The sequence below is a fragment of the Rhinoraja longicauda genome, chromosome 21 (assembly GCF_053455715.1).
Source record: "Rhinoraja longicauda isolate Sanriku21f chromosome 21, sRhiLon1.1, whole genome shotgun sequence".
Taxonomy (NCBI): domain Eukaryota; kingdom Metazoa; phylum Chordata; class Chondrichthyes; order Rajiformes; family Arhynchobatidae; genus Rhinoraja; species Rhinoraja longicauda.
The window spans coordinates 17751323-17863021 of record NC_135973.1 but is presented as its reverse complement, the minus strand read 5'-3'; the positions used below and the strand labels follow the sequence as shown (position 1 = coordinate 17863021).

General features: G+C 45.6%; 1 protein-coding gene and 1 pseudogene across 1 annotated transcript; both read right to left on the bottom strand.

The window, feature by feature from the left end:
• Window positions 1-2804: 2804 nt before the first annotated feature.
• Window positions 2805-21138, bottom strand: LOC144604184 (testis-expressed protein 47-like). Its single transcript, XM_078418389.1, has 7 exons — window positions 21016-21138; window positions 18785-18857; window positions 16474-16577; window positions 14883-14944; window positions 13950-14151; window positions 8244-8403; window positions 2805-2848 (listed from the first exon to the last, which is right to left on the bottom strand). The coding sequence occupies exons 1-7, from the start codon at window positions 21136-21138 to the stop codon at window positions 2805-2807; spliced, it is 768 nt and encodes a 255-aa protein (XP_078274515.1).
• Window positions 21139-30387: 9249 nt separating this feature from the next.
• Window positions 30388-109973, bottom strand: LOC144604272 (sodium/myo-inositol cotransporter 2-like; annotated as a pseudogene).
• Window positions 109974-111699: the final 1726 nt, after the last annotated feature.

Genomic DNA, 111699 nt, shown 5'->3' with positions numbered 1-111699 from the left:
AACGGTACACGATGGCGCGACAATTTTAGGCCCACCTTACCATTGTCCTGGGATTCAAATGTTTGTTATATTTTAAACGTTTTTCGCTTTTTAAACTTTAAAAATCACTTTTTACACTTTAATAAATACTTTTTTCACTTGCCCTGCCCGTCAGCCACGCCTGCCTCCGTTTTCGACGTCACAATGGGAGAAGGTCTGTGCGTGCACATTGGGGGCCTGTTGATCTAATACAGATGCTCCCAGACTTACCATGCCTCGACTTACGATATTTCAACTTACGATATTTCGACTTTGCGATGGTGCAAATGGCAACGACCAGTTCGCTTCCAGCCACGTGATCTGATAGAGATGCTCCCCGACTTATGATGCTTCCACTTACGACATTTCGACTTCGTGATGCTCCAAATGGCGGGGGGGAGGGGAGGAAGGGCGGATAGGGGGAATGTAGTGGGTGAGTGAGGGGGGAAGGGGCAGGGGGATAAAGGTGGCTGAGGGGTGATGGAGTGGGTGAGGGGGTGAGTGGGTTGGGAGGTTAGGGGAGGAGGGGGGGATAAGAGGGGTGATGGTGGGTGAGTGGGAGGGGGGAGGTTTGCACGGAGGGTTGCCGGGCCCACAGGAGAGATTTAGACCCACGGATCCACGCCCGTCTAGTAATAGTATAAAGTTCGGATCGATTCACATTCCCCCATTAATCTTTTGCTCAGAATTTTAAAGGTGTGAATCAGGGTCTTGAACTCGAGTAACAGCTTCCTTTCCTTACTCTGCCTAAAAACTAGGAGTAATCTTGTATGCCTCCGTTCAATCCCCTCAATGAGCTCGACCTGAAACATCACTTATCCATGTTCTCCAGAGATGCCCGACCCATTAAGTTACTTCAGCATTGACTGGACAGTCAGTCAGCTTGAGGAACTGTTACTGTGGAAGATCATTCTTCTGGGGTATGGGAAGATCTGGAACTCACTCATCTTGGACTGATTGGCTCAAACTCTGTGGGGGTTGGGAGGGGCTGGAGTCTACTGCTCGCAGGCACATCAGAGCAAGATGCTGGGTCTCAATCAGGAGAGACATGTGAAACTTTATGCTGATGGCTCTTGTACAGCCACCTGCACTAGTAAGTGAAGCTACAACCCAGGCATTTGCTGCACGATGCCAGGTTTGCTGATGGCGGTATGAGCAGCAATGCATTGCACTATTGCAGGTGGAACTCCAAGCAGGGTCCACCTGAGGACGATTGGGAATCTTGGACTGAACATAGAGCTAAGTAGTTATTTTGTAGAGATACAGCATGGAAACAGGCCCCTAGGACAACAAGTCCACGCCGATCAGTGATCACCCGTACACTAGTTGCTGGCTCGAAGGGCCAAATGGCCTCCTCCAGCACCTATTTTCTATGTTTCTAGTTCTATTCAACACACTAGACAATTTACAGATGCTATTTAAACTACAAACCTGCATGTCTTTGGAATGTGGGAGGAAACCCATGCACCTGGAGAAAACCCACGCAGGGAGAACGTACAAACTCTGTACTGGCAGTACCTGTAGTCAGGATTGAACCCACATCTCTGGCGCCTGTAAGGCAGCAACTCTGCCACTGCGCCACTGCGCCACCCCAAAGTTAATGTTGAGACCTCCCTGGTTGATGTTCTGAATCTGCAGCCAGTGGAAGACTGTACAGTCAATGAGTCAAAGGCATCACCTGGGACACAGAGGATTCACTTACTTTGATGGTCAGTGGTTCAGAGGTAGAGTCCATGATGTGATGGCACAGTACAAGAGAGCCACTTCAGAGAAGTGACAGGGCAACAGCTGTGCCATGACAAGAATCCACAGACATGGGCAGAGGCAGAAGGCTCACCATGAGGCACTGTTACGAGGTGATTAAAGATTAAACCTGACACAGAGAAAGCTGATGGAGAGGTTGAGACAGTGAGAAGGAATCTTTGTCATCAAGCCATGCATCTGCAGAATTACTGAATGAGCTGAATCAAACATGGAATGAGTTGAATGCTTGAAGACGAAACTGCATTGTGATGTGGAGTTCAAAAGCTCTGAACGTCCCAAACAGCACATTACAAAACCTGGTCTCAGCAGAGGATAGTGCAGCCACAGTGGGGCAAAGGCTGGGGACAGGCATGGCAGAAGTGAAAGCCTTGGGGTTGATCCAGGAAGGCAGCCAGGGGAGGGGACTTGATGACTTCAGAAGGGACAGCAGGCAAGAGGAACAGTCCAGTATCGATAGTAGTTGACACATAAGCATAATGCAAGAAAGGGAACACTGAGGGGGAGCCTGAAAGGGCAACCAAAGCTGACTACTGTACTGTATTTGTGCTTGTGGCATCTGGTAATATATCAAATACAAAGTCAAACTGAAAACACTGAAGTTGTTAAAAAAAGGCTTATTATCCCTATGATAAATTTTGTACAGACAGCCTTGTCATTTACAGCTGACTGCAGGAAGATGGTGCTCAAGATGTTATTATGAAGACATATCTGTTGAAATAAAATTGTTTGCAGCATTTAAACAGGAAGTGAGAATGGATGTGTGTGAGATCTATCGTCTTACGTACCAGACCAAAACAGATTTTATTTCCCGTTGTGGATGTGGTCAACTCGGAGTGGAATTCAACTCTAACAATTCACTCACAGAGTGAGGCATGATCATGTAGATGTTTTAAGAGAGGCTCTTTTATTTAATTACAAGCTGATAAATTTACGTGACAAACTAGAGGCGTTCCGCTGGTGTACTTCATCAGAAGCAGTGTGACTGACATGATGTGTCGACATGGAGATCCAAAAGGAATTCACTAACCACCAAGAAACAGATGAAGAGGAGTTGGCCAAACAATTTCTGCAGATCAAAAGTAGAGAATTAGCAAAACTCATATTGGCAATCAAATTTACTGGAGGGGAATGGGATACATTCTGGACAGAATGATTGGTACTTGAATTGTTTGTCAGCGATATCAACAATTTGGAAGAGAATGCACAAGGCATGATTAGTAAGTTTGCAAATGACACTAAAATACATGGGATCGTAGATGGTTATTAATAATTACTAAAGGATTTGCATCTGCTGGGTAAGTGGGGATGGCTAACGGAGTTTAATTCAGACAAATGAATGAATGATACTTAGTGAGAGATGTTGTATTTTGCGAAGTCAAACCAGATCAAGACCTTCACAGTGACTGGTAGGGCCCTGAGGAGTATTGTAAAGCAGAGGAATCGAGGAATATGTGCATACAGTAGTTCCCTGTGGGGTTACAGATGGGTAGGGTGGTGAGGAAGGCTTTTGGCACATTGGCCTTCATCTGGCAGGCATTTGAGTCTAGAATTTGTTACAGTTGTACAAGACGTTGGTGAGGCCACATGCAGAGTATTGTATTCACTTTTGATCATCCCACTATCGGAAAGATGCCATTAAGCTGAGAAACGTGCAGCTGTGGCTGTACCTGGGGATTAAGCCATTCCCTGGATCAACCCCCTCGGCATGGGTTGGACAGGGCTGGGGAAGGGACTAGTGCTATGGGGTTTGCCTGAAGGGGCTAGAGAGATAACTCGTGCTTGAGACTGAAGAGAGTGTGGATGTTCTGTTGCTGGATTAAATTACTGTTGCCTGATTCCTGCTGCGTCCAGACCCACTACACTGGTGACCCTTGACATTTCCTCGCAAGTCGCGATGGACCCGAACGTTCCTCAACACGCACTACCCGGCCCTGCCTGTCAGCCGCCTCTGGACTCTGCCGGACCCCACCCCATGGACCCTGCCGACCGCGCCACTCTCCACGCCGTAGCGTTGAAGCTGCCTCCCCTTTGGACCGACGACCCTGATTTTGGTTTGACCAGGCCGAGGCACAGTTTGCACTGCGGGAAGTGATAGCCGATGCAACCAAGTACTTTTACGTTATTGGCGCCCTCGACCAGGCAACAGCGCGACGGGTCCGACCCTTCCTCCGCGCCCCCCCCGGGCGGGTTCTAAGTATGAGGGACTCAAGACCTTTCTCCTAAGGAAGTTCAGCCTCAGCAAGGCCAAGCGGGCGACCCAGATCCTATGGATGACTGGTCTGGGTGACCGTCGCCTGTCGGCACTGCTGGGCGATATGCTGGCCCTGATGGGCGACCACGAGCCCTGCTTTTTATTTAAACCTGCAGCAGCTGCCGTCCGATCTCCGCCAGCAGCTCACCAACGACCCGTTCACCAACATGCAGGCGGTGGGCGAGCGCGCCGATGAACTCTGGATTGCCCGTCAGCTGGCCCTCGACGCGCTGGACGTTCCTCCGATGTCCGACGGCGATCCGCAGGTCGGTGCCTCGATCGACCCCGTGTCCACCACTCCTCGACGTCCTTCGCGGCGGGTCCCGTCTGCAACGACACACCCGGCCGGCACCGCGTCTTTCCCGCGCAACCTGCCGTCAGTTCCTCCGCACGCCACCAGAGGTCGCTGGTGGTCGGATCAGCACGCACAGCTGCCCGTTTCCACAGACGCCAGCAGAGGGGGCTGGTGCTACTTTCACTGCCGTTGGGACCTTCAGCCCGTCAATGCCGGCAGCCCTGCTCGTTCCCGGGAAATGCAGGGGCCGGCCGTCAGTGATTGCTTCGGCGGCCGGCCAGATTCATCGCGTTTTTGCGTGGGACCACCGCACCAGGGGTCGTTTCCTTGTGGACACAGGGGCTAAGGTGAGCGTTCCTCCCCCTTCGAATGATGACATCCGCTACGGTAAACGCGGCCCCCTCCTCGCCGCGGCAAACGGGACTCCAATCCACTCGTATGGGGTGCGCACGCTCTCCCTCAACTTCAGAGAGGGCCGCTTCTCATGGCCATTCGTCATTGCCGATGTGTCCCAGCCTTTGCTGAGTGCGGACTTTCTACGGGCACATTCCCTGCTCGTGGACGTCAAGCGGCAGCGTTTGGTGCACTCCGTCACCTTGCAGCCTGTTTCCCTCCACTTGGGCGACCCGGTCGTGCTGCCTGATGGGCCCCTGTCATCCATGGACGCTACGTTCTCGCGCATTCTGGCCGAGTTTCTCGAAATCCTCGACCCCCAGTTCCACTCCTCCGCCCCGAAGCACAGGGTGGAGCATCACATTCCCACCACTGGCCCGCCCCTGCTCGCCCGGGCGCGGCGTCTTCCGCCGGACAAGCTCCGTCTCGCTCGGGAGGAGTTCCGCCTTATGGAGTCGCTGGGTATTGTGCGCCGCTCAAACAGCCCGTGGGCGTCCCCCCTCCATATGGTCCCCAAGGCAGACGGTTGCTGGCGCTCTTGCGGAGACTACCGTCGGCTTAACGATGCTACCATCGCTGACAGGTATCCGGTCCCCCACATTCAGGACTTTAACGTGCACCTGGCTGGGGCCACTGTGTTTTCCAAGGTCGCTCTGGTGCGTGGCTACAATCAAATTCCCATCCACCCAGATGACATCCCTAAGATGGCCATCGCAACGCCATTTGGCCTTTCCGAATTCCTCCGTATGCCGTTCGGACTTAAGAACGCGGCGCAAGCCTTTCAGCGGCTTATGGACTGCGTCTACCGTGGCCTGGACTTTGTTTACGTTTACCTCGATGACATTTTGGTGGCAAGCTGCTTGAGACAGGAACATGCTACCCATCTCCGCCAGCTATGCCAGCGCCTTAGCGATCATGGGCTGGCCATCAACATCGCCAAATTCTATTTCTGAGTAACGTCCATCAATTTCCTGGGCCACCACGTGACTCCGCACGGGCACTGCCGCTCCCGGACAAGGTGAACGCGGTGCGCCAGTTTCCACGCCTGACCACCGTGAGGGGCCTCCAGGTGTTCGTTGGGATGGTGGCCTTTTACCACCAATTTGTGCCGTCTGCGGCCCGGATCATGCGCCCACTGATCCAGCTCATGGCGGGCAAGCGCAAGGAAGTCGAATGGACTGACGATGCAGTGGTGGCGTTCCAACACGCCAAGGAAGCCCTGGCTGCGACCACGATGATTGTGCACCCACGAGCGGATGCACCAACCAGCCTGACGGTCGATGCTTTGGGTGTGGCATTTGGGGCGGTGCTAGAACAGCAGATTGATGGGTGTTGGAAGCCTCTCGCTTTCTTCAGCAGGCACCTCAGCGGTGCACAGCGGAACTACAGTGCCTTTGACCGCGAGCTCCTTGCCCTTTTCCTCGCAGTCCGCCACTTCCGCTACTTCCTCGAGTGTCGGACCTTCACCGCGTACACTGACCACAAGCCCCTCACCTTTGCGTTCGCCAAGGTGTCCGACCCGTGGTCAGCTCGCCAGCAACGGCAGTTGGCTTTCGTCTCGGAGTACACTACCTCCATCCGTTTCATCGGGGGCAAAGACAACAGAGTGGCCGATGCCTTATCTCGACCCGTGGTCCACGCCGTCCTGCAAGTGGCCGATGGCATCGACTACTCAGCCCTGGCAGCAGCCCAGCTGACAGACAATGAGATGTCTGCCTATCGTACCGCTGTTTCGGGTCTGCGGTTGGAGGACGTTCTCTGTGGCGCTGGGGGCGCGACGCTGTTGTGCGATATATCCACCGGGCAGCCGCGCCCCATCGTTCCCGTTGCCTGGCGGCGCAGAGTGTTTGAGGTGCTCCACGGGCTGGCCCACCCTTCCATTCAGGCGACGACGACCCTCGTGGCTTCCCATTTCGTGTGGCACGGGTTACATAAACAGGTTGGGCATTGGACGCGCACCTGCATCCCGTGCCAAACTGCCAAAGTACAGCGGCGTGTGCGAGCGCCGCTCCAGGAGTTCATCGTCCCTCGACAGCGGTTCGACCACATCCACGTGGACATCGTGGGGCCGCTGCCGTCTTCTCGGGGCTTGACCCACCTCCTGACCGTGGTTGACCATTTCACGTGTTGGCCGGAAGCAGTTCCACTGCCGGACACTTCTGCCGTTACTTGTGCCCGTGCGTTGGCGGCACACTGGATAGCCAGATTTGGAGTGCAGCTCGATATTACGTCCGACCGGGGGCCGCAATTCACCTCCGAACTGTGGTCGGTCTTGGCTTACCTACTTGGAGTTAACCTGCACTGCACGGCGGCATACCATCCGCAGGCGAACGGCCTGGTGGAGCGCTTCCACCGCCAGCTCAAGGCTGCCCTGAAGGCCCAGCTCGTTGGCCCGGACTGTGTCGATGCGTTGCCGTAGGTTTTACTGGGCGTCCGCACTGCGCCCAAAGAGGACTTGGCCACCTCCTCGGCTGAATTGGTGTACGGGGCCCCGCTGACAGTGCCCGGTGAGTTTATTCCATCAGCCCAGGGTCAGGCAGAACAACCATCGGCCGCCCTGCAACACCTTCGGGAGACGGTGGGCAAGCTGGCACAGGTGCCGACGTCTCGCCACGGTTCGGTTCGGCCGCACGTCCCTTCCGCTCTGCAGGACTGTCCGTTTGTTTTCCTGCGCCGGGATGCGCACCGGACGCCCCATCAGCGGCCGTATGAAGGACCATTCAAGGTGCTCCAGCATGGCTCTGCCACCTTCGTGTTGGACATGGGGGGGGTCATCCTGAGAAGGTCTCTATTGCGCAGCTGAAGCTGGCGCACGTGGACATTAGCCAGCCGGTCTTACTGGCGCGGCCTCGCCCTCGAGGTCATCCTGCGTCCCGGCCCTTACCCTCAGCGTCCTCTGAGCTTTCTTCGCCTGGCAGTGTGGTTCCGGTTCCTGCGACCGCCGTGGTGCGCACACGGGCTGGTCGTCTCATACGTCCCCCTGTCCGTTTCGTGCCTCCGGTTCTTGGGGGAGGGGGTCCTGTGGCGGTGCCCGGGGATTAGGCCACTCCCTGGATCATCCTCCTCGGCACGGGTTGGACAGAGCTGGGGAAGGGACTAGTGGTACGGGGTTTGCCTGATGGGGCTAGAGAGATAACTCGTGCTTGAGACTGAAGAGAGTGTGGATGTTCTGTTGCTGGATTAAATTACTGTTAATACCTACCTGGCGTCTTGCCTGATTCCTACTGCGTCCAGACCCACTACACAGCAAAGGTTTATGGGGATGTTGCCAGGACAACGGCCTGTGCGAGAGGGAGAGATTAGGCAGGCAGGGACTTTATACCTTGGAGTGCAGGAGGCGGACGGATGATCTTATAGAGGTGTCTAAAACCATGACGGGGATGGATTGGAAGGTTGGTGGCAACAAATGCTTGTTTTTGTTAAGCATTTAACTGCCCTACTCTGGGACTCTCCAGGGGTTTCTGCACATTAAGGCACAGCATTCATCTTCAGATTCACAGCCATGACTAATGAAAAATCTACCTGAGCCTAGGGCAACATGTGTCGATTTCTCATAGAGCTCGAGGAATTTCTTTGGGCTCATGAGGTCGGAACTGCCACATAAATGCTTGATGGTGTTCTCCTTGATGATCAAGTGTCGGACTTCATCAGACACGGAGAGGTTTGGCTTGGTGATGGTCTTCTGTAAAAGGGAGTGGAAAACAGTCACTGTGAACTGGCTGGCTTTTTATATAAACTTATTGGAACATAATAAGGAAATTGATGGTGCAAATTGAAAGGATCGACAACATGATAGGAATGGAGATGATGAGGGATATTTTCACTCACAGGGACAGGGACTTTTCATGCAGAGGGCTGAGGAGTTAAAGTTCTGAATTTGGGCAAATTTGACTTCCCAAAATGCAACACGTTGTATTGATCTGCATTAACCTCCTTTGTCGATTCCTCAGCCCACTTGCCCAACTGATCAAGATCCTGCTGTAATTTTGGATAACCGTCTTTGCTGTCTCCCGTACCACCCGCTTAGTGTCATCTGCAAACTTAGAAGCTTGTGGGGCTTCAGAAGTTGAGAGCTAGAAAATTAATTGGTGCATTTCCAAAGTGGGTATGGAAAGGTAGGGATGTATTAGTAATAGATCTTAAATTGGATGGGGGGGGGGAGACAATTTCATTAAAATGAAATAGGACCTGACAACTATAATAGAGCATCCTCTTGCAGGTAGGTCTATATCTGCACAGTGGGAAGCATTTAAAGGAGAAATACCAAACCTTAGGACCAACATGTTCCTGTAAAAAGCAAAAGTGAAAGGTAATATGTTTAGGGAGCCTTGTTTTTTGAGGGATTCCAAAGATGGGATAAAGATAAAAAAAAGAATCACGAGACAAGTAAGCAGCTTAAGTCAATAAGGTGCAACAGTAAAATCTCTCTAACAAACAATAGAGCAGATTGCAGATGCCAGGTTTACAGAAGGTTCCAAACAATCTTGATCCAGTGGAAGAATTTTCTCACACATATCCCCCAGCTGCTGTTGTCTCTTTGGACTACTGTTCCTCCCAACCAATGCCCTGTGGCTCACAGCCAAGCTGCGTTCTGTGGGAGAACCTCAGACCACTGGAAATCTGGTCCTTGTTTAAACGTCTGTGATCTTTGAGAACTGATATCTAACACTGACCAATCCTTATTGGAGTGTTCAGCAACCAGAGATTCCTTCATTTTAGTTTAGAGATACATCACGGAAACAGGCCCTTTGGCCCACCAAGTCTGCATCGACCAGTGATCCCCACACATTAAAACTATCCTACGCACACTAGGGACAATTTACACTTATGCCAAGCCAATTAACCTACTAACCTGAACGTCTTTGGAGTCATAGAGTCATAGAGTCCTACAACACAGAAAGAGGCCCTTCGGCCCATCGTGTCCGCGCCGCCCGTTACCAAACACAGTCTAATTTTAATCCCATTTTCCCGCATTTGGACCGTAGCCCTGAATGTTGTAGCATTTCAAGTGCCCATCCAAATGCCTCTTAAACGTTGTGAGTGTTCCCGCCTCCACCACCACCCCAGGCAGTGAGTTCCAGACTCCAACCACCCTCTGGGTGAAAAAGTTCTTTCTCACATCCCCCCGAAACCTCCCTCCCCTTACCCTGTATCTATGTCCCCTCGTTGTTGAACCTTCCACCAGTGGAAGAAGTTCCCCGCCATCTACCTTATCCATGCCCCTCATGATTTTGTACACCTCGATCATGTCCCCTCTCAGCCTTCTCTGCTCCAGGGAAAACAACCCCAGTCTGCCCAGTCTCTCCTCATAGCCAAGGCCCTTCATCCCTGGCAGCATCCTGGCGAATCTCCTCTGCACCCTCTCCAAAGCTATCACATCCTTTCTATAATGTGGTGACCAGAACTGTACACAATACTCCAGCTGTGGCCTCACCAGTGTTCTGTACAATTCCATCATCACTCCCCTACTTTTATATTCGATGCCCTGGCTAATGAAGGCCAGTAACCCATATGCCTTTTTAACCACCCTATCCACCTGTCCTGCTGCCTTCAAGGACTTGTGTACCTGTACTCCAAGGTCCCTCTGTACCCCTGTCTTCCCTAGGGTCCTTCCATTCATGGTGTACTCCCTCTCCAAGTTATTTCTGCCAAAGTGCATCACCTCGCACTTTTCAGGATTAAATTACATCTGCCACTGCTCCGCCCATCTGACCATCTCATCTATATCTTCCTGCAGCTTGCAGATCCCTTCTTCGCTATTCACCACCCCCCCTACCTTTGTGTCATCTGCAAACTTGCTGATCATGCCCTGTACGTTGACATCCAGATCATTTATGTAGATTACAAACAGTAAGGGACCCAACACCGATCCCTGCGGCACCCCACTGGACACCGGCCTCCAGTCACAGAAGCACCCTTCTACCATCACCCTCTGCCGTTCTGTCACTAAGCCAGTTTTTTATCCATTTTGCCAAGGTGCCCTGGATCCCATGGGCTCTTACCTTCTTGACTAGTCTCCTGTGTGGGACCTTGTCAAAAGCCTTACTGAAATCCATGTATACCACATCCACTGCACTACCCCCATCTACCTCCTTGGTCACCCCTTCAAAAAATTCAATCAAGTTAGTCAGACACGACCTTCCCTTAACAAAGCCATGTTGACTATCCTTAATTAACCCTTGATCCTCCAAGTGAAGACTGATCCTCCAAGTGAAGACTGATTCTGTCCCTCAGAATCTTTTCTAGCAGCTTCCCCACCACCGATGTCAGACTCACCGGCCTGTAGTTCCCAGGTTTATCCCTACTGCCCTTTTTAAATAATGGCACCACATTAGCTATCCTCCAGTCCTCCGGTACATCCCCTGTTGCAAGAGAGGCTCTGAAAATTTGTACCAGAGCCCCCGCAATCTCTTCCCTTGCCTCTCTCAGCATCCTGGGATACATCTCGTCAGGGCCCGGAGACTTATCCACTTTTAAGCTTGCCAGAGCCTCCAGCACCGCCTCCCTGTCAATAGCAATATGCTCAAGAACATCACAACCCTCCTGCTCCATTTCTAAGTCCGCATCGCCCTCCTCCCTCGTAAAAACAGATGCAAAAAATTCATTTAAAACATCTCCTACATCCTCTGGCTCCACACACAGCTTTCCACTATGGTCCCTGATGGGCCCCACTCTTTCCCTCGTTATCCTCTTACCCTTGATATACTTATAGAACACTTTGGGATTTTCTTTTATTTTGCCCGCTAGTGCTATCTCAGGGCCCCTTTTTGCTCTCCTAATTTCTTTTTTAAGAACCGCCCTACACCTTCTGTATTCCTCTAATGATGTCTGTGCCTTAAGTTCTTTATGCCTTCCAAAAGCCCCCCTTTTTTTTTCGAATCAATCCTACTATATCGTTCGACATCCAAGGTTCTTTGGACTTGTTTGTCCCACCCTTGAACTTTAGGGGAACATGCTTCCTCTGTACTTTTTCAATTATTCCTTTGAATGACTCCCACTGTTCTGATGCGGTCCTCCCCACGAGAAGCTGATCCCACTCCACCAGGGCCAACTTCTGCCTTATCAGATTAAAATCGGCCTTGCCCCAATTTAGAAATTTTCCTCTTTCCTCTGGTCCCTCTTTATCCTTTTCCATTACCACCTTAAATATCACTGAATTGTGATCACTGTCACCAAAATGCTCTGCCACTGACACTTCAGCCACCTGTCCGGCCTCATTTCCCAAGATTAAGTCCAATACCGCCCCCTCCCTTGTTGGACTTTCAACATATTGGCTCAAAAAGCCCTCCTGGATGACCCTTAGGAACTCTGCACCCTCAGGGCCCTTGACACTTTGGCTATCCCAATCAATTTTCGGGAAGTTGAAATCCCCTTCTATTACTACCCTGTTGTTTTCACCCCCCCCCCCCCCCCCCGAGATTTGCCTACAAATATGTTCTTCTATTTCCCTCTGACTGTTTGGGGGTCTGTAGTATACACCCAGTAAGGTGCATGCCCCTTTTCTATTTCTCAATTCCACCCAAATAGCCTCATTTGAGGAACCCGCTAATATGTCATCCCTTCTTACAGCAGAAATAGATTCTTTGATTAATACTGCAACACCCCCTCCCCTTTTTCCCTTCTCTCTGTCTCTCCTGAAGATTCTATACCCTGGAATATTGAGCTGCCAGTCCTGCCCTTCCTTCAACCATGTTTCCGTAATGGCAACAATGTCGTACTCCCATGTGTTCAGTAACACCTTCAATTCATCCCCCTTGCTTCCAATACTCCTTGCATTCAAATAAATGCCGTTCAGACTTGCCCTACCCCATTGTGCTGGGGCATTCTTGTTCTGCCTCCCAATCTGACCATTTCTTTCCTCTATATTTTCCTTCTCCTCACCCCCTATACTAGCTCCATGCTGTATCCCAACCCCCTGCCAAATTAGAGTGTTGGAGGAAACTGAAGATCTCAGAGAAAGCCCATGCTGTCACGGGGAGAACGTACAAACTCAGTACAGGCAGCACCCGTAGTCAGGATCAAACCCAGGTCTCTGGTGCTGTAAGCGCTGTAAGGTAGCAACTCTCCCGCTGTGCCACCGTGCCACCCTAATCGCCTTCATCTTAGATTAATAATTCAGTGCAGGCTGATTAATAACTTTCAATTAAACAACCTTATTTGGTTGTAAGAGAATTTGGGGCAGCACCGTGGCACAGCAGGCCATAATCACTGCCCCACAGCTGCAGAGACCCTGGTTCAATCCCACCATCAGCGTGGAGATTGTGCATTATCCCTGTGACTGTGGGTTTTCTGAGCGCTACACATTTCTTCCACATCTGAACAAAGGCCAGTAAAATACTTGGCTGCTGTACATCACCCCTTATAATAGGTTAATGGCACAAAAAAAAACAGCTTTGAATGAGGATGTTGCAGGGTACTGTGAACCAAGGGAAGGAAAGTGGGTTTGTTTCCCCAGGTGCTCACATGGATCCAATGGTTAAATGACCACATCCTGTCTTCTTAAAGCATAAATAAACAAAGTAAAGTATCACAGTGCTGTAACAATCCTATGGCTGGGCAAAGTGCTCTCATCTTTCAGATAGGAGGTTGGGGATTGGCCGTATCCATTCTCCATGAAAACAATTGTCCTGGGCTCCCTCATGCGGTCAAGATGTACAAAATCACAATGGGCTCAGAGTGAGGCGGTTTTGAAGATCTGAGGGGCAAGGACTGTGGGGCAAGGATTAAAATTAGGCAATAAAATGCATGTACAGAGTCCTGGATCTCACGGTGGTGGAAACAAACAAGGAATTGTTGAAAAAAAAATCTGAAGGGCACTGATACAATGGGTTAGGTTGCTCTACATTGGTCAATAGACTGAATAGCCTCCTGTGCCAAAACAATTATACTCCCTTCTCTCTTGACTACCAACTCATCCCTTCATCCCGAGCCTATACCTGTTGCTGCTCCCGATTCCACTAAGGACAAGCAACGGGAATGTAGCAATGTCATTCCAAAGTGGTGGAAAGGATAGGATGTCTCTTGACAAGGCAGTGCTCCAAACACAAGGTTCACCTCACTGCAGTGTTTCAACAGTACGGAGAGCGGAATGTCCATATTCCTGATCAACAGAAGGTTGGAGTGAGGACTGTATGACCCAGCAGTAATTTCACAAAGATAGTGATCCCCGGGACATCGAGCATGCTTTCATGGGAATAATTCAGTATCCGATTGTAAATTGGAACTGACCTTTGGATTTTGCAGAATGAAATTTCCGAGCTTCAGCAGAAGAACGAGGCACTCAGGGACCAGTTTCTCCACTGGCTCTATCTCGGAAGTGTCCATGATTAATGTGACAGGCATATTTATCGGTCGCTGTAGCCACTGGCGATACAGGCGATCTGGAATGTTATGCGACATAACAAGGATTCTCATGTCTGACTGAGCCACCCTAGAGGTAGAAGAGTAGGCAACTTTAAGAAGTAGAGCAATGATTTATATTAGCTTAAGGCTGTAAAATCAGAGGTAACCCTGTCCACAGTCAACCCCCGAATATCATCATCCATCGAGTCAGCACTGCTGTAAAGGAGCTCAGGGCAGAAGCAGGCTTAACGACGAGGCCTGCATGAAACTGGCAGTAGATTTTTGTGTAACAGAGACTGGGCCTGCATATAACAGGGCATGAGCCTGCATGTAACCGACTGTGGGCCTATGTGTAATAGTGTGTGGGTCTGTGTGGAACTGAGCAAGGGCATGCCTGCCACAGAGAGTGTATCTGCATGTAATAGAATGGGCCTGTGTGTAACCAAGTACACGTCTGCAGGTAACAGAGTGTGGGCCCACATAGAATGAGAGACGTGCTGATTCTTAGGTCCAGGAGCTTGGATGGGATTGCAATGTGGAAGGCAGAGCTATCGTCGATATAAGGGGGGGTTATAGAGTTGGGGGAGGGGAGAGTGTTGTTGGTGGAAGAGAGCGGAGGCCCCATTGGGGACATGCAGCCGGCCAGGTGAGGGCAGAGTGTTGGTGGGGACAAGTGGGCCAGCTGTGAGTTAGTGTATCTTGATCAGAAACATCCAGGTATCACACCCCAGCAGTTTTAATGCCTGATCATAAATGTTTCAGTCGAATAAAGTAGTTTATCAATTCAATCAGACAGCAAAGACAGCAAGGAACACTTACCCATCTTCAGTCTGTGGGGTGGCAAGATCCCGGATAACTGAATAAAGCATATCAATGGAAGACTGGAATTAACAAGAGAAAAAAGGTCATCAGAACCATGGTCAGGGTGCTGGATGGGCTGCCAATCAAGGAGATTACTTTGTCCTGCTCATGCTTTATGGGAGATTTTGGAGCTGGGCAAATCCAGGGAAATGGATTTTTCCATCACGCTTTGGACACGTACTTGGTACATAGTGGGAAGATTTGATGTCTGTGAGTGAATCACCTCCTCTATTGGGTACCCAGTCTCTGACCTACTCTGAACATTCCTGCAAATGGTAAGCCCCAGGATGGTGATGGTGGAGGACTCAATGGAGTCACTGCCATTGAATCTCATGTGTAAGTGTTCAGACCTTTTGTTGAAGACGGACGTTGATGAACATTTTTGTGGGAAAATCTACTTGCCACTTCCCACCTCATCCCAGAACATTGCTCAAGCCTTGGTGCATGCCTTGGTGCATGCCTTGTTGCACGTTTTGTTGCCCACCTTGTTGCATGCCTTGTTGCATGACATGGGTTGCTTCATTCATTGACGAGTTGCAAATGGAATTGGAGATTATGTAATCAATGAATATCCCCACTTTTGCCCTTGTGATGGAAGGCACTGAAGATGGTATGGCCAAGAAAATTGCTCGGTCGGTGCAGACTCGGTGCGCCGAAGGGCCTGTTTCCGCGCTGTATCTCTAAACTAAAACTGAACTAAAAAATCTGAAACCTATTTCTTTTCTCCATAGATGCTGCCTGACCCATTGAGTTTCTCCAACATTTTGTATCTGTCCAGTGTAAACCAGCATCTGCAGTTCCTTCCGACACAAGTTGCATCACAGGTTGGTTTGGGAATAGCGCTTCCCAAGACCGCAAGTAATTGCAGAGTGTTGTGCATGTAACCCACTCCATCCCTATCATCGACCTCATCGACGCTGCCTCAGGAAAGTAGCCAACATAATCAAGGACCTTTAAAGCGACAATAATAAATCAAGACATGAATAGCTCAATCTCCCAGTACATTTCCTTCCTGTCTGCACACCAGAGCTTCGTCAATTTCAAGGGCGGACCAGAGGTCTTAAGGCTTTGCTGATGGGAAGGTGTAAAGCATTGTCCCAGACGGACCTCGAACACCATGTGTCCATTTCCCTCCACAGATGCTGCCTGACCTGTCGAGCTCCTTCAGCTCCCTCCCCTCCCTGCACACCAGTGCTGCACCCCCCCCCCCCCCCCCCATGACCCATTGCCCCTGGTAGGTCTGTGCTACGTGTGGTACAGAATGTAGACAGTGATTGCAATGGAGGAGATGGGCACATTGGCTGCAAGGTCTGCAAGCCAATTAACCTACAAACCTGTACGTCTTTGGAGTGTGGGAGGAAACCGAAGATCTTGGAGAAAACCCACTCAGTCACGGGGAGAACGTGCAAACTCCATACAGACAGCACCTGTGGGAGAGCACCTGTGGTCAGCACCCGTTGCTCTCCCATCTTAGACATGGGCCCCAGATGCTTGAGGCCAAATTTGCAGAGTGCATTGGGAGTAACTGTGCCCTCCCTGCTGCACTTACCTCAAGCAAGTGGACATAGTGATTTGAATACATCAGCAGCAATCCCATCATAGGCATTTCCTGGTACTGAGCATGCAATTTTTGGAACAATGTCTCATAATATTCTGCAGAATGAGAAAAGTAATTTAGATTAGAAATCATAGAACATAATTGTACAGCACAAGAACAGGCCCTTCAGTGCACAATGTCTGTGCCGAATATAACACCAAAACCGACTTCTATCTGCCTGCACATAATCCACATCGTTCTATTCCCTGCATACCCAAATGCTAATCCAAATGCCTCACATGCCACCATCATATCTGTTCAGCAACAATCTCTGGCAGCATGTTCCAGTCACTCACCACCCTCTGTGTTTAAAAAAACTTGGCCCACACATATCCTTTAAACTTTGCCTCTCACCTACCTTAAAGTTCAGTCTGAAGAAGGGTCTTGACCCGAAACGTCACCCATTCCTTCTATCCAGAGATGCTGCCTGTCCCGCTGAGTTACTCCAGCATTTTGTGTCTAACTTCGATTTAAACCAGCATCTGCAGTTCCTTCCTATATCTTAAAATGTGCCCTCCAGTATGTGATTTTGTCACCCTGGGAAAATGGTTCTGTCTATCTTATCCATGCCTCAATTTTATATACTTCTATCAGGTCTCCCCACAACCTTTGGCAATCTAGGGAAACAATCCAAGTCTGTCCAACACCTCCCTGTAGCTAAAACATAGAAACATAGAAAATAGGTGCAGGAGGAGGCCATTTGGCCCTTCGAGTCAGCACCACCATTCATTGTGATCATGGCTGATCATCCACAATCAGTAACCTGTGCCTGCCTTCTCCCCGTGACCCTTGATTCCACCAGCCCCTAGAGCTCTATCTAACTCTCTTTTAAATTCATCCAGTGAATTGGCCTCCACTCCCATCTGTGGCAGAGAATTCCACAAATTCACAACTCTCTGGGTGAAAATGTTTCTTCTCACCTCAGTTTTAAATAGCATCCCCTTTATTCTGAGACTATGTCCCCTGGTTCGAGACTCCCTCAACATTGGGAACATTTCTCCTGCACCTAGCTTGTCCAGTCCTTTTATAATTTTATACGTCTCTGTAAGATTCCCTCTCATCCTTCTAAACTCCAGTGAATACAAGCCCAGTCTTTCCAATCTTTCCTCATAATAGCAGTATTAAGAAATTTAATTTTAAACGTGGTTAAATGGATTTTTGTGCAGAGTGTGGGCATTCTTTGAAAATGTACGGGAGATGCATATCTGATTTCTGGGTTGCATATCTGGGTTGGGAGCCTACTTTAAATGTAATCCCTGATGGCCATAAACATCGCGAAGATTCCCACGCTTACCTGAGCGTCAAACTGTCGCGTCCAATCTACCTGTCAAATGTCCTGACGGTAAATAAATTGGTTAAACACAAGTATTTTATGGTATTTTCAAATGACTTTACTTAATTTAATATTACGTGCTTCTAAATGCATCTAAGACAACCTAGCAAACCTGGGGACAGCATGCGACAGCGCCCGCAATAAGCAACAATACCTGGCGACAAGCCAGCTGTCGCCGAGAAATTTTAATCAGGTTGATTTCTCAGTGATGCGCCGAGATCCACTACGATTCTTTGAAGACTCCTCAAGATCATGCCCGCGACACCCCGGCGAACTGTCGGCGACAACCTAGTCGCCGGCAGTCGCCTTAAAATCGCCTAAGTGGGACAGGCCCTTAAGGAAGATATGTAAGAAAGGTTACTGGGATTGGGGAAATGCAGAGTTGCTGCAAACAGATCAGGTGCAATCTTAGCAAATGATGGAGCTGGCACAGCATATAATACTGCTAATTTGTATGTCATTGTCTTTTTAAGACCTGTCCTGGTATCTGTAAGTCTTTGAATCCTCATTGTCAAGGTCTCTGTTCTTTCACATCACCTACATCTTCCCAGTCATTGTCTATTCCCTTGTCTCACTTCGCCTCCCCACGTACAATGCCTCACACTTCAGTTGCCACATTTCTGCCTAACTGACCAGCTCACCAATATACTCCCCCAGTCAGAAGCTCTCCTTCTCGTTCTCAATTGCATTACCATTTTTGTGTCATCTGGAAACTTCTTTATCACACCTCTTACATTTCAGTTTTTGATATTACTAAGTCCGTAACCATTACTTAAACTTGGCCCTTGGTAGAACATTCTGTGATAGCTCTCTCAATGCCACCCAAATAACTTGTTAGCCATCTATCTAGAAAAGTCTATTGCTACCTCTTCCAGGAATGGTTTCTCACCAGTGACAGAATAAAAGGTACATTAACATAACTTGCCAGACCTGCAATTTGTTTCCGAGTTGTTCTCTCTGGGTCAAATGCACTGATGTAGACTAATCTATGCAGAAGAAATTTCTGATAAAATAGAAAATTACAAATTAAAATCACATCAAAGCACCTGGAGAGGAACAGTAACAGATATAGCACTCTAGAGAAAGCCACAAACACATTGGATGTTTTTATGTCAAAATTCTCAGCCTAAAATTTATGTTGCAGAATTTTATTGCAAGGATGTTCATGATTTATCTGGAGTTCCACTCTGCCTAATATTTTCGCCCAGACTTTAAGCCAATTCTAACATCTTCATCGGAACTGACAAGTGAGAAAAGAACCATGCTTTAAATTACAGAGAGGGTGATGGGAAGAGGGAGCAGGGGGGATGCCTGTTGCAAGGTGGGGACCAGGAGAACCCAGGTGACACAATGCTGTTGCTAGAGGTGGCATCATTACCAGCACAAATGCAGCAGCCACGCTTTCACCCCAACTCAGGGATTTTTTTTTGTCCCTCCCACTATCCAGTGGTCCAAACACTCTTCCCAGATGAGGGCTCTTTGTGGTCCCTTGACAGTAGACACCACGGATGATTGTTTTGCAGACCTCCACTGTCCAATCAATCAGGGTGATCCTAAGTTGCTCACTTTAATTCTCCATCCCGTTATCATTCTCAGTTCTGTATTTTTCCTCCTAACTGTTCTGACAAAGTTCAACAAGGAACATCTGCTGTCTTGGTACATTGCTTCCATGGAATTCCATATTGACCAGCAACTTTAGATAACCAGTCTTTCCCGTTCCAATCAGATCTGGCCGGTTCTGATGTAAGGTCGTGCACTTATAACAGGAACTCAGTCTTTTCTTTCTCCGTTAATACACCCGGCATTATAGGTTATTTCAGATTTCCAGAAATAGCAGTGATCGGTTTCTCACAATTCCAGAGCTGTTTAAAAATAAAATAAAACAAAAGCTGCAGATGCTGGAAATCTAAAATAAAAGCAAAAGATGCTGGAAATGCTCAGCTGATCAGACAGCATCTGTGGAAAGAGAAAACCCTTCATCGGCTCGCAAGTAATCTGTACACATGTTGATCTCCCAACTAAATTTGTGGGGTAATTTTGTTATAGGTCATGTTATAGAATTATAGAGAGGTTCATCTTGGAAACAGGCCCTTTGGATCACAAATGTTCACACTAACCATCAAGCACCACAATCCTTACAAATCCTATCCTTATCCACTTTATCCTCCCTACATTCCCATCAATACCCCCAGATTTGTCTACTCACCTACCCACTAGAGGCAATTTACACTAGAGGCAGTTAACCCACCAGCCTGCATGTTGGAGGAAAAGGGAGCAGGGAGGAAACACACACAGTTGTAGAGAGAGCATGCAAACTCCAGATCAACAACAACCAAGATCAGGATTGAATCCAGATCTCTACAGCTGTGTGAGAGTAACTCCACCAGTTGTGCCAATGTGCTGTCCTTGTTAACTTATTAGCAACAATAAATGTATAAGTTGGAGACCTCCCTCTTAAAATTATTCCTTAAATGAACTGTGTGGCCAGTCTGGGGTAGGAATTACAATCAGTGCTATGTCTGCCACTTCCTCCAATATGCAACCTGAGGGCCTCTGCTGAGAAGGCAAGAAGCCCATTACCGATCTCTGCCAGCAGGTGACCTGCCTGTGAAGAGCAGCCGGAACTGCTGGCTTGCCCTTTGTGTAAGTAAATCCATGGAAACATTTCCCTCGGTGATCCAGCCTCCTGCAGGATGCCTTTGCTTGTGCATCAACATCAAAAGTCATCTCCCCATAGAGGTTTAAGTAACCGAGAAATTTGAAGCACTCTTATTTGCAATGTCAGGGTCATATAACCCAGAGGTGCTGAGGTGTCACACAGTGTTCTGGGACATCATTCAGTTGACCTTCTCCCTGTGGCCCTACTCATGTTACCTGCTTAGTTCTGAAGCAAAGAACAAAACAAAAGCAAATGAATGTTCAGAGAGGTGAAGGTGCCATTCTGGCAGCTTCTCCATTCCTTGATCATGTTGACTGTGCAGCATTCACATTGAACAAAAACATCATTTTACAGTTAAAAATTAGTGATGGACTGGGCATCTCTCAGTGGATCCTTCCCATTGGAGTTCTCCTAAACCCTTGCCTTGTTCCAGGTAGGAACCTTATTTTCTGACTGTTGGGACCATAACAGAAGGAGCATACAGGGTGCTGGCCATGTCTACCTTGTTGAGGAAGCACTGAAAGTCATGCAAGGTAAGATACAGTGAGTTCCTCTCCATCGTTGCCAACTTCTCAGTCTGCCCCAGGATGGTGGATACATGGCTGACAGTAATGAATGAAGTCATTCTGCTGCCCAATGGATTTCAATATTCAATCTCAGAGAGACATAATTGTTACTGGTAACTTGCTAATCTTTAGGCTCTGCTGAGAGAGAAAGAGACACTGCAGTAAGGGGCACTGAACCACACTTCAGGATTCTATAACTGCTATATTCAAAAGTGAACTGCAGCAATCCATCATAATGAAAAGTCCCAGTGTGCACTCTGCCCAACGTTTGAAGTTTCTGTTGAGTTTTAGTCGCTCAATTTGTCAACAGAATTTACTGCATTAATTCATTTTCATTCTTCTAGGAATAATGTCTCCCGCTCTCTATCATATCACATTTTAAGATTCCACTATTAATTTATCACTTAATTTGCTACCTATTTTGCTCTGTTCTGTTGACTGGCTGAAATCAATATTATATATATATATATAAATATATATATATATATAGATATATATATATATATAAAAGGAAGGCTGCACTAACAAGTCAGGGAACTGGTGAACCAAACATCAGTAGTGGGTAAGTTACGGGAGAGGATTCTGAGAGACAAAATCTATCTGCAAGTACCAATTAAGGATAGCCAGCATGGCCTCATGCTTGGGAAATCATGTCTTAAGAATTTAATTGATTTTTTGATAAAATTACCAAAAGGATATATATATACCATCTATTTCCAGTACGATATATCTGTCACATCCCCACCAGTGGGCTCCCTTTCCCAGACCCATCATAAGGAATGATTGGCTAGAAACTTGTTGGCAAGGAAGAAGTCTGTCCAATCTTTCCTTATATCCACATCCATCAGAGGTATTCTGGTAAACCATTTCTGTTTCCTCGCCAAAGATTCCAATGTGAAAATCACCTCTCCACTGCCTTGTACTACTATCCTCCAACAAATTTGGATCCATTTGGCTAGTTCACCAATGATCACATGTGATCTAACACTTCAGACAAGCATTCCAAATGGGAAGTTGTCAAGAGCCTTGCTAAAGTTGATGTAGACACCGTCCACCGCCCTGCTTTTATCAATCCTTTTGGTCATTTTATCAAAAAACGAAATTAAATTCTTAAGCACGATTTCCCAAGCATAAGGCCATGCTGACTATCCTTAATTAGTCCTTGCATATAGACTTTGTCTCTCAGAATCCCCTTCCGTAACTTACCCACTACTGTTGTTTGGTTTGCCAGTTCCCTGACTTGTTCATGCAGCCCTTCTGAAGTAAAGGCAACATTAGCCATCTTTCAGTCATATCCACTGGATGGACAGATCACACCGATTCATGGACCTCACTAACTAAATGCCCAGGGAACCCAGTAAGTCGGACTTCAGAAAACCAAATTGGAAACCCTGAAGTATACTACTTTTGTTGCTGAAGTGTGTATCTGAGCGGAGATGAGGTATATGTTGAAATATTCCTCTCCTGCACTGCAACCTCATAAGATAATGAACCTCGTTTGAATGGAGATAGATGAGAGGATTCAGGTGATGGATTTTCTTTCAGGCAGCATGGGGATTCTTTGCAGGAATAGATCTGTCTCCTTTCTTTAAAATATGATCACAGGCTATTGGCAGCACTGTGGCACAGTGGTATAGTTGCAGCACTCCAGCGCCAGAGAATTAAGTTCGATCCTGCTAATGGGTGTTGTCTGTACAGAGTTGTATGTTCTCCCTGTGATCGTGTGGGTTTTCTTAGGGTGCTCCAGTTTCCTCCACATTCCAAAGACGTACAGGTTTGTAGGTTAATTAGCTTCTGTAAAAACTGTAAATAGTCCCCAGTGCAGGAGATATTGCTATTGTACAGGGTGATCGCTGGTTGGCATGGACTCAGTGGGCATGTTTCCATGCTGGATTTTTAAAGTATAGGTCTAAAGTCTAAATCACAATGTGATGTTTCTTGCTTTTCTTCAGGTGAGGTTGTGAATTTTGTTCCTCTCTGTCAAGTTTCATCAGAGCTACTGTCTGCCCCAGCATCTAATATCTTTGGCAGCAGAAACTATTGAACAGGGATAGCGATGAAAATGGTCAAGTCAAGTTTATTTGTCACATACACATACACGATGTGCAGTGAAATGAAAGTGGCAATGCCTGCGGATTGTGCAACAAAAAAAAAGAATTACAGTTACAGGTCTGGATGGTTTGCTGTGAAAAGAAGATTAAATGTTCACATCAAGGACAAGGCCATGTTTGATGAGTTCTTTATATTGTTCCTTCCAGCTGGTGCTGACTGCCCTAAAGAACTTCCCTTCTTTTCTCCCAGTGGTTTGGGCCTTTGTGTGTTTGAGCATGGATGGTTTGACAGCATTGAAGACTCCATGTAAGGGCCAGGAAGCGAGCGGGCAAGATCACCTCTGACCCCTCTCACCCTGGCCACAAAATAGACAATAGACAATAGACAATAGGTGCAGGAGTAGGCCATTCGGCCCTTCGAGCCAGCACCGCCATTCAATGTGATCATGGCTGATCATTCTCAATCAGTACCCCGTTCCTGCTTTCTCCCCATACCCCCTGACTCCGCTATCCTTAAGAGCTCTATCTAGCTCTCTCTTGAATGTATTCAGAGAATTGGCCTCCACTGCCCTCTGAGGCAGAGAATTCCACAGATTCACAACTCTCTGACTGAAAAAGTTTTTCCTCATCTCTGTTCTAAATGGCCTACCCCTTATTCTTAAACTGTGGCCCCTGGTTCTGGACTCCCCCAACATTGGGAACATGTTTCCTGCCTCTAATGTGTCCAACCCCTTAATAATCTTATACGTTTCGATAAGATCCCCTCTCATCCTTCTAACTCCAGTGTATACAAGCCTAGTCGCTTCAGTCTTTCAACATATGACAGTCCCGCCATTCCGGGGATTAACCTAGTAAACCTACGCTGCACGCCCTCAATAGCAAGAATATCCTTCCTTAAATTTGGAGACCAAAACTCCAGGTGTGGTCTCACTAGGGCCCTGTACAACTGCAGAAGGACCTCTTTGCTCCTATACTCAACTCCTCTTGTTATGAAGGCCAACATTCCATTGGCTTTCTTCACTGCCTGCTGTACCTGCATGCTTCCTTTCAGTGACTGATGCACTAGGACACCCAGATCACGTTGTACGTCCCCTTTTCCTAACTTGACACCATTCAGATAATAATCTGCCTTCCTATTCTTACCACCAAAGTGGATAACCTCACACTTATCCACATTAAACTGCATCTGCCAAGCATCCGCCCACTCACACAACCTGTCCAAGTCACCCTGCAACCTCATAGCATCTTCCTCCCAGTTCACACTGCCACCCAGCTTTGTATCATCTGCAAATTTGCTAATGGTACTTTTAATCCCTTCATCCAAGTCATTGATGTATATTGTAAATAGCTGCGGTCCCAACACCGATCCTTGCGGTATATTGTAAATAGCTGCGGTCCCAACACCGAGCCTTGCGGTACCCCACTAGTCACTGCCTGCCATTCTGAAAGGGACCCATTTATCCCCACTCTTTGCTTTCTGTCTGTCAACCAACTTTCTATCCATGTCAGTACCCTACCTCCAATACCATGTCCTCCAAATCTTTGAAGCACTTCCCTCTGGAAGGAGACTCCGGACTGACAAAGCAGCCAAGCCAGACATAAAAACAGCTTTTTTTCCAGGAGTAGTAGTTTTACTCAATAACCAAAGTCTGTAGACTCTTTTTTGCTCTGGTTTATTTTCACCCACATGTTTAGACTGTAATGTTGTATCCTTATTGTTTTGATGTGTTTGTGCTTTATTCTTAATTGTTAACTGTATGTTTGTGTTGTCATTTGTGAGCGGAGCACCAAGGCACATTCCTTGTATATGCACATACTTGGCCAATAAACTTATTCATTTATTCATTCTTATTCATTCATTCATGCAGGACAAGAATATTGGTGAGTTATTCAGCCTCTTGTGGTTGTACTGATTGAACTGTTTCTTTCACCAGAGTAAATAGAGTTTCATGTTTCAAGGTCAGTTTATTGTCACATGTACCAATTAAGGTACAGTGAATTTTGAGTTACCATACTGTCATACTAAGTGAAGACCAATAAGACACACAACCACATAAAAGTTAACATAAACACCCATCACAGTGGATTCCACATTCCTCACCGTGATGGAAGGCAATAAGGTCCAATCTACTTCTTCTTTGTTCTCCCGCGGTCAGGGCAGTCAAACCATCTGTAGTAAGGGCGAGCAAAGCCCCAGCAGCCGATGACCGAAGCCACCATCGGGGTGATCGAAACTCCCACGTCTGGGCGGTTGAAACTCTCCGCAGCTTAGATGTCCTGAGTTGGCCTCTTCTTACCAGAGACTGCAGGCTTCACAGACCCCGCAGTTGAAGCTACGATCCCCGGCAAAGGGATCGCAAGCTCCGCAATGTTAAAGTCCCGCAGCTTCCTGCGACTTGGAGCTCCGGGCCGGTCTCCAGGAAAGGCCACCAACTCCACGATGTTGGGCCACAGTGGGGACGGAGATACGATATGGAAAAAAATTGCATCTACGTCGAGGTAAGAGATTGAATTTTTTTTTCCCAAACTCCCCCCTCCACCCCCCACATAAAACAAACCAAGGAAGACTAAAACATACTTTTAACACATACTAAAAATAACAAAGAGAAGAGAGGACAGACAGACTGTTGGGGAGGCAGCCACGACGGCGGCGGTCCAGTCCAGTCGCCGTCGTGGTAGCTCTGCGGGAACTGTGCGTTTTAAACTGGTATGTTTACTTTAAAATTATCCCTAAGTGCTCTAGCGTGTGCTAGCACTTAGTATTGACCAATGTACGACCGGGAAACGCTCGTAAAATTAAACTCGAGCGCTACAGGAGCACTATTAAACAGAAATCTACTCACCGATATACCGATAGAGATCATCAAAGGAGCGCACCGCGGCAGCAGCAGTGAGAGCGCAGGTCAGTGGGAAAGTCGGAAAAAACACCGAGGGAAGCGAGGGGGGATTCGGAACAGGCTGAGAACCCAAGCCTTACGTCCACCTCTGCCCAGCATACTTCTGGCCAACGTCCAGTCCCTGGAGAACAAGCTGGATGACCTGAGGGCAAGGATCAGATTCCAGAGGGACATAAAGAACTGTAACATCCTTTGTCTGACCGAAACATGGCTGACCCCGCTGGTGCCTGACCAGGTGATCTGCCCATCCGAGTCCTTCACTGTTTTCCGGGCGGACAGAACGGAAGAATCCGGGAAATCCAAGGGTGGAGGAGTCTGCTTCATGACCAACAATAACTGGTGTAATCCTGGGAATATTAAGACGCTTTCTCGTTCCTGCTCGCCGGACCTGGAACATCTAACTATCCTATGCCGACCATTCTACCTACCCCGAGAGTTCAGCTCGGTGATCATCACAGCCGTCTATATCCCACCGCATGCGGACACCGACGTGGCACTGTCCACCCTACACGATGTGTTGGTCAACACCAAAACAAAAACCCTGATGCGGCTGTGCTGGTGGCTGGAGACTTCAATAGGGGAAATCTCAAAAAGGTCATGCCCAACTTCTACCAACACATCACGTGTGTCACCAGGGGGGAAAGAACTTTGGACCACTGCCACACGCCGTTCAGGAAAGGCTACAAGGCCGTTTCTCTCCCTCCTTTTGGGAAATCTGACCACGCTGCCATTTTCCTGCTGCCGGAGTACAAACAACGGATAGTACGGGAAGCGACAGTGACGAGGGACGTAAAGCGGTGGGCTGACCATTCAGAGGCCATGCTGCAGGATGCACTGAGCGAAGTCGACTGGAACATGTTCCAAGAAAGTTCCAGAGACGTAAATGAGTTTGCGGAAGCGGTTACGGACTTCATTGCCACAATAGCCGATACCATCATCCCCACAGTAAGGGTCAGTATCTTCCCTAACCAAAAACCCTGGGTGGACAGGTCTATTCGCGTGGCCTTGAATGCTCGCACCGCTGCTTACAACTCCGGCCTGGCATCCGGCAATATGGACGACTACAAGGGAGAGTCCTACCGACTGCGAAGGGCAGTGAAGGATGCAAAAAAGAGGTACCGGGACAAGATGGAGTCACAGATGGAGCAGCAGGACACCAGGCGCCTTTGGCAGGGGCTACGGACTATAACTAGCTACAGGTCCAGCACCCCCTCAACCGGAAGTGCCGGCTCCTCCTTAGCTGATGACCTGAACTCTTTTTACGCACGGTTTGAGACGGGTAACACCACCAGCTCGCCGTCTAAAAACAGCACCGAAGGGGCGCTGGCTAGCGAGGCTGGAGGGGGATCCACCGCTGGGGATGTGCACACATTCTCGGTGTCCGAGCATGAGGTGAGGTGGGCTCTGACGCGTGTGAACACGAGGAAAGCTGGAGGCCCAGATGGTATATCTGGGCGAGTACTAAAGTCTTGTGCTACTCAGCTTGCTCCAGTGCTCACCACAATATTCAACCTCTCCTTGGCAAAGTCCGTGGTCCCTGCATGCTTCAAAAGATCCATCATTGTACCGGTGCCAAAGAATGCCTCTCCAGCGTGTTTAAATGACTACCGACCGGTGGCCCTCACCTCGGTTGTCATGAAATGCTTGGAGAGGCTAGTCAAGAAGCACATCTGCGCCCTCCTTCCTCGCAACATGGACCCACTACAGTTCGCATACCGTCCGAACAGGTCCACGGATGATGCGGTCTCCCAGGTTCTACACACCGCTCTCTCTCATCTGGACAGCCAGGGGGGCTATGTGAGGATGCTGTTCATTGACTTTAGTTCAGCATTCAACACAATAGTCCCCAGCAGACTGGTTGAGAAGCTGCTGGAACTGGGGCTTAGCACCCCTCTGTGTGCCTGGGTCCTGGACTTTCTCACTGCCAGGCCCCAAGTGGTCAGGATGGGGGAACACACATCTAGCTCCCTCACCCTGAACATAGGATCCCCCCAGGGCTGCGTCCTTAGCCCCCTACTGTACTCCCTGTACACACATGACTGTAGGGCCAGGTTCAGCTCAAACTCCATCATCAAATTTGCTGATGACACTGTGGTGGTGGGCCGGATCTCCAACAACGATGAGAAGGCCTACCGGGAGGAGGTGGCTGATCTGGCACTCTGGTGTCAGGACAATAGCCTCCTCTTGAATGTCACTAAAACAAAGGAGCTGATTGTGGACTTCAGAAGGGCTAAACATCCAAGGACGTACACGCCACTGGAGATAAATGGGTCTATTGTGGATAGGGTGAGCAGTTTCAAATACTTGGGAGTCCTCATCGCAGAGGATCTGACGTGGGCAACGCACATTGCCGCACTGGTGGGTAAGGCTAAGCAGCGCCTTTACCACCTTAGACAACTGAGGAAATTCAGAGTGTCGCTGAGGATCCTTCATTGCTTCTATTCTGGGGCTGTAGAGAGCATCCTGTCCGGCAACATTACAGTCTGGTTTGGGAACAGCTCTGCCCAGGACAGGATGGCCCTGCAGAGAGTAGTGCGTTCGGCAGAACGCACCATGGGAACTACTCGTCCCCCTGCAGGACCTATACATCAGGAGGTGCAGATCCAGAGCAAGCAAGATCATGAGGGACCCCTGCCACCCCAGTAACGGACTGTTCCAGATGCTACGGTCAGGCAAACGCCTCCGCTGTCACGCTGTGAAAACGGAGAGGATGAGACGGAGCTTCTTCCCACAGGCCATCAGGACTGTCAACTTTGATAACCCCAGAGACTAAATTTTTGTCGACACTTTTTGTGCTATGTTTAGTAACTTATTAACTTTATTTATATGCTGTAACTGTAATTCTTTTTGTGCACAACCCGCAGGCATTGCCACTTTCATTTCACTGCACATCGAGTATGTGTATGTGACAAATAAATTTGACTTGACTTGACTGCTGGTGGCGCCACCCGGTGTGTGGATAAAGAGTTAAGTTTAGTTTAGTTTAGTTTGGAGATACTGCGTGAAAACAGGATTTTCGGCCCACAGAGTCCATGCTGACTAGTTGGTGACTCCAGCGACAGAAAGTGGAAATCAGTTTACATTATTTAAATAAGAAAAACTCCAGATGCTGGAAATCCAAAAGAAAACCATAATGTGGGTGGATATTTAATAGGCCAGGCAACATTTTTGGAGAGAAAAAGTCTCATCAGAAGTGAAGGGTCTTTAACCTGAAATGTTAACTCTGTTTCTCCCTCCTGAGTGTTTCCAGCAATTTCTGTTTTCAAGTCATCTGAATGGTCTGCCATATATTTCCCTTAGGATTTATAATTACAGAGGCATCTTCAGAGTTAAATATTCAAAACTAAGCAATGCATTGGATATCTACATTGATTTTTCTTCTCTGTTGTAAGCAGTCCTCAGGGATGTAGGGTGATGCTTCTGCTCCAGTTTTCTGGGTTCTGAGGTGGGTGCCTTGGCTGATGTTGTAACTGGAGACTATTCCATAGATGGGGTGGAAGAGTGGGTTGTTTATGAGGTGGTGCACTGTTTATGCAGGGATTCTGTGTGCTCCCCAGTCACAGCTTCAAGGTTTTCAACGCCATCCTGAATGCATTATTATAGGAAGTTTGTGGAGGCTTCAGAGAGGGTGCAAAAGAGGTTCGCCAGATTGCTGCCTGGATTAGGGGGTATTAGCTACAAGGAGAGGTTGGACAAACTTGGATTCTTTTTTCCAGAATGCCGGAGGTTGAGGGGAGACCTGATAGGCGTATATAAAATTATGAAAGGCAAATATAGGAGAGGCAGTCAGAACCTATATTCCCTGGGTGAAAATGTCATAGGCTGGAGGGCATAGCTTTAAGGCAAGAGGAACAATATTTAAACTGGATCTGTAGGCCAATTTTTTAACACAGAGGGTGGTAGGTGCCTGGAACATGCAGCCAGAGGTTGGGTGGAGACAGATATGATAATGGCATTTAAGAGGCTTTCAGATAGGCACATAGATATGCAGGGAATGGAAGGGTATGGATCGTGTAGGTAGTTAAATTAGTTTATCTTGGCATTATGTTCGGCAGAAGCATCGAGGGCCAAAGGGCCTGTTCCTGTGCTGTACTTTTCTATGTTCTATGTTCTAAATTCATGAAGGCTCTTTGTTAAATCTTTATTTAACTTCGGCTGATAAAGAGAAAAAAAAATACACACATTTGAAAGAAACTATTAAACTTTACTAAACACTATATTATAATTCATCCTTCATTCATAACCTCAAGATAAGATAATATTTTTGGTATTACCTTTCTCCCTTTCTCCCAACATGAGATCAGTTGTATTGAGAGTTTCATGAAATATTACTTAATAAACATAAATTTGTTTTATTGTCTCAAGCAAAATAAGCATAAAGGAAGATTGTAGCACACATACAAATTACCAAATTAATATTAAGAAAGTAGCGCATGCGGCGACTCTCGTACAGTGAGGGAACAGCATTTTCTTCCTCCGTAACAGCAGTATCTTCCACACGTTTCACGTTCATCCCACAGAACCACATCAAAAGGCGCATTGGTTTTGACCACTGCTCAACTACTAGAGACAAAAATATTAGTGCATTTCTTGTGAAATTCTATTAATAAAGTTGCTTTCTGCCTATCAACACTCATTCCCTTCTCCACACCCCTCAGTTGGGCCGCTGAGAATTTGCTAAGGCATTGGTAACAGGAACCTTTGTGTTGCCTTCCCCAGCTCTCGGCTGGAACAGATTTCTGTATCCAAGTGAACCACCACCACCTTCCCCTCACATTGGCATTAGACCACAGTGATATTTAATTCCACTTGCTCAGCATAACACAGACACTTTAGCCCATTAGGTTCATGTAATCCTATCAGTCCCAATCACCCCCTCCTTATTTCCTTGTACCTCTGCAGTTTACTCTTATCCACACAAACCCTTTATCCACTTCCCTTTGATTCTTTCTGACACACTTAAGGGGGAATTAACAATTGGTAATTTACATGGCGGATTAACCTATCTGCACATCTTTATGATGTGGGAGAAAACCAGCATGTAAACTCGATGTAGACAGACATTCAGAGCCTATCAGGTTTCCCCCACCATTCAAAATTATATTAGCCAATCTGCCCCAGGTCTTATTTTCTTTTTAATGTAATTTAGTCTAACAACGTCCTACATACACGGACAATTTACAATTTTACCAAGCCAATTAACATACAAACCTGAGATAGACACAAAATGCTGGAATAATAGCGGGACAGGCAGCATCTCTGGAGAGAATGTCATCTCTGGAAAGGAATGAGATAAGGAATAAACACATTCCTTCTCTCCAGAGATGCTGCCTGTCCCACTAGCATTTTGTGTCTATCTTCGGTTTAAACCAGCATCTGCATTTCCTTCATAATAGCATACAAACCTGTACATGTTGGAGTGTGGGAGGAAACCGGAGCACCGGGAAAAAATCCTCACAGGTCACAGGGAGGATGTACAAACTCCGTGCAGACAGCACAATAGTCAGGATTGAACCCGGGTCTCTAATGCTGTAAGGCAGCAACTCTACCGCAGTGCCACAGTTCCGCCCATTCTACCATTTTATTCTGTTCTTCATCTCAATTCCCCAGTCTTTCAAAAATGTAACTACATCTTCCTTAAAAGTATTGAATGACGTATATAACAGTGATGTAATCCTAAGGCTTTATAAGGCACTGGTCAGACTGCATTTGGAGTACTGTGAGCAGTTTTGGGCCCCATATCTGAGGAAGGATGTGCTTGCATTGGATAGGGTCTAGAGGAGATTTACACAAATGATCCCAAGAATGATTGGGTTACCATATGAGTGTTCAGCGGTCTGGGCCTGTACTCACTGGAGGATGAAGGGGAACCTCATTGAAACTTACCGAATGGTGAAAGGCCTAGATAGAGTGGATGTGGGGAGGATGTTTCCACTAGTGGGAGAGTCTAGGACCACAGGCTCAGAATAAAAGGATGTACCTTTAGAAAGGAGATGAGGAATTTCTTTAGTCAGAGGTTGAGGGTGACCGTAGAATTCATTGCCACAGGCGGCTGTGGAGGCCGACAATGGGTCTTTTTAAGGTGGAGATTGACAGATTCTTGATTAGTGCAGGGGTCAGAGGTTGTGAGGAGAAGGCAGGAGAATGGGGTTTAGAGGGAAAGATAGATCAGCCTTGATTGAATGGTGGAGTAGACTTGATGGGCTAAATCAGGGGCCTCCAAACTTTTCAGCTTGAAGGCCACATTATATATTTGGCACATTTTTGTGGGCCGTAGGAAAAAATAAAGAACTATGAGTTTTATGAATTTAATGAACTCAAATAAGTTTAGACTAGGTTACGTTAGATTAGATTAGGAAAGATTAAACTAGGTTAGGTTAGATTAGGTTAGTTTACATTAGGTTTATATGGCAACAAATAAATAATGTTCAATTTATAAAAGGAGCTTGAAATATTGGAATATATATATACCGTAGGTATACAATTATTTATAAAACAGAAAAAATGCAGTGACCACCACTGGGGGAGAGAGAGAGGAGAGAGAGAGAGGGGTAGAGGAGAGAAAGTGGGGGGAAGAGAGAGTTGGGGGGGGAGAGAGAGTGGGGGGGAGAGAGAGTGGGGGGGAGAGAGAGAAAGTGGGGGGGAGAGAGAGAGAGGGGGGGAGAGAGAGTGGGGGGAGAGAGAGTGGGGGGGAGAGAGAGTGGAGAGAGAGAGTGGGGGACAGAGAGTGAGTGGGGGAGCGAAAGTGAGAGGGGGAGAGAGAGTGAGGGGGGAGAGAGAGTGAGGGGGAAGAGAGAGTGGGGGACGAGAGAGAGTGGGGGGAAGAGGGGGAGAATGGGGGGAAGAGGGGGGAGAGTGGGGGGAGAGAGAGGGGGAGAGAGAGAGTGGGGGAGAGGGAGGGGGGAGAGGGAGGAGGGGAGAGAGAGTGGGGGGGAGAGAGAGTGTGGGGGGGAGAGAGTGTGGGGGGGAGAGAGTGGGGGGGGAGAGAGAGTCAGGATAGATGGAGCAGCGGGTGAGAGCGGGACCGCGGGGAGGGGGAGGGTGTCAGAGGGTCCGGTGAAGGAGCGCCACCACTTGCGGGGGCTGTTCCCTCCCACTCTCTCCCTCTCTCTCCCACTCTCTCTCTCCCTCTCCCTCTCTCAGAGCCAGCGCCGTCTCCCTCTAATGCAGCGAAATAAGAGGGGGGGAAGTTTCACTTGTGTTTGTTCTTATTTCGCTGCATTAGAGGGAGACGGGGCCGGGGAAGAGTGGAGGAGCGGCGCAGATCTTGCTGGCGTTTGGGGAGAGGGAGAAGGGAGAGAGAGAGCAGCACCCGCTGACACCCTCCCTCTCCCCGCGCTCCCACTCTCACCCGGTGCTCCCTCTACCCCTCTCTCTCTCCCCCCCCCTCTCTCTCTCCCCAGGGTGAGCAGCAGCGGCGGCGAGGAGGGAAGTTTTCTTGGAAGTTTCCAAGTTTGTTATTTGCTAAGGGGCGCTGCGATCTCTTGCCTTGTCCCGGCTCTGGGTCAGTGGCGATCCGCTCTCCAGCGAACCTTCGCTGACAGCTTCTGCCTCCAGTCCCCACCGCCGAAGAGCTTGCTGTGGGCCGGATAAAATCCCGTGGCGGGTAGGATGTGGCCCGCGGGCTATAGTTTGGAGATCCCTGGGCTAAATGATCTAGTTCTCTTCTTATAACATGGTTAAATATTCTCTTTGATCTTCATTTATCTGGGCTCCAAACCCTAGGGCAGAGAATTCCAGAGATTCACACCATCTACGATAATAAATTCCTACGCACTTCATTCTTAAATAACCACACTCCCCATTACCTTCTCAAGTCAGTCAAAGTCAAAGTCAATTTTATTGTCAATCCTCAGCCAGTTTACACAGACAGAAAATCGAAATACCGTTTCCCACAATCCCGAGGAACAAAGTGCATAAAACTAAGTTAAAATTAAAAAGGCACAGCAAACAACAATCAACATAAAATATAAAATATAGTCACTTCAAATGCGTTAAAAAAAATTTTTTTTTTAAAGTGTCTGGTGCTGGATGTGCATGTGTGTGGGGTGTTAAAGTCCAGGTCCAATAGGGGCAGGGGAGAGAGGAGGAAGGGAGGGGAGAGAGTTCAGCACCCTGACAGCCTGGTGGAAAAAACTGTTCTTTAGTCGGGTGGTGCTTGACCTCAGGCTGCGAAACCTTCTCCCTGAAGGCAGGAGGGTGAAGAGGCTGTTGGAGGGGTGGGAGGGGTCACCCACAATGCTCAATGCTTTGCGGGTGAGGCGGGTGGTGTAAAGGACCAGGAGTGTTGGGAGTGAGGCGCCAGTGATCCTCTCAGCAGTGTTCACTATGCGCTGCAGGGTCTTGCGGCTGGAGGCTGTGCAGCTGCCGAACCACACAATGATGCAGCTGCTGAGGATGCTCTCGATGGCGCCTCGGTAAAAAGTGTACATGATGGGTGTGGGGGCTCCTGCTCTCTTCAGTTTGCGGAGGAAGTAGAGGCGCTGCTGGGCTTTCTTGGCGATGGACGTGATGTTGTTGCTCCAGGAGAGATCCTCGGTGATGTTCACCCCCAGGAATTTGGTGCTGCTCACCTGCTCCACAGCAGCACCACTGATGGTCAGTGGGTGGGGGTGTTGGGTGTGCGTTCTCCTGAAGTCGACAACAATCTCCTTTGTTTTCTCCACATTCAGGAAGAGATTGTTGTCTGTGCACCACGCGGCCAGCTGGTCCACCTCCTTCCTGTAGTGGGTCTCGTCGTTGTTGCTGATGAGACACACCACTGTTGTGTCATCCGCAAACTTGACGAAGTGACTGTCATGCCCAAAGTATACCAGCATGTTGATTTCCCAACACGAGAAAACAACACCTTGGACCTTGTCTACACGACCATCAAAGGAGCATACAAGGCTTCCCCCCTCCCCCACATCGGCCTCTCTGATCACCTCACCGTTCTGCTGAAACCGGCATACAGACCCCGGGTGAAAGTCACCAAACCGGTTTCAAAAGAGGTACGTGTGTGGTCAGAGGACAGCACAGCTGCACTCCAAAACTGCTTTGAGACTACAAACTGGGACATGTTCAAGCAGGCAGCAACATACAACAACACAACCAACATTCAGGAATACACAGAGACAGTTACAGGCTACATCACCAAATGCATTGATCTCATTCCAGATTCATCCATTGATAGAAACTGGTCAACCCCATACCTCCGAATCTTATACGTTTCAAAAAGATCAACCCTCATTCTTCCAGAGAATACAAAACTAAGTTCTTAAACTGTTCATAAGATCATTTTACTTTACTTTAGACTTCAGACATACAGCATGGAAACAGGCCCTTTGGCCCATCGAGTACATGTCGATTAGCGATCACCCTATACACTAACACTACAGGGCCTGTCCCAGTTAGGCGATTTTTAAGGCGACTGCCGGCTACTGTCAAAGTCGTAGCAGATCGCCAAAATTTTCTTTTACCCTACAATAATGACCACGACAATGCCGAGTCAGGTCGATACAAGTTACTTTTTTGTGAAACTAGTACCTGGCTAAGAGATTACACCGTCTTCGTAACTGTGCCCTTAAAGTACACACTGGGGACAATTTTACAAATTTAATCAACCTGTACGTCTTTGGAGTGCGGGAGGAAACCGGAGCACCCGGAGAAAACCTATTCTGTCACAGGGAGAATGCACAAACTCCGTACAGACAGTCCCATAGTCAGGATCGAACTCAGGTCCCTGGCACTGCAAGGCAGCAGCTCTACTGCTGCACCACTGTGCTGGACTGATAAGTGGAGTTGTTGACAGTGTTGGGAGTAGTCTCAGGCTATAGGGTGCTACTTGCAGAATCTGAATCATAACGTCATATAGCATCGAACCAGACTCTTCAGCCCAAATCGTCCATGCCAACCAAAAGGCCCCATTTAAGATAGCCCCATTTGTCTGCATTTGTCAATACTTCCCTCCAAAACTTCCCATACATGTATCTTTCCAACTGCTTTTTAAATGTTATTGTACCTGCCTCAACTACATCCTGAGGCAGCATGTTCCATATACCCACTGTGAAAAACCTAACTCCTTAGGTTCTTATTAAATCTTTCCATTGTCATCTTACACTTATGCCCTCAAGTCCTTGATTATCCTACACTGGGAAAAAGACAATGCGCATTCACCCACCTGATGATTGCGTATTCTCTATTAAATATATTTGTACACCTCTATTTGTCTAGCTCCATTTTGTATATCTCTACTCCTCAGACTCCAGTGCTGCAAGGAATAAAGTCCAAGCCTGCCCAATCTCTCCCTGTGGCTCAGGCCCTCGAGCTTGGCATACCTCATAAATCACTCTGCACTCTTTCCTGCATTCCTTCCTGTAGTAGGGTGACTGAAACGGAACACAAAACTCCAAGCACGGACTCACCATGTACAACTGCAACATGACATCTCAACTTCCTTAATCAGTTCACTGACTGATGAAGGCTAACATGTCAAATGCCTTCTTCATTATCCTTTCTACCTGTGACTCCACTTTCAAAGAACAATGCAGTTGTTCTCCCAGATTCCTCCGCTCTACAACATTCCCAAGGCCCTTACCACTCTTACATTTGCTGACTTTCCCCTTACATTTGACCTTGCAAAGTACAACACCTCACAGTTTAATGCTCGGATTAAACTCCATCTCGCATTTCTCTGACCATTTCTGTAACTGACCCATGCTACGCTGTACACTGTTGCCCTTCCCAACTTCCTAAGCGTAGATCAAGTTTGCCTTCTCTCATGTAGGACCCTCTACATATTGCCTGATGAAACTGCAGGACCCTCTACATATTGCCTGAACACATTCAACAAAACCTTTTGCACTATAACAGTCCCAATCTACATTGGGAAAGTTAAAATCTCCTACCATGACAACCCTATTAGTCTTGCAACTGCCTGTAATCTCCTGGCATATTTGGTCTTCTAATTCCCATGGACTATTTGGGGGCCTGCAGTACACTCCCCATCAAGGCAATCTTCCCATTTTTATTTCTCAGCTCCACCCATACAGCCTCACTGGACAAACCATCAGTAAAGTCATCTCTGACTACTGCCGTGACATTCTCCTTAATCAATAAAGCAATACCCCCTCTTCTTTTACCCCCACTTCTATCTTTCTTATAGCTTCTGTACCCTGGAACACTGGAATCCATCTCTTAAGTCAGATTTCTGTAATGTCTACAACATCCTATCCACACCCTGAGTTCATCCATCTTACCAATCAGGCATCTCACATGAAAATAAATGCAATTCAATCCAACAGGCCTCCCTCACTCCATACCACGCCTTTGACACCATAAATCACTCCATTCTCCTCACCCGACTTGAAACCTCCCTTAACATCACCGGCACAGCCCTATCCTGGTTCAAATCTTACCTCTCTGACAGACACCAGTTCATCTCCATTAACAACTGTAAATCCCCCACCGCTCCCCTCCCCCAAGGTGTCCCCCAAGGCTCAGTCCTTGGCCCCCTCCTCTTCATCCTCTACCTGTTCCCCCTTGGTCAATTAATCCGCCGTCATGGTCTCAACTTCCACTGCTTCGCCGATGATATCCAGCTCCTCATCTCCACCAAGTCAATCTCCCCCACCACACACTCTACACTGACAAACTGCATCACTGAAATAAAATCTTGGCTTCAATCAAACTTCCTCAAACTCAATTGCAACAAATCTGAAATCAAAATCATTGGTCCAAAAACGCTCACCAAATCCACCCAAAACTTCATCCTCAACATTGATGGTCTCCCAGTATCCACCTCACCTCACATCCGGAATCTTGGAATCATCCTTGATCAAACCCTCTCCTTCGACAAACACATCACAAAGACAGCCTTCTTCCACCTCAAAAACATTGCCCGTCTCCGTCCATCCCTCTCCTCCACAGCTGCAGAAACCCTCATCCACGCCTTCATCACCTCCCGTCTGGACTACTGAAACAGCCTCCTCTATGGCGCACCCTCAAAAATCATCAATAAACTTCAATACATTCAAAACTCCGCTGCCCGTCTACTCACACACACCTCGATCCGTGACCATATCACCCCCGTCCTTTATAAACTCCCCTGGCTCCCTATCCCCCAGAGAATCCAGTACAAAATCCTCCTCATAACCTACAAAGCCCTCCATAACCTGGCCCCATCCTACCTGACCGACCTCCTCCACAGGCACACTCCCACCTGCACCCTCCGCTCTGCCGCTGCCAATCTCCTATCCCCCCACATCCGGACCAAACTCAGATCCTGGGGGGACAGGGCTTTCTCCATCGCTGCTCCCACCCTATGGAACTCACTACCCCAAACCGTTAGAGACTCCTCCACACTCACCACATTCAAAACATCACTGAAGTCTCACCTGTTCAGTACTGCCTTCAACCACTGAAAGTCACCTCACCTTCTGTCTCCTTTCTCTGTTCATTTATTTATTTACTTATTTATCTATTTATTCATTTCCCTTTGTTCTCAAAATCTCTGTAAAGCGTCTTTGAGTATATGAAAAGCGCTATATAAATAAAATGCATTATTATTATTATTATTACCTATTCTGTCCACGAAACTTTTTTTCATCACCACCCATACCGACTTCCAGTCTCTCACCTGCCTCAGTCCTATATTGGATTCCCCCCTCCCCCCCCCCCCCCCTCTGGTTTAAATCTGGTTTAAACCCACCCGTTTAACACTAGCAAAACTTCTGGGATACTGGTTCTCCATTTATCCCCCCCCCTCCTTCCAGCAACTTAATGATCTGGATCAGCATTCCATGGAGGACTTTATCAAACAGCTTACTAATATCAATGCAGACAACATCCACTGCCCGTCCCTCATCAACCACGTTCATCACCTCCTCAAAATGTCCTCCATACAAAACCATGCAGACTGTCCCTAATTAACCCATTCTCTTCCAACTAGGAGTAAATCCTACCCCAAAGAATCCTCTCCAATAATTTCCCTACCACTCCATGTGAGACTCATCACCTATGAATCCCTGTATTCTCAATAACTCCAGTCATAAATAAAAGCACATTAGCTACTTTCCAGTTTTCCGCGACCTTGCCTTTGACAAGCAAACATGCTGAAATATAAACAGGAAATGCTGAAAAATGCTGAATTACCTAAAGTTTGATTGAAAAGTTGGTATTCCTGGAAGATATAACTCTCCCTTTCTTTCTGTTTGTAACAGAACTGGCCATTTCTACCTGTCACCATACTGGCTCAGTTTTTCTATTATTATTGTCTTCCATGCTGGTAATATCCTACAGCTTTGGCATTCGCTTACATTGTCATAGAGTCATAGGGTCATACAGCGCGAAAACAAGCCCTAAGGCCCAACTTGCCCACGCCGCCAACATGCCACATCTACACTAGACCCACCTGCCTGCATTTAGCTCATATCCCTCTAAACCTATCCTATCCATGTACCTGTCTAAATGTTTCTTAAATGTTGCGATAGTACCTGCCTCAACTACCTGCTCCGTCAACTCATTCCATACACCCACCACCCTTTATATTAAAAAGTTACCCCTCAGGTTGCTATTAACTCTTTCCTCCCACAACTTAAACCTATGTCCTCTGGTTCTCGATTGGGCAAAAGACTCTGTGCATTTACCTGATCTGGTTCTCGATTTGGGCAAAAGACTCTGTGCATTTACCTGATCTATTCCTCTCATGATTTTGCATATCTCTATAAGATTACCCCTTATCCCCCTATGCTCCAAGGAATAAAGTCCTACCTGCTCAACCTCTCCCTATAGCTCAGGATCTCGAATCCTGGCAACATGCTCGTAAAATCTCTCTGCACCCTTTCCAACTTGACAATATCTTTCCTCTAATATGGTGAGTAAAACTGAACACAATATTCTAAACGTGGCCTTATCAACGTCTTATATAATTGCGGCATTACCTCCTAATTTCTATACTCAATACTCTTGAAGGCCAATGTGCCAAAAACATTACTGCCAAAAACAGTGGTAGAGTTGCTGCTTTACAGCGAATGCAGCGCCGGAGACTCAAGTTCGATCCTGACTACGGGTGCTGCACTGTAAGGAGTTTGTACGTTCTCCCCGTGACCTGCGTGGGTTTTCTCCGAGATCTTCGGTTTCCTCCCACACTCCAAAGACGTACAGGTATGTAGGTTAATTGGCTGGGTAAATGTTAAAAAAAAAAATTTTTAATTAAAAAAAAATTGTCCCTAGTGGGTGTAGGATAGTGTTAATGTACGGGGATCGTTGGGCGGCACGGACTTGGTGGGCCGAAAAGGCCTGTTTCCGGCTGTATATATATGATATGATATGATATGATATTCTACCTGTGACGCCACTTTCAAGGAATTGTGCACCTGCACGCCTGGATCCCGCAGCTCTACAGTACTCCCCAGAGCCACACCATTCACTGTGTAGGTCCGACCCATGTTAGACCTTCCAAAATGCACCACCTTCGAGCCAGCATCGCCATTCAATGTGATCATGGCTGATCATTCTCAATCAGTACCCTGTTCCTGCCTTCTCCCCATACCCCTGACGCCGCTATCCTTAAGAGCTCTATCTAGCTCTCTCTTGAATGCATTTAGAGAATTGGCCTCCACTGCCTTCTGAGGCAGAGAATTCCACAGATTCACAACTCTCTGACTGAAAAAGTTTTCCTCATCTCAGTTCTAAATGGCCTACCCCTTATTCTTAAACTGTGGCCCCTAATAATTTTGTTCCATGTTGCTATGTAGGAAGCTTTGGATATCCCAAAAAGTGTCTGTGTGAAATTCCGCAACTTGATGAAATATAGTTGTCCCATTCACTCTCACAAAATCTTGCAAAATTTTCTACCCTTGTCCAAGAGCTTTTAGACGATATTGTTATGGGATGTGTTTACTGTTGGGTTTACTTTCAGATGTACTATCAATACCAGTCAGCTCAAGGATTGCCATTCTTTATTCTTCTGAAGATTAGTTATTTGATGGATATGTACGTTGTGGGGATGGAGTTAATGAGATTATTGGTCCTGCACAACCGCCGCGGCCCAAGGACTCACTCACTGCGGACTGAGGATGGAGGACCCACCCGGTAGGCCCGGCTCACCCACCAAGGACTGAGAATGGAGGGCCCGCCCAGTAGGCCCGACTCACCCACCAAGGACCGAGAATGGAGGGCCGCCCAGTAGGCCCGACTCACCCACCAAGGACCGAGAATGGAGGGCCCGCCCAGTAGGCCCGACTCACCCACCAAGGACCGAGAATGGAGGGCCCGCCAAGTAGGTCCGGCTCACCCACCAAGGATCGAGAATGGAGGGCCCGCCCAGTAGGTCCGGCTCACCCACCAAGGACCGAGAATGGAGGGCCCGCCCAGTAGGTCCGGCTCACCCACCAAGGACTGAGAATGGAGGGCCCGCCCAGTAGGCCCGACTCACCCACCGAGGACCGAGAATGGAGGGCCCGCCCAGTAGGCCCGACTCACCCACCGAGGACCGAGAATGGAGGGCCCGCCCAGTAGGCCCGACTCACCCACCGAGGACCGAGAATGGAGGCCCGCCTGGACTGAGGCCACATGGCCACATAACAAAATATCATTGTTATGTGAGTAATATGGTGAATTCAGTATGCGGATTACCTGTCCTCGTGCTGACTTCTTCTTGGGTGATCTCTTCTGGTGTGGGTTCTTCTGGTGGTTCACTTGTGTCTTCAGTCGTTACAATATTTTCTTCCGATTCTTTCTTTGGCGATTTGTCAAAGAGTGTGAACCAGGTCAACTGCCTGAGCTGGGAAAGAAGAAGAAGGAGTAGAAGAAAGCAGAGCTGTTTGAGGGGAGCAGTGAGAAAAAATGTTTATCAACGATTTAAATCAAGATCCTTCTCAATGCTTTAGATTTTATGAAAGGGATGACCCAAATGCATGTTCGCAATGCTTGAATGGCGCAATGCTTGAATGTAAATACCGTGTACAATAACTAGAACTATTCAAATTGGGAGACGCAGCAATCTGCATTGTTCCCTCACCTGTTCTGGTCGCGGGGCTGGACCGAGGTAACTCATGACCACCATCACAATCAGAGAGAGGAGACCGAGGATGAGAGCAAAATGCAAGAAATGAACTTTGCTAGTAACTAATGGCCGTGTGTCTGCTCCTCCACATGGCGGTGGACTGTAGACAAAATCCAAAATCAATCGAATAAACCCAACGACAAATCCGGCAGCAAGGCTCCAAAATGCACCCTGTGCACACAAACAGTCATATGTTACATAGATTACATTGAAATAATAATCACATGTAAACTAGTTCAGGTGATTGAAATGTGATGAACAAGCAGCCTCCTTAGACCTCTTCCTCACACCAGGAGTGTGCAGCTGTGATCCTTCCTGAATAAGCATTGTTCTCCATTATCAAGAATATATTTCCATTGGCAGGGACAAAATTGGCCCATGGCACTCTCTAATTTAACAGGAAAACTGTTTACTTTGTATTTGTTGTTAGGGAGAAGAGATGCAAAATAGTCAAAAGGATGAAAAGTAGTCAAAAGACTCCCTTTTAACTTTACATTTCACTTCTTATCTCTCTTTAACTGACACCCCCATTGCCTCCTTTACATCTCTAACCATTGTCCAACCATCTGCCAATTAATACCCCCCTTCACCTGTATCCATCTATCACTTGCCTGGCTTTGTCCCACCTCCCATCTCATTTCTAGTTTACTCCCCCCTATTACTACAATCAGTCTGAGGAACAGTCCCAACCCGGAACATAAATTATCCATTCTCTCCGGAGATGCTGCTTGATCCGGAGTTACTCCAGCACTTCATGATTTACTGAAAATATTCCAGATTGTGCAGATTTCCCTTGTGTAAATGACTTGAACTCATCAATGGAACAAATCCAGTGGACCTTAATCCAAAGATGTATAAATGCCAATCTGAGTATTAATTAAAAATAAGGTAAAATCAAACCCAGCTGCAGAATTGAAAGTTATAACCCAGAATATAATGTAAAATGAAACATAATTAAAATTGAACTTTGAGCAGTTCTCAGTGGAATTTATCAATCCTCTTATTTAGTTCCAATGCAAAGATAACAGGATTATGGTAGTGGAATTAGCATCTCCACCAATTCACTTTTATTGGGCTCAGCTAACTCACAATGCACTGGAGTTACTGAGGCAACATACTAGGCACTCTAATTCATCTCCATGTTGAATTTAGCAATATAAAATGTAGAAAAAATCTTAAGTAAACTACTCACTTTCTCATTAGCTCGTTTCCAAAAGCAGCCACACACAAAGACCACTGCAATTGGTGGGGTTAGGTAGGAGGTAATGGATTGGATGTACATAAAGAGTTGGCCACCTTGGCTTGCTTGCACCAGAGGAATCCACAAAACAGACACCACCACGAGGATCAGCACAAATATCCTGAAACAAAGAGAGATCGTGTTTAACAGCATCAGTGTTAATTTTGAGTCTTATCATTGTACTGGTCCTCCTTGTGAGCACGGAGAACTCTGTTTTACATGAATTATTTGACTTTTCTCATGATCAGTTTTCAATAGAAAGGCACCATTGACCAAAATAGCCAATGTTGCATTTTCTTACCTGCCAACAACCATGAGCTCCCACTCAGAGCTGTGGGACCGGAGGTGATGCCAGATGTCCATCGTAAATAATGTACTTGCACTGTTGAAGATTGAAGTCAGGGAGGACATGAGAGCAGCAATCATTACTGCAATTATTAGGCCCCGTGGTCCTGCAGTGGGAGAATGAGAACAGGAATGGGTTCAAGCTTTGTACTAAAGCCAGCGTCCTGTGCCATCCTGAGGAGTGATTAATGGGATACTTTTAAATCCTCTAAACAAAATGAATCAGGGACAAATACTTCCTGTCCCTTCCTCCATATTATCACAAACTTCCATTCTCTAAAACAAAAATAGAACTAGAGGTAGATCATTTAGCCCTTTGCATCTGGTTCGCCATTTAATATGATTGTTGCTGATTATTTATTAAAACACTACTTTCCTGCACAAACTGCCATTTCCCTAAATTCTCTTAACATCTAAACATATATCAACTTCTGTGTTAAATATTCTTAGTCACTGAGCCCCCACTTATCTCTTGGGTAGAGGTTTCCAAAAATCAACCACCTCTGGTTGAAGGGTGTATCTTATATGGCTGTCTCTTTATTTGGACCCCTGATTCTACACACTTATCACACCAGGGAAAACATCCTCTCAAAGCAAAGGAAAGCAAGTGAGTGTGCAAAATATGATAAATGGTATATTAATTGGGGAAATAATCAAAATGCATATTATCTAAATAATGAGGGATGACAAAACTCTGAGATATCGAGAGATATGGGTTTCCTGATGAATGATTTGCAAGCAGGTTGTCTCAGATTACAACAGGATCTAGATCAACTGGCAAACTGAGAAAAGGAATGGTGCATGGAATGTGAAATGCTTCATTTTCGAAAGTAAAATACAGCAGGACATACACAGCAAATAACAGGCTTTGGGGGATGTTGTAGAACAGAGAGACTGAGGGGTACAAGTACAGAGTTTCTTAAAAGTGACATGGTGATGAAGGAAATGTAAGGCTCACGTGTCTTCATTGCTCAGGGAATTGAGGACAATTGTTGGGACATTATGTTACATCTGTAAAAGACATTGGATGTAGAGATGATGTTTTAACTTGTGAGTGAATCTTGAACCAGGGATCCCCATTTAACAATAAGTCACTCATCTGATAAATCAAGTGATTTTTTTTTTCTCAGGTAACTTTTGGAACTCTCTTCTTCAAAGGACAACGGTGGCAGAAATGGTGAAAATCAAAATATTTTATGGCAAATGTAGATGAATAAGTAATTTGCAAAGGTTACTGTTAGTAAGCAGGAATGCAGAGACGAGGTTATAAATATATCAGTCAGAATTCAATCAAAGAGTGGAAGTGGTTTAAAAAGCCAAGTAGCCGCCTTCTCCGTGTTGGTATACCTATAAATAACTACTTACCCAGTTAAGCACCATTGGAATTTTGCATGCCTCAATTAAATAATCTCCCATTCTTCTGAACTCCGGAGAGTACATAGAAACATAGGAAATAGGTGCAGGAGTAGGCCATTCGGCCCTTCGAGCCTGCACCGCCATTCAATATGATCATGGCTGATCATCCAACTCAGTATCCCGTACCTGCCTTCTCTCCATACCCCCTGATCCCTTTAGCCACAAGGGCAACATCTAACTCCCTCTTAAATATAGCCAATGAACTGGCCTCAACTACCTTCTGTGGCAGAGAATTCCACAGATTCACCACTCTCTGTGTGAAAATAAACGTTCTCATCTCGGTCCTAAAAGACTTCCCCCTTATCCTTAAACTGTGACCCCTTGTTCTGGACTTCCCCAACATCGGGAACAATCTTCCTGCATCTAGCCTGTCCAACCCCTTAAGCATTTTGTAAGTTTCTATAAGATCCCCCCTCAATCTTCTAAATTCCAGCGAGTACAAGCCGAGTCTATCCAGTCTTTCTTCATATGAAAGTCCTGCTATCCCAGGAATCAATCTGGTGAACCTTCTCTGTATTCCCTCTATGGCAAGAATGTCTTTCCTCAGATTAGGAGACCAAAACTGTACGCAATACTCCAGGTGTGGTCTCACCAATGCCCTGTACAACTGCAGCAGAACCTCCCTGCTCCCATACTCAAATCCCCTCGCGATGAATGCCAACATACCATTCGCTTTCTTCACTGCCTGCTGCACCTGCATGCCTACTTTCAATGACTGGTGTACCACAACATCCAGGTCTCGTTGCATCTCCCCTTCTCCTAATCGGCCACCATTCAGGTAATAGTCTGCTTTCCTGTTCTTGCCACCAAAGTGGATAACCTCACATTTATCCACATTATACTGCATCTGCCATGCATTTGCCCACTCACCTAACCTATCCAAGTCACGTTGCAGCCTCCTAGCATCCTCCTCACAGCTAACACTGCCCCCCAGCTTTGTGTCATCTGCAAACTTGGAGATGTTGCATTCAATTCCCTCGTCCAAATCATAAATAGCTGGGGTCCCAGCACTGAGCCTTGCGGTACCCCACTAGTCACTGCCTGCCATTCTGAAAAGGACCCGTTTATTCCTACTCTTTGCTTCCTGTCTGCCAGCCAGTTCTCTATCCACATCAATACTGAACCCACAATACCGTGTGCTTTAAGTTTGCATACTAATCTCTTATGTGGGACCTTGTCGAAAGCCTTCTGGAAGTCCAGATATAACACATCCACTGGTTCACCCTTATCCACTCTACTAGTTAAAACCTCGAAAAATTCTATAAGATTCGTCAGACATGATTTACCTTTCATAAATCCATGCTGACTTTGTCCAATGATTTCACCACTTTCCAAATGTGCTGCTACATTTCTCATATGATAAAGTGCCATCCCCGGAATCAAACCTGCACTCACTGCTGCAAATACATCCATGTTGGAAGTTTGCTGTTACCAGAACCAGTAAAATGACAGGTCTTTCCCAATTCCAGGATCATTTTGGGTTTCAAGTGTTTCTGGTAAATTCTGTCTCGTTAACTGATACACATGACTTCCCAGGTTTGCGACCTTTGGATAGATCTGTGATTTCTCCTCCAGTTCTGCCCTGAGACACTCTAAATAAGATTTCTAGATGCAAGAGGCATTGGATGTCTATAGCTGTGGAGGACATCACAAGCTGAGAAAAGAAACTTATGAACCTATGAAGAGCATTTAGATCCCTTTCTATATTCTGTTTTATACTGATTAATGTTAGCCGAAGTTTGATCTGATATCCAGTAATCCCTTGTTATTACGGACCTTTTTATAATAGATTTCGGTTATAGTGGACCTACCGAACTTCACCCCCAAGGTGGGCTGCTGGCGCCACACTCAGCCCGCACCGCCTCCCTGGCTGCTTCCAGGCATGGCTGATGATGCTATTCCCGGCCTGCACTGCCTCCCTGGTCACTTCCATGCCAGGCAGCCGACCAACCCCAGCCTGCACTGCCTCCCTGGCTGCTTAAAGGCCAGACCTGCTGCCGCCACCACCGCTTCTTCAGCCATTTCCAGACTGCGCCTACCAATGCTGCCATCGCCACCGTCACTGCACTCCGACCACCTGCAGGCTGTGAGCAAAGACTCCACCGATCCTTGTCTCTCCTCCGGCCACCAGCTGGCCGGGGCCATCAACTAACCTGAATTCCAGGCCCAGTTCCAGAACGAGGGTCTGAAGAATGGTCTTGATCTGAAGCATCACCTATCCACGTTCTCCAAAGATGCTGCCTGCAATTCTGAGTTACTCCAGCACTTTATGTCCTTTTATGTATCAACCAGCACCTACAGTTTTTTGTATCTACTACTGAAACAATGATACTCTATTACTTGGTAATCCCTTACTTGGTTATATTGGACAATTGGCAATACAGACACAACCCCCCTCCCCCCTCCCATGGTCTGTTATAACAAATACGGAAATAGCTGTCTAGCTTTTTGTTGTCTTGGTCATTTAAGCTGCTGATGCAGATGAAAGCTGCATGATCACCAACTTTCTCCCCACAAGCTGCTGAAAAAGATATCTGACACATTGACTGGAGTTATGGAGGCACACAGCGCAGCAGCAGGCACTTTGACAAGTCACTTACCTCAGCAGTTGGATCCAGCCAATCAGAAAGTTGAAGCAGTGGATGGCAGTGTCACTACAACTCATTTCCAGCAGCAACTTAGCATGGGTAGTAATTTTTCATGCCTAATTTTATTATTTTCTTACAATGTACCTCCAGGGAGCAGTTCCATTACAAGCAGTGGATAAGCGATATCAGTGCACCCAACTGGATTGCCACAAACTCTACGACAGGTATCTTCATCTACACAAGCCACAAGATCTAAAAACAAGAATCATACCCTTTATGAACATCAAAATTGAATTTCTCAAAATGGCCCACATCCCATTCAACATTGCTCAAAAATGTTTTCAATATCACCTGATTTCTCTACTTCCACAGTTAATACAATGTAGAGACATTAACTGACTTTAACTGATAAATATCGAATAACTCTCCCCGTCCCTCCACCTCTCTCCTTCTCCCCTTATGCCCCTCCCCCTCCCACTCCCCCCTTCTTCTTCTTCTTCCTCTCTTCCTCTCACTTTCCCTTTCCCTCTCTTCCACTCAGTCCTCCTGTCCTCTTTCTCTCCCTTTTCCTCTATGTTTTCCTCCCCTTTTCCCTCTCTCTTTTCCTCTCACTTTCTCTTTTCCTCTCTCTTACCTTCGCCCAATCCCTCTTTCTCTTGCTCACTCCTCCCCCTTCCACGGTATCTTTATTTTTACGCTTCCTCCTCTAACGGTCAGTTGTTGGATGTTATGGCAACAACATCATTTCCACACTATCCCAGACTTTCTCTGTACTCTCGCCACGTCACCCCAGTTCTGCAGCATAACATGTGTTTGTTTTCTCACATTCCCAGTTCTGAAAAAGGCTCCTTGACCTGAAACATGAATCTTGTTTCTCTCCCCGTGGATGCTGTTTTACCGGCTGAATGATTCTGACATTTGCGATGGTTTACTTCTGACAGATATGTCTGGGTTGAACCATAATTTACAAAGTTCCTTCTTCGTGAAATGAAAGGAGTTATTCTTTTACACAGGCATTCGTCACACCTCACTGTTCATTTGTTCACTTGGAACAAATGCTGCAACTAGACATAATTCTGAACTTCTGCTTCTTTCTCATTTAAAACTGTGCTTCATTCCCACTCTGACCTCACTATTCCAGGCTTTCAACAACACTCTACTACAGATCCATGCTAGCTTGAAAGACGAGACCACATTTGGTCACAATTGCCTTTCTACCTTCCTGGCAATATTAAGTTCAGCAATTTCAATAATAATTCTGTTCTTCCCAATTTAACCTTTAGACCAATTTTTTGTTTCTTCACGTTCTTCTTCTACCACCTTTTTCTGCATTGCACAAGCAAACCATTTCTCAATATTGGAAGCAAAATATTGCAAATGCCGGAAGTGCTCATTATCTGTTGAAGATAATGTTGAGCCCAGTAGTCTATCTTATGTCTGTGGAAAGAGAGACTGACCTTTCATTATATTTTACCGTAACAGTGCAGGAGCCTGAAGATGAAAGGTCAGTGCAAAGGAAGTGGGGAGCCTGTAGACTTGAATGAAGGAGATCCACAAAGCTAGGCTAATCTCTAGGATTAGATGGGTTGTGCTATCATTAGCAGTGTGTTCTTTAGTTCAAAGGAATGTGGGGTGATCTTAGTGAAATATATAAAATCCTAAGGGAGCATAACATAGTCAATGTTGAGATGTTTTAGTAATGGGAAAGTCTCAAATGAGGGTCTACTGATATAATAATAGGGCGCAGATATTTAAAACCAGAAATAGCAGTCAGATGTGTGGGAACATCCTCTCAGTAGCTCTTCTGTAATTCTCTATCCTGAAGGTTTGGGACGCAGGATCATTGGAGATAGTTAAAGTGGATACAATTTTTAAAAGTTAGAGAATTGAGGGCCAAGGAGAACTTGGAACAGAAGAGTTGTTGAGGTCTGGTGCATGTCAGCCCTGGTCATATTGAATGGCGGGACAGGCTAGAGGGGCCGAGTTGCCTATGCGTATTCCTGTGTCTGAGGGCACTTTCAAACAGATGTATATTTATATTTTGCTTGAGAAACTTTCATGTACACACATAATAAATTCTGCTTCATCTAATCCCTTTGAATTACAACAATCCCAATCAATATCAGGAAAGATAAAATCACCTACTATTGCAACCCTATTATTCTTACACCAGCCTGCAATTTAATTATATAATTGCTCCCCTAATTCCTGCTACTATTGTTGCATGCAAATGACTTTGCTGAATAGAGATGAGAAGTATTCATTTAAGATTTAAGAGTTTGTCATGGCTGTAGTCCGAGATATCATTACCAATGGTTTGGCCAGTAGGCTATATGGGTGGAGCTGAGAAATAAAAGGAGATGATCACATTGTTGGGAGTGTACTACCTGCCCCCAAATAGTCCACAGGAGTTAGAAGACGAAATATACCAGGAGATTGCAGGCAGATGCAAGACTAATAGGGTTGTCGTAGTAGGGTATTTTAACTTTCCCAATATAGTCATAGTGCCAAGGGCGTAGCCAGGGTTGAATTTGTTCAGAAAGTTTCCTCAGATATATGGTGCGCAGTACATAGGAGAGGGCAAAGCTGGATCTACTCTTATGGAATTGGGAAGGGCAAGTGACTGGAGTGTCTGTGGGTGAGCTTTTTAGGACCACCTACCACAGTTCTAGTAGCTTTAAGATAGTTATGAATAAAGACAGGCCGGGCGCACAAGTTAAAATTCTGAATTGGGGCAATCCAACTTTGATGGTATTAGACAAGAGCTTGATCACAGGTAGATGTGGTGGTCAAGAAGGATTTGGCACATTGCCCTTCATCAGTCAGGGTATTGAGTAAAAAAAGTTGGGATGTTATGTTACAATAGTACAATACTTTAGTGAGGACATATTTGTGTATTGTGTTCAGTTTTAGACACCCTGCTATAGGGATGATGCTGTTAAGCTGGAAAGAGTGCAAAGAAGATTAACGCAGATGTTGCCTGAACTTGAAGGCCTGAGCAATTGAGCTATTGGGCTGTGAGGTTGAGGTTGAGCTGGGAGATTGTGCAGGCTAGGACTTTATTCCTTTGAGCACAGAAGGATGAGGGATAATCTGATAGAGCAGATGCATATCTTTTACCCAGAGTCGGGGAAATAAAAACTAGAGAATATGGGTTTAAGGTGAGAGGGAAAAAATTTAATAGGAACCTGAGGTGCAAAACATTCCACACAGTGGGTGGTGGGTATAAGAAACAAGCTGCCAGAGGAAGTAGTTGAGCCAGGTACTATAACGACATTTAAAAGATATTTGGACAGGTAAATGGATAGGAAAGATTTTGAGGAATATGGGCCAAACCCAAGCAGGTGGGACCAGTGTAGGTTCGGCATCTTAGTTATCTTGGGCAAGTCGGGCCAAAGGGCCAACTTCCATGCTTAATGTATGATCTCACCTACATTATCTTTGAAAGGTACAGCATGAAAACAGGCCCTTTGGCCCACTGTCCATGCTGATCATCGATCACCTGTTCACACTAGTTCTATGTTATCCAACTTTCTCACCCACTCCCTAACCGTTACAATTTACAGAGGTCAATTAACCTACAAACCTGCAAGTCTTTGAGATGTAGGAGGAAGCCAGAGCATCCGGAGGAAACCCATAAGACCGAAGGGAGAACATGTAAATTCCATACAACCAGCACCTAAGGTCAGGATTGAGCCCAGGTCTTTGGCACTGTAAGGTTGCAGCTCTACCAGCTGTGCCACTCTAACACAATTTCCTGCTACACACACAGATTGATTCTTTAGTCTCTAATGGGCACCACTTTTTTACCTTTTTACCTTCTTACCATTAGTATACAAGAGAATACTTTGGGATATTCCTTATTCTTATCTGCTAGGAATATTTTATTTGCATGGAGGCCATGGTTGTGAATAAGAAAGGTAAGGTTTGGATAAATTACAATTGCATTATTTTGTTTTTGGTTTAACTTTTAATTCTTAATTGTATTTTTAACTATTTAAAATGTTAATACTGTTCATTTGATTATTGAAAAACCTTTCAGCCTCTCTAAATAACAAGATGCGAGGAAGTGGAGGGAGCAAGGGCCTTTGTGGCTAGCTGCAGCTGGGACTGTAAAATGGCATCAAAATGGCGTCTCTTGCACATGACTCAGTGGGCTGTTCTATACATTCGGTACCAACCAGGTGATAATCTTGCTGATCTGTATGTGAAAAAAGTATTTCACTGTACCTTGGTACAAGTAATAATAAATAAACTATTGAACCTTTCAACCTGCGTTTGGCCCATATCCCTCTAAACCTATCCTATCTGTAATTGTCCAAATGTTTTTCAAACATTGTGATAGTACCTGGCTCAACTATCTACGCTGATAGCTCGTTCCATATACCTACCACCCTTTGTGTAAAAAAGTTGACTCTCGGGTTCCTATTACATCCCCCCCCCCCCCCCCCCCCCCCTCCCCCACCTCACTTTAAAACTATGTCCTCTGGTTTTTAATCCCCTACTCTGGGTAAAAGACTCAATGCATTTACCCTATCCATTCCGGTGAGGGACAGTGCCCCCATGTGGTCCAGGACTTTCTTACCACTGTAAATAACATATATCATCACCCTTCTGAGAGTGTCAGTGTGGTCATTGCTGAACTCGACATCGTCCCTGACGCCACAGTACTTATAAAATCTCTTGGGATTAATCTTAATATTATCTGCCAGAGCTATTTACTGTCCCCCTTTTGCCCTCCTGATTTCCTCTTTAGTGTGCTCCTCAGTTCCTGAAACTCCTCCAGCGATACACTTGATCCCAGCTGCCTTTGCCTGCCCCATGACTCCTCTTTATTATTGACGAGAGCCTCAATTTCTCTAATTTCTTCCTTTTGTTGGTGGTGTTTGTACTGGCCATAGAATGAGGGAATGGGAGGGGGGGGGGGGGGGGGTGTTCCACAGTATTAGAGAGACCTATATTTAAACTCCTGTCTGAAGTCAGTCTTAGCACTGTTTCTACAAGTATTATAATTAACAATGGGAGTTGATAAAGGCACATTCAAAAGGTGAAGACATCAAGCTAATTATCCTGCCCAGACTTATGTAAGGTAGTTAGAAGGAAGTGTATATTGCCTATCATCCTAGATTTAATTGATAACTTAACTGTTATGTAAATAGGCTTACTGGGATAAAGTACTCGACTGATCATGCCTGGGAAAACCATTATGAAAATTGGGAAGATCTTCAAATAGGCTGCAAACAAGCTTGCACCTTTGGCATGGATAATTGATTTAGCAGAAAGTGAACGCTGGACAATGACCTGAAATCAATACAAGGCATCAGATAATTACATTAGGTTCAATAAATCCTTGTTCAAGCACATTTTCAGAGAATTGCACCAAATTTTCAACACAGAAAAATTCACAAATCATTCAATGTGCAGCAGGATGTGTGCTCCACATGCCCACATCTGCACACCTTTATTTCCCCTTTATAACATTTCTGGCCATCCCTCTCACATGCACATATTCAGATGCCTTTTAAGTGCAATCTATTCCACTTGCCACAGCTACTCTGTATGCTAAGTAAATATTATCTGCCGCTACACAAATACTTCTTCCAAATTACTTGTCGGATTGAAGTTTGGGTTAGTAGTATGGATTCTCTGGATGCCAGGAGCATTCTTGATGTCCAAAATGGTAGCTGGAGTTCATGGTCAGGTGAGGTGCCGACTTGTAGTAGACCCCTGAATGTTGCGTCAGTGGATTGCATTAACAATCCACATGTGCTGATTACACAACTGCCTTGCTATTTTGGAGTTTGCGGCTGAGTCAAATGCTATGTCTTAACCTTGTATTTCTGAGGACACATTAAGGAGCAGGAAAGATCCCTCCAGTGCAAGCCTTAATCCATCCATGGAATTTAAAGGGATCGACAGTTAATTACAGGCCTGTTGATATTTTTTTCCAAAGGTCTGCATCCATAGGTGACTAATTGTTTTTTGTTGGCAGGGTTGATTCAAGGCACAAGTGAAATTACTGGAAGAATGTGCAGAAGGCATGTTGGAGGGGGAAAAAGAAGAAGAAAGATAGGAATGTTTACAGGAGGGGGTCATCTGACCCTCAAGTGGCATAGCGTTCAAGGAACTGATCGCCCATCTGATCCTCAAGTTGGTCAACACTTGCCTTACCTCACTCTACCCTGCTGGAGAGCAGCAGATGAAGCACTGCTTATTTGATCACAGCCTTCTGTGTGATGCACAGAAAGTCTTCAGACATTAATCAGTACTGTCTCAACGGCTGGCAGGAGTGAGAGGTCGACAGACAGCTCAACACCTGGTATTCTGGCAGCAGTATCAATACTTTCACCATCACATCATGTTTGCATGTGAGCCATCTCAACAAACCAATGTAATGGTGCCATCTGCCAACAAAAATGGCTGATGACTCCAGCACTCAAGATATGATCTACTAAAATTATACTTCTTCCGCCCAGTGAAACACTGCAGTATTTAGTGAAGAAGTAGAGGAATAGGATGGTTGTGGACTAAACTGTGTCTGTTAGGATTTAAAGGTGCATTCAATTACCACTATTGAACTTCTGCATCCAGGCATTATGATTACACCTTATGGCTTCAGGATTAAAGCTCCAGGATTAAAGCTCCCACTGCCTTGACCATTTCTCCTACATGCTGGGAAAGGATCATGCCTCTGAATGGGTTAGCAGCAGTTTACTGACAATGGGGAGGTGCACAATGGTAGGTAGCCTTGTTTGATAGTGGGCCAAGGGAAGCAGGGGAGGTAGAATTGGAAGGACTATTTGGGGGTAGAGAAGGAATACTGGGAAACCGACAATGTTTAGACTATAAAAGGCATAATGTACTGGAGTAACTCAATAGATCAGCCAGCATTCCTGGAGAACATGGATAGTTGATGTTTTGGGTTGGGACCCTTCTTCACACCGTTTCAGAATGTTTAGACTGTGTGGGAATGACTGTCAATGAGCAAATAGCGGGCATTGGAAAGGTGCTTGGGATGTGAGGGTTTTTGGAGATGAGCAACGTTTGAAAGGTGTGATAGGGCAGTGGTGGGTGTAAGCCTGTTTTAGCACAGCGTGCAATGCCCACTGAGTGTATTTCCCATATTTCCTTATGATAGGAAATCTGAAGACGGGTTCCGTCTCCAAAACATTTTCTGTCCAATTCCTTCCGCAGATTCTGCCTTACCTAGTGAGTACTTACAGCACTTGGTATTTTGCTCAAGATTCACCAGGAGTTGCTGGGATGGAACATTTCAGTTATTAGGAATGTCTGCTTTCCCTGGATTGGATAAGAGGGAGCATGACTGTGATGGGAAAAACTATGAGGGTTAGGGTTAGGGTTATGTGCACTCGTGGACATAGGACCAGAGTTGCTGATAGCATTTAAGTAGCATCTGGCCAACCCCTTGGATCATAGAACATAGAGCAGTGCAGGAGCAAGCCCTTCAGCCAACAATACCTATGTCGAACATGATGCCCAGATAAACTTACCTCATCTGCCTGCACATGATTCATATGTCTCAATTTCCTGCATATCCACATGTCGATTTAAAAGCCTCTTAAACACTATTATGCCAACTAGTCTTTGACCGTTCCACCCTGGGAAAAAGGTTTTGACTGTCTACCCTATTTATGCCATTCATAAATGTATATACTTCTATCAGGTCTCCCCTCAACCTCTGGATATCCAGAGGAAACAATCAAAGTTTGTCCAACCTTTCCTTTTAGTTAATACCCCCCCCCCCCCCCCCCGGCAGCATTCTGCAAAACCTCTCCTGCACCAGTCTGCAATCATCCATGCATTGAAGGCTGTATGCCAAATGCTGGAGGATGGAATGGATGCCCACTGGTCACCATGGACATGGTGGTCCAAATGGCCTGTTTCCATGCTGTATGACATATCTCATGGGTTAAATGGATGATAAATGCCCAGGATCTGATGCCCGCATCTTCAGAGGTGGCTGTGGACAAAGTGAATACACTAACTGTCATCTTGCAAACTTCTATCAGTTCCAGAGCGGTCTTCAAATGTAACCCCACAAGGACGAGTGAAAATAACAAACAACAAATCAGTTGGATTGACGCCAGCTGTAGAGGAGATGCTGGAAACTATAATGATGAAAATGGTTCACAGAATAATTAGACTCTAAAAAACGGGATTGGGCATTGTCAGCAAGGATTCATAAAATGGCAAGGAAAAGACACAAAAAGGAATAACAGCAGATCAAGCAGCCTGGATAGGTGATGTTTCGGGTCAGGACCCTTTTCAGAAGGGTCTCAAACCGAAATGTCACCTATCCTTGTTCTCCAAATGCTGTCTGACCCACTGAGTTATTCCAGCATTTTGTGTCTTTCCTTGGTAAACTAGCATCTGTTGTTCATAGTTTCTTCATTCAGTGACAAATCTGTTGAGAGCTTTCTTTGAGGTATTTTAATAAGGGGATTAAGTGATGTGGCATGATTTGAGAGTTGGGAAACTTTTAATAAACTCAAGGTGATTAAACAAAATTAAATGGATGATGTTGGTGTTAATATTATGGTGTGATATTATGGCTATCAGACAAAAAACAAGGAGTGGAAATAAAAAACTTACATTTGTCTTCATAGGTTGGGGCATTGAGTATAAGAATCAGGAAGTCATGATAGAGCTTTATAGGACTTTGGTTAATCTGCATTTGGAGTATCGTGTGCAGTTCTGGTTGTTGCATTACAGGAAGGATGTGGAGGCTTTTTAAAGGGTATGGAGGTTTACCAGAATAAATCTGATTAGAGGGTATTATCAAGTGGGTAGTGATTATTTTCGTTGGAATATTAGTTGAGGGGAGACTTGGTAGTACATAAAGTTATGAGAGGCATAGATGGTGGAAAGATTCAGAACCCTTTCCCCAGGGTGGAAATATCAAAGATTTGAGGGCATGGCTTTAATGTGAGTGAAGCAAAGTTTAAAGGACGTCCTCGGGGCAAGATTCTTTACAAGATTCATGGGGCAAGAGACCCATGTCTCTCTAAAACCAAGCCGTTCAGTCTCACTTTATAAAACACTCTAATAAGACTGTAATAAGTCCATATTATTACACAGCAATTCTTACTTCGTCCACTCATCCAAATCAATAGTGTAGATTGGGGCACCACTAAAACAGAACATAGAATATGGAACAGTACAGCAGAGGAAAGGTCTGGCAGTTCATAATTTATCTACCAAACATGATAGCATGATAAACTAATCTTGCCTGCACAGGATCCATATTCCTCCATTCCCTGCATCTTCATGTGCCTAACTCAGAGACTCTTAAACACCACAATCATATCTGTCTCCACCACCACCACCAATCATATCTGTCTCCACCACCAGGTGGTGTGTGCCAGTAATGTGCCGTCAGGGGTGGTGGTGGTGGAGACAGATATGATTGTGGTGTTTAAGAGTCTCTGAGTTAGGCACATGAAGATGCAGGGAATGGAGGAATATGGATCCTGTGCAGGCAAGATTAGTTTATCATGCTATCATGTTTGGTAGATAAATTATGAACTGCCAGACCTTTCCTCTGCTGTACTGTTCCATATTCTATGTTCTGTTTTAGTGGTGCCCCAATCTACACTATTGATTTGGATGAGTGGACGAAGTAAGAATTGCTGTGTAATAATATGGACTTATTACAGTCTTATTAGAGTGTTTTATAAAGTGAGACTGAACGGCTTGGTTTTAGAGAGACATGGGTGTCAATGCACATGAGCTCTTAGGGCTAACGGAAACAAGGGATATGGACAAAAAGCAGGAACAGGGTACTGATTCTGGATGATCAGCAATGATCATATTGAATGGTGGTGCTGGCTCGAAGGGCCGAATTGCCTACTCCTGCACCTACTTTCTATGTTTCTATGAATTACCGAATATTAACAAACAAGTACCTCAAGTATTTAAGAAGGTAAATTGTCTGTGAACTTTATTGCAAAAAGATTTGTGTATTAGAATATGGAGGTGTAGATAAAATCAAATGGGGCTCTGAGAAGGCTGCTTCTGGAATATAACATACAGGGTTGGTGCCCCTATCTAATAAATCTTATCCATGAGAGAGGGAGTGCAATGAAAGTTCACCACATTGATTCCTGGGGTGGATAGTTTGTCCTCTGAGGTGCAATAAACCACTCTAGAATTTAAAAGAGCATGGTTTCAGTGAAACACACACAACCTCTACAGGGCCTGGCATGGTAAATGCAAGAAGGGGGATCCACTTGGTGGGATTGGGAGACCAGAAAGGTTTGGATGGTGCTGATGTTGTGGATGCTGGAGATATTGGAAGACTAACAATGGTTGGATAGTTGTGAAGCGTTGCAGCGTAGTTGGGTCGATTTCGTTGGGTCACTGTCAAACTGACAATATTGAGAGAGCAGGCTGTGCCCATACTGGGAGATTGCTAATGCCAATGGTTGGATATTGTGGTTGGGGAATTGGGAGACCATCTTTGTTTGGAAGGCGGGAAAGAAGCATGAGAGAGCAACTGGAAGAACTGATGTTATTTACAATGGTGTATTGAAAGGATAGCAATGGAATTGATGTCTGCAATGTTTGAATGGTTTACATAGAAAACATAGAAAATAAGTGCAGGAGGAGGCCATTAGGCCCTTTGAGCCAGCACCGCCATTCACTGTGATTATGATTTAGAGTTGGGGTTTAGCAATCAACTATTTAGATGTTGGGGGTCGGGTGGAAGTGGTGATTTGGAGGTTGCCTCACAGCTCCAGCAGCACGGTTCACCCTGACCTTGCGTGCTGTCTATGCGGAGGTTCTCACTATGACTACATAGGTTTTTCCCATGTGCTCCAATTTCCTTGTACATCCCTAATGTAGATGAGGCAACAGCACTACCTGCTGTACCACTGTGTCACTGTCCACATTGCTGTTGGGTTTTCCATGCTTTAACTGGAAAGGTTGTCAGTGAGGTCCTGCCACCTGTCACCACTTACGACACTGAAAGATACACTTTCTGTGAGCTTCAGTGCACTCTGAGCATTGGAAGGTGAGTGAGCAGCAGGCTGTAAGTTCTGAAGCTACCCATTCAGCTCTCCCAATGTATTCAGTGTCCCTGTAAATAAATACAAATGCATTCAAATGATCATTTGGTGTATGACCAATGTCCAAATTACATGGGTGAACCAAAGTGAAATATGTACAGAAATACTTCCAGAGTCAGGATTTCTGGATTTCCCCTCGGATCCATGTACCCTGAATCAAATCACATTTGCATGTTATTCATGCATGAAAAACAGGTGCAAACAGATCCAATTTCAGGCTTTTTAAAATTTTAGTACGTACTGGCATTCCAACATGCCAGAATCTCATTTAAACTAATGTTTAGGGTTGAACTGATTACGCAAGCTTTGCTAAACTTCCCAATCTTATGCTACATGTGATTACCATGTTAAACCTCAACATTATCACTTTACACAAGTTGTCAAGATTTGCGTAAGTAAAGGGGATCTATGGAAGAGACCATGTATTTGATTGCCGAGTCACATCGTAATCTCCACGTAACTCTTGTTAACAGATTGAAGTCTTCCAATTACAGTAATAATTGATCAGAAAAAAAATTACAATGATTGATCTTTATGTTTACTATCTATAGGATAGTGTTACCTGATCTGTACACCAATACCAGGTAGAAAGTAATGTTATTCCAAATATTACACCTGGCCATGGAAAGTCAGAGTTAACTGCTTCTTGGAAGATGTGAAAGGCATCATGCCTTGGCAAGCCACAGGATGTGTTCATTCCATGCATATTGGGGATGGCCTGGAAGTATTTCCTTTTGAGGCCTGAGTAACCATCAACTTCAATAAAAGCTGTAAAACAAAAAAAACCTAAGTGTTTGTAATAAACAGTAAAATGGGTAGGAATCTGTACCATTTGTCATTAACTATTAGATATGTGACAGGCGTATTAATATTTATATTTCTTTGAAATTGTTTCCAAGATACAACATTCTTCACCAAAGTACTAAGCCTCTTTATCTTTGATACCTCATTCTATGACTCTTTCTTTCACACATCACCATTCATGTTCCATTCCCAAACCCAAAAGTTGAGTGTATTCATTCTCATTGGTTACAATTCTCCACTGGAATGAGGTCAATTGTTAGTAGCATTCCTGTGGGTTTCCCTAGCCATTATGTGATCAAAAATTTCCTTCAGGAATGGTAATGAAATGGATAGCTCACAATGCGGGGTATCAAGGGCCTCTCCCACTTAGGCGATTTTTTTGGCGACTGCCGGCAACTGTCAAAGTCGTAGCAGATCGCCGAAATTTTATTTTACCCAGCGACAATGACCACGACAATGCCGAGTCAGGTCGAGATTACACCGTCTTCGGAAACATTGCGAAATTCCCACGCTGTCAATGCAACAGAAAGCAAAGAGTGGGGATAAATGGGTCCCTTTCGGAATGGCAGGCAGTGACCAGTGGGGTACCGCAAGGTTCGGTGCTGGGACCCCAGCTATTTACGATATACATTAATGACTTAGACGAAGGGATTAAAAGTACCATTAGCAAATTTGCAGATGATACTAAGTTGGGGGGTAGTGTGAATTGTGAGGAAGATGCAATAAGGCTGCAGGGTGACTTGGACAGGTTGTGTGAGTGGGCGGATACATGGCAGATGCAGTTTAATGTAGATAAGTGTGAGGTTATTCACTTTGGAAGTAAGAATAGAAAGGCAGATTATTATCTGAATGGTGTCAAGTTAGGAGGAGGGGGAGTTCAACGAGATCTGGGTGTCCTAGTGCATCAGTCAATGAAAGGAAGCATGCAGGTTCAGCAGGCAGTGAAGAAAGCCAATGGAATGTTGGCCTTCGTAACAAGAGGGGTTGAGTATAGGAGCAAAGAGGTCCTTCTACAGTTGTACCGGGCCCTGGTGAGACCGCACCTGGAGTACTGTGTGCAGTTTTGGTCTCCAAATTTGAGGAAGGATGTTCTTGCTATGGAGGGCGTGCAGCGTAGGTTCACTAGGTTAATTCCCGGAATGGCGGGACTGTCGTATGTTGAAAGGCTGGAGCGATTGGGCTTGTATACACTGGAATTTAGACGGATGAGGGGGGATCTTATTGAAACATATAAGATAATTAGGGGATTGGACACATTAGAGGCAGATAACATGTTCCCAATGTTGGGGGAGTCCAGAACAAGGGGCCACAGTTTGAGAATAAGGGGTAGGCCATTTAGAACGGAGATGAGGAAGAACTTTTTCAGTCAGAGAGTGGTGAAGGTGTGGAATTCTCTGCCTCAGAGGGCAGTGGAGGCCAGTTCGTTGGATGCTTTCAAGAGAGAGCTGGATAGAACTCTTAAGGATAGCGGAGTGAGGGGGTATGGGGAGAAGGCAGGAACGGGGTACTGATTGAGAGTGATCAGCCATGATCGCATTGAATGGCGGTGCTGGCTCGAAGGGCTGAATGGCCTACTCCTGCACCTATTGTCTATTGTCTATTGTCTATTGCTTCTCGGGCATCCTAATTTTCACTGAAATCACTGACAAGTCAATAAGTACTTGAGAGTTTTGAAAAATAACATCTTGCCCGGGTTACTTGAAAACCAAGCTTCACTGTAACAAGGAATAAACTGGATTTAATTCCAGTTTACTAATAGCTGTATTAAAAAAAAATCATTTAAAAAGTGGTTAAGTGGATTTTTGTGAAAAGGGTGTGGGCATTCTTTGAAAATGTACGGGAGATGCATATCTGGTTTCTGGGTTGCATATCTGGGTTGGGAGCCCACTTTAAATGTAATGGCCAATGGCCATAAACATCGCGAAAATTCCCACGCTTACCTGACCGTCAAACTGTCGCCTCCAATCTACCTGTCAAATGTCCTGACGGTAAATAAATTAGTTAAACACAAGCATTTTATGTTATTTTGAAATGACTTTACTTATTTTAATATTATGTGCTTCTAAATGCATTTAAGAGAACCTCTTAAATGCGACAGCGCCCGCAATAAGCAACGATCCCTCCGACAAGCCAGCTGTCACTGAGAAATTTCAAACCGGATGATTTCTCAGCGACGCGCCGAGATCCACTACGATTTTTGGAAGACTCCTCACGATCATGCCCGTGACACCCTGGTGAACTGTCGGCGACAGCCTAATCGCCGGCAGTCGCCTTAATATCGCCTGGGACAGGCCTTTCACTGATTTGAATTGCCGATATGTTTCTCAGCCTCTAGAGGAAATATCTTGGTCGTGATCTTCAAGATGCTGGAGAATGGAGTACTTTTTTGTATTTCGGGTCACTATTTAGTACATGCAAATTAAACATCAGCACAAGTTATATTGCAGATTTGTTATAAAATAGATAAATAAATTAGGTGGTTGGGAAAAAAAAATTGAGCAGTAAATGGAAAAAAAATGGTTGGAAGGCAGGCAGTATCTGTGGAAGGAAACCCAAACTTTTCTGGTTCATGGCCTTTCATTGGAACTACCAAATGTTCTAGGGGCCGGAGAACCTAGGGTGATGGAGGAACTGAAGGAAATCCACATTAGGCAGGAAATGGTTTTGGGTAGACTGATGGGACTGAAGGCTGATAAATCCTCAGGGCCTGATGGTCTGCATCCCAGGGTACTTAAGGAGGTGGCTCTAGAAATAGTGGAAGCATTGGAGATCATTTTTCAATGTTCTATAGATTCAGGATCAGTTCCTGTGGATTGGAGGATAGCAAATGTTATCCCACTTTTTAAGAAAGGAGGGAGAGAGAAAACGGGTAATTATAGACCAGTTAGTCTGACATCAGTGGTGGGGAAGATGCTGGAGTCAATTATAAAAGACGAAATTGCTGAGCATTTGGATAGCAGTAACAAGATCATTCCGAGTCAGCATGGATTTACGAAGGGGAAATCATGCTTGACAAATCTACTGGAATTTTTTGAGGATGTAACTAGGAAAATTGACAGGGGAGAGTCAGTGGATGTGGTGTACCTCGACATTCAGAAAGCCTTCGACAAGGTCCCACATAGGAGATTAGTGGGCAAAATTAGAGCACATGGTATTGGGGGTAGGGTACTGACATGGATAGAAAATTGGTTGACAGACAGAAAGCAAAGAGTGGGGATAAATGGGTCCCTTTCGGAATGACAGGCAGTGACCAGTGGGGTACCGCAAGGTTCGGTGCTGGGACCCCAGCTATTTACGATATACATTAATGACTTAGATGAAGGGATTAAAAGTACCAGTAGCAAATTTACAGATGATACTAAGCTGGGGGGTAGTGTGAATTGTGAGGAAGATGCAATAAGGCTGCAGGGTGACTTGGACAGGTTGTGTGAGTGGGCGGATACATGGCAGATGCAGTTTAATGTAGATAAGTGTGAGGTTATTCACTTTGGAAGTAAGAATAGAAAGGCAGATTATTATCTGAATGGTGTCAAGTTAGGAAGAGGGGATGTTCAACGAGATCTGGGTGTCCTAGTGCATCAGTCACTGAAAGGAAGCATGCAGGTACAGCAGGCAGTGAAGAAAGCCAATGGAATGTTGGCCTTCATAACAAGAGGAGTTGAGTATAGGAGCAAAGAGGTCCTTCTACAGTTGTACTGGGCCCTGGTGAGACCGCACCTGGAGTACTGTGTGCAGTTTTGGTCTCCAAATTTGAGGAAGGATATTCTTGCTATTGAGGGCGTGCAGCGTAGGTTCACTAGGTTAATTCCCGGAATGGCGGGACTGTCGTATGTTGAAAGGCTGGAGCAATTAGGCTTGTATACACTGGAATTTAGAAGGATGAGGGGGGATCTTATTGAAACATATAAGGTAATTAGGGGATTGGACACATTAGAGGCAGGAAACATGTTCCCAATGTTGGGGGAGTCCAGAACAAGGGGCCACAGTTTAAGAATAAGGGGTAGGCCATTTAGAACGGAGATGAGGAAGAACTTTTTCAGTCCGAGAGTGGTGAAGGTGTGGAATTCTCTGCCTCAGAAGGCAGTGGAGGCCAGTTCGTTGGATGCTTTCAAGAGAGAGTTGGATAGAGCTCTTAAGGATAGCGGAGTGAGGGGGTATGGGGAGAAGGCAGGAACGGGGTACTGATTGAGAGTGATCAGCCATGATCGCATTGAATGGCGGTGCTGGCTCGAAGGGCTGAATGGCCTACTCCTGCACCTATTGTCTATTGTCTATTGTCTATTGAAACATTGATCCTGTTTTTCTCCCTCTCCAAATGCTGACTGACCAGTTAGAATGTTGTATCTTTATTTAATAGATAATTTACTGCTGTACAAGTAAAACATTTCCATTTTGGTCAAAGAAAGATGTATCCTCTCTAGATGAAGTGCACTGAAGATTACCTAGCTGACTCTAGTGATGTCAGGTTTGCTGAAGAGGAGAGATTGAGTGGACTGGCACTGGATGCACCAGAATGTAGAAGAATAAGAGGAGACCTCACTGATGCATACAAAAGGGCTTTAGCGGTAGATGCATGGAAACCCAAAAGGCACAGTTTGAGAATAAACAGTAAGATAGAGAACCATCTTCACTTCAAGAGAATGAGGCACTGAGACTACTCTCCACAATGTCAACAACACCAATCAGTGCAGCACAGTGGGGCAGCAGTAGAGCTGGGTTCGATCCTGACTATGGGTGCTGACTGTATAGTTTGTACGTTCTCCCTGTGATCACGTGGGTTTTCTATGGGTGCTCTGGTTTCCTCCTGCACTCCAAAGACGTCCAGGTTTGTAGGTTAATTGGCTTCAGTAAAGTTGTAAATTGTCCCTTGTGTGTAGGATAGTGCTAGTGTATGTGGACATAGTGGGCCAAAGGGCCTGTTTTCACGCTGTATCTCTAAAGTCTAAAGTCAATAGCAGCTTCATCTGTGAACCCACTGCTTGTGCTTTCTACATCCAAATAATATTTCATGATTACTACAAACAGCTATATTACAAACAGCAAGGGTCCTATCACCAATCATTGAATACCACTAGTCACAGGCACCCAATCACTTAAACAACCCTCTACCATTACCCTCTGCCTCCTATATCATGCCAATTTGCCAACGCCCTGGATCTCAGGGGCTTTAGCCTTGTAGAGCAGTTTCACATGTGAAACTACTGGATAATACCAGACCAGGGAATTCCTGTGTCGATCTGAAAAGATAAATCTCATCATAAGAGTACATCCCTCATTCATGCCAGATTATTGCATTCTGAATTTACTCAGTAAAGAGAATCCTTGGACCCCACCAGATTAGGCAACTTCTGGATCCTGGCAGAAGAAGAATCTTGTTATGAAAGTCGTTAATCAAACCAGGATTGGGAATTCCAGAATTCTGCCAGAATAAGGATGCTTGATGCTACTAGGAAGTGGAATTCCTGAATCTTGGTAGGGTTTGAGCCTCAAAATCCTGTACGATGCCAAAATTAACTCTTACAAATTCCCGATCCTCTCAAAATTCAGAGCTTCCAATTAGTCTGAATCTGGCAATTTTGTGAGTCTGAATCCTGACAAATTTTGGAGTTCCTAAATCCTGCCTGCTAAGGGACCTCCTGCTAGGTGTGATCAATTGCCATAAGGGATTTAGGATATGCCTCCACTAGCATGCATGGAATTAAAGACATTGGTTGGATGGAGGGGAGTCAGTTACCCAAAAGCAACTTGAGAATAGGAAGTGAAAACCATCCAATGAGCTGTGAAAATTTATAGGAAGGAAATGTTCAAGTATAATTGCAAATATGGAATAACTAGGTACTGAATATTTTTTTTTTTCTTTGGTAATATTTTGGGGGTGAACAGTTGTGGGTAACACAACAGACAATTACAAAATGACAGTGACTTAAATATAACAAAGTAACTATATTAGCAGCTTGATAGAATAGACACTTAGCCTGTTACACCAAACGTAACCTGTGAATGGAATGCCAACTCCCAAGATACAGTGGAAAACTAGAAACTAAAGCAGTGGCAGAAAATAAGAGGCATGTAAAAACTGAGTTGCATATTAGCATGAATGGTGCAGAAGAGAACAATACTCGAGTTGTTGTTGTTCGTCCTTCAGGCTCGAAGATGACCATGACTTCACCTTCAGTTGGAGGATTGGTGACTGTGGGTCCGGAAGTGACTGGTGAGGCCAATCCGGGCCCGGAAGGCACACCCACACGTAGGACACAAGTGGATGGGTGCTGCAGTGGAAGTGGAGGTAGCCCGGGCCTTGCGTCTGTTCTCTACTGCACAGGCTCCTGTGGTGAGCTTGCTACGCCAAGTTGGACGGTCCAGAGCAAGAGATTCCCAAGTGCTGAGGTTGATGTCCAAGTTTTTGAGGGACACTTTGAGGCAGTCCTTAAACCATTTCTTCTGTCCTCCTACTGAGTGCTTGCACCGACACAGTTCTCCATACAGAAGTTGTTTTGGCAGTCGACTCTCGGGCATTCTGACGACATGGCCTGTCCATCTGGCTTGGGCTTTCTGTAGGTGGGTGTGGACGCTGGGGATTCCGGCCCGTTCCAAGCTCTCTGTGTCGGGAATTTTGTCCTGCCACCTGATGTGAAGCAGTCTGCATAGGCAGCTCAAGTGAAAGTGGTTGAGCTGTTTGGCATGTCTGCTGTAGACAGTCCAGGTCTCACTGGCATGGAGAAGAGTGGTGAGTACCACTGCACGGTAGACCTTCAGCTTGGTGATAAGGCTGAGTCCTCTCCGCTCCCAAACATTCCCACGGAGCCGCCCAAAGGCAGCGCTGGCCTTGGCAATCCTGTTGTTGACATCAGCATCAATGTTCACCACTCGCGAGAGTGTACTACCCAGATAGGTAAAGCTGTCGACTGCCTGTAGATTCTGCCCCTTTCACCGTGATGTGTGGTTCCTGGTAGGGCTTTCCAGGCGCAGGCTGGTACATAACTTCAGACTTTTTGGTGCTAATGGAGAGACCAAAGTTGTCACAAACCTGTGAGAAGCAGTCCATTTCATACTGCATCTTCTGCTCTGTGCTGGCGTTGAGGGCGCAGTCATCAGCAAACAAAAAATCTCTGATGATGGTCTCCTTCACCTTTGTAACAGCTTGCAGGCGCCTGAGGTTGAACAGCCTGCTGTCAGTCCTGTACCTGATGTATATTCCATCCTGGCAGTCACGGAAGGCATCAGTCACCATTGCAGAGAAGACCATGCTGAAGAATGTAGGGGCAAGAACACAACCTTGCTTCACGCCGTTTGACACTGGAAAGGCTTCCGACTCGTCTCCATCATCTATCACTTTCACCATCATGCCGTCATGGAACTGCCGGACAATCATGATGAACTTGCTGGGACAGCCAAACTTCTGCATTATCTTCCACAAGCCATCTCTGCTGACAGTGTCGAAGGCCTTTGTCAGATCGACGAAGGTCACGAACAGGTCGCTGTGCTGCTCTTGGCATTTTTCCTGGTGTTGGCGTGCAGCAAATATCATGTCGACAGTTCCACGTCCAGCACGGAAACCGCACTGACTTTCTGGAAGGAGACCCTGCTCAAGGTGTTGAATGAGACGGTTGAGCAGGATGCGAGCCAAGATCTTCCCAGCTATGGACGGGAGGGAGATGCCTCGATGACTGTCACAAGACTAGCGGTTGCCTTTCCTCTTGTAGATGTGGACTATGCTGGCATCTTTCAGATGTTATGGAACCTTCCCTTCATTCCACATGGACTGGAAGAGTTCAGTCAGCTTCTGCATCATGACAGGGCCTCCTGCTTTGTACACTTCAGCAGGAATTGCATCTGATCCTGGTGCTTTGCCACAGGAAAGTTGCTTGATAGCCTTTGTGACTTCTTCTTCTGTCGGGAGGTTGTAAAGGTCCTGGTTGAACTCCATCTGAGGAAGGCGAGTGATGGCCTCGTCGTTGATATTAGCAGGGCGATTGAGGACCTGGTTGCATATTAGCATGAATGGTGCAGAAGAGAACAAGACTCGAGTATTGTATAAACAAATGTAAGAATTAAGGTTTAATGAATGAATGATGATTTAATTCAGTCAAATGTATTACCTAATGAAAAAAGAAAATTCAATGTGTCAGTTGAACAGAAATTGAGATTGCATACAACTGGATGTCTCCCCTCCCCCCACCCCCCAACTTTATTGGAATAAATTTGAACTTTGCCCACTAATCTATGGTGGGAAATAGTGAATTGCCTGCTCTGCTTCCCATCACTTCCTATTTTTCTTTCAATTGAAGGCACTGAACTTGAGAGAGAGCAATGATTATGGAAGTTGTGTGATGCAGCTCTTGTAATAGGAAAGAGAAGCAAGAAACTGTACATAAGAGCACTGAGGTGGGCAGAAACCCAGGAGCTTTTACAGGGCCATGTTTCACCTGTTGATCCTCCTGTTTATGCTTAAAGATAGGGTTGATTGATTGTTTTTTTCTGACTATTTACAACACTTTTAGAACTGATTTGAATTTATAATAGTGTATTAACAGTAGTAATTGGAACTTTTATTAAAACGGGTGACAGTCTCCTGGAGGAAAATAAATCAGGATTTAATGTGATCATTACACCTTATGGTTGCACTATTGCAACTTACTGCTTTCATTATCAGTAAAAAGTTGTACAATTCCTGTAGTGACCATCTGAAGCATTATTTAAAGATTCTCAGGTGTGTGTTGGAAAAGCTGTAAGGAGCTTTTCAGACAAATTTGAAGATATCTTCGAAGATTTTTTACAAAAGCATTAAAGAGCTATTGTTATTGTTGGTTTTGAAGTTAAATGACAGCATTCAACTAAACCAAACCAAAGCCCTATCTGCCTTCTATATAAACCTAGAAGTTGCCTCGGTACTAAACAGACTTCAAAGCATTCAAAGCAGAATACCAATTCAAGAACATTCCTCCTTAGTTACAATGTCAGAAATATAATAATTACTTAGTTGCACATACCATATATCATAAGAACCAGAGCTCCTAGCAGCATGATCCCTGTTTGTAGTGTATCCGTGTATATTACTGCAGCCAGCCCACCTATAAAAGATTTCAAGATTTCAAGATCAATTTATTGTCACATGTACCAATTAAGGTACAGTAAAATTTGAGTTACCATAAAGCCATACTAAGGGAAAAGCAACAAGACACACAGCCACATAAAATAAAATTTAACATAAACATCCACCACAGCGGATTCCACATTCCTCACTGTGATCGAAGGTAATAAAGTTCAATCAACTTCCTCTTTGTTCACCCGCAGTCAGGGCTGTTGAACCATCCGCAGTCGCCGCTGTCCGAAGCCTTCGCGTCAGGATGATCGAAAACCCCCGCGTCGGGACGGTTGAAAGGTCACCGCAGCATGGAGCTCCCGTGTCGGCCTCTTCTTACCAGAGACTTCACAGTGTTAAAGTCCACAGGTCCTGCGGTTGGAACTCTCCACAGTCGATCCCCAGCAAAGGATCGCAGCTCCGCGATATTAAAGTCCACGCCGCGCCCAAAGCATGAAGCGTTGGGCCGGTCTCCAGGAAAGTTTCCCCCAACTCCCCCCCCCCCCCCCCACCCAAAACAAACCAAAGAACACTAAAACATACTTTTAACACATACTTAAAATAACAAAATCAGCAGAAAGGACAGACTGTTGGCGAGGCAGCCAATGCTGGTGTTGCCACCTGGTGGATGACATAGCACAAATCAATCTTCAAACATAAATCAAAAGAATACATTAGAAAGCATGCGACAATCCACTGGAACACAGCTTCATGTCTTCAAGTCTTCATAACTGAGTCTGATTGCAGTTGTTTATCAGCATGATACATGATTATCAAGCACTCACAAATGTACAGATTTTTGTTGTAACAAATACCCGTGACTTGTGTTTTTACACCTGTTTATTTAGGTGCTTGTTCATAAAGTTGTGCTTCTGACAATGTGTTGTGTGAATGCTGGTGTGTGTTGAAGGTAAGTATTTAAATTGTGTGTTTGTGATTGAATTTAGGTGCATGTATATGTCATGTAACTATATTGTAATTTATAATTGAATCTACTTGATCAGAGAATTCCCGCCTTTTGGAGTGAAGAGTTTTCTTCAGTCCTCAGTAGCCTTGATTTGTGATTGCAATACATAGTTCCAGATACCCCTGCCAAAGAATCATCATTTCTCCACCTATCCCATCAAGCTTTATTTAGGAAGAGAACGAGATAATCCAGGAAATTAATAGGGAAATGAGCTTCACATCAGTGGTTGGGAAAGTATTGGAGAGGATTCTTTATGATAGGATATACTCTCATTTGGAAAAGAATGGGCCACTAAGGGATAGTGAGCATTGCATTGTCAACGACAGGACATGTCTTACAAAAATGTTTGTGTTCTTGAGGTGATTAAGGTAGTTGACGAGGGTAGGGCAGTGGATCTTTAATTTTGTTTAGCTTAGAGATATAGTGCAAAAACAAGCCCTTCGGCCCAAGGAATCCACGCCGACCTACATACTAGGGATAATTTACAATTATACTAAACCAATTAACCTACAAACCTGTACTCCTTTGGAGGGTGGGAGGAAATTGGAGATCCTGGAGAAAACCCATACAGGTCACAGGGAGAATGTACAGACAAGCACCCGTAAGCAGGATCAAACCCGAGTCTCTGGTGCTGTAAGGCAGCAACTCTACTGCTGCACCACCTTGATATTGTCCATATGAATTTTTATGAAGCAACTTGATAAAGTTCCTCTTAATAGGCTGATCCAGAAGCTGAAGATGCAGAAGATCCAAGGTGACTTAGTTATTTGGATTTGGAACAGTTTTTGGGACAGGGATCTTACTCATAGAAGACAGAACATTGTAGTGGAAGGGTGTTATTCTGGCTGGAGGTCTGTGCCCAGTGGAGTTTCACTGGGATCTCTGTTGTTTGTGATCTAGATAAATGATTTGGATGTAAATGCATTGGGGATGGTTAGTAAGTTTGCAGATTAGACCAAAATTGGTGGTGTTGCAGACAATGAAGAAGGCTGTAAAAATATACTGTGGGATATAGATCAGGTACAGAAATGGACAGAGTTATGGGGCAGAAAGAGTTTAATCTGAGCAAGTGTGAGCTTGAATGTAAGGGGAAAGTATATAGTTCCTGGCAAGACCCTTAACAGCATTGATGTACAAAGGGTTCTCAGTTCAAGTCCACAACTCCCTGAAAGTGGCAGTGCAAGTAAATGGAGTGGTAAAGAAGGCATATGGTATATATGACTTCACTGCTCGACAGTGAATATAAGAGTTAGGAAGTCAAGTTGCAGCTTTATAGGACATGCTTTAGGTTGTATTTGGAGTGTTCCAAGTGGTTCTAGTTGCTCCATTACAGAAGTGATGCGGAGATTTTGCAGAAGGTACAGGAGGTTTAATTGAAGCTGCCTGGATTAGAGGAGATTAACTATAAGGAAAGGTTGGACAAACTTGGATTGTTTTCTATGGAGCATCAAAGGTTGCGGGGAGATAGTAGTATAGAAGTATATAAAATTATGATAGAAGTATATAAAATTATGAGAGGCATAGATAAGGAAGACAGTTGGGACCTTTTTCTCATGGTGGAAATATCAAAGGCAGAGGGCATAGCTTTAAGGTGAGAGGGATAAGGTTTAAGGGAGATGTGACGAGCAAGTTTATTACACAGTGAGTGCATTACCGGATATGGTAGTGAAGGCAAATAACAATAGTATTTAAGAGGCTTTTCGATAGGCACTTCAATATGCAGAGAATGGAGGGATGTGGATCACATGCAGGCAGAGGAGATTAATTTAACTAGGCGTTGTATTCAGCACCATCATTACGGGCCAAGGGACCTGTTCCTGAGCTATAATGTTCTATGTTCTATATTCTAAACTCTTTAAGTACATTGTATGCTTCAATTAGGTCACCTCGCATTCTGCTGAGCTCAAGAGAGTACCAGATCTAATTTCTTATTATGGTGCAAACCCATCATCCTAGGAACCACCTTTGGGATCCTTCACTGTATTCACTCATTCTTTGGGTTGGGAGATCAGACCTGTGCATGGCATTCCAGGACTGAATATTTAAATTATATTTTAATAGAGATGGCAGGGTGTGGAAGATTTGCAGCTGCAACATGTGTAAGTCAATAAACTTAATATTGACCAGTGTCCATGTCATGAGAAAATTTGGCTGAGGGTTGTTCGGCCAATACTCTCAGAAAAGTGAGAGGTGAACTCTTTGGAACACATCAGATTCTGAGAGGATTTGACAGACCCGATGCGATGAAGATATTTTCCTTTATTTCCATAGGTGAGCATTAATTCATGAAGGTTGAGGTCGACAGATTTTTGTACAACAAAGGAATGAAGGATTATGTGGAGGACAAAGGTTAACTCAGTCAATTCTATTTTTCATGTTCTTATAACAATCTTTGAGGATATACAATCCCTCCTGCACAAGGGAAATATTTATAAATCCACCAATCACAGGAGATATTCCAGTGGAGAAAACTGATAATAATTGCAGGCAAACAATGAACTCTAATCCCTAAGGCTGGCATAGTGGTGCAGTTTGCGGAGAGCTTCTGTCTCTCAGCTTCACTTCCATTCCGTTGATGCTGTTCCTGTGGAGTTCTCCCAATAATGGCAAGACTTTCCTCTGAGTACTCCAGTTTCCCTCCCACATCCTAAAAATGTTGCCAACTGGCCAGTGTAAACCGTCCCCATTGGATGGAGTTTATGGGAATGTGGGGAGAATGAAATTAGTGTAAGATGAGTATAAATGGGTGTTTGATGGTTAGTGTGGACTCAATGGACATGCTGAGTGATTCTGACTACTAATGTAAATAGTGGCACTCATAATGATCAATTCATGTGAATCTACTTAATGTCAGTAGAGATGACAAGACCTACCTCCAACTGTGTAGATTGCAGTTATGACGAGTAGGCCAATCACAGCAATATACAGGTCCCATTGTAAAGCAAGGTGAATAAAGATAGCTCCGGCATAGATATCAACCTGGGTGAAACACATCCATGCATAAGATATAGGACAGCAGCATTACCACATCACTACAAATCATCCCAATCAGATAAAAAAGTATTTCATTCATTTCAATGGTCAATTCCTTTGAAGGACATGGTAGAGCCTTGGAGACTGTTGCAGAAGGGAGAGACCTGGAAGTACAAGTGCACGTTCCTTGAAAATGGCAAGTCAGGTGGATAGTATGGTGAAGTATGAAACAGGGCCTTCTCTGATTGAGCAGAGGTCACAAAGAACAAGACAAGCTGATAGAAGAGGGAAGAGCAGAAAGCAAATGAGATTTCTCAGTCTTCTTCATGGGTGACAGGGAGAAAATCTGTTGGAAATTGTGTTGCTTCAATGTGAAATGTTTTCAAAGTCTGATATCAGCAATCTGCATCACTTCAACTTTTGGTAAATACGGATTGTGCTGGAATGGGTGGCCAGAGTTTAGTTCTGGGACACTGCTTCATCATGGCAAACGGAGGGAGGAGCCTGCTCCACTTTAGAAACACTGAGCCCAGGCACTCAGCAAAGCTTTAGACTTTAGAGATACTGTGCAGAAACAGGCCCTTCAGCCCACCGAGTCCGCATCAACCAGCAATTTACAACTTACCAAGGCCAATTAACATACAAACCTGCACTTCTTTTGGAGTGTGGGAGGAAACTGGAGCACCCAGAGAAAACCCATGCGGTCACAGGAAGAACGTACAAACTCCGTAGACAGCACTGGTGGTCAGGATTGAACCCAGCTGTCTGGCACTGTAAGGCAGCAACTCTGCGCCTGTGTCAGCCATATCAAGTTGGTGTTTTACTTCTTTATGCTTCTTTGCCTTGAGCTGAGGTTTTCGCAGCCTGGCACAAACTTCATGTGAGGTTTCAGCAGAAAAATAAGTATGCAATGTGAGCTGGTACTGCTTTTGCAAGGATCTCACCTCCCTCCTTGATGAATTAATGTCATATCTAAGCTGGTGGTGGCAACTGTTGATTCAACTCCCTGCACTGCCTGGGAAGGTGGCAGTTTGCGAGGAACTAAAATGGGAAAAGGCTAGCGGCGGTAAAGATAGAGTTGGAAGGGAGAACTAGGTTGTGCCATTGGCAGCTTTTGTCAGAAGGTGCCATGAGATGGGAGAGAAGCCAGAAAAGTTAAATGTGCAGGTGCTTCCTTCTCTAGTGGTCTTGGTAATGGAAGAGTTTTGGACAATGGCCGGTTAGATCATGCAAGTAGGCATCTCCTCCAGTTAATTCAAGTTGTTTCTGCTTCTGCTCCACCTTCTCCTGCAGAGAAATGGGGAATGTATCAATGTATATCATACACCACTGCTCTTGTTGAATAACTGATTGTATGTGTGCGAGAGATAAGATATAGGCTTGAGGCCTGCACCTAGCTCAGGGTAAAATGTTAGAGTTCTGTTGCTGAGTGATGAAATATGGTGTACTAGCAGTGTCTCCAGGTACTCTGCATAGCAGGATGTTTGAAAAGGCACTCCTTGACCTGTTCACTCATCTGAGGTCATTAAATATTCATGTTCTTAGAGCCATACATCTTGTGAACTCTTTTCTCCATCTCCCGATATAAAAGATTCCTCCTCCATCCTATGCCTTCAATTCAGAATTTAAACACTGGATTTGAATCTGTGGAATTCTGTGCCACAGAAGACAGTGGAGGCTAATTCACTGGATGTTACAAGAGAGAGTTAGATTTAGCTCTTAAGGCTAACAGAATCAAGGGATATGGGGAAAAAGCAGAAACTGAGTACGGATTTTGGATGATCAGCCATGATCATATTGAATGGCAGTGCTGGCTCGAAGGGCCAAATGGCCTACTCCTGCACCTATTTTCTATGTTTCTATGAATACCTTCATGTTGCACACCCACATGGTTCCCCATTGGTGCATGGAACTGTTTTCCCAATGATTGCAACAGTTCCCTCAGGCAGCATACATTTTCATAGTTTTAACCGTGCTGGTCAAGAATGAAACTGGATCCCACACTTTAGCATATACCCAATGACCTGTACAGGTCGCCTTATCTGCACACACAGGTAAAATCCATTTGTCATGCTGCCTGCGATCTACTGAGTGGGCAAGTGTTAACTGAGCGTCATAATTTTTACGCCATCTAGGATCCACCAATTTAACCAATGATCATCAAGCCTTTGCGCTGCAATGTAGCATTGGAATGTGGTTGATTGTGGCTACAATAAAGTGAGGGCAAAATGTATTGAGTACTTGTATAGTTATGATAGATTGCATTTAGACTGTAGTCAATAAACTGCAGACAACATATATGTTCCAGATGCAGCATATATGTGATGTCCAGGTGATCCAGAGCAGAGTGGAGATTCAGTGAGATAGCAGCTGCTATTAACCTGTTGTGGTGAAAGGCAAAATGAAGTGGATCCACATAATTTCTGAAGTAGGAAATAATGTACGCCATCACCAACTCTTGGAGCACTTCATTATGATGGATGTAAGTCCTACCGATGGTAGTCATTAAGGCAGGTTATCATACTGTTCTCAGGCATGATATGATAGATGCCCTAATCCTGGGCAATAACACATCAGATGACCTGCTCTGGGCACAGTACATAGATGTAATGATGAAGAAGGTCCACTTGCTCCTCTACTTTCTGAGAAGTTTAATCAATTTCAACAAATGACCTGGTATGACAATTATAATGCAAAGGAACACAGAGTGGGGGCCCAAGAGTGGTCTTTATCAAGCACTGCTCCCCTTGCCATCAAAAGCATCAAAATGAGACAATGCCTCAAGAATGCAATATCGATCATCCAAGGATCATGGAACTTGGATTAACTGTCGTATGTTAAGGAGTACAAGCTGTCCTGGGTTTCAAACAATTTCCATTTTTACAGATGTCCATAAATACACACAGAATCACACGATTCCATAACCATACCTCCAGAATATTGTAATCAATGGTGTTGATGAGGGCCAATTACAATGAACATTTAATTATTGTCTTTGCCTGCCTGGTTATAATAGGACAAAATCAGGATGTCCCATGCTCAATGTATAGGTTTAATGGCTTTGAAGTCTGATGTTAATTTTTTTAACAGGACTTCGAAAGTGCTTCTCTTAAGTGGCCTCCTGTGGTGAAAGTGGAAGCCTGTATTCTTAACAGACAATGATCACTGTGGAAAATTACATGGAAACAGAAAAAGACACAAAGTGCTGGAATAACTCAACTATTCAGGCAGCATCTTTGGAGAAACAAGGAACTACACATGCTGGTTTATAAAAAAAAGACACAAATCTTTGGAGGTCGTGGATAGGTGACGTTTTGGGTCGGGATCCTACTTCAGACTGTGGTGGGGATGAAAATGTTGGAAAAGATGGGAAAGGGGAGAAATTAGTAAATCCAGTTGGAGCACAGGGAAGAGGGGATGGGGTGGAAGGGAGGGGAGAAGGGGAATTGTTAATATCACAAGCTTACATAGTAACAGTTTTTTATGGAAAGCCATTTAAACAGGCTTGACCATAAGAATGACCAATTACTAAAAATGGTGAGACAAACAAAACCTGTCCTGCCATTTGTAGAAATAAATATATGTACATACTTTGGACTTTTGAATTTAATTAAGTGTTCATCAGTGCTCATAAGTGATAGCAGAATTAGGCCATTCCATCCATCAATTCTACTTCACCATTCAATCATGGCTGATCTATCTTTCCTTCTTAACACCATTCTCCTGGCTTCTCCCCATAACCCCTGTGACCTAATCAAGAATATATCTTGACTAACCAAGAATATATCTTGACTAACCAAGAATATATCAATCTCTGCCTTAAAAATATCCATTGACGGCCTCCAAAGCCTTCTGGGGCAATGAAATCCACAGATACACCACCCTCTGACTAAAGAAATTCCTCCTCATCTCCTTCCTAAAGGAACATCTGTTATTTAAATCAAACCCATACACAGGAATAACAACTCAGTTTTTATTGTAACACAAGCGGAGGAAACATTACATGTTATCATCTCTGTAGTCAGCATCAAGTCTGCTGTGAGACAGTGGAAGGCAGCTTACATAGTCCAGGTAGGGATGAAGATCCGGACTGGATCACGAGTGGAATGTGCAGCATGCATAATAAGTGTGGTGATAGGTATAGTGAAGGCGATCTAATATGGTTGATCTACATTCTTCCTCTTAAGGAATTAACTCATAATAAAATAATAAAATAGATATGGATATGGTTATATATAATATATTGCAAAATATATGTACCACCAATTATATGTGGCAAGTATAAATAAACTGATATAGAATGACACCAAAGGCAGTTCAAACGTAGCCCTGGTAATTTATGTTAGGCCTGGTACTTTATGATAGGCCAGCAGGTGCGACCTATACGTGTACGATACAGTCCTGCATTTCTTTCTTTCATTGGAGATGAGAACGGTGGTAGAACAGGCTCAGGAGAGTGAAGCAGCATCGCCGGCGACGGGACTGGAGACCATGGTAGGAGCTGTCGTGGGTGAGACGATTGGATCAGGAGTGTCAGGCAACGGTGGTATGGTCGGGCCAGGGCCGCTAGATGGGAATGGGATGAGGATGCTTGTGCAGTCGGGCAGGTACGAAGGTGGCACTGGTTCATTCACAGGCAGGATGTGCTGTTTATTACGTCTGTAGGTGCCACTGTCGGCGTCAACCAGATATGAACGTGGTTCGAGAGCAGTTCCAGATAAAAGTGTGGTGATAGATATAGTGAAGGCGATCTAATATGGTTGATCCACAATGTCCTTTAATTCAGAAGCTATGACTTCTGGTCCTAGACTCTCCCATCCTCTCCACATCCACTCTATCCAGGCCTTTCACTATTCGGTAATTTTCAATGAGGTCCCCGCTCATCTTTCTATACTCCAGTGAGTAGAGGCCCAGTGCCGTCAAATGTCCATCATATGTTAACCCATTCATTCATGGGATCATTCTCATCAACCTCCTCTGGACCCTCTTCACGCCAGCAAATCCTTTCTCAGATATAGGACCAAAAACTGCTCACAGTATTCCAAATGCCATCTGACCAGTGCCTTATAAAGCCTTAGCATTACCTCCCTGTTTTACACTGATCGGCCAAAACATTATGACCACTGACAGGCGAAGTGAATAACATTGATTATCTTGTTACAATGGCACCTGTCAATGGGGTGGGATATATTAGGCAGCAAGTGAACAGTCAGCTCTTGAAGTTGATGCAGGAGAAATGGGCAGGAATAAAGACCTGAACGACTTTGACAAGGGCCAAATTGTTATGGCCAGCCGACTGGGTCAGAACATCTCTGAAAGGCTTGTGGGGTGCTCCCAGTCAGTAGTGCTGAGTACCTAACGACAGTGGTCCGAGGAGGGACAAACCACAAACTGGTGACAGGGTGTTGGGTGCCCAAGGCTCATCGATGCGCGAGGACAACGAAGGCTATCCTGTCTGGTCCAAACCAACAGAAGGTCTATTGTGGCACAAGTCACAGAAAATTTTAATGGCGGTCACGGGAGGAATGTCACAATGCACAATGCATCGCACCCTGCTGCGTAAGGGGCTGCACACGTAGGACCAACAGCATATTAGGCAGGTGGTCATATTGTTTTGGCTCATTAGGTCATAATGTTTTGGCTGATCGGTGTATATTCTAGTTCCCTCAAAATGAATGCTGGCATTGCACTGACCTTCCTTACTACCAATTTAACTTGCAAATTAACTTTTGAGGATCTTGCACCAGCATTCCCAAGTCCCTTTGCACCGATTTCTGAATTCTCTCCCCATTTAGAAAGTAGTCTTTACCTTTATTCCTACTACCAAAATGCACGACTCCACACTTTGCTACGCTGTATTCCATCTGCCACTTCTTTGACCACTCTCCCAACCTGTTCACATCCTTCTGCAGAGTCCCTGCTTTCTCTACACTACCTGCTCTTCCAGTTATCTTCGTATCATCTGCAAGGTGTCTTCTTTTGTAAATCAGCAACTGCAATTCCTTGTTTCTTTATGGTCACATATTGAGCTATTAATGCTGATTGACATATTGAGTGACTGAGTAGAAAATCAATGAAGCAAAACTTAATCAACTATGGAAGCAAGATCCAATTGTACTTAGATAATGCCTTTAACTGGTAACATGTCTCAACTTCACCAAACCTTAAGAGCTAATTTCTGGAGACATACTATAATTGTCCTGCTGAGTAGCTGCAAAAGCACCAAAGGTTGGATAAGACAATTTCCTTGATGGATTTCACAATACATACATGCCACATACACCGGTATACATTGACGGCACTGAAGTAGAGACGATTGAAAGCTTCAAGTTCCTAGGAGTAAATATCGGCAGCAACTTGTCACGGACCAATAATATTGAAGCAATTGTCAAGAATTGTCCGAACAAGGGTCCCGATCTGAAACATTACTTCTCCATGTTCTCCAGAGATGCGGCCTGATCCGCTAAGTTACTCGAGCAATTTGTGTCTTCCATCTGTCACAATACTCATAGTACTCATGAAGGGAACCTTTTTTGCCATTGTTCCTATTGGACTGGGCAGTAAATATATTTTTTAACAGTTCCAATTCTCCCATAAGAGGAAAAGCCTTCCCTGTATCTGCCCACTCAGGCCTCCTCAGGACCTTATACATTTAATCAAGATCCCTCTCATTCTAAACTCCAGTGGATTCAAGCCCATGCTGTTCATTCTTTCACCATAAGATATCCCACCCATTCTGGTAAACCTCTGAACTGCATTCAATGCATTGACATTCTTCCTTACGTAAAGAATACCATGCACAGTATTTCTTGCATACTTGTACGCTAGCTTTTTGCAAAACATGCACTCGGACACAGATCTCCCTGCTTCCAAGTGGCCATACCGGCAGTCTCTCCGTTTTTTTTTTTTTTTTTTGTCATTGTCGTTGTTAAATGTACGTTTTGTTTTATTTTTAATTCTGTGTATGTAGGGGGGTGGTGGGGGGGTTGGGGGAAACCTTTTTTCAAATCTCCTCCTCAACGGAGATGCGACCTTTACCGTGTCGTATCTCCGTTCGCGCTACGGCCTAACATCGTGGAGTCGGCGGCCTCCAGCTGGGATCGACCTCAAAGACTCCGGTCGCAGGGCCTGGACTTACCATCTCGGAGGCTTCGGCCGTGGGCCCTGCAGACCGCAACATCGGGAGTTCGCAGGTCCCTGGCTGGCGACCGGCTTTTGGGAGCTCCAGCCGTAGCAGCTTCGACCGCCCCGAAGCGCGAGGTACGATCAACCCGCCCGCAGGCCCTTCATCGCCCTGCGTGGCCCGGCCACAGCACTTTCCATCGCCCGGTGGGGGCTCAGGACTTTCATCGCCCTGCGTGGCTCGGCCGCAGCACTTTCCATCGCCCGGTGGGGGCTCAGGACTTTCATCGGCCTGCTCGGCTCGGCCCTGGGTCTTTCCATCGCCTGGTGGGGCCTTCAAAAAGTTGGGAGCCTCGATCACCTCGTGGCACCACGGGAGAAGAATGAGGAGGAGATAAGACTTTGCCTTCCATCACAGTGAGGGTATGCCTAGAGCAATCACTGTGATGGCTGTTTTGTGTAAAAAATTATATCTGTGTGTCTTGTGCTTTTTAATGTCTACTGCCGGACCCTGACGTGAGAGGACGCTGGCGTTGTGTATTCGCCGCTTTTCCGTCAGGATAGTTTGTCTGTTTGTTTCTATGTTCATTGTTTTTGTAAAGCGCTTTGAGCATGTGATAAGGCGCTATATAAAATAAATGGATTATTATTATTATTATTATTATTATAACATATATTTAACAGCTTCTAACAATCTCTGAAGGACAAATAAGTTCACAGATCTGTTATTTCTTGGATTCTGTGTCCCTTTTTAAAAAGGAGTGACACTGGTTATTTTGCAATATAATTGAACCTTCTATGTGGTTTATACCGAAGATGGTCACTAAATGCCGGAGTAACTCAGCGGGTCAGGCAGCATCTCTGCAAAAAAGGAATCATTGATGCTTCGGGTCCAAACACTTCTTCATTTCACTTCAAACATCTCACTTGCCATTTAATTTTAAACTTTCAGGTGAAGTCCATCAAAACCAATTGCTGGCTCACCAATGCACTTTGTTCATTAAGCAAGGCCTAGTCTTATTATCAGTGTACTGAGTAGTTATGAAGAGGAAAATATTGTATTGGGATTAGATGCTGAGCATATCAGCCCATGGGGGCTGGAATAATAAGAACTGCAGAGTTATGGAGATATTGAATGGTGTGGTACAGACCATCGGTATCTATTCTCTCGTTATTGCGGTGTGGCATACACCAGAAAACCTGTATTTTCTAAGTCGTTCAATTCATATTTCAATGGAAATTATTTTAAACACAGACAATAAGCTTCTCTGTATATGGAAATGAATCACAGAAACCTACCGATATCTTTGTGAATATATATGCAAATAAAGAAAGCGTAGCGATGACGAAATGAATTCTTTGGCCCCCGTATCGTTTTAGTAAATATTCTGGCATGGTGGTGACCTGCAGAGAGAGAATATTAGGGAAAGACAAAGAAAGGTAGTCAGCCATTAATCACAATTTTAAAGAGAAATACATTGATTCTCACAGCAATTAAGAGAGTAAACAATCGTGCTCAGATTGTTGTGAAATCAAATCAGAAAATGACACAAATTGTCTGCTCCAGTAAGAACTCCATTCCAATCTCTCAGTTTCTCCCTATTTATTTTCTTTGCTCCAATCACAAGACTCTCCACACAACTGGCTTTGTAATGTAATTCTTCTTCCTGAACTGAGGCTTACCATCTGCAACAGTTAAAAGATGCTCGACCACAATCTATATTTTACACCCTATTTCTCACCTCCTCTCTTCTGAACAGGACTCCCCCCGCTAACTCTCCCTTCACCTGACCATCTACATCCTTCGGGACAAGGTCCAGTAATGTTTTTTACCTCATTGTTTATCTACACACTTTCAACAAAACATTTTGAAGATGTGCCCAAAAAGGGCTATAGTGGTTGTACATATGGATTTCAACAAGGCATTCGGCAAGGTTCTGCATGGTAAGCTGCTTTGGAAGGTTAGAGCACATGAGATCCAAGGAAAGATAGCTGATTGGATAGAAAATTTCCTTCATGGAAGGAAACAAAGTGTGATGGCGGAAGGTTGCTTTTCGGACTGGAGACCTGTGACCGGTGATGTACCTCAGGGTTCGGTACTGGGCCCATAGCTGTTTGTCAACTAAATCAATGATTTGGATAAGAATGTACATGTCACAGTTAGAATGTTTGCAAATGACACAAGGCGGTATTGTAGATAGTGAAGATGGTTATCAAATATTGCTGCAGGATCTTGATCAGTTAGGCAGGTGGGCTGAGGAATGGTTGATGGTATTTAGTACAGAGCAATGCGAGGTGTTGCAATTTGGGAAATCTAACATGGGCACGACCTACACAGTAAATGGTAGGGCTCTGGGGAGTGTTGTGGAGCAGAGGGATCTAAGAATGCAGGTACATCGTTCCATGAAAGTGGTATCACAGGTAGATAGGGTGGTAAAAAGGCTTTTGGAAGGTAGGGCTCTATTCGAGCGCAGGAAGATGAGATCATAAGATCATAAGTGATAGGAGCAGAATTAGGCCAATCTGCCCATCAAGTCTACTCCGCCACTCAATCATGGCTGATCTATCTCTCCCTCCTAACCCCATTCTCCTGCCTTCTCCCCAGAACCTCTGACACCTGTACTAATCAAGAATCTATCTATCTCTGCCTTAAATATATCCACTGACTTGGTCTCCACAGCCTTCTGTGGCAAAGAATTCCACAGATTCACCACCCTCTAACTCAAGAAATTCCTCCTCATCTCCTTCCTAAAAGAACGTTCTTTTATTCTGAGGCTATGACCTCTAGTCCTAGATTCTTCCACTAGTGGAAACATCCACTAGGGGTAATCTTATAGAGTGTACAAAATCATGAGAGGAATAGATCAGGTAAATGCCCAGAGTAGGGAAATCAAGAACCAGAGGACATAGGTTTAAAGTGATTGGGGAAAGATGTAATAGGAACCTGAGAGGTAACTTTTTTTACACAAAGGGTGGTGGGTGCATGGAACAAGCTGCTGGAGGAGATATTTGAGGCAGGTACTATCACAACGTTTAAGAAACATTTATACAGGTACATGGATAGGATAGGCTTAGAGGGATATGGGCCAAATGCAGGCAGGTTGGACTAGTTAACAAGGGGCATGTTAGTCAGTGTGGGCACGTCGGGCTGAAGTCCACGTTGTAAGACACTATGGCATCAAAGGAATTTGAACATTCAAGGGGTGGTTGGGGGGGGGGGCAGATATGATGGTGGCATTTAAGATTATTTTTGATAGGCACATGGATATGCAGGGAATGGAGAGATATTGATCACATGCATGCAGAGGAGATTATTTAACTTGGCATCATATTCAGCATGGACATTGTGGACCGACGGTCTGTTCCTGTGCTGCAATGTCCTATGTTCTATGTTTTATTATTCAGAAGTGTCTTGCCAGTTACAATGTACTCCCATTGTAAAAATATGTAATTCAATTGAACCATTTGTCTGCATCCAAAATACTGGTAAACTATGCAATTTTAACTATTGAAATTGCATTAAAACCTGATATATTTATTTTTAAGAGTAAAAAACTTAATGTGCTTTGAATTGGTGAAGACTCTTTAGAGTCTCCAAGACAGGGACTCATCCAGAATGTCTGCTTGCGTTGTATAAAGACCTTTAACATATATAACTCTGGTCTCCTTGTGACTCAGTCACAATCAAAATACTCTTGTCATGGAAGGTTTTGATTAGGGAGAGTGAGCACATTATGATCAAGTCATAATTAAATATGTAAAACAATGTTCTGTTGACAAGAATTCCAAAAACAGCATTCATTAAACTAATAGACCTTTTCTTCAAACATATTCAGGGTTGTTAGTCTACTATAAAACTCCATCTTATTCAAGCAATTTCTTACTTCCTCATTGTGACACAGGATGCCCATTGGGTCTATGCTGAATTGTAAAAGTAATCCCATATATTGAACCCCAGCACATGTATTCTCTATAACATGCCTACCAGATACGATTGGAAGCTGATACAATAGTGCCATTTAAGAGGCTTTTAGATAGGCACATGGATATGTAGGGAATGGAATGATATGAATCACATGCAGATAGAGGTGGTTAGTTCAACTTGGCATCATGTTTGGCACAGACTTTGTGGGCCAAAGGACCTGTTCCTATGTTGTAATTTTCTTTGTCCTGTGGAGATTTTCTATGAGGAGTGAAACTGTCCTCTGGTAAATGTAAGAAGCAATTAATAACAAGCAGAGCTGCTGTTTTGAAAGTGCAATTTTGAGTTTAACAAAAGACCTTCCCACATCTTCCCATTATCCCACCCACCAAATAAACCAAACAGATGTAGTTAAGATTACATTAAGTCTAATTCTCTATAATGGGCCTGATCAAGAAATCTGCATGGATGTTACTAATTCACTCCCACATCAATCTTAAAGAAACTTTTAATTCCAGTGTTAAATGTGCAAGAATGTGCTCACATAGGAATCACAATGAACATATAAACGGTAAAAAGAACAAATGTCTTACTCCAGCTGAAATGTATATTGGAAGAAAGAGCCAGGCGAGCATTATCAAGGCATACATTCCCTGGAGAGTAAATGATAGAAAGTTATATCAGAAATCTGGTCATTGTGTTATCGTCTTAACAGCTGGAAAAAAAGTTGCCCTTCACTTGACACAAAATTTCCACCAAATTGAAGCGGATCTGCACCCTTCCCTTAGATTCTTCTGTTGCATACTTATGCCAAGGGCCATTTACAGTAGCCAGTCAATCGCGGTAGCCTCTTGCATTCCCCATTGTACTTTGTGTCCCGAAGAATTGTTCTCTTCCCACTCGAGACACTCCCCTCTCCAGTCCTCCTGACACATCATCCCCACCAGAGTTCCCACTGCACCTGAAAATCACTCTCCTCTTGCCTTCCGCATTGTACTTCGTGGCCTTTAAGCTCAGTGGGTGCCATGTAAATGCAGGTTTTTTGGTGTTATTTTCTTCATGGGAATGAGAAGCTCAAAAGCACTTTGGCATGGAATTTGGGCATATACCACATTTTAGTTGCCACGGGATTGTTCCCTTTCACACAAATCACTATAAAAATCTCAGCACATAGGAATTAATAATTATAATGGGGTTTTACAGACCATTCATTAAATAAGCCCAATAATTTATGGTAAATTACCTGTGTCAAAGTCATAGAGTCGAGAAGCTATACCGCTTTTCACCCCACCTTATCTATGCCAACTCATAGAATTGTTAAAAGGATTGGTCACACAGCAGTCCAGAGACTCGGGATATGTTGAAATAATGCAAAGTCGTGCTGGTAGGAAGGTGAAATTACAGGGATGTTGAATGAAAGAGATAAAATTGTGAAAGGTTGATTTTAATCTCTGTAAATCTTTTCTGCACCTTTTCCAGCTTAATATCTTTTCTATAAGAGGGTGACCAAAACTGAACCCAATGTTGCTACGCTCTCTATCTCCTTCCTGTATTCCATCAGGTGATTGTTTGTGATCCGGCCCACTATGGTGGTGTCTTCTGCAAACTTGTAAATGGAGTAAGAGCAGAAAGTGGTCACACAATTGTGAGTGTATAGGGAGTAGAATAGGGGATGGAGCACGCATCCTTGTGGGGCACTAGTATTGACAATAATCGCGGAGGATGTTTTACCTTCACTGATTGTGGTCTACTGGCCAGGAAGTAAATGATCCAGTGGCAGAGAGGAGTGCTGACTCCTAGATCTAGGAGTTTGGATGTGTTTGGTTGGGATTATGGTGTTGAAGGTAGAGCTATAGTCAATAAATAAGATTCTGGCATAGGTGTCCTTATTATTCAGATGTTCCAGCGACAAGAGCAGGGACAGGGTGATGGCATTAGCCTTGAACCTGTTGCGACCTGTGGCGAACTGAAGTGGATCAAGTGGTTTTGTTTTAGATAACTACAATCCCCTCTTCTTTCCCAACTTTCCTCCCCCTTTGTTTTCCCCCATCCCCTCTCTCCCCAGTGCCCCAACTGCCGCCTCACTTCTTTCTCTCCTTCCCCTCCCCTTAAAACTACATTCCTCCTCTAGCTTCACAATTCGCAACTCTACAATCCTTTTATAGACAATAGACAACAGGTGCAGGAGGAGGCCATTCGGCAGTTCGAGCCAACACCGCCATTCAATGTGATCATGGCTGATCATTCTCAATCAGTACCCCGTTCCTGCCTTCTCCCCATACCCCCTGACTCCGCTATCCTTAAGAGTATCCAGCTCTCTCTTGAATGCATTCAGAGAATTGGCCTCCACTGCCTTCTGAGGCAGAGAATTCCACAGATTCACAACTCTCTGACTGAAAAAGTTTTTCCTCATCTCAGTCTCACACCTTCCATCTTTTCATCTTTGCCCAACCATCAGCCTATCAAAAACCTCCCTCGCCTATCTCCACCTATAACCGGCCAGGATTTGTCCTGCCCCTCCATTCTTGCAGCTTTCCTCCCCCTGCCTTACAATTAGTGTGAAGAAGGGTCCCAACCCAAACCATTGCCTATCTATGATCTCCAGTGATGCTGCCTGACCCACTGAGTTACTCCAGTACTTTGTGGGGTTTTTTGTACACTTGCATCTGCAGTTCCCTTGTTTCTGCAGTGGATCAAGGCTGTCTGGGAGACTGGAGTTAATGTGCAACATGATCAGACTCTCAAAGCACTTCATGATGGTGGATGCCAGTGCTACCAGATGGAAGTCATTAAGGCAAGTTACTGCTTTATTTTGTGATAGTGGTCTTCTTAAAGCCGGTGGGAACCTCAAAATGGTGTATGAAGTGATTAAAGATGTCTGTGAATACTCTTGCAAGCTGGTCCATTCAGGTTCCGAAAAAGCGGCCAAGGATTCAATCTGGCCAATGTCTTTCCACACATTCACTCTTAGGAAGAGCGTTTTGACATCTGTATTAGTAACCATGAGTACAGGGGCATCCAAAGCTGTTAGGCGGATGATGTCATTCCACCATCATTCTGTTCAAACTGAGCATGGAATGCATTAAGCTTGTCGGGGAGAGATGTATTGATGCCAATGCTACTGCCTAACTTCACTTTATAGCCCATTGTAGCATGCGAGCTGTTCCAAACTAGTCCATAATGTTAGAGCCCATGAGATGAAAGTAAGTTGGCATATTGAATCCAGAATTGGCTTGATAATAGGAGGCAGAGGATGATGGTGGAGGATAGTTTATATGATAGGAAACTTGTGACAGTGATGTACCACAGGGATCAGTGCTGGAACATTTACTATCATATGTAATAACAATTTAGATGAAAAAGTGGTAGGTGTGATTAATAAGTTTCCAGACCCCACACCAAAATTGATGTTGTTGACTGTGAAGAGTGCAATGGTAAGCTACAGGATGATATCGATCATTAGATGGGCAAAGCAATGGGTGATGGAATTTAATCCTGATAAAATTGAGGTGATGCACTTTATTAGGCCTAATAAGGGATAACACACACAATAAATATTAAGGACTTCAGTGTACACATCTAAGGATCCCTAAAGATGGCTACAAAGGTAGATAAGATGGTGAAGAAGGCATATGGGATACTTGCTGGGCAGTAGAATATAAAACCAACATTACAGTACAACATTGATAATGACACAGCTGGAGTACTGCATATAGTTCTGATAGCCACACTCTACTAAGGACATGATTGGACAGGAGAGGGTGTTGATGAGATTCACCAGGATGTTACCTGGGATGATGTATCTCAGTGATGAGGCGATAGGCTCAGTTTTAATTTGAGTGAATGGCAAAACAGGTTTAAGTGACTAATGTCTATTCCAGTACATCTGCTTCCATGGCTGAATTCTATGGTTTGATTTTTGACTAGTAAATAACTTACACTCCACTCGTAAACGCTGACAGCAATGCCAGATGAAGCACCAGACCCAGCCAGACCTATGAAATGGCCACTTCCAACGTTGCTGGCAAACAACGATGCTCCAATCTAAAACAAAAGGGAAGGGACTATGATCAGAAAGTGTCAAATCCTGGAAACCCAAGAAAGTCATAAGCCAAAATACTCACCGGGCACCAAGTCATGTTCCTGCCAGCCAGGAAGTAACCTTTGACAGTGCTCCTCTTCGTCTTAAACATAGCCTAACAGAGAAAATATTTTAAAATGGTCATTGGTATCTGAGTCTGAGACACCTTATTCTGGACAGTAGAGTGCTGCAGACTTGCACGATTTGAGGGGAAGATGTGAAAAAAAACAAAAAATATTTGATGTGGAATAGCTATGTAACTCATGAATGTCAAGTTATTATCTATATACTAAAACTCTCGTTTGTTTGTTTGTTTGTTCCAATGCACCAATGCAGGTTTGGGCCCAATGTGTCCACTTGGTCTAGTTCCCACTAAATGATGAGATCGGATCCAATGTGACATTCAACCAGGCCCACATCTGGTCGCCTAGGTATGTAAAAAAAAACAATCTGCCTACTTCTAGCGATCTTTTTGTGCGATGCCATATTTTTAGAGTTTAGAGAGATACATCATGGACACAGGTCCTTCAGCCCACTGAGTACACACCAATCATCTCACACACACTAGTTCTTTGTTACCCCACTTTCTCATCCACTCCCTACACACGAGGGGCAATTTTGAGAGGCCAATTAACCTACAAACCTGTATGTCTTTGGGATGTGGGAGGAAACACATGCGATCACCGGGAGAACATTGAAACCCCACACAGACAGCATCCGAGGTCAGAATCGAACCTGCATCCTTGGCACAGTAAGACAGCTCTACCAGTTGCACCACTTCCTCTTATTGTATCAATGATTATTTGTCAAAATATTTAATTAGCTCCAATCTGTCCACGTATCTGTTCTTCTAGTTCCCGTTGAATATTGGGAGGCCTAGAGTACTATATAACCCATCAAAGTGATCATCCCATTCTTATTCCTAAGTTCTATCTACAAAGCCTCATTGGCCAATCCCTCCAGAATATCCTTCCTCAGTCTTGAAAGATACAATATAAATTAAAAATCTTTCTTTTCCTTTTCCATCCCGTAAAAAGTTATCATTGACAAGGAATTTCAGCCAATTGATTTTGGTGGTTGCTCAAGAATTTAACTTTTATACCTTGCAAAAGACAAATTGAACCTAGAGCCGAGACCAAAGGGGGACCCGGCGGGTGGGTGGGGCCACTGCAGCGTCAGGCAGTCGCTAGGAATTTTTGGTGAACTTTTGTAACTTTGGCGCCAGATACGTGGCAACACTTGTGTACTGCCTAGCTGAAGTCTGCTGTATGATTTTACCCGGTGATATGCAAAACAAAACATTTCACTGTAGCTTGGTACATGTAACAATAAAGTATAATTGAATCATTGAATTGAATCAATCATTGTTATACGTGTTCAGCTCTGAATCCTCCTGAATCCTTCTAGCCAAGAATCACTGAAGAGCATTACTCAGATTATTTTTAAGCTTATTAAAACTAACACTGTTACTAGTATAATGAAAACTAATACAAATAATATCTCCCAAAAAACTAAAATAAGAAATTATATAATAGAGGATTATCTGATAAAAAATGTTCAAATGATCATAAAGCCACATGCACTGCTACAGCTTTGGTATTCTAAAGAGTTTACACAGCTTTTTAACTTTTCACTAACTGCCAATTTAACTCCCATGTAATTAGTCCTAACCAGTTTTGTTTAGTTTAGTTTAGTTTAGCGATACAGCATGGATACAGGCCCTTCGGCCCATTGAGTCCACGCTGAACAATGATTATCAATACACTAGTTCTATCCTACACATAAGGGACAATTTTTGCAGAAGCCAATTAACCTACAAACCCGTACATCTTTGGAATTCACATTTTACCCCAGTGACAGTTGCCCACTCCCCCATCCCTTCCTCCCTTGAATGAGATCCATGTTAAATGCCTAACATTGGCACAAGCAGGCTTTATGATATTCTCTCTGCAAACAGTTAAAGGTAAACCAAGCAAAGCTTTAATTATCGTCAGACGGGAGTGGGGGATCAGTGCTGAGGGTGTATGACCATACAGCACTCCCCGTGCCTCCACTCTAAGATACAGCATTTTCGCAGCATTTTTATACAGAATTTGCAGCAAGAATGTTTAACACAACGTTTCCTTCAAATCAATCACATTGTATTAGAACACAATATACTTGTCACCCTAAAGTCATAAACTATTTTACGCAATAAGTCATTAGTCGAAGGTAAGGACCCATATCATACCACAGAAGGTCCTGTTTTCACACTCCCACAAATAGTCAACAGTTAACCACATCCTAATCTTAACGAGAGCATTGTCCATCGTCTTTCCTGGACATCTTTCCCAGGGATAACAGGATGTACCGCTCTAGAGACTTTAAGAATTGCATAGTCTTATCCTGCCTGGTGCAATTTTGCAAACATCAGCTATTCAGGACCTAAAGTTCAGGCTCATCCTGTTCATTCATTCTACCATTTTATTATTCCTGTGGTTTCCAGGGATTGCATGTTTCAGCTACCAGACACATCCTTATGAGCAATTAGCAGTCCTTCACCTTCAACAATGTAGAAGCCCCAAAAGCATAAAGGCCAAGCATGCCATCATGCAAATTTTAACAGCCATTAACTCTTTCATCTTCATTCCTCCTGAAACATGGAATCCCTCTACCTTCGTTGAGAGCATTCCTGGCCCTGTCTATTTCCTGCTTTCATCTCCTTTCCTCCAAGAGAGAGTGAGAAGTTTCCTTGTCCTCACCTTCCATCCTACCAGCTTTCACATTTAATGGACCATCCATTTTAATTTTTGCCATCAATGATGAAATGTTATCCTCAGACACATCTTCCCCTTTGCTTTCAGCGTTCCAAAGAAATCCATTCCTTGTATGATTTTATGGTCCGCTCTTCCATCTTTATAAATCACTCTTTTTTTTTTGCATTGTCCCATGCAACCGCAGGAGCTGCAACACCTATCCTTTACCACCATCTAGGGACACAAACAGTCCTGGGTAAAGCACTAATTCACCTGCACTTCGTTCAAACTAGTGTAGTGCACTCAGTGTTCACAATGTCGACCCCTCTGCATCGGAGAAACCAAATGCTGACTGTGCAGCAGCTCTGCATTTCACAGCTCACAGCTTACATACTGTATGCTCCCTTATTTGTGTGCTAACTCTCTAACCACCACCATTAATCTATGCTTAATGGCTGCAACAGCTAATCATCACCTTTGTGATTCTGGCCTCACCCCATCAGAGTTATATACTTCATCTTTGCAGATAATATCTGGGATATGAGTCCTTCTCCCCTGCCCTGAGGTCCTCTGGTTTTTTTTCTGGAGGACAACTATGACACACCACGTAGATATAAAGGTTTTTTTTATGAGCTTACAAATAATCTCCATTTGTTAAGTTTTAAATGGGTGGAAATAGGGTTCATCTAATTGATCCTGATATTTTCACCAACCCTCACCCTGCAATGGTCGGGTAGAGAAAAGGGTGATAATAATCAAGACCACAACTGCTATAAATTGTATGAAAGCAGCTGGCACTGGTTGTTATGCCCCATGGCGATAAGGTTGGCTGCCAACACTTGCTTTCTACCTTGTTGTTGATTTTGGAGTTGAAGTCCATGGAGAAATAGAATTAACTTCGAATTTCACCTGTCTGCAATTTATGAGATATTTTAATTTAAGAATGTGTTTTGAATCAACAGTTTAAAGAGTAGACAAACAAGAACTTACCCAGAGTCCTACAATCAGGACAAAAATGAAGTACAAGACAAGGACAGCAATATCAATCCCATTCAACTTCTTGCGCATGATAACATGTTCATCGGGGTTCAACGTGCTGGCGGGAGTCCCTGCTGCCCGAAACAAAGCATTCTCCGCGATCGTCTTCATGCTTCCAGACTTCTCCCGACAACACCACCTAACTATAATAGAAGGACAAAGTGAATGTTGGTCCTGACTTTTGATGAAAAAGCAATAATTCATTGCAGGGCTATAAAACCCTAAATATTAGGATTCATCCATTTTCTTTCTGTGTGCTGCTGTTGCTGACTATTTGACTCTTAACCTAAGTCACCCAAGACTGACCTGGTCTTTACCTGAAATCTACCAAGGTCGTATCATCATTCTCATGACAAACTGATAGTGGTCCCCCAACTGATTTTCCTTTCAATGATACTCTGAGAACTGACAAAGTAATCTGGAGATCATGTCCTGTTTTATAGCCATTTGTTAACTCCCAACGTTCACTCGTCTCTTTTTCTGCCTATGCCATTCGTGCAACAACTAGTGCTAACCTCCCTTTGCGAATGTTCTGCAGCAGCTCTGAGACATCCTAGTCCCTGTCACTAGGAAGGCAACACACCATCGTGGAGACAAATTGCTAGTGTAACTCAACGGCTCAGGCAGAATCTCTGGAGAACATGGATAGGTGATGTTTTGAGTGGGACCCTTCTTCAGAAGGTTCCGACCATAAATGTCACCTATCCAAGTTCTCCAGAGACCCTGCCTGACTCATTAAGTTACTGCAACAACTTGTGTCCTTTTGTGTAAACCAGCACCTTTAGTTTACACTAGTTTGCATAGGCTCTCACTAGGGTCTCCTCGATATCCCGCGGCTCCACTCTTGCTCCCCCTCCCCCATTCGCAACAAGGACAGAATCCTCCTTGTCCTCACCTTCCACCCCATCAGCCATCCCATACAGCACATAATCTTCCGATATTTTTGCTACCACCAACAGGATCCCACTACTAGCCATATCTTCCCATCTCCACCCTTTCCGCTTTCTGCGGAGACCGTTATGGCGAGTCTGGAGGCTTGTACTTTGTTAAAGAAGTTTATTGCGGCAGCAATATTCAATTACAAAGGATAACAAACGAGATTACAGACAACCATTAACTCAAACTGTTCACATCGAAGTTCTCTTCGGTGGGCCCCAAAACCACCACGTGACCTTGCTGGCCAATCAGCGGGTTCGACTCTCAGGACCAATCCCTATGGTCGCACCACCATGTGACCTTGCTGGCCAATCCGAGGGTTCGACTCTCAGGACCAATCCCTATGGTCGCTACATGAGCCCCCGCCCAGAACCCGAGGTACGGAACCTAGCAGGGAGCCGGATTTCGCGACCAGAACAAGGAGAGGGGCTGCAGGAACCACAGGGGCAAGGGGTCCCGGATCAGTTGGAATTGCAGGAGGATGGCCCCGCCGAGCCAGTTGGCCGACCAGGACAGGGCGGTCCTGATCCAAGTGTGCAGGTTTGAGCCTGGACACAGAGACGAGCTCACTCTTGCTCCCAACATCCAAGGTGAAGGTGACCGTTCCCTTACGCAACACGCGGAACGGTCCTTCATAGACCCTCTGCAACGGGGAACGATGGGCATCTCTACGCAGAAACACAAATTCACAGTCCTTCAAGGCAGGCGGTTCGTGCACCACGGAACACCCGTGCCGTGAAGTAGGAACCGGAGCCAGGGAACCCACTCGCGCCCGGAGGGATGCTAAAACCGCCGGAACCGAGGGCTGCTGACCAGAGGACTCCGGAAGGAAATCCCCGTGCACTCTGAGTGGTGAGCCATATACCAGTTCCGCGGACGAAGTTCCGAGATCCTGCTTAGGAGCAGTACGGATGCCCAAAAGGTCCCAGGGGAGCTGGTCTACCCAGTCAGGGCCGTCCAGCCGCGCACTGAGGGCCGCCTTAAGTTGCCTGTGAAACCTCTCCACAAGCCCATTAGCCTGTGGGTGGCACGCCGTGGTCTGCTGCAACCGGGAACCGTACAGCTCCGCAAGCGTAGCAAAAAGGGCAGACGTGAACTGGGACCCCCGGTCGGTTGTAATGACGGACGGAACACCGAAACGGGCCACCCAATGGAGGGCTAGGGCCCGGGCACAAGAGGCGGCGGAGGTGTCAGATAACGGGAAGGCCTCCGGCCAACGGGTAAATCGGTCAACCACCGTGAGTAGGTGAGTGTAGCCCCTGGAGGAAGGTAAAGGCCCAACTAAATCAACGTGAATATGAAAAAAACGGACCGCAGGGACTGCAAACTCCTGCACCGGAGGTTGGACATGCCGGTGAACTTTAGCGGTCTGGCAGGGAACACGGGAACGGGCCCAAGCGGCTACTTGTTTCCGCAGGCCATGCCACACAAACCTAGCGGCCACTAAGGCAGAGGTGGAGCGGATGGACGGGTGCGCCAGCCCATGAATGGCATCAAACACCCGGCGCTGAAGGGCGGCCGGCACCACTGGCCTAGGGCGGGGAAGGGAAACATCACACCAGAATTTTGTATCCGCAGGCCCGCAAGCCACTTGGGCCAACTTCAACCCCGAAGTGGTGGACTGGTATGCTGAGGCAGTGTCTGCCAGGCGCTGTGCCTCCGCAAGCTCCTGGAAATCCACCTCGCATTCCACCGCTGAAATTGGGGAAATGGTTGGCCGGGACAGGGCGTCAGCAACGGCATTAAGCTTATCCGCGACGTGTCGGACATCGGTAGTAAACTCTGAGATGGCAGTCAGGTGCCGCTGCTGGCGGGCCGACCATGGGTCGGACACTTTCGAAAAAGCAAAAGTCAATGGTTTGTGGTCCGTAAAGGCCACAAATGGGCGCCCTTCTAGAAAATACCTAAAGTGGCGGACAGCTAAATAGAGAGCCAGAAGCTCTCGGTCAAAGGAGCTATACTTCAGCTCAGACGGATGAAGCTGTCGGCTGAAAAACGCCAAGGGCTGCCAACTGCCATCCACCTGCTGTTCCAAAACCCCTACCACCGCCACGTCCGACGCATCGACCGTCAGGGCCGTGGGGGCGGAGGCGCTTGGGTGGACGAGCATGGTGGCGTCTGCCAGAGCCACTTTAGCTGCCTCAAAGGCCGTCTCAGCGGCCGCGGACCACTCCAACTCGACAGGTTTGCCTGCGAGACACTGGAAGAGCGGACGCATGGCCCGTGCCGCTGCCGGTACGAACCTATGGTAGAAATTCACCATGCCCACGAACTCCTGCAACCCCTTTACTGTGGTGGGTCGCGGGAAGGCACGGACAGCCTCCACTCTTTCGGGCAAAGGAGTGGCGCCGGCAGAGGTTATCCGGTGTCCTAAGAAATCAATAGAGTGGAGGCCAAATTGACACTTGGAGGGATGGATGATGAGCCCGTGGTCTTGAAGCCGCCGGAACACGGTCCGCAAATGGACCAGGTGTTCCTGCTCCGAGCGACTGGCGACCAGGATATCATCCAAATAAATGAAAACAAAGACAAATCCCGACCAACATGGTCCATAAGCCACTGGAAAGCCTGTGCCGCGTTCTTCAAACCGAAAGGCATACGCAACCATTCGAACAACCCGAACGGAGTGATCGTGGCAGTCTTTGGTATGTCTTCCGGACGCACAGGAATCTGGTGGTAGCCCCGCACCAAATCAATTTTGGAGAACACCATGGCACCTTCCAGCCCAGACGAGAAGTCCTGGATGTGCGGTATGGGGTAGCGGTTGCCGTGGTGACGGCGTTAAGGCGTCGGTAATCTCCACATGGTCTCCACCCCAGATGCTTTGGAAGCATATGCAACGGAGAGGCCCACGGGCTGTCGGACCGACGGACAATGCCCATTCGTTCCATCTTCTGGAATTCTGCACGCGCCACCACCAGTTTGACCGGCGGCAACCTCCGGGCCCAAGCGAAAACGGGGGGCCCCTCGGTAGGAATGTGATGGACTACGCCGTGCCGGGCAGAAGGGGCGTCGAAACGCTGAACGAGCAGCTCCGGAAACTCAGCCAGGACCGCAGCATATGGGTCGGAGGCCGCGACAACGGCCTGGACAGTCGGGCTGGGTGGGGTGGCGGCCGGTGGAGCAGCGGGCTCATCGTTGCTATCGGAGGGTCGAAGGCCTTTACCTCGGACATCGGGAACTAGTGAAAAGACCCAGAGGAAATCTGCGCCCAGGATCGCCTGACCAACTTCCGCGACGATAAACGACCATTCGTACGTGCGGGTTCCGAAAGCCAGAGACATTGCCCGCGTACCATACGTGCGGATGGGGCTACCGTTAACCGCGATGAGGGTAGGCCCTCTCTTACCCGATCGGGCTTCAAGGTCTGTTGGCGGCACGATGCTGACTATGGCTCCCGTGTCGACCAAGAATTCTGTGTCCGTGAATCGATCTCGGACGTAGAGGCGTCGGTTCTGGTCAATCGCAACCGCCTCTATGTACGATCGGCCGAGGCATTTCCCGAGAAGGTGCAAGGTGAGCGGCAGTTGCAGGCTTCTCCACCCCATCGCAGATGATAATAACACCAGCCGCGCTTGTGCGGATCTTTTTGGCGGGGCTTTGAAGAAATGGCGGGAGTCGCGGCGCCATCTTGGTGCCGCTGCGGGCTGCCTAATGGTGCCGAGGCCCTGTTGATCGAACTGTGTTTTTTCGATTTGGACGCCATGAGCGCATCGGCTTTCTCCGCATATGCCACGGGGTCCTTAAAAGAACAATCCGTGAGCATAAGCCTAACATCTTCTGGAAGTTGCTCTCGGAATGCCTGCTCGAACATGAGGCAATCCTTGTGCTCACCTGCCAGCGCCAACATTTCGGCCATGAGGGCGGACGGCAGCCGATCTCCGAGATCCGGCAGGTGCATAAGCCTCTCAGCTCGGTCATGCCTACTGAATCCGAAGGTTCGAAGCAAGACTACCTTCAGCGCCTCGTACTTGCCGTCTGCAGGAGGGGAGGTGATGAACTGCATCACCCGCGCGGACGTCTCAGGCGGGAGAGTGCTGACCAGGTAATAATACTTTGTCTCGTCCACCGAGATGTTTCTCAGGTGGAACTGAGCTTCAGTATGGGCAAACCAAAGTTGTGGTTGATGCGCCCAAAACGGAGGAAGATGAACGCTGACCGCGTGTAGCTGCGGTACGCCGGGCGTTAGAACCAAAGCAGGGGCGTCTTGTCCCTCCATGGTAGATGATCGGCTAGATCACGTCGAGGTCACCAATATGGCGAGTCTGGAGGCTTGTACTTTGTCAAAGAAGTTTATTGCGGCAGCAATATTCAATTACAAAGGATAACAAATGAGATTACAGACAACCATTAACTCAAACTGTTCACATCGAAGTTCTCTTCCCACTGCCTGGTTTTGGGCCCCAAAACCACCATGTGACCTTGCTGGCCAATCAGCGGGTTCGACTCTCAGGACCAATCCCTATGGTCGCACCACCATGTGACCTTGCTGGCCAATCCGAGGGTTCGACTCTCAGGACCAATGCCTATGGTCGCTACACCGTTCCCTTCACAACTCCCTGGTCAACTCATCCCTTACCATCCAAACCACCCCCTCCCCAGGTACATTCCCCTGCAACCGCAGGGGATGCAACACATGTCCCTGTACCTCCCCCCTCGACTCTGTCCAAGGACCCTGACAGTCTTTTCAGGTGAGGCAGAGGTTCACTTGCACCTCCTCCAACCTCTTCTGCTGTATCCTCAAGTGATAGTGTAGTGAAAATGACAGTTAAGTATGCAGGATGTGGGAAGTTAGGAAAATTTTGAAAATTATACAATGTAAATTAAGCCAAGTGCAATAAAACTGATCGGGAACTGACATTTATGGCGCCCATTTGTTATACAAATGGGAAAGTGGTTTTCAAAGTAAAAGGGAGCATAAGGTTAAAGATAACTGGGGAAAGACAAAGATAAAAGGTTACAATGAGATTTATTTAAAAAATGTGGAAGCCACAAGAAACCATTGTGATGTGAGAATATAAGAATGCTGATGGCATTGCGAATCTTTGAAACCCTTTGGGTTTTCTCAGAGTACTCGCTAGTGCGCACTGTTAAGACCTTCAATAAACTGACTTGGTCAAGAAACATCACTGATCTACGAGAAGTTTTATTTTGTGTCCATTCCTATCTGGGTTTGGCCCCAAGTAAAGGCAGGATACAGGATTAACACAAAATTTCCTCCTACAATCCTGAAATCATCCAGCTGCAGCTTCAGTTCCGTCAGACAGGAGCTGCAGCTGAAGACACTTCCCACAGGTTTAGTCATCAGGGGCACTGGATATCTCCCTAACTTCCCACATCCTGCATGCTTAACTGTCATTTTCACTACACTATCACTTGAGGAACTTGTGAAAAGAAAAGTCCTCATCCTATTTTACCTACAGCCTCCCCACCAAAGCCTCAGTACTTAACCTCAATAAGGCATTTGCACACCAGCGAACAGCCTTTTGTAGCCCTCTGTCAAAGACATTAGGCAGAATGCTTCATCACCTGAACAACCAGCAGTTTGGTTGCCTGGCACTCACTCCCATCACACAGTCCCCAAGATAGCTGTAATGTGGATGAGATGATCATCCAACTTAACAAGGACTGTGCATTTGCCAAGTATTTCTAGAAAGGGATATGATGGTCATTGTTCTGGTTCACCATGAGCTGTTACACCACACAAGACTCTGCGATGTACCAGCTGTTCAGTGACAGCACTCAGGCAGACATCAAGTGCTGCTGACGGATCACCTGCTCAATGAAAGATGTACTCAGGACTCAGGTCTGTCTGAAGTGTGTTGGTCTAAGGAGAAGTACGCAAATGAAGGTTACTGACCAGCACATTCTAAAGTACAGGAGTACAGACAGGAGGACGCACTGCAGCTCGCAGGCACCTCTAATTATTTTGGGGGAGGATCACTGTCTAGGGTTCTGCTTCCACTGGACACTAAGTTGTTGGGTCTGTGTTACAGCCTCTCAAACACTACATAGATATATTGCTTACGACAGTAGTATTGAGTGGTATTGATGCATTGTAGGAGAATTCGTTAAATTCTAGGCACAATGAGAATGGAGAAAGATGTGTTCCAATTTATTCATTTCATTTAGAGGGGAAGAGAATATAAAAGCAATGATGTAATGCTGAGGCTTTATAAGATTGTGGTGAGGCCACATTTGGAATATTGTGAGGAGTTTTGGGCCTCATATCTGAGGAAGGATGTGCTGGCATTGGAGAGGCTGCAGAGGAGGTTTACGAGAATGATCCCAGAGATAATTGCATTAATATATGAGGAGCGTTTGATGGGTCTCGGTCTGTACTTGCTGGAGTTTAGAAGGATGAGAAGGGATCTCATTGAAACCTACTGGATAATGAAAGGCTGAGATAGAATGGATGGGGAAAATATGTTTCCAGTAATGGGTGAGTCTAGAACCAGAGGGCACAGCCTCTGTGCATCTGTAAATAAAAGGATAGATCTTTAGAAATGAGATGGAGGAATTTCTTCAGCTACAGGGTGGTGGATCTGTGGATAGACACAAAATGCTGGAGTAACTCAGTGGATCAGTCAGTATCTGTGCAGAAAAGGAATTGACATTTCGAGTTGGAATCCTTCTTCAGATTGAAAGATAGGGAAGGCCAGAACAAAACAACGCCGGCAACGGGAAGGGTGGAATCCATAATGGGTGAGTCTGGGGAAGATGTGCTAACAGCATTTAATTTGTATGTGGCTTCACTCTGACATTGGAGGAGGCCCAGACTTTGAAGGAGGCCCAGGACAGAAAGGTCAGCATGCGAATGGAATGGGGAGTGTTTGGCAACCGGGAGATCACATAGGTCAAGGCAGATTGAGCGTGTGTACAGTGAAACAGCGAATCTGTGGAATTCATAGCCACAGACTATTGTGGAGGCCATAACATAGGTATTTTTAAAGTGGAGTTTAATGGGCTCTGGTTAGGATTGGTGTCCAAGGTTACAGGGAGAATGCAAGAGAATGAGGTTGAAAGAGAAAAATAGATTGGACATGATTGAGTGGTGGAGTAGAACCGATGGGTAAATGAGCTAATTCGGCTGCAATGTCTTCAGGTCTTTGTGGTCTTAATGGCATGTACACACCATAGATGTGTAAACTACAGGCATGTGCAAACTACAGACATGTGCAAACCACAGCTATGTGTAAACTGTAATCATATGCAAAGTACAGATATTCCAATTGCAGGCATGGGCAAATTGCAGATATGTACAACTAGCAACATGCGTAAACTACACAAATGCACAAACTAGAGCCAGGCAAATCCTGGGCAAACAAATCATGGACACATATACATCATAGACACACACAAACCAGAGACATGCATAAAGCACATACAACATATAACAAATGCAAATTACAAGAGTGGACATGGACACCCACAAAACAGAGATGTGCACATATCAGAGACATGCGCAAATCACAGCTGTTCCAATACCAATATGAGCAACCCATAAACATACGTAAACCACAGGTAGACAAAAATCATAGACATGTGCAAACAAGACATGCACAAATTAGAGGCATCTACAAATTTGACATAAACAAAAACAGGAATTCACAAAGTAGACAAAGCAATTTAACGAACTGAAGCACCCACAGGCATAAACCAGAGATGTACACAAAATATAGACACATAAAACTATAGACATGCGCAAAGCAGAAATAAACAAAAATGATTTGTTTCATAGACAGAAACAAATCACAAACATGTGGAAACCACAAGAACATACTAGTTATAAACATATACAAACTATGGCGCAGTTAAATCCTGGTTTCCAGTGCTGTCTGCGTGGATTTTGCACATTCTCCTCCACACATCCTAAGACATGTAGGTTGGTAACTTAGTTGACCACCGTAAATCGCCCATCGTGTAGAGGTGAATGGTAGAATCTGGAGGGTGTTGATGAGAATATGGAAAAAATGAAATGAAATAGGCTTGGTGTAATACTTGGTGTCATATGCCTATCTAAATGTCTCTTAAGCATCACCATCACCATCTCCAACACCTACAAATTATACCAATGGAACCAATGTCCTTGGGGAAGTGTTTGCTAGTGCTGTCGGGGAGGATTTAAACTAATGTGGCAGGGGGATGGGAGCATGAGCAGAGAGACAGAGGGGTGTAAAATGAGGGTAGAAGCAATAGGTAGCAAGGTGAAAAGTAAAAGTGGCAGGCAGACAAATCCAGGGCAAAAATCAAAAAGGGCCACTTTTCCACATAATTGTATAAGGGGTAAGAGTGTTGTAAAAACAAGCCTGAAGGCTTTGTGTCTCAATGCAAGGAGTATACGTAATAAGGTGGATGAATTAAATGTGGAGATAGTTATTAATGATTATGATATAGTTGGGATTACGGAGACATGGCTCCAGGGTGACCAAGGCTGGGAGCTCAACATCCAGGGGTATTCTATATTCAGGCGAGATAGACAGAAAGGAAAAGGAGGTGGGGTAGCGTTGCTGGTTAGAAAGGAGATTAAAGCAGTGGAAAGGAAGGACATTAGCTTGGAGGATGTGGAATCGATATGGGTAGAGCTGCGAAACACTAAGGGGCAGAAAACGCTTGTGGGAGTTGTGTACAGGCCACTTAACAGCAGTAGTGAGGTTGGGGATGGCATCAAACAGGAAATTAGAAATGCGTGCACTAAAGGTGCAGCAGTTATAATGGGTGACTTCAATCTACATATAGATTGGGTGAACCAAATTGGCAGGGGTGCTGAGGAGGAGGATTTCTTGGAATGTTTGCGAGATGGTTTTCAAAACCAACATGTCGAGGAACCAACGAGAGAGCAGGCCATTCTAGACTGGGTATTGAGTAATGAGGAAGGGTTAGTTAGCAGTCTTGTTGTGCGAGGCCCCTTGGGCAAGAGTGATCATAATATGGTGGAGTTCTTCATTAGGATGGAGAGTGACAAAGTCAATACAGAAACAAGTGTTCTGAACTTAAAGAAAGGTAACTTTGAGGGTATGAGGCGTGAATTGTCCAAGATAGACTGGCAATTGATGCTGAAAGGGTTGACGGTGGACATGCAATGGAAGGCATTTAAAGGTCGCATGGATGAACTACAGCAAGTGTTCATCCCAGTTTGGCAAAAGAACAAACCAGGAAAGGTAGTGCATCCGTGGCTAACAAGGGAAATCAAGGATAGTATTAAAACAAAAGATGAAGCATACAGATTAGCCAGAAAAAGTAGCATACCAGAGGACTGGGAGAAATTCAGAGTCCAGCAGAGGAGGACAAAGGGCTTAATTAGGAAGGGGAAATAGATTATGAAAGAAAACTGGCAAGGAACATAAAAACTGACTGCAAAAGCTTTTATAGATATGTGAAGAGAAAAAGATTAGTTAAGACAAATGTAGGTCCCTTGCAGTCGGAAACAGGTGAATTGATCATAGGGAACAAGGAGATGGCAGACCAATTGAACAACTACTTTGGTTCTGTCTTCACTAAGGAAGACATAACCAGTCTGCCGGAAATAGCGGGGGACCGGGGGTCTAATGAGATGGAGGAACTGAGGGAAATCCAGGTTAGTCGGGAAGTGGTGTTAGGTAAATTAAATGGATTAAAGGCAGATAAATCCCCAGGGCCAGATAGGCTGCATCCCAGAGTGCTTAAGGATGTAGCCTCAGAAATAGTGGATGCATTAGTGATAATTTTTCAAAACTCTTTAGATTCTGGAGTAGTTCCTGAGGACTGGAGGGTAGCTAATGAAACCCCACTTTTTAAAAAGGGAGGGAGAGAGAAAACGGGGAATTATAGACCAGTTAGCCTAACATCGGTAGTGGGGAAAATGCTAGAGTTGGTTATTAAAGATGTGATGGCATCACATTTGGAAAGTGGTGAAATCATCGGACAAAGTCAGCATGGATTTACAAAAGGCAAATCATGTCTGACGAATCTTATAGAATTTTTCGAGGATGTAACTAGTAGAGTGGATAAGGGAGAACCAGTCGATGTGTTGTATCTGGACTTTCAGAAGGCCTTCGACAAGGTCCCACATAGGAGATTGGTGTACAAACTTAAAGCACACGGTATTGGGGGTTCAGTGTTGAGGTGGATAGAAAATTGATTGGTGGACAGGAAGCAAAGAGTTGGAATAAACGGGTCCTTTTCGGAATGGCAGGCAGTGACTAGTGGGGTACCGCAAGGCTCAGTGCTGGGACCCCAGTTATTTACAGTGTATATTAATGATTTGGACGAGGGAATTGAATGCAACATCTCAAAGTTTGCGGATGACACGAAGCTGGGTGGCAGTGTTAGCTGCGAGGAGGATGCTTGGAGGCTGCAGAGCGACTTGGATAGATTGGGCGAGTGGGCAAATGCATGGCAGATGCAATATAATGTGGATAAATGTGAGGTTATCCACTTTGGCGGCAAAAACAGGAAAGCAGAGTATTACCTGAATGGTGACCGATTAGGAGAGGGGGAGATGCAACGTGACCTGGGTGTCATGGTGCACCAGTCATTGAAGGCAAGCGTGCAGGTACAGCAGGCAGTGAAGAAGGCGAATGGTATGTTGGCATTCATAGCAAGAGGATTTGAGTTTAGGAGCAGGGAGGTTCTACTGCAGTTGTATAGGGCATTGGTGAGATCGCACCTGGAGTATTGTGTGCAGTTTTGGTCTCCTAATCTGAGGAAAGACATTCTTGCCATAGAGGGAGTACGAGATGGTTCACCATATTGATCCCTGGGATGGCGGGACTTTCATATGAAGAAAGACTGGATAGACTAGGCTTGTACTCGCTGGAATTTAGAAGACTGAGGGGGGATCTTATAGAAACATATAAAATTCTTAAGGGGTTGGAGAGGCTAGATGCGGGAAGATTGTTCCCGATGTTGGGGGAGTCCAGAACCAGGGGTCACAGCTTAAGGATAAGGGGGAAGTCTTTTAGGACCGAGATGAGAAAACATTTCTTCACACAGAGAGTGGTGAGTCTGTGGAATTCTCTGCCACAAAACGTAGTTGAGGCCAGTTCATTGGCTATATTTAAGAGGGAGTTAGATGTGGCCCTTGTGGCTAAAGGGATCAGGGGGTATGGGGAGCAGGCAGGTACAGGTTACTGAGCTGGATGATCAGCCATGATCATATTGAATGGCGGTGCAGGCTCGAAGGGCCGAATGGCCTGCTCCTGCCACTATTTTCTATGTTTCTATGTCTATGTTTCTATACTTAACCAAGGTTTTTAAAGCCGCAACATGACTTTCTGAAAGTTACACTCGGCGACTTTAATGCCCAGGAGTTATGAAGACTACAAAACATAGTGAACACTATCAGCCTATCATGGGTACTGACCTCCTTCCTCACCATCGAAGGAATTTACAGGGGTCACTGCCTCAAAACACAGCTTCATCAGTAACCCACAACACCCTGCCCACACACACATTTCACTCCTGCCATCGGGAAGAAGATATAGGAGCCTGAAAACTGTAACATCCAGATTCAGGATTAGCTTCTTCCCTACAGTCATCAGGCTATTAAACACTACAACTCCAAATAACCTCTGAACAACATCTTACACTTCTTCCCACCCTGCTTCCTGCAAAAACTCTATCCCGCTTCCAGTTCCTCCGTCTACACCGCACCTGTGCCCAAGATGAGGTACATAGAAACATAGAAAATAGGTGCAGGAGTAGGCCATTCGGCCCTTCGAGCCTGCACCGCCATTCAATATGATCATGGCTGATCATCCAACTCAGTATCCTGTACCTGCCTTCTCTCCATACCCCCTGATCCCTTTAGCCACAAGGGCCACATCTAATTCCCTCTTAAATATAGCCAATGAACTGGCCTCAACTACCTTCTGTGGCAGAGAATTCCACAGATTCACCACTCTCTTGTGTGAAAAAAACTTTCTCATCTCGGTCCTAAAAGACTTCCCCCTTATCCTTAAACTGTGACCCCTTGTTCTGGACTTCCCCAACATCGGGAACAATCTTCCTGCATCTAGCCTGTCCAACCCCTTAAGAATTTTGTAAGTTTCTATAAGATCCCCCCTCAATCTTCTAAATTCCAGCGAGTACAAGCCGAGTCTATCCAGTCTTTCTTCATATGAAAGTCCTGCCATCCCAGGAATCAATCTGGTGAACCTTCTCTGTACTCCCTCTATGGCAAGAATGTCTTTCCTCAGATTAGGAGACCAAAACTGTACGCAATACTCCAGGTGTGGTCTCACCAATGCCCTGTACAACTGCAGCAGAACCTCCCTGCTCCTATACTCAAATCCCCTCGCTATGAATGCCAACATACCATTCGCTTTCTTTACTGCCTGCTGCACTTTCAATGACTGGTGTACCATGACACCCAGGTCTCGTTGCATCTCCCCTTTTCCTAATCGGCCACCATTCAGATAATAGTCTGCTTTCCTGTTCTTGCCACCAAAGTGGATAACCTCACATTTATCCACATTATACTGCATCTGCCATGCATTTGCCCACTCACCTAACCTATCCAAGTCACCTTGCAGCCTCCTAGCAACCTCCTCACAGCTAACACTGCCCCCCAGCTTCGTGTCATCCGCAAACTTGGAGATGTTGCATTCAATTCCCTCGTCCAAATCATTAATATATATTGTAAATAGCTGGGGTCCCAGCACTGAGCCTTGCGGTACCCCACTAGTCACTGCCTGCCATTTTGAAAAGGACCCGTTTATTCCTACTCTTTGCTTCCTGTCTGTCAGCCAGTTCTCTATCCACATCAATACTGAACCCACAATACCATGTGCTTTAAGTTTGCATACTAATCTCTTATGTGGGACCTTGTCGAAAGCCTTCTGGAAGTCCAGATATAACACATCCACTGGTTCTCCCTTATCCACTCTACTAGTTACATCCTCGGAAAATTCTATAAGATTCGTCAGACATGATTTACCTTTCATAAATCCATGCTGACTTTGTCCAATGATTTTACCACTTTCCAAATGTGCTGCTATCCCATCTTTAATAACTGACTCTAGCATTTTCCCCATTACTGATGTTAGACTAACTGGTCTGTAATTCCCCATTTTCTCTCTCCCTCCCTTTTTGAAAAGTGGGGTTACATTAGCTACCCTCCAATCCTTAGGAACTATTCCAGAATCTAAAGAGTTTTGAAAGATTATCACTAATGCATCCACTATTTCTGGGGCTACCTCCTTAAGCACTCTGGGATGCAGCCTATCTGGCCCTGTGGATTTATCGGCCTTTAATCCATTCAAATTACCTAACACCACTTCCCGACTAACCTGGATTTCACTCAGTTCCTCCATCTCATTTGACCCCCGGTCCCCTGCTATTTCCGGCAGATTATTTATGTCTTCCTTAGTGAAGACAGAACCAAAGTAGTTATTCAATTGGTCTGCCATGTCCTTGTTCCCCATGACCAATTCACCTGTTTCTGACTGCAAGGGACCTACATTTGTTTTAACTAATCTTTTTCTCTTCACATATCTATAAAAGCTTTTGCAGTCAGTTTTTATGTTCCCTGCCAGTTTTCTTTCATAATCTATTTTCCCTTTCCTAATTAAGCCCTTTGTCCTCCTCTGCTGGACTCTGAATTTCTCCCAGTCCTCTGGTAGGCTGCTTTTTCTTGCTAATTTGTATGCTTCACCTTTTGTTTTGATACTATCTTTAATTTCCCTTGTTAGCCACGGATGCACTACCTTCCCTGATTTATTCTTTTGCCAAACTGGGATGAACAATTGTTGTAGTTCATCCATGCGGTCTTTAAATGCCTCCATTGCATATGCACCGTCAACCCTTTAAGAATCAATTGCCAGTCTATCTTGGCCAATTCACATCTCATACCCTCAAAGTTACCTTTCTTTAAGTTCAGAACCGTTGTTTCTGAATTAACTATGTCACTCTCCATCCTAATGAAGAACTCAACCATATTATGGTCACTCTTGCCCAAGGGGCCACGCACATCAAGACTGCTAACTAACCCTTCCTCATTACTCAATACCCAGTCTAGAATAGCCTGCTCTCTCGTTGGTTCCTCTACATGTTGGTTTAGAAAACTATCCCGCATACATTCCAAGAAATCCTCTTCCTCAGCACCTCTGCCAATTTGATTCACCAATCTATATGTAGATTGAAGTCACCCATTATAACTGTTTTACCTTTGTTGCACGCATTTCTAATTTCCTGTTTGATGCCATCCCCAACTCTACTACTACTGTTAGGTGGCCTGTACACAACTCCCACTAGCGTTTTCTGCCCCTTAGTGTTTCGCAGCTCTACCCATATCGATTCCACATTCTCCAAGCTAATGTCCTTCCTTTCTATTGCGTTAATCTCCTCTCTAACCAGTAACGCTACCCCACCTCCTTTTCCTTTCTGTCTATCCCTCCTGAATATTGAATATCCCTGAATGTTCAGCTCCCAGCCTTGGTCACCCTGGAGCCATGTCTCCGTAATCCCAACTATATCATATTCATTAATAACTATCTGCACATTCAACTCATCCACCTTATTACGAATGCTCCTTGCATTGAGACACAAAGCCTTCAGGCTTGTTTTTACAACACTCTTACCCCTTATACAATTATGTTGAAAAGTGGCACTTTTTGATTTTTGCCCTGGATTTGTCCGCCTGCCACTTTTACTTTTCACCTTGCTACCTATTGCTTCTACCCTCATTTTACACCCCTCTGTCTCTCTGCTCATGCTCCCATCCCCAGGTGTTCCATACCAGCACATCCGAGATGTAATTCTTTAGGAAACGGGGGTTCCTCTCTTCCATCATAGATGGGGCCCTCACACGTGTCTCCACAGCTCTCCCCTTGTTCCCCCTCCCCCTAGTCGCAACAGAAACAGAGTCCCCCTAGTCTTTACCTTTCACCCCATCAGCTGTCACATACAACACATAATCTTCCAACATTTCCGCCACCTCTACCGGGATCCCACCACTAGTCACATTCCTATCTCCACCCCTTTCCACCTTCCGCAGAGACCGTTCCTTCCACAACTCCTTGGGTAACTCATCTCACCTAAACCACCCCCTCCCCAGGTACCTTCTCTTGCAACTGCAGGAGATGCAACACCTGTTCCTATACCTCCTCCCTCGACTCTGTCCAGGGACCCAGACAGTTCTTTCAGGTTAGGCAAAGGTTCACTTGCATATCCTCCAACCTCATCTACTGTATCCGTTGTTCAAGATGTGGACTCTTATACATCGCGAAACCAAACATAGACTGGGCGATTGTTTCACTGGACACCCTCATTCAGTCTGCCTGGACCTACCTGATCTCCCAGTTGCCAAACACTTTAATTCCCCTTCCTATTCCCACACTCCATTGTCAGAGTGAGGCTTAACGCAAATTGGAGGAACAGCATCTCATATTTTACTTGGGCAGCTTACAACCCAGTGGTATTAATATTGATTTCTCTAACTTCAAGTAACCCCTGCATTCCCTCTCTCTCCCTCCCTCACCCAAGTCACACCAGGTTCTTGCTCTTACCGAGCAAACAGCTAACAATGGCCTGTTTCCTTGATCATCGTTACTTTTTTGTATAGTTTTCATTTATTTGCTCTATATCTCTCTACATCACCATCTATATCTCTAGTTTCCTTTTCCCCTGACTCTAGTCTGAAGAAGGGTCTCAATCCAAAACGTCACCCATTCCTTCTCTCAAGAGATGCTGCTTGTCCCGCTGAGTTACTCCAGCTTTTAGTGTCTATCTTCGGTTTAAACCAGTATCTGCAGTTCCTTCCTACACACTCTGAACAACATAGACTTGGGTTTGTCCTTTTGCACCATCATTGTTTGTTTGTTTTTATGTGTATGTATGTGGGTATGTATATATGTATGCTTTATACATGCTGAACTTTTTTTCTGTTTATTATATTGTTTACAGAGTACTATGTTTACATATTCTGTAGACACAAAATGCTGGAGTAACTCAGTGGGACAGGCAGCATCTCTGGAGAGAAGGAATGGGTGATATTTTGGGTCGAGACCCTTCTTCAGACTAAGAGTCCAGGGAGAGGGAAACTGGAGATATATGGATGGGTACAAAGAAAATGTATGGTGTGAAAATGACAGATCAAAGCAGGCGATGATCAAGGAAATGTAGATTGATTCATTGTTGGCTGAGGGGAAGGTCTGAAGCAGCGGTGACCAGGATGTTGCGAGACGAGATGGAGACTTGGTGCAGTATTCGGAATGATCCCATGATGAGGATATTGTGACTCAAGGTGATGCTGACCCCCTGAGACAGGAGCCATGAACGTATGGCAGGTGTCCCACCTCAAGGTCCCACACATCTCAGTGATGACTATGTGGACATCCAGAGCCAGGGATGCATTGACCTTTGGAGAGATCCAGGTGGGAGGTGGTGTCTGTGTGTGACTGGGAGAGAGTCCTTGTAGACTGTCTGTAGCTCTTGCTCCGAGGTTTCCAACCCATCCTCAGTGGTCAGGCACTACCATCACACTGTTGCTAAGGGGCAATGCCAGCAGTGCCACTATTGAGGCACCTGTTGCATGTAGTCAAAGAGAGACAGCACACATATAGGCCCATCAGCGCACCAACTATCAACCATCCATTTACACATCAGCCAACCCACTCACGGTCACAGGGAGAACATGCAAACTCGACACGGACAGCACCCAATCTCAGAGTTGAACCTGGAGCTGTGAGACAGCAGCTCTTCTAGCTGCTCCTCACAAACTACTGTAAATTATGGTGAAGGCACTTTGCTCGTTTAAGCACATCAGGTGGTGTTGGAAGGTGTTCGGGCATACAGCAATGAATTCTGAAGCTGACAGGATGTTGGTTTAAACAGATAAATCCACCTAGTTGTACTGTGACTGTCCAGTGACAGGCCAGAGTTCGGTTTAGACAGGCAGATGTGTGACTAATTAAGTCTGTGAACACAGTCAGTCTGCAGCCTTTGCAAAACAATTGAATGTGTTCAGCCCAGAAACATTTGTTAGCCCAATGAGCCCGGGTAGGTAGCGGTGGATGATTTTTTTTCTGAGTGCAGTTTCTGGGCCCGAGTTTGAACTCTTTCCTTTTCTATTTCTGCAACATATTTAGCCTCTCAGAGAAGCCACCATTTCGTCCACCTCTGGCCCTGTCTCAGGCACAGTGGGTTTAGCTGCAGGGGGAAAGCAAACATCTTCCACCCTGTTCAAGCATTCGGTGATCTCACCAGCTGTTGGAGGTCTTTGGACGGGGGTCGCTTTCTGTCCTGGGTGGTGGTTGAAAGGCCTGATAACAACTGCCAGGTGCGGTGGGGAAGGTGGGCCGGTGGGGAGTTAGCTTCGGAGCTGCTAGCAGGCCGGTTGACGGTCACTACAACTCCTTTCTCGACTCCCTCGTTCTCTTCAGTCTGCTGCCAGATATTCCAGCTGTGGCTTCAGCTGTTCTGCGTGCGGGCAGTGGTATCCGGGCGAGAGTGCGGCGTGCCACCTTGCCAGAGGTTGCCTCAGCATCGGGCTCCCAGGGTGGCAGTTGGTGGCAGTTGGCCAGAACATTCCATCCGTTTGAAGCTGATTGGCTGCTGGCCCCTCCTCTCCTGGCTGCCCATCTGCCTCCTCTGATTGGCTGCCTTCCCACTGGCCCCGGGCAGAGCGAGCAGCTAAGATAATGGAGCAGAGCGAGATGGACCACACAACCCTAAAAACCGGAGTATGCCACGGCGCCATTTTAGTAGGCAGAAACTTGCAGAAACATTTAAAAAGAAAAATAACAAAAATCTGTGAATTGATAGATGAGATATATTCTGCATTTTTATGGTATCATCACACATACTGTTCCCCCAAAACACTGATTACACTGCGAGAGGCATAGCGAACGGCGGGTTTTGCTTACTAAAATGGCGGACGTTACGCTCCTTTGCGTCTTCAGGATAGGCGATTTCGACGGAGTGGTTCATCTTGCTCCTCTAGTATCGTTGGCGAGCAGTGAGGTGACGATGTGGCCAGGGAAAGAGCGGCTCATTGATGACCTAAGCTCCCTTGGGTCTCGACCCGAAACGTCACCCATTCCTTCTCTCCTGAGATGCTGCCTGACCTGCTGAGTTACTCCAGCATTTTGTGAATAAATACCTCCATTCTTGTCAGTGACTTGCCATCTCTCTACATTTCTATCAATTTGTAGCGACCATAGAGATTAGTCCTGGGAGTCGAACCCTCAGATTGGCCAGCAAGGTTACGTGTGAGTGCGACCGTAGGGATTGGTCCAGGGAGTTGAGCCCGCTGATTGGACAGCGTCGTCACGTGTGGTTTTGGTGCCCAAAACCAGTCAGTTAGGAGACTTCTTCGAAGTGAACAGTTAGAATTAATGGTTGTCTGTAATCTCGTTCGTCATACTTTGTAATCGAATGTTGCTGTCGCAATAAACTTCTTCAACAAAAACGAGCCTCCAGACTCGCCATATTGGTGACCCCGACGTGATCCAGCCGATCACCTACCATGAGTGAACAAGACGCCTCGTCTTTGGTTCCTACGCCCGGCACACCGCAGCTAAACAGCGGTCAGCGTTCACCTTCCGCCGTTTTGGGCACATCAAGCGCAATCCTGGTTTGTCCATGCCGAAGCTCAGTTTCACCTAAGAAACATCTCGATGGACGCGACAAAGTACTATTACCTCGTCAGCGCTCTACCGCCGGAGACGTTCGCGCGGGTGATGCGGTTCATCATCGATCCATCCGGCAGACGACAAGTACGAGGCACTGAAGGTACTCTTGTTAAGAACCTTCGGATTCAGTAGGCATGACCGAGCTAAGAGGCTTATGCACCTACCGGATCTCGGAGATCGGCTGCCGTCCGCCCTCATGGCTGAAATGTTGGGGCTAGCAGGTGAACATAAAGATTGCCTCATGTTCGAGCAGGCTTTCAGAGAGCAGCTTCCCGAGGATGTCAAGCTCATGCTCACGGATTGTTCTTTTAAGGACCCCGTGGCATATGCAGAGAAAGCTGATGCGCTCATGGCATCCAAATCAAAAAGAAACAGTTCGATCAATAAGGTCTCGGCATCAGCGGGCGGGCCGCAGCGGCATCAAGATGGCGCCGCATCTCCCGCCTTTTCTCCAAAAGCCCGCCAAAAGGATCCGCACAAGCGCGGCTGGTGTTATTACCATCTACGATGGGGTGGAGAAGCCCGCAACTGCCGCTCACCTTGCACCTTCTCGGGAAATGCCTCGGCCGATCGTACATAGAGGCGGTTGCGATTGGCCAGAAACGACGCCTCTACGTCCGAGATCGATTCACGGACACGGAATTTTTGGTTGACACGGGAGCCATAGTCAGCAT

Bases quoted from the DNA above. Each gene is read 5' to 3' on its own strand.
- LOC144604184 (XM_078418389.1), bottom strand. From the start codon at position 21,138: ATGACTTCATTCATTACTGTCAGCCATGTATCCACCATCCTGGGGCAG. The intron at 18,858-21,015 runs GTAGACATGGCC...CTATTTTATCAG, and splicing joins TTCAGTGCTTCCTCAACAAG to AAATTTCTTCTGCATAGATT. The intron at 8,404-13,949 runs GTCAGTTCCAAT...TCCCTTTTACAG, and splicing joins TCATTCTGCAAAATCCAAAG to AAGACCATCACCAAGCCAAA.